At 40.6% G+C, this 144,179-nt stretch overlaps 2 protein-coding genes across 2 annotated transcripts; both read left to right on the top strand.

The window, feature by feature from the left end:
• Nucleotides 1-37,629: 37,629 nt before the first annotated feature.
• On the top strand, nucleotides 37,630-38,094 carry LOC149244249 (uncharacterized). The gene has a single exon (XM_089371481.1). It carries the CDS (start codon nucleotides 37,630-37,632, stop codon nucleotides 38,092-38,094), a length of 465 nt encoding a protein of 154 aa, XP_089227607.1.
• Nucleotides 38,095-39,119: 1,025 nt separating this feature from the next.
• LOC149244248 (uncharacterized) lies at nucleotides 39,120-127,507 on the top strand. Its single transcript, XM_089371480.1, has 2 exons — nucleotides 39,120-42,357; nucleotides 127,329-127,507. Exons 1-2 carry the CDS (start codon nucleotides 39,120-39,122, stop codon nucleotides 127,505-127,507), a joined length of 3,417 nt encoding a protein of 1,138 aa, XP_089227606.1.
• Nucleotides 127,508-144,179: the final 16,672 nt, after the last annotated feature.

The raw sequence follows: 144,179 nt of genomic DNA, 5'->3' as shown, positions 1-144,179 counted from the left end.
AAGAGCACCAATTGTTGATCATCATCCTAAAAGATGCAGATCCACTTCCAAAAAATAACATAATGCCTAATACTCATCCCAAGTAACCATTTTGAGCAAAGTTAGGGAAACAAAGCTTGTAATAACATTTCATACAAGAGGCTAGTTTTATAACCATGTCCTTAAAGCAAATTCAGGCGGGGCTGAAGTTTTATAGGTAACAAGTTTCTTCCAATTTCTTCTAACATGTCTAACCCATTGCATACTTTTGGGTCCAGTTTCTTGCAGTTGGGCTTGTCATTCTTGTACATGTGAGCAATCTCGAGCACAAGCAGATCATCAGGGTTTGGATCAGTCAACAAGGAGTAGATTGAAAATAAAACCTGCAATCAACAAAATATTTGTGTTACAGACACAATATTGAAAGGCAGGAACCAAAGGAAACATATTCATGAAAAATGAACCAACTCTTCTTTCTTTTCATGATTAAATGGACCAACTTCATAGGAACCACAATAGAAGGCATCCAACACAAGTGTTGAGGTAAGGGACACCCTTATCTCCAAATTGTATATATGTGTTGAGGTAAGGGGTACATATAGTTATATATGTATGTAATTATATTGTTTTTATGGAAGAAATACCAAATTAATGTTTGAATGAAACACAAATTCAAAAAGATGAATGGCTAGTGAAAGAAACTTACACCCAAAAGCAGGTAGCAAAAAAAAGTTGAGTTATCTTGAACATTCACCATTTGAACTATTCACTTTCTTCTAATGTGTATGTATCATTATTATCATTGGATGATAAATTTGCAATTGCTATAGCATATTCAAGTTGTAAAAATCATGATCTGTTAAATCATACTTATACATGAGCTGCCCCTTTATTCTACTATACCAACATAATTGAAGCTCAATTCCTTTTGAACTATCCAAAAGGTCAATGTCATTATGGTAATTAAACACCCTATTACCATCCTTTTTCCTTATTCTTTGAACCCTTCCATTGTACCATGTTCGACAAGAAACACCTTGTTTTTTACTTCGAGGAACACATTTTCTTGCAGTACGTTCAATGGGGAGAATTGAGTTACTTTCAAACAACACCCTACTATCTGATCCTATTCCAAATCCAATTGAAACACCCTTTTGTGGAGCCTTCCCATCTCGCCTAAAGTAGACCCCATTTCTCACTTTCATCAACCTATCTTTGGATAATGTCAGATTTCCATTCAACTAACTAACCAAACATGCTTTGAACATATCCTTACCATCAAGATCCACCATTGGTTTTATAGTTTTGCTTACATTTTCATCAATGGAATCTAAAATTTCATCCAACTCATGTCTCCACTCACTTTCCATTATTTTCAATTCACTTTCATTGTGTACCAATGAAGAGGAAGATTGGAATATAGAGTTGGAACAACTCAGTGGAGAATCATCAACTACTTCATCCACAATTTGGAATGTTGGATAATTTTGATCCTCTGTCCATGGTTTAACCCATCAAGAACATTGAGTGTAATTTTTTGGTTGCATTTCAAGAGTTGATAAAATGTCTTGTGCATCCTTTAATCCAATCTTAAGGGCTTCTACAATTTTAGCATATATAGATATTGAACCATACTGTGACAATATGTCAATGTTTTGTATTGTTTCTTGGTGCAATCTATTCCAAATTCTTTTTTGCTTCTTATGAGATTTATTGAAATGAAGCCCTTGGGGATTTTATTCTTCTTCAACAACTCTATTAAGGGTTCCAATAACATGATGCAAGTCAGTGAAATCGTAGGCCCTCTCCACTCCAACCATCCCACCAACTTTGCTATAGAAGTTCTCACATACATCTAACCCAGTCAGGTGCAAAACACATGGCAAGTTAGAGTTTTGATCTCGAAACAATATCATAAAAAAAACACAAAATGGCAAGAAATTTTCACATCTTGATATGCCTCTCTTCTATTGAAATTTATGATGACATTAGTATGAGATTGTTTCTATGCCCAACATAACCATAATGTGAAGAAATGATGAAATTGTGAAGCATTTCACACTCTTTCCCAAAGGATCAAACTATGATACATAAACGTGTCAATGTAGTCAACAACAATCATTAGATACGTCTATGTAGCTAGTGTCCTCTCTAACTTTCCACTTGGTGTACTTCTCAACTCTTTCAAACACCTATGAACATGCCTTGAAGCAATGTGTTGTTGGGAACCCCAATTTTGTTGATCCATCCTCTCTATATCTTCACCCTTAATCTTATGATCATCCACTTTAAAAGTGCGATAAACCATTCTCACATGACCAAAAATTATGTACTCATTTCCGAAAACCAATTCTCGTCGACCGCTAAATAAAAGATTCACTATATTTTTTCCATTGTGGATGTAATCTTGGTCATGCAATCCTGTTACATTGCAACCATTGTACAATCTAGTTAGCCTCCAATCTTCCCAAGGAAGTTGATATCTAAAGACAAAAAATCATATGTGTTATGACCACTTCTATGTATAGTCATTAAATAGTTTCCATAGGAGATCTTAATTTCCATAGGGAAACATGTATTTCAATAAATGAAATTCCCAACTAGTGATAGTGTTGGAAGCCACCAAAAGCAAGGGGGTCTCCCTGGTATGAAGTCCCAATTATACCTCACATCATTTAGGATATAAGCCCCATCCAGAATATGGGTCCAACCACCATTACAATGATCTTAAGGATTCGCCTTGGCTGCAATAAACAACATAAGAGATCATACACATAGCTTTGAGGTCAACAAGTGAGTAAGCTTTATGAGATGCCAATTTTAAAATATAAAAGGCACTTCCACTGAAGGGAAAGAAAGAGTGAGCCTCTAGAAGAAAAGTAATAGTATTATCCTAAAAGAGACACACAAGAGAAAGGAAAGACTTATTATTTAACCTGCAAAATAGTTCACAAGATAAAAATGACTGTGAAAGCAAATAACAATGCACATTCAACAAAATATATACCAAATCCAACGAAATAGTTCATTTTCTTTAGAATGTATGAAACATAAACCACAAACATTAAAATAATTGTCTTACAACATTCACAATACATGCATGAAAGTGTGTCGACTTTGAGAACTTTTGATGATAAAGTGAAAGTTCCAAGTACACAATAACAATGGTGAAAAACTAGCTCCAATAGTGGAGCACGAAGCTACCACTTGCCTCTCCAAAGACTGATATCCTCTCCTATGCTAAACTACACAAGCCAATGCTCACCCTCCAAAAATCCAAACCCTTTTCTTGAGTTATGCAGGTTTATTTACAGCAAGTGGAGGTGAACTTTCACCTTCCCTTATGAATCTTGATCTCCCCCATGACTCTTGAGCTGCCAATATATGCATTTTGAACTCCTATTATACATTTGAGCTACCTAATGACTCTTCAAATTCCCTTTGTGACTCTTGGACTTCCACACACATTTTACATTTTATCATTATTTTCAAAATACAAAATTACATATGACAAAAATGTGGCTATAGCCATGACACAAATAATACATCATGCTTAAACTTGTGGAAATTGCAACTTGGAGATAGTGACATGTATCTTTGTTGTAAGATATTGGTTCCAAGCTTCATACTATGCTACTATGTGCTCAACCTTCAATGGTAGGCCTAGATTATATCTAATCTTACCCTCCAGTGCATTAAAATATATGGTCTTGGAATTTATCTAAATGTTGCTCAACAGCATGATTAACTTCATATGTATCTTTGTTGGCTCGGTCACATATTACATAATAGATTCTTTGGTCACCTCTTACTCATCTTAAGTGGTTTCCTATTTGATACTATTCAAGAAATCTTCTATATCATTCCCGATCGCATTCCTACCCTTTACTTCTGTAAATGTAACAACAAAAAGGTATCATGTGCATCCTCACCAAGGCATCCAATCCATGATATAGTCACGAATATGATAATATGGTGTTGGTTATAAAATTATGGAGCTGCTCATAAATCTTTATAAACATCCTTATTTCCACCCAATCCATTTCAACATGATGCGTTCCTTTCCTAACTAACACTGTAGGTATATTCAGATATTTGGTGCCCCAACCCTGGATCACATTTATGGTTGTGTATGTTGTATTCAGGACCTTCACCATCTTCTATGATCCTTTTTGTACTTCATGCAAGAGCACCTCTCTAGCCAGGTGCATAATATGAGCACAAAATTTGAGGAAGACTGGACAAGAGCTTACCAATGTGATGGGATGGTCACAAGGTAAAGAAGGGGAAAAATTTGTTAATAAATTTTAAATGTTTAATTTAGGAGTGAGTTTTTTTTTTTTTCTTTATAAATAATTTGAAGTTATTTTCTATTTTAAATACAGTTTCAGGTTCCCTTATTTTGTGGAGAAGGGGAAACAATTCACGTTTTTGTGACTCTTGGTTGTCATAGTCAGTTTCTTTTGTGAAACAATAAGAAAAGAGTGTTTTGGAAGTTCCTGAGATGAGGAGGAGAAGAGTAGGAGCAGAAAGGAGATAGAGGAGAAGAGAGGAACTTGTTGTTTCTCTGTGTAACTACAGTTCTGAAGTTTTGCGGATGCCTGTACTTTCCAATCTATGTGAATCGGAAACTATTTTTGTGTGAATGGTATAATGAGTAACAATTAGGTTGTAAGTTGTGTGATCATTAAATGAATCAAAGCTTTGTGGTTACACTAACTCAATTTCTTCTTGTGAACTGTTATTATTTGTAGTTTTATTCATCTGTGTGTTGATCAATTTGAGAGTCTGTAACTTGTTGAACTGATTTACATTAAAAAAAAAATTGAACATTGTGCCTTCAATTGCTATGTGATAGCTCAATTATCTTTTGTATTTTTTTGTAATGGTTTCAAAACCTTGTGAAGGATTTTTCATTGTGTTCTAGTAGAGGAATGTGTGGAATTTACAGTGAATTAGGAATTTTTACCCTAAAACAAAGTACCTTATTTTGAATGTCATCAAATCCTTCTAGATTGGTTTTTTGACTATTAAATTCTAGCTAGGATGCAAACTCAGGTTAAGAAAGGCAAGGTAAATCATATATTGTGTTGAGGAGAAATCCAGGGGCCGTGGGAAGTTGGTTGGGAAGAGAGTCGAATCATTTCATCTTCCCCGAAACTGCAATACAAAATTTTCACAGGCACTACAAAATCATTGTGTAGTGATAGAACAATAAATTGGAGAACAAACACTACCAAATCATTTCGTAGCGATTGCAAAAAAAAAATTAGGACTGCATGTTTGGTTTTTAAATCCCATTTTAGCCTACTTGTTACACCAATTATTAAGTTTAAATTTATGTAATTGGATTTATGAAATGAGGTGAGATAGAGAGTGGAAAGTAAGAGAAAAACTCTCATGGAATTTATCATAATAAATTCATATTCTTATATTGACTTCCTATGTTAAATGTTTCATGAAATATTGTTGAATTGGATTTCAATATAGAGATATGTGAGGAATATTGGGGATATTGGTGCCTAGGTGACTTGGCTACCATTAAGTGGTATCGGAACCACATAAATCTCTTTAGCTTGACAACTCTCAAAGGAGGAATATAAAGCTTTTAAAGAAGATGAATTTGCACCAAAACATGAATGCCATGATTCTAATCTTGAAGTAGAGGATGTGAACATGAATCTGATTTTCCTAAGAAGTTGGTTTTGTGAAACGATTACAATGGAGTTTTCTAAAAGAGGTCAGATCAAAGTAGAGTTGAATTTCATAATTGTAGAAATATAGATCGGGAAGTTTGTGAGGTAAATTGATTTAATTTACAAGTCCAATTATAGTTGAATTAATTATTTCAGAATGGAAATATGAAAGAAAGGAAGCCAGTAAAGTTCAGAGTTCGCAATAGAAGCGTGAAGTAGAATCAGAATTAGAAATTTGATTGAGGTAAATTTGGTTTTGTTTTCAATTTGTGGTGAATTTTGAAATTGACAATTGCATGGTTGAAGTTTTGAAGTTTGAAGGAAACAATGAAAGTTTATGAAAGGAAATCTACTTTGGGAGGAAGTAGATCAGATTTGTTTTGAAGATAGATCTAAAAATAGAATGTTCTGAGTTGAAGGAAATTAGAAGATTGTAACATTGAAGTTAGAGAAAAAATAGAAGCTACAACAATAACATATGTTCAAACAAAGATTTGGACGATGAGTTGATGACTGTAGCCAAGAAAAACGAGAGTTCTTGATGATGATGGAAAATAACCTTGTAGCAGAGATGGAGGACCAAAACAAATCTCAAAGGAGAATGCTAAGCAATTGAATGTAGAAGCCACAAGAGAAGAGAGTACCTAGATGAAGATTCCCGAGGAAGGAGTCACCAGAAATACCTGGAGAAAACTAGGCATGGAAGAGCTTAGTATGGTATTTACAAACAGGTTGATGGAGTCGGCTTATTGCAGTGGCTTGTTTGTAGCTCACAATGAGCAAGGAGAAGTTCATAGAAGAAGGATATTTGTGACTACTGAGAGTCATAGTAAAGGTTTAGATAAAAGCCATAGTAGATCAAGTTAGGACAAACCTGATAGAGGAGTAGATGATATCAAATTATAACTATTGCTACAAAAAGATGAGGAAGACCAAGGTTATAGATGGACTCTCCAGAAGAAAGTAAAATGGAATTTATTGTAGGTGAAGTTGAGATAGATATCAAATGCTCAGTTGATGGGGAAGCACGAGGAGTTTGAATAGAGGTTAAATGTTGATTTGGGGAGAGAAATGGAGAAACAACAAAAGACAATTGTTACACAGCAATTTGTCACCGTTTGTCACCGTCCCTGTTACCCCTCACCCGCACACTGGAGGACTCATTCCGGGACCTATGAGAAGTGACATGACCTGAAATCACTTGCATCATATTCCTCTAAGTATGAGCTTCATATGCCCTGAAGACATCTCCTGCAGAATACCCATGAAAACAGCTCTTTTTGCATTAGCGCGGGTCCGCAGTGTACTGCCCGCGCCAATGAGGGCAATCCTCTACATAGGGCGCGCCATTGGCGCTCTGTATCAGAGTCGCACTCGCGCCAACCGAATTGAGTAAAGTTTTTAACCAACAAGCTTCCAAAGGTTCTCCTTAACCCATTCACCAACTGAATCTATGTTGAGCTAGGATGGTTTGGCTTCGAATCTCCATAAAAGGGAAGTGGTTTGCCACCTTTCATGGAAGTTTCTAAGTGATAAAGCCAATCCCATGAATAATGTGGTTGATCCTATCTCTTTACTCTCTATCTATAAAAGCTTGTCTCAATGCCTTGAGCAAGCTAGTTCCAACATAGTGATAGAGAATAGCAGGAGTTCAAGAGTTTGAAGCTGCAAGAGCCTTCTTTGCACCCATAAGGCCAAATCTAAGTGAGGAGATTCTTGTCACCCAAGAGAGAGAGGCTTGTTTCCCATCCCAACAAGCTTTGCAAGACTTGTGTAGCTAACTACCCAGTCAAAGGAGGATTTGACATCAGAACAATGGTTGTGTTCTTCTTTGTTATTTATCAATAATAGATGACTATCATTATGGTTCCACTCTCATTGTCTTATGATTGATGTTGAGTTATATCTTTTCTGACTGATATATAGTTGCATCTATTGGATTTTATGCTTGTATTTGTGTTGTTCTTTGCATGTGCAGGTGTCCAAGCACGGAGGTCGTGGGGATCGTGACCGGCCGAGGCAAAGGAACGAGGGCGACGTCTCTTCTATGAATATTAGTGTTGGAATCCAAGTAGGTTCTCATCATCCACTTTTTATTTGCAATTAGGAACTTGTGTGATAGCATTGTTTGATTGTTGCTAGACCCGGTCTGGGTTAGTAGGGATCGTCTCTGTCCGCAGAGGGGATTTACCTCCACAAAAATTTGGCGACTCCACTGGGGCGTTAGTCTTGTCTCTTTGGTTCTCTTGTTTGATTGCTTAGATAGCTTTCTGGGTTGGATTTCTTGCTGTCTCTTGCTTCCTGGTCTACCTGGATACTGTTAACCAAGCCCTGGACTGCTTGTTTTTATTTTTGGCCTAGCAAGCTTGATTAGCGCGCTTTTTAGTCTGACAGTCGCGCCAGTTGGCGCACGTTGCTCAAAGACAACCCGCGCCAATCCCTTAAAAGCGCGAGTTGCAGCCTGACAGTCGCGCCAGGCCTGTCAACTTTTCCAGTTTGCTTGTTTTCGAGCCCTCTGAGCTTGGATTTGTATCTTGCTACGTCTTTTTCAATTACTGGAGTGTGTTTGATCCTTGTTTGACTGGTTTTAGACCTCCATCCTTCGGGTGTTTGCCTCTTTCCATCGATTTCACATTTCAGCCCTTGGGCATCTAGTGGCTTTGTGCATCGAGCCTTCCGTAGGAGTATTAGGTTCTTTGATCGTCCAGTCAACTTTGTGATCACTCGTTTGCATTTGCTCAATGGTTGTCAAAGCTTTTTCTTGTTATTCAAGTGATTTGCTTCTTTTTTGCTTGGGTTTCGCTTGGCTTCGTTTGGGCTTAGATCACGTAGCTCATAGAGGTCTTTATGCTTTCTTCTTGGTTTGAAAGAATGTATTGGTGTTTTGGGGATTTGATTGTGTTCTCATTGAGTGAAATTTGTCTCTTTTACTCGGTGTTATTATCTCTCAAAATTTTTTTAGTGCACTTTGCCATTGAAAAGAAAACGAGCAAGTCTCTTTTGCGTTGAATTAGTTAATGGAAATTAGAGCTTTTCATTGATTAGTGATCTTGGAAAAAGAAAAAGTTTCGTTTATTGCCATTAGCTGCATTAGAGTGGTTCTTGATTGTTTGTGGTCATTTTGTTTGATTGAAAAATTCTTAACTCTCTCGTAGTTAGTGTTCATCGAATGAAATGATATTCTTTGGCATATAGCTTGCATCTAAGGAATTGTGAGAGATTACATGCGGTAGGACCTGGAAATCGAAACCTAATCAAAGATCAACCATAAAATGAGCTGAATGAACTTAAAAACGCATTGGAACATAATGCTCACTGTTTAGAGGTCTAGGCTAGAGACGTGCTCCGACGTCGTTAAACCTAGTCACTGTTGTTTCACATTACGGTTGGGTGATTCCTCCTCTTGTGACTCGATAGTGGTCTAGCACGGACTTGAGCTCCCACGTACCGTTGCGTATATAGGGGAGACCCCACTAGGTTATCATCCTTTATCCACAGGAAGCCGTGTCTGCCGCCTTACAAGCCGTAACGCACCGAACATAGCATTCGGGAAGATTGACTATCGTACGGGAAGTCCTCGGTTTTCATATGACTGCCAAGGTGTATATGTAGTTTTACGGATTTGTTTGGTAAACCCTTTGCCTAGTCTCTCCAGAGTAGTCACTTTTGATCCTTTTCGGACTCCTTAAAAGAAAAGGCTCACTTGAGCAGTTTGTCACTTCGGGCTCACAAAACATTCGAAGGCAACTAGAGTCACCTTTTTGTCCTTTTCTCGACTCTTAAAACATGAAAAGGTCAAGTTGTGTCCTTGCGTCTTAAAATTTATTTTTCCGTGATTAACATTACCTGGTTAGATCTTGTGTGCGTTAGTTTGAGTAGGGTCCTTTATCGTTAGATTCCCTTAGGTTTTGTTTGAAGTTTTTCATCCTGGCTGAACCGTCGACTCCCGTTCCAAGTGATCAAGGGTCTCCGTCTTCCGTTGCTCCTGAGGTACTGGTTGTGAGTGATACTCTTCCTGTTATCTCGAGTATCCAACTGATCAACTCTCGTGCCCTGGACGACGAGGATTACGAAATTCATTGGAACCCCATCTGGGAGCCTGAAGAGGACGATATTCCTTTTACCCCCCCGGTGTTTCGTCTCCAATGTCTACCTCTCACATGGATGAGACATCTCCTAGAGTGAGTGAGACACCCGTTTTGTCGAATATCAACACCCCTATCCCGGCTACTTCTCCGGTACCCTCATGCTATAAATCGTTGAGGGATAATATAAATGCCAGGATCCCCGCTTCGAGTACCATGTGGGACCTCCATATCACTCCCACTACGGGATCTTTTGTTTCACAAGTCCACAACACACCTGTCACTTCAGTTCCAACGAATCCAACTGTTTGTGTAGCACATTCAACTCCGGTTGTTAGTGCCGTTACCGCGTCTTCAGCTCTGAATACTGGTGCTGGTCCCCCTCACGGTCAAGTGAACAGCGGCCAGCCGACACACACACCCAAATTTGTTCACCCTGCACAAAGTGCACCACCCTCTTCTGCTCCCGTTCCAAGAGGGGGGCCGTATGATCAGTATGGGCAAGCTGTTCAGGATCCGAATGCACAAGGTCCATTCTATTATTACGATTCTACTGGTTAGTTCCTTTATTGTTCTGGACCCTTGCCTACTCAACCTATTGTTGAGGTCTCGGTACCATTATCCGTTGCTTGGAACGCCACCACTTTCCATGGGGGCCAAGCAATGCCTGCACAGCTTCAGGGACCACCTAACCAAGGCCAGCCGTCTTATATGCAAACCCCCCAAGGGCAGCAATATTACGGCCAGTCTTACCCAGGACAACCTGGGGGCCCACAAGGACAACCCTATCAAGGACAACCTTTGGCCGCTGGTGGTCCATCTTTTACTTGTCTGAATCAACCTTCTGGTTATCCGGGGCAACCTGGTACCCAGCAAGGTTATCCGTCTGGACAACCAGGACAACCTTACATCCAACAAGGTCAACCTGGTGTCTAGCAAGGTTATCCCTCTGGACAAGCAGGACAAACTTATATTCAACAAGGTCAACCGGCAGTCCAACAGGGGTACCCTTCTGGGCAAGGGGGGCAGCCTTACGTACAGCAGGGCCAACCCACTGCCCAGCCTAGTCATCCTTCTAGGCAAGGGGGTCAGCCTTCTGTACAGCAGGGCCAACCCACTGCCCAGCCTAGTCATCCTTCTGGTCAAGCTGGTCAACCTCAAGGTCAACTGACCATCCAGCCCGCTCAACCATCTGTTCCGCAAGGACAACCCTCGGTTGCACAAGGACAACCTGGTGCCCAGCAAGCTCATCCTTCTGGGCAAACGGGTCCGTCCCAAACCCAACCAGGACAACCTTCCGGCCAGATGGTCCAAGCTCAACCTGTTCAAGGACATCCTTCTGGGCCCCAAACTCAAATTGGTTATCAGATGCAAGGTGGGTTACAATCCCAACCTTCTTACCAAGCGCAGCCTTCTTACCAGGCTCAGTATGGAGCTCAACAACCGTATGGTTACCAGCAACCCCAGGGGCAAACTCAATTTACCCCTTATCAAAATTATCAACAAATGCAGGTCACCCCTTATCAGAATTATCAGCAACAATATGTTGCACCTGCAAGTCAAGTTGCTAATCCATGGGGTGCTGGGGGGCAGATCCAGGGTCAGTTGTCTACTTATGGACAGAATCCTTATGGAAAGAACCCCTATGGGAAAAATCCCTATGGGCAGAACCCTTATGGGCCAGGCCCATCCGGACAAAGTCCATGGGGGAAACCACCACCTGGTTGGAACCCTGGTACTACCTCTCTTCCACGGCCACAAATGTCCTTTAATCCTCAGTTACCTTTCTTAACGACATTGGAACTGCCAGATGTGTCCAAATTGACAAATGATCCCATTCTTCATAATCCATATTGGCCACGAGTTCCAACTAAGATACCCGGTGATTGCCCGAAATTCGATGGCAAAGCTGGCGAGGACCCTCAAGCCCACGTCATGACCTATCACCTTTGGTGTTCATCCAACTCGTGGCTTGATGATTCCATCCAGCTCTGCCTCTCCCAAAGGACTCTCACTGGCTCAGCCGCTAAGTGGTATATTGAGTTGAATCGCGAAACATTTCAAGATTTCAACTCGTTGGCTATGGCTTTCCTAACTCATTTTCAGTTACCCATTCGGTATGAGACAGGGACACATCTCCTTACGTCTCTTAAACAGGACACGGCCACACATATATCCGATCATATACATGAATGGAGACGGTGTCGCCGCTTGATCAAATTCTGGATTCCTGATCAGCTCCTAACCGATTGGTTCACAACCTCCTTTGTCCCTGCGATCGCGCGAGACATTGCCATGGGAGCTTGTGTAACTGAAGAGAAAGCTATCGCGCGTGCTGAGTACCTCGACTTAGTTTATTCTCAGTCAGGTACTTTATATGATTATTTGCCAGACGCCCCGAGACCCGGAACATCCAAAGCTCCGCCAAAACCATCTGTTGACGGTGTTATTGGCTCTGTAAACGCATCTTCAAAGAAATCATCCGCGAACCCTGGGAAGCAAAAGCCGAACGCTTCTAGCGAAAACACTTCTCAGGGTCAATCTAATTCTGGAAATACTTCCGAGGTTAATGCCGTCCAGTCCACCACGGCGGATAAATCCTCGAAAGGGAAAAAGAAAGGGAAAGCCAAGAATAAATCCGAACAGCCCAGATAGGACTCCCCTAAACCTCCACCCGAGGAAGGAGCCAAACGTAAACCTAAGTATCCTTGTCTTATCTGTGACGAGGATCACTACACTAAAGACTGCCCCAGGCAGTCTGAAGTTAGTCGATTGTTGAAAGGTGCTCCTGGGACTCCTGTTGTGCTTAAAGAACCTTTCCCTTCACAGCAAACTCAAATGGTGGCAGATCCATCACAACCCTCTTCTTCATTTGGCTCTCAAGTATTTATGGCTAGGACGATTCCCGTCCATGTCACTACTCGAGCAAAAGAATATCCATCTCATGCCGGGAAAGAGCCTAAGGTTTCCCCCAGCGCTCCTCCGTCCAGTTCTGGTCCACTCCACATTGAGAGACCTAGCACTGAGACGACTATCCGACCCCCTCCAAAAGGTGTACTCCGGAAGTCTTCTTACAACCCTAATGCTCGTGCCGCCCAGCACTACAGCATCATTGAGGACTTAGCTCAGGCCCCGTCTGCTATGTCCGCTCTAGAAGTGCTCCAGAGCTGCCCCTCCTAGAGGAAGTCCTTGCTATCGGCCATCGGTGGCATAGACCCGGCTGACTCAGATCTGATTTCTTTTGACCTCGAGGGACATACGCCGAGACTGCCTCACCAAGTCGCTTTCCTCATACAGGTCATTATCAATACTAAAACGATTCATCATACAGTCATTGATGAAGGTGCCTCAACTTGCATCATGTCTGTTGCCTGTTGGAAAGCTATTGGTTCTCCGACATTGAGCCAGTCTCCTACGACATTGGAAGCCTTCGACAGAAGAGAGTCCCGTCCTTATGGTATCCTCCAACGGTTTCCCATTTCTTTGGAAGGGAAGATGGTAGAAGTGGAGGTCGAAGTTGTCGATGCTAATCTTACCTACAACCTCCTCCTCAGACGTAGCTGGACATACGCCATGCAAGCCGTGGCCTCCTCTCTTTTCCGTGTCATTCGTTTCCCCCATCAAGGGAAGATTTTCACTGTGGACCAGCTCTCCTTCTTCGCCTCCTCTTCCGAAGGCAACGTGCCTTTCGTGGAGCATACCTCTAAATCGTGTGAGAGCGTGGGAGCCGGACTCTTTAAAGATCCCACCCTGATGGGTGTCTTTCCCCTCCCACCTCCTAATCTCGCTCCTATTAACATGATTTCCGTGCGCTCTGATCTGTGGGTCCTTCCTCCCGCCGATCAGATAGAATCTTGGGGCGATATGATGTCGTTGAGTCCCGCTGAGCTCAACTACGTCGAAATCGTTGCTGCATCGGCTCCCCCTCCCGAACCTGCTCCTTCGAGTGGTGTTCCCGACTCGTATGTTCATTCCCCTTGGCTTGGAGATGATGCTACTTCGGATCCATTAAAGGAAATATTTCCTTTCGATGAAGCCATTATAGAGACCATGTCTCTTGAGGAACCCCCTTGGTCTGATTATCACCACCATTCCTCGTTCCTCCCTGCCCATCAGGAAATGATCGCCTGTCTCGAACGGTTTGCTTCTTGTATACCATTTCAACCCCTTCAAACACCTATTCAAATTTATCAAGTGTCTTCTGAAGGCAATATGGGAAACATTATGCGGACCCAACCCATCGACATCTCTGTGAAACCAGGGATTGTCGAGCACATTCAGATTGGAGTCACTTTCACTCCAAAGGAAGTTCAACTCTACACCGATCTTTTTCGCGAATTTCGTGATGTCTTCGCTTGGTCCTACGAAGAGATGCCCGGCATTGACCCTGGCATAGTGGTGCATGAGATACCTACGTATCCGGGTGCTAAGCCCGTTCGTCAACGCCTATGCCCCGTGCACCCCCGAAAGGCTGCAGCCATTAAATCAGAAGTCGAAAAGCTTCTCAATGCGGGTTTCATTTACCTCATTCCACTTATGGATTGGGTTTCTAATATAGTCCCTGTGAACAAAAAGCAGGACACCATTCGAGTCTGTGTTGATTACCGTGACATTAACCGCGCTTGTCCTAAGGATAACTTCCACACACCCTTCATCGATCAGCTCATTGATGAGTGTGCCAGAAGCAAAATCTACTCGTTTATGGACGGTTTTTCTGGGTATAACCAGATCAATATCGTGCCCGCTGATCAGCATAAGACGACCTTTATCTGTCCTTGGGGCACTTTTGCCTACAAGAAGCTCCCTTTCGGTTTGAAGAATGCCGGTGCTACCTTCCAGCGTGCAATGTCCTATGCTTTTCATGACATCCGTCACATTGTACAGCCGTATCTGGATGATCTTCCAGCTCATTCAGTCAAACGTCAGGAGCATCCTTCCCATCCTCATGAAATCTTTCTCCGCTGTCGACACTACCGTATCAGGCTCAACCCTCATAAATGTGTCTTCTGCGTTGAATCAGGTTTATCGTTTATCGTCTCCCAAGAGGGCATCCGTCTAGATCCCCTCAAATTCGAGGCTATTCTGAATCTTCCTCCCCTTGCTTCTTTGCAGCAGTTGCAGAGCTTGCAGGGCAAAGCAAATTTCCTAAGATGATTCGTTTCGAATTATGTCGAGGTGGCTAAAGGTTTTACATGGTTATTGAAGCGAGACACACCCTTTCATCGGGATGTTATCGCTCAGGAGTCTTTCAAGCGTCTCAAGGGTCTCCTTGTTTCTGCTCCATTATTGCGACCTCCGAATTACCATCGTGATTATACTTTGTATCTGGCCGCCGCCGATACCACTATCGGCATGGTTCTCGTGCAAGACGATGATGATGGCAATGAGCACGTTATATATTACCTTAGCCGCAACCTCTTGGATACGGAAACTCGATACGCTTACGTCGAGAAGTTGGCATTGGCCGCCGTTTGTGCCGTCCAACGTTTCCGGCATTATATCTTGTTGCGCACCACGACCGTGATTTCTGACTGCAACCCGATGACGTACATTTTGTCACGTCAGTTGCTGGGGGGAAAATACTCAAAGTGGATCGTCATCCTCCAAGAGTTTGACTTGGAATTTACTGCTGCCAAGTCTAAGAAGTCCCTGGTCTTTGCTGAGTTACTTTGCTCGTTGCCATCTCCTTCTGTACCCTCTCTTTCAGAGGATCATATCCCGGACGAAACTCTTTTTCTGATCAGCACCCTCGATCCCTGGTACGGGGATATTATTGTCTATTTGCAGACATCCTCTTTCCGCCCCGCTGTGTCCAAAGATGCTCGGCGGCGGATCCGTCATCAGTCTCAACCCTATCGTATCATTGGGGACACCCTATACCGTCTCGGCGTTGACTCTATCCTCCACCGATGTCTAACCCTCGAGGAAGCTGAGAGAGTCCTGAATGACTGCCACTCTGGCGCCTGTGGTGGTCACATGTCCGGATATGCCACAACTCAAAAAATCCTTCGCGCTGGTTATTTATGGCCCTCCATTTTTAAGGATTGCATTATTGTCGTCCGTTCGTGTCATGCGTGCCAGATATACCAGCGGAAGATGCGTGCGCCACCAGCTCCGTTGCACCCTGTAGTGACCATTGGCCCTTTTGCAAAATGGGGAATTGATTATACAACCTGTAAGCCTCGCTCGACCGGGGGGCACAGGTTTATTATCGTTGCCGTCGATTACTTTACAAAATGGGCCGAGGCGATGCCCACATTAACTGAAGACGGTCACACAGCGGCACGGTTTTTGTTCAATCATGTTATTATGCGGTTCGGAGTTCCACAGGCCATTGTCACGGATCACGGAAAACATTTCCGTAATCACATGATGACTGAACTGACAACCCAACTAGGCTTACAGCATGATAGTTCGACCCCGTACTATCCTCAGTCCAACGGACAAGTTGAAGCCGTTAACAAGATTTTGGTCACGATGCTTCAACGTACTGTTGACATGCATAAGTCTAATTGGCATCTGATGTTGTTTCCCGCCTTGTGGGCCTACCGAACCTCTGTGAAGGATGCCACCGGTTTCACTCCATTTCAACTAGTTTACGGACTGGAGGCTACCCTTCCTATAGAATGTGAAATTCCTTCGTTAAAAATAGTCGTCGAGTTGCTTCCCAACACTACTCCGGTAGAGGAACGACTTCTTTATCTAGAACGGTTGGACGAGACCCGTCGCCTAGCCTCTCTAGCCATCGAAGCTCAAAAGAAGAGAGTCAAAACTCACTTCGACCATACCATCCATCCTCGTTCCTTTGTTGAGGGAGATCTAGTCCTGCTATACGACCAAGCAAATGACAAGCTGGGGGCAGGCAAACTCGAGCCCATGTGGCTAGGCCTTTATATTGTAAAGAGAGTGTTGCAGAAAGGGGCATGTGAGCTAGTTGACTACGAAGGTAATCCTCTTGATAAGCCCCGCAATGGCCTGTATTTGAAAAAGTACTATGCATGATTCATGCACTTCGATTTATACATGCGTGTGTGTGTGTTTTCATGTTTGTGGCTTGGTGTGAAGGCGTGATTGCCCCTTATTGTGTTTTTGCTTCTTGTGTAGATGTCAAGTGCACCTTATGTTGGTTTCGCTGATGGTGCCTGCCGCAGCACTCGCAATTTGTCCTCTGCAGCGTGGGTGATCTATGATCCTCACGGTGAGTTGATAGATCTTCAAGGTGTGTGTTTAGGCTGTACTACAAACAATGTTGCTGAATATAGTGTTGTTATTGAATTATTAGCCGAGGCGATTAATCTCAGTATTCGTACATTGGTTGTTAACCTAGACTCTCAACTTGTCGCCCATCAGCTCAATGGGCGATATTCCATCAGAGACCGTCACATTTTAAGGTTGTACTTACGTGTTAAATTGTTAGAGAGGAATTTTGACTTTATCACATATCAACACATTCCACGACGATTAAACACATTATCTGATGCATTGGCTAATCATGTATTAGATAGACATTTGCGTAATTTATAATCAAAACATCATACAAGCAAGCACATAAAAGCACAATAATAAACCATAGGCATATGTATATATATATGTGTGTCATAATGTTTGCACCGCGTGCGTTACATAATCCAAAAAATAATACATGTTCATCCTGATACATCCTGGGATGACATGTCCCTCAAAAAAATATGCATGAAAAAAGCCTAGAAGTCTAGTCACGGTGGTGCTCATGATAGCACGTCACCGCGCGCATCAATCGTCTCAACAGATGATGGATGCGAGTCGGCACCCCCACTGTGTGCCTATGGTATGCAAAAGGCACGTCCGCCAATCTAGCGTAACCCGGAATCCCTTGGGTGAGTCCCTCGAGATTCTCCACCAGCTCTTCCCCCACGGCACCCCTTGCCTGAGGGTCAGCTGCGGGTTGGCCCCTCTGCACTATTGGAGACAAGCCAGCTGGTCGCTCTGGGCCTACATCTGCATATACATATGACTATCATTAGAACATGCATGTATTAACAAAAAATGAAAATACATAAAACGTCGAAAATGAAGAGATCATACCTAACTCCTCGTCCCACTCCTCTCCCTCTGGCAGTGGGAGGTCTGGATCCCCGATGAAGTTAGTCCCCGCGTATGGCCAATCCTCCACTACGATCAGCTGACGACGGAGCCATATGAAGAATTCGGGCCACCAAGACATCTGCTGGCCCCCTCCTCCTCTGGGCATCAATGCTGCCCAACGAGTCATCCTAGGCTCTTGTGGCAATGGATCAGCCACTACAGCCCCATGAATCTGAAAGAGGGGTAATCGTTCCAAGAAGAATGACACCACAATTGAGCCATACCCGAACTGTTTCACTCCTCCGCGCTTACACTTTGTAAGATGTTTTTTGATGTTGGTAGTCACCGTTGTAGCCCAGTCAAAGATGGTGGGGCTGAGGCATTCTGTCGCTAGTAACAGATGATTCTTGCTCGCCTCATGGGGTGCCTGTACCCCAGCTACACGCGTGATGGTGAATAGTATCACCTTAAGAACCAAGTCCTGGATGGTGGCGATATCCACCTTGGCACTGTTTCTCCCAAATTGGGCCTCTGGACACACTCGGGCCTTCACTTCACCTATCTTCTCTCCGGAAGGTCTGCTTCCGGTCAAAATAGGGTTCGCCCCTCTCCGTGACAGCCCAGTAATGAAATACACATCAGACACGTCCAGCTCTAAGGTTTGGTCCCGTAAGCGAAATACTTGGTCATCAACATCCCAAGCATCCACTATGAATTGCAATAACTCAGGCTGAGCTCGCAGGTAAGATGTGAGGAAGAACTTCTTGAGACCACAGTCTCTTAAAGCGTTCATGCATCCCTCATCCTCTATGGCCAAGGCATCTACGGCATCATGTTCCCGTTCTTTCCATTCCACCACCATTTTTGCTTGTTTCCTGCACCCACAAGGATGAATAAATCATTATTAGAACACTGGTAAGCTTACAAACCGGACAAATTTCAAAAATAATGACAAAATTCCACGTAAAAATTAGGTCGCGCGGTTGGCGCGACTGTTTCTAAAACAGTCGCGCCAATGGCGTGGCACCTTTGGGCAAATAACCCCATTGGCGCGGATCCGTGCCGGATACCCGCGCCAATGGGGCGCGGCCCTAAATTTTAAATTCCTCCTTGCAGAGGCTCAATCAGGGAACAAAATGCATAAAAAAGAGTACGGAAATGGAGCTAAGGAAAGCGCCTCTTACCTGGAACCGACGAAATCTTGAATGGTTGCACGGATTGGCTGAAATCACCATCTGAAGTTTGCTCCCCAAATGGACCACTACTACTATTCAAGAGGTAAAAAGTAAAAGTAATTCTATTTTTTACATTTTCACCATATTTATAGACTTTTTGACTTATTTTTAGGTTTAAAAAGTTATTTTTTCGAATATTTTAATATATTTTTGGTCGAGAATGGGTTTTACACTTACTTCTTGTGCAGCGACAGGTCTTTTACGCAACTTCGATGGTGAAACGAGTTGTATTTTATACTTTTTTGGACTCGGTAAATACACGAAAAAGTCACTGTGGAGTCATCTTTCAGCTCTTTTCTGACTCGCTAAACATGAAAAGATCGCCGAGTTACCCCTCTTGACTCGTTAAACATAAATAAGAGGCGGTCGTCTTTAAACTCTTTTCCGACCGTGTAAAAAATGAAAAGATCGTCGGACCCTTGTCGTTTCAGGTTCGTTAATGGTTACGAAACGACGTGATATCGATCGCTTTTTTACTTTTTCAGGTCGGTGTCACTACATATGAAAAGTACTCCTCGATCGTAATGATCGGGCGGTTCTTTTGAGCATTGTTTTATACTTTTTCGGGCTCGGGAGACACAACTTTACGAAAAAGGACCCCCCTGGAGTTTTCTTTTCTGTTGTCTTTTCAGACTCTCTAAACAGGAAAAGACGCCGAGTTCTTCCTTTGTCAGACTCGTTAAAACTCAATGACATCGGATTCTGTCATAATGACGCCTTCCAAGCATATGCTATCCCCGTCAAGCTTGTCATCAAAAAATAATCGGGGTACTCGCCAAAAATGGTGGGGAAAATGGACCCATAATTGTTGTCGTGTCGGCAGTATGTCGCTCTTGAACATGGCACTAGTTTGCATTCGTGTCTGGGTGGGAACATCTCATCTTATTTCACATTAGCCTCCGTGGGTTTGGGTTATCCTGTTTGACCTCTCATCTGTTCATTGCCTTGTCACCATGACCTCTGCTCATTTGATGTCAAATACTGCCAAGTCTACTGTCGTGCCAACGATATGTTCAAGAGAAGTTGACCTCTGCAGCATTACAACCTCCCTCTGATACCTCACATAATTCTGATTCACCACAACATCTTTCCTCCGTCTCGTGTCAATGATGTGGGAAACATTATGGCCCCCCTTTGATCAAGGTCACTTCCTGTCGACTTCAGCTCATTATCCAGGAAGCTGATCTAGAGACTCCCTTCCGGTGCCTTAGAGCCTGCATGCCTCAATGGCAGGTTCTTCGTGTTCGACGCGAGGTTTTCATTATTGGCCTCCGATCGAATGATTCTACGGGTGTTCGACGCCAGCTCATTGATTCACACGCTGTAGATTGTACCTATAGTACCTTGAGGACCATTGTCATTATTGGTGGTACCTCTCGCGTCTGTTAACAGTTTTCATCATTGGCTGGTAATCAGACGATGTTCATGCATGTTCGACTCCAACTCCTCTATTCGCATGCTTGAACTTGTACTATGTTTAGGTCGAGATGGAGCGCAAGACCCTGGATTTTGTTTCTTGGAATCCAGGCTGCGATTTGTGGCTTATTATGATCATTACATGACTCATTCACTGGATGGCTGCGACCATGCCTGAGTCTATTTTATCGATCCTCTCTGGATGGCTGCGTCCATACCTTGGACCTAGATTTTTATGTACTCTGTTACGGATGGCTGCGCCCATACCACATATATCATGTACTTGAGATATCAGTTGAACTTCTTTACGCAGGTTCTCCGGTGGCTGTGTTTCATTTACGCATGTTCTTGTAAAGCATTTCACCCCTCTCTCTCCCTCGGGCCTCATGCTTTAGGGGGCATCTGTTACACAACAATTTGTCAGCGTTTGTCACCGTCCCTGTTACCCCTCACCCACACACTGGAGGACTCATTCCGGGACCTGTGAGAAGTGACATGACCTGAAATCACTTGCATCATATTCCTCTAAGTATGAGCTTCATATGCCCTGAAGACATCTCCTGCAGAATACCCATGAAAACAGCTCTTTTTGCATTAGCGCGGGTCTGAAGTGTACTGCCCGTGCCAATGAGGGAAATCCTCTACATAGGGTGCGCCATTGGTGCTCTGTATCAGAGTCGCACTCGCGCCAACCGAATTGAGTAAAGTTTTTAACCGACAAGCTTCCGAAGGTTCTCCTTAACCCATTCACCAACTGAATCTATGTTGAGCTAGGATGGTTTGGCTTCGAATCTCCATAGAAGGGAAGTGGTTTTCCACCTTTCATGGAAGTTTCTAAGTGATAAAGCCAATCCCATGAATAATGTGGTTGATCCTATCTCTTTACTCTCTATCTATAAAAGCTTGTCTCAATGCCTTGAGCAAGCTAGTTCCAGCATAGTGATAGAGAATACCAGGAGTTCAAGAGTTTGAAGCTGCAAGAGCCTTCTTTGCACCCATAAGGTCAAATCTAAGTGAGGAGATTCTTGTCACCCAAGAGAGAGAGGCTTGTTTCCCATCCCAACAAGCTTTGCAAGACTTGTGTAGCTGACTACCCAGCCAAAGGAGGATTTGACGTCAGAACAATGGTTGCGTTCTTCTTTGTTATTTATCAATAATAGATGACTATCATTATGGTTCCACTCTCATTGTCTTATGATTGATGTTGAGTTATATCTTTTCTGATTGATATATAGTTGCATCTATTGGATTTTATGCTTGTATTTGTGTTGTTCTTTGCATGTGCAGGTGTCCAATCACGGAGATCGTGGGGATCGTGACCGGCCGAGGCAAAGAAACGAGGGCGACGTCTCTTCTACGAATATTAGCGTTGGAATCCAAGTAGGTTCTCATCATCCACTTTTTATTTTCAATTAGGAACTTGCGTGATAGCATTGTTTGATTGTTGCTAGACCCAGTCTGGGCTAGTAGGGATCGTCTCTGTCCGTAGAGGGGATTTACCTCCACAACAACAATTGTTGAAGAGATTATTTGTGCACCGGAACAAGGATCCATCCTTGGAGAGGATGACAGTGATGAAGAATATGTTCATGAGGGACTCACCGGGAGTTTCACAAATTATTTGGAGAATGGATATCAAAATGAAGAAATGGTGCAAGAAGCATCAAATGAGGCTACAAGGTCTTGCGATTTTGAAACTGACAAATTATGTGTGTTTGTAGGTTGCACAAGTAAGAAATAAGGAAACCCATTGAAGATTGTCATAAGGATGAAGGATTATTTACAAAATTTGATTTTTGTTCCAAAGGCTATGTATCCTCATGAGAATGTACAGAAGGAAATTCCTCGGAGATATTCGTAGCAATCTGTTTTAGCATAAAATAAAGTGGAATTGATCTGTGTAGACAAAAAAAGGAGAAACGAAGAGAAGAATTCAGATGTAATGCTTAATAAATTTGATGAATAAATATTATTGTTGGAAAATTTGCTACAAACATTTGAGTCTAAGCTATTGATAGAACCGCATGTTGAACATTCAAACTTAATGTTCAAAGATCTTGAGGAAGAAATGGGATATTTGGAAAGATGGCTACACAAGGGCACAAGTGTTGAAAACAATTGGGAATTTTTAAGTTCTACTAAATAAAAGGAGTCGACTAAAGTGCCATACAGTAGTAGCATAAAAGAGGAAATGCAGCAAACAGTAAGCAACAACAATAAAAGATTTCAGCAATATGAAGACAATCCCATGCAACATAAAATTGCAGGGACGAAATATGAAATCAAAGTGGAGAAATTTGAAAAAGCTAGCAACAACGATCAATAAGGATAGGTTGCATGTGGAAATAGAGAAAATAAGGAAGTTGATTTTGAATAAGCCTCAACATAAGAGGTATGCAGGGCAGAGGAGAATAAAGGACAACATATTGCAGACAATAGAGCAACAACATGAAAAGGAGAAGGACTAGCTACAATATAAAGTTTTGGATTGAGGAAGATTCACTTCATCAACACATGGTTAGGAGACCATGAATCTTTTTCACCTTGGGATTTTGATGTAGGTGCATAGGCTGAGCACAAAATTTGACTAAGATTGGACAAGATCTTTCCATTGTGATGGGATGGTCACATGGTAAAGTTGGGGAAAAACTATTTAAGAAATTCAAAATGTTCAATTTAGAAGTGAGTTTTATTTTTTTAGAAATAAGTTGGAGAATTTATTTTCTTTTGTAATTATAGTTTCAGTTTCCCTTATTTTGTGGAGATGGGGAAACGATTCATGTTTTTATGACTCTTGGTTGTCATAGTCAGTTTCTTTTGGGAAACAATAAGAAAAGAGTGTTTGGGAAGTTCCTGAGGTGAGGATGACAAGAAGAGGAGCAAAGAGGAGAGATATGATAAGAGAGAGACTCGTTGTTTCTCTGTGTAACTACAGTTCTTAATTTTTGCAAACTCCTGTACTTTCCAATCTATGTGAACCAGAAGGTATTTCTGTGTGAATGGTGTAATGAAAAAAAGGTTGTAAGTTGTGTGATCATTAAATGAATTGAAGCTTTGTGGTTACACTGAATCAATTCACTCTTGTGAACCATTATTATTTGCAATTTTATTCTTTTTTGTGTTGATCAGTTTGAGAGTCTATAACTTTTTGAACCAAAATGCATTAAAAAAAATCTTAATATTGTGGCTTCAATTGTTATGTGATTGTTTATTTATCTTTTGTATTTTGATGTAATGGTTTCAAAACCTTACGAAGGAGTGTTCATTTTGCTCTGGTAGAGGAATGCGTAGTATTTACATTGAAGTAGGTGTTGTTACCCTTCAACATAGTAGCTTGTTTTGAATGTTGTCAAATCCTTTTATATTGGTTTTTTGACTATTAAATTCGAGCTAGAGTGCAAACACAGGTGAATAAAGGTAAAGTAAATTGTATATTGTGTTGAGGAGCAAGCCAAATCCATGGAGAGTTGGTTGGGAAAAGATTCAAGTCGTTTCATCTTCCCCGAAACCGCAATACATAATTTTAGCAAGTGCTACAAAATCATTTCATAGCGACCAAATAATAAATTGGAGAATATTCACCACCAAATCATTTCATACACAAAAATTTCAGGACTGCATGTTCAATTTTTAAATCCCCTTTTGGCCTACCCATTACACCATTTGTTAAGTAGAAATGTATGTAATTGGATTTATGAAATGAGTTGAGATAAAGTGTGGAAGGTGAGAGAAAATATCTCATAGAACTTATCATAATAAGTTCACATTCTTATATTGACTACATATGTTAAATGTTTTATGAAATCTTATTGAATTGGAGATAAATACAAAGCTATGTGAGGAAGATTGGGGATATTAGCATCAGGGTGACTTGGTTTCCATCACCACTACTTCATGGAGAGTGATCATCTCATCATATGATTGCTTCATGGTGTCTTCCAGTGACTTGATTTCTTCAAGTATTGTTGCCTTCAATTCCTTTCTACTAGCACTTGTGGAAGATAAATTCTGATTCTTGACCATGAGATGATCAATATATTCCCTTGTAGTAGCCAATTCCTTTGCTAATTGTTCGTTTTCTTTCATCAAGAAGTCAATATTAACCTTAGTGCCTTTCGCAAAGGTTGCATTCGCTGCAATGAATGCTCTTGGATTATTCCTAGTATTTGACACAATCACACTTTCTTTGTTGATGGAAAAAGGGTGATTAGGATCATTCAGAAAATACCTTCTCCTTTCCTATACTATTCTATTCTTTAGCTCATTGAAGGTGAAGTTTGAAATATCCATGACCTTGTCATCTAGTGGAGGAACTATTCCCATTTCATTGAATGGGAGATTGCCACCAGTGAGAGGATTTGGGGGTTGATAGCTTGATTGTTTTGCAATCGACATAATATTTTCTTCTTGTTCATCCTCCTCTTGTTCATCATCTACCCATTGGGTCTGCAAATCCTCCTCATGTTTCCTCTTGCTTTCTTCTTATTCTAACAACTTTTTTCATTCTTCTTCTTCCCTCTATTTCTAAAAATATTCTTGTAGTTGTTTCTTCCTAAATTCTTCTTCTTTTATCTTTCTCATCTCTTCCTTTCTTTTCTACATATCTTCTCTTTTCTTCCTTTCCTATTCTTCATTATGCTTGCATTCCTCTTCTTGTTTTCACTATCCTGCCCACTGCTTCCTCCACACTTTCTCTAATTCCTTTCTTTTTCTCACTGCTTCAATTGTTCCTTTGGTGTTTGGATCTGCTTTGAATTTTCTTCTTCTCTCCTCTTTAGGATCGTGCATGATCTTCCTCTTTGGCTTGAAAACACTAATTGGAGTAAGCACTTCCTATTGTTTCACTTCTTAAACAATATCTAGTATATGAGTTGTGTTAAAAGGGCATGCCTCATCGCCTATCGTAGTTTCTATGAAAGAATTGTACCAGTTCTTAATATTTTCCTAATCTTCCTAAGATATGGAAACATGTGTCCAGGAAAAATGCAACTTAGCACAAGGTTGCTTGCATACTTCCTTGGGGTCATATCAATAAAAACTCATTTAACCAGACCTGAGGAGGCTAATTTCTACAACCTCTACTTGTACTGTCTTCAAACTCTTTAGCTCATAAAAACGCACTTGCAGGGGAAAGATAGGTCATGGTGACTTCTTGCTTTTTTACAAAAGTTGCAACAATCTTGAGAAAACATGATATCAAATATCCTGCATGACCACCTTATTATTAAAATACTTTGGCATGAGATGTGGAGGAATTTGGGAATCGAAAACTCTAATGTATGTGCCCTGATAAGAAGTGAACCAATCTGTTACTTCAAAAACTGCTTCTTTGCCTTGGTCGGTTATGCAGGGAGCCTTAATTTCAAAGATCATCTAGTAAAGCACATCAAAGAAGCGTTGGGATAATTTTTCATAAACTCACCTATAACTAACTTCTGAAAGTAGATTGCAGTAGATATTGACAGAGAATTGTTTTCAAGTCCACTTCCACTCTAGACCCAGAAACTCATTTCTAGCATAGATTCCATAAATTAGCTATGCGAACATAAAGAACTGAAGTTTCCTTCTTTGTGCATCCTTCTTCACCTTTGATACATTAATTTTCAATCATTGGAAAAGTAAATCTTTTCAGTTGAATATATTTCCTTTTGTAACCATCGGGTAAAGCATGTAAATCCACCCTTCACACAACTCATTGCTTTCCCACCCATATAGTCTGCAGCACATAGCCATGAGGTAATGGTAAACTTTCTTCAATGGTTTTGTCTTATAAATTCCCTTTGGATTTTGGAAAAATTTAATTGGTTCCTACCACCATGATCTGATCACATTCTTTGTATTCAAATGAGACCAAGTTGCATAATACTTAGAATTCAAATATTATTCAAGTTTTGGTAGTTTGTAGTATGATTGGATATCTTGTGGTTGATATGTCACAAAATATTGCTTTCTCACACTGCTGAGAATCATATTCTTGGATTCTAGACCCTGAAGTATCCATCCTATTCCTTCTGCACAAGGTAGGACCAGATATTTGCGTGCAACCCCGTGGAACCTGGATCTGTTGACATTGATATAAATATATTTGTCTTCTAAATCCTCTACTAAATCTTTCTTATTAAAAACATATTTCATGATCTACCATATTATAGTATAAGAACTATAAAAAAAACACCTTGTATCTGCTAAAATTTAGGTACTCTTAGTTTAGAACTCTTCACAACACCAACATTTCTTTTTGTGGCTTCCCTAGTTGGTGCTTGTCTTGTGACTAGAAGAATCATGTTAGTGGAGGATGAGAAAATAATAAGCTCTTGATATGTAGCACTTCGAAGTGGAGATACACTAATGGAAACAAAAATTCAGACCCACATAAAATCACTTATTCGATCAAGCTAAGAAGTGCAACAGGAAGTCACTGAGAGGGAAAATTGCACAAACTCTGAGCACAAGAGGGTAAAATTGAGGCAAGGTAACCTGAATGGTCACTAGAATTGTGCATTGCACAATGGGAAGGATGAGAGACTACACATGATGGATCAAAAAGAGGTAAGGTTGAAGATCCGAGCCTTAGGACTGCACAATGAGAAATTGCTAAGAGAGAGAGGGTCTCCTATTGCGTAGCTTGCATCATCAGTGGAAAAGGGAATACAAAATGATAGCTGGAAGTGTACAATGTGCAATTAATGCCAATATCTATGCAATGCACAATCATAGTGGGAAAGGATGGCACTGTTGCTGACTAGAATTGCACAATGTGCAATTGAAGAGAGACAAGTCGTAGGGGGTCCACATGTAGCATCAGTAGAGAGACAAACTTGATATCTGCTGCTTGGAAAGAGAAATGCGTAGTTGAGAAGATGGAGATGCATATCAGAGTAAAATATGACTTATAAGTACAGAACAACAATGAGCAAGGAGAACAATGTGAATGACAAGACTATCATGCATTCATGTATTCGCCTGCATTGATTATTGGAATGTGAAAGGACTTGGAATATGAAATGACACTAGAATCGAAAAATACAAGAGAGAAATGACATATGAAAAAGCAAAAAATAGAAAAAATCGACACTTGTAATGTAAAAATCAAGCAAACATGACACTTATGAAAGAAAAAGTGACAAAAGCAATAGTAAAAGCGAATAAAAGAAACAATTGCAAAACTTACCCAGAATAACAATGCACTTGCAACCAAAAGCTCCTAGTGCTCAAGAAATGCACATAAATTCAAAGATGAGTGTGAGAATTAGCTTCAGGATAGCTTGTTATATAGGTGAGCACTCATAGAGCTATGGTTAGGGTTTACACATGCATGTCAAAAATATAGAAGCTAGGATTAGTTAACTACCACTTGTGACAATGCTAACTTTGGAAAGTCTTCCCATAGTGTCAAAAAGTGATGTGCATTAGCTATCTGTAGGAAGTGCACAATATATTTCTCTAAGAAGTGCACAATTAAATATCTGTAGGATGCATAGTTGACTATCACAAGAGACTATGCAATCAATTGCCACAAGAGATTGTTAAATTGTTTATCATAATGAGTTGCACAATTGAATGCCACAGAGGATTGCACAATCCCTTTTTTCAAGGCATGTGCAATCACTTCTATCAGGAAGTGCATAGTTTCAGGTGACAAGGAGTGACTGTCATCATGAAGTGCACAATAATTGATTAAGAAAAGTGTGTAATTAAGGGAAACACAAGCTAGGCATGTGAGAACAAGAAGTTGCGACAATTGAGATTACTAGAAGAAGACTTAACACGTAGAAAATTAAGAAAAAGGATGAATTTAACAAATCAAAATGACAGTTCACAAGACAAAAAGGAGGATACAAAATTTGAATATAGGAAAAAATTTGGAAGGAGTTGTAGCAACTACAACACTTGGAGATTCACTGGAAGAACCACAACTTCTCTATCTAGGTCCAACTTTATGCATAGGTTCTAGATTTGAGGAAGTATTGTCTCATCCTGTATATCACCATGGATTCCTTTCTTAGCCTAGTCACAAATGTAGTCTCTTATATTCCTCTTGTCGGCTTAACACATTCATAGAACAAGTCAAACTTTAGTTGTTTCGACTAGGGAGAATCCAACGTATGTAAATTATGTGAGTTTAAGATGTCAGAGTTTTAATTCTATCTCTATTGTTGCTCTGCTTCTAGCAAGCCTATTCAGTACCTCTGCTAAGTCACCTCAAGGAATCACAAGAATTTCTTCGCAGCCAGCAAGCTTGCTCAATGCCTCGGTGAAGTTGATTGCTTCACCTCTCTATGCAGGAAGCCTTTCTCTTCTTTCGTCTGTTTTTTTTTTTAATACATTATTCTCATTGGAATTTTATCGGCTTTTATATCGCCACAAGTGGAAGATGGATCCCAACCTATTTTATGAGAAAGAGGGGTTGTTCCTTGTTTTGCGTAGACTCTTATATATATATATATGCCTTTGAAATTAGTTCTCTTGCTTAAGTTTCCCCGTTTCCCTTTTCTACTCAACCAAGTTGACACACTAAACCGATTAACATAAAAGTCAACTAGAGGAATGAAGATCCTATTATAAATACGAGCATCATAGATCTACTAAGGCTTTCATTAGGAATCAAACATATTTTTCGTCTAAGCATCATGGACTCTTAAAAATATTTAGGCCCAAACAAAGAGGGGGACTGAAAGTTAACCAAGTGTTGTTAGTTGTCACAACATCCTCTTAAACTTTTCCACATTTTTCCAAAGCCAAATGAGACAACTTTCACACAAAATATTATTTATGTATAAACTCTAAAGAGAGCACGAAAGATCAAATTCAAACGCAAGTCGAATAAAAGGAGAAACTAAAACAATGCAGGAAAGAAAACTAAATTAAACATACACCTACACTAACAAAAGGAAGATCAGGATTACATAACATCAAATTTCAAGTGTATCCACAATAATGGCTCCTGAAATGTAAGGGAGAGGGTAAGGATAATTAATAACAAGGTGAAACAAAGTGCAAAAATGAAAAGGTTAGCTTGAAATATCTACACATCAACTTGAAGTTTTGACACATTGGCAAAGAAATATGACAAGAATGCTTATGCTAACCAATCTACCATTTTATCATGATGACCATACAAACCTTGACAAATTCTCTTGAAAGTACATTCATTCATGTCTTCAATCTTGTCAAACATCATGAAAGATCGAAACTTATTATTAGTGACAGAGTTTACCAAGTAAGATTCTTCTAACTGTTTGGAAATCATCATGATATTGAAAAAAATCCATCGAAGAATTTGTAATTGTGAGACAAGATAAATTTTTAATTTGTATAACAATATTATGAAGAGAATCCCATGACAAAACTTTGATTTGTTCAGAAACCTTGTCAATATCTTGAGAACCTGACATAACCATCAATGAAATCTGAAGTGCCTCAACTTCTTAACACGTTTCCAAACTCTCAAATGGTGAATCATCAAATGTATTTGGATGACAAAGATCCATAGATGGACATGCATAAATATCACTAGATGCATCAATAAGCACACTGTCAATACCACTAGATAGATCAAATTTCACATTCAGCACATGGGACTCTTCATGCATAATGGATCTAGATGAATTGAATTGAGGACTTGCTTGAACATCTCCAGTTGTAAACTCTTCTTCTTCACGTATGGAAGATGAGGAATGAAACAAATCATGAACATTATATTCCATCTTTTCCTCTTCTAATCGAGAATCAACACCACTCCATACCTGATTTTGATTAATACCAACATAATAAGGATAAAAACCATTTAGAGAAAAGTATGGTATAAGAGATTCATTAAACATATCAATAAATAATGAATAATGTGTTGAGGGTGAAGAGGGAGTGGAAAAATCAGATGGAGGATCATTAATTGTAATAAATTCTTGTTCAAAACCCTAATCCCAAACACAATCATTACTTAATAAAGGATCATCATGAAAATCATATGTATCCTCTTTCTCATATATTCGACTAATACATCCCTCTTGTGCTTGACCACCATTTGAACTGATATATTGAGAATCAAGTGAGCCCGAAACAATTGTTAGTGGAACTAATTGATCAGGTGGATCAAGACAAAGATGATCATAAGGTTTAGATGATAGAAAACAAGAGGTACCTCTTGAAGAAACAATATCATCAATCAAATTATATTCAAGATTAAACTTATCTGCATAAAGATTTTGATTATGAGGGGAAGATGGAGGTGGGACAGGTGGATCAACAACTTGATTTTGAAGTCATTCAACTTCAACCTTATTACAAGGGACTACTTATCTTGGTTAAATAAAAGTTGGAGGCGAACAAAAGGGAAAGAAGATTCCTCCTTTGAAATTTTAAGTGTCCCATAACTGAGAAAAGTTGGGACACTCAAAAGTGATTTAGATTCAGATGGTTCTAAAGAAATATGATCTAAATACTAAAAAAATTCATTCATAAAATCCCAGTCCACGTCTTCCTCGGAAAATTCATAAAAAAGTGAAGAAAGTGATAAAAAAAAAATTCTAACGATTCATCAAATTTCATTCTAAGTCGAATAATATTCTTATACACATTATGATAATTATACTTTCGAAAAGCTTTATTAAGCTCAAATGAGTGAATGGAGGCAAATGGTAATGTATGACACCATTGTTTAACATGCTTTCAAGAGTGAGGATGAATAACCTACAAGAAACATCTTCACAATTAACTTCATAAGAATCATAAAATTTAAGAAATTGAAGAGTATGCTCAAGAATGGTTATTTCACCCTTGCTATTAAAATTCAAAATCAACAAGTTGTGAATTATTCTGGTAGGAACTTTAAGATTTTCACTCTTAGAAAAACATCCCAAGATTATGATTTGGGAGGAAGCCATTTAAGATGAAAATTGAAACCAGACTTCATGGACTCGGCTTGTCATCTAACCCTCCTTCTAGCGCCAAACTTGTTGACGGTGCTGGAAGACACCAACAGTAAATGTGTCTCCCTAGTATGAAGTCCCAATTAGACCTCACACCATTTGGGATAAGAGCCCCATCTGAATATGGGACCGAAGACCATTAAGAAGATCTTAAGGATCTACCTTGGTTGCAATAAACAACATAATATATAATACATATAGCTTTGAGGTTAGCAAGTGAGTAATCTTTGTGAGACACCAATTGAAAATAATACAAGGAACTTCCATTGAAGGGAAAGAAAGAGTGAGCCTCTAGAAAACAAATAATAGTATTATCCTAAAAGAGACACACAAAATTAAGGAAAGACTTGTTAGTTAACTTTCAAAATAGTACACAATATAACAACGACTGAGAAGCAAATAACAAGACACATTCAACAAGATATATACCAAATCCAACAAAATAGTTCATTTTATTTAGTATGTATGAACATAAACATATACTGCAAACATTAAAAGAATAGTGTTACAACATTCACAATACATGCATGAAAGTGCATCAGTTCTAAGAGCTTCTGTTGATTAATTGAAAGCTCCAAGTACACAATTACAATGGTGAAACACTAGCTCAAATAGTGGAACATGAAGCTACCACTTACTTCTCCAAAGAATGATCTTCTCTCCTATGCTAAACTAGAGAAGCCAAGGCTCACTCTCCAAAATTCCAATTCCTTTGCTGAAGTTATGAGGGTTTATTTATAACAAGTGGAGGTGACCTTTCACATTCCCTTGTGACTCTTGAGCTTCCATATTCCTTTTGAACTCCTCTTAGACATTTGAGCTACCTAATGACGCTTCACATTCCTTATGTGGCTCTTGGACTTCCACTTACACACTTTACATTTTCTTATTATTTTCAAAATACAAAATTACATATGACAAAAATGTGGCTATAGCCATGAGACAAAATAATACATCATACTTAAACTTATGGAAATTGCAATTTGGTGACAGTGACATGTAGCTATGTTGTAAGATATTGGTGCAAAGCTTCATACTATGCTGCTATGTGCTCAAACTTCAGTGGTAGGTCTAGATTATATCAGATTTTACCCTCAAGCACATTCAGATATATGGTCTTGGAACCTGTCTGAATGTTTCTCAACAAAATTATTCACTTCATGTGTATCTCTGTTGGCTCAGTCACATATTGAATAATAGATTCTTTGGTCACCTCTAGTTCATCCTAACTAGTCACATGTTTAATATTATTCAAGAAATCTTTTGTCTCCTGCCTGATAGAATTCCTACCCTTTACTTCCGTAAATGTACCAACATAATTTATACTGTGCATCCTCACCAAGGCATCCAATCCATGATACAATCATGAATATGTTGATATGATGTTGGTTACAAAAGTATGGAGATGATCATAAATATGTATAAACATCCTGGTTTTTTCCCTATCCATTTCAAAATCCTTCCTTCCTATCCTGACCAACACCGTGGGTGTATTCAAAAATTTGATGCCCCAGTCCTGGATCAAATCTATGGTTGTGTAATTTGTCTTCAGAACCTTCACCATCTTTTGTGATCCTTTCTGTACTTAATTTAAGAGCACCAATACTTCATGGAGAGTGATCATCTTGTAATATAATTAATTCATGGTGTCTTCTAGTGGCCTGATTTCTTCAAGTATTGTAGCCTTCAATTCCTTTATACTAGCACTAGTGGAAGACAATCTCTGATTCTCAGCCATGAGATGATCCATTTGTTTCCTTGTAGTAGATAATTCCTTTTCTAATTGTACATTTTCTTTCATCCAGAAGTCAATATTATCCTTAGTGTCTTCCGCAAAGTGATGCATTCATTGTGACAACTCCTCTTGGATTTTTCTTGGTATTTGGCACAATCACCTTTTCCGTGTTGATGGAAACATAGTGATTAGGATAATTCAGAAAATAACTTTTCCTTTCCTATACTATTTTACTCTTCAACTCATCGAAGGTTAAGTTTAAAATATATGTGACCCTGTCGTCTGGTGGAGGAATTATTCCCATTTCACTGAATGGGAGATGGCCACTAGTAATAGGAGGTGGGGGCCAATAGGTTTATTGTTCTGCTATCGACATAATATTTCCTTGTTCATCCTCCTCTTATTCATCATCTACCTGTTGGGCCTTTAAATCCTCCTCTTATTCATCATCTACCTGTTGGGCCTTTAAATCCTCCTCTTGTTTCCTCCTACTTTCTTCTTGTTCTAATAGATTTTGTCGTTCTTCTTCTTCCCTATGATTTTGCAAATCTTCTTCTTATTGTTTCTTCCTAGTTTCCTTTTCTTTTCTCTTTCTCAACTATTCCTTTCTTTTCTGCATATATGCTTTGTTCTTCCTTTCCTTCTCTTCCTTCTCCTTGATTCCTCTTCTTTTTTGTGCTCTTCTTCCTATTATTTCCTCCATGCTTATTATAATTTCTTTATTTTTCTCTCTGCTTCATTTGTTCCTTTGGTGTTTGGGTCTACTTTGAATTTTATGCTTCTCTCCTCCTCAAGATCATGCATGATATTCCTCTTTGGCTTGAAAATATTAACTAGAGTAAGCACTTCATGTTGTTCCCCTTAACAATATTTGGTATATGATTTGTGTTAGAAGGGCCTACCTCATCACCTGGCCTAGTTTCTTTGGAAGCATTGCACCAGTTCTTAATATTTTCCTCATCTTCCTGAGAGATGGAAACATATGGGAAGGAAAAATGCAGCTTAGCATAATGCTTATTTCATACTCTCCTAGGGTCATATTGATGAAAACTTGTTTCACTAAACCTGGGGCGACTAATTTTTACAACTTCTGCTTCTACTTCCTTCAGGCTCTTTACCTCATAAGACCCCACTTTTAGGGGAAGGAGAGGCCATGGTGACTTCTTATTCTTATGTAAAAGTTGTGATGGTATTTAGAAAAGATTATATCCAATATCCTACATGACCACCTTGTCAATCACATACTTTGACATGATATGTGGAGTATTTCAGAAATGAAAACTCTAATGTATGTGCCCTGAGAAGAAGTGAACCAAATTGCTACTTCAACAACTACTTCTTTGGATTTTTTGGTCATGCATGGAGCCTTGATTTCGAAGATCATATGGTAAAGCACAACAAATAAATTCTCAGCTAATTTGTCGTAAACTCCCCTGTAACTGACTTCTAAAAATAGATTGCAATAGATATTGACAAAGAACTGTTATTGAGTCCAATTCCACTCTAGACCCAGAAACTCATTTCTAGTGTATATTCCATCAAGAAGGTATGCATACATAAAGAATTGAGGTTGACCACTTTTTGCATCCTTATTCGCCTTTAACACATTAATTTTCATTTGTTGGGAAAGTATATCTAACGAGTTAAAGATCATTCCTTCTGTAACCGCCAGGAAAAGCATGTAAATCCACCCTTCTTCACAAAACTCACTTCTTTCTCGCCCATAAAGTTTGCAGCGCATGACCATGAGGCATTGGTAGACTTTCTTCAATGATTTTGTCATGTAAATTCCCTTTGGATTTTGACAAAATTTAGCTGGTTCCTACCACCATGATATAACAATATCCTTTGTATTCAAATGAGACAAAATTTCCTAATACTTAAAAATTAGATATTCTTCAGGCTTCAACAATTTTTAGTATGAATGGAGATCATGTGGTTGATATGTCGCTAGCTCTTTCCTGCTCACACTGTCGAGAATCCTATTATTGGAGTATATACCCTACAATATCTATCCTATTGCTTATGCACATGGTAGCATCGAACACGAGTACAAAATGTCTAATTAATTACTAAAAAAACAACTAAAATTTGCATATAAATGACCATTTTTCAATCGGTGACCAATAGTGGCTAATTTAAAGTATCTTATAACATGACCAACTTTTAGTCGTATTTAGCTTAATCATTAATTAGTTGTCTCAATTTTATCATCTATTAGTATATTTATTCATTGATTTAGCCATTAATTTCCACAATTAATGACCAAATACACAACAAAATATACTACTACATGATCACCTGAGAAAACCAATTAATGCCCAAATTTATATGACCAAAATGTTGGTTGCATTATAAGATACTATAAATTAGCTACTAATAGTCATATATACACAAATTTGCGTCACCGTTTGAAACCAATTAATGACCAAATAAATATGATTAAATTTCAATCGTGTTATAAGATACTATAAATTAGCTACTAATAGTCATATATATGCAAAATTCAGTCATCATTTGTAATCACAAGTTTATCATTTACAGTGGTCATTTATCTTTTTTGGTAGTTTCATATTCATTATATAGACGATTGATTTAGTATTTTATATTCATTTCATTTACTTTCATTAATAATCATTAGAAATGACTAATTTAGTCATTTTATATTCATTTTATTTGTGTTCATCATTAATCAATATAAACTATTGATTTAGTAGTTTTAGATTGATTTTATGTGTTCATTATTAGTCAACATAAATTAATTAGTATGATTTTGCGACTAAATTAGAAAAATGTCATAAAATGTGCATGTTCATATAATATGAAAAGACAAAGTTACATATGTTAATTACAATACTAAATAATATCAAGTACAACTATAAATAATTTCATTCACAAAAATTATATCATATGAAATGTCAAGTATTACAATATGAGTTTCCAACTTAATATTGGTTGGATGACAATTTACACATGAACTATTGTTTCATCACTTCAAAACATTATCATTATGTTTCCAAGGCATTGCAAGTGAATTCACGAACTCTAAAGACTTGACCATCAATTTGTATGTGTATGTCTCATGCAGGATATTGGCTTTAAGGGTATCACTTGACCGGTTCTCCTCTCTCTCTATTTCTGCATTTGTCGCCCCTTTAACTATGCATATTCCAATCAATGGAAGTAATACGAGCTTCACACAGATAACCAATACAATAATCACATGTCTTAGCTTTGAAGAGCTTAAACCTGCAAAGATAGCCATGTGTTGGATTATACATCATTTCAAAATGAAAAGTAAAAGAAAATATATTACTGATCATCATAACAGAGGAATTCCCCTTTTAAACAAGTGATACTGAGAAACCCGGCGAGCTTCGGCGACAATGGCGGAACCCTAACCCTAGTTTCGTTACAGACTCGATTCTTACCATGGCATCGATCGGCCTGAGCGTTGGGTTCATGGACCATTGACTGGCAGCATCACGACAACAGTTCACGGGTTTTTTTTGGCACCTAGGTTTACTCTGCGGTCCCCCACCGGTCCCATTAGCGCATAGGCTCTCCTATCATTCTGTCAGGCGGTCCCCTAGTCGGTTCTCTCTGGGGCATCTCTGTATTGACAGGCAGCATGGGTGATGAAGACCTCGTAGATTACGAGGCGGACCCCACGCCTCACCAAGACATCTGGGCGCATACGAAGCGGCCTTCTATGAAACCCCGGAGTGTTGAGCTTGCTTCCGAGACAGCTGCCTCATCCCTACAACCGCATCTGCCACTCTCAGGGAAGAAGAAATCCTCGGATTTTCACCTGGCCGACCTTCCGGCCCTTGAATGCCCGCCCCTTTCTCCTGCTACGCTCCATTTACTGGGTTCCTACTTACAGACCTCGCCTTCATTTGATTCTCCGCTACAGAACCCTACTCGCCCTGCATTACCAAAGCCCCCACCGCCTCCGCCTCCATCGACCTCACATTCACCCTCTGTCTCATTTATGCCGCAGAACCCACAGGATTCATTGCACCCCCCCCCCCATTCTCTCCTCATGGGCACTAGCAGTATTGGACCTCGCTCCCCTATCCGCTCGGGCTGTTTTAATACTCCACTGCTTCCGGTTCGATCTGCGGGATCCACACAACACAGTTCCTCAGATCCGTGTCGTAAGCTCCTAAAGGACCTCCCCTTTGGTAAGAGCTCAGAGAAATTGAAAAAAGGCAGGTGCCTTCGAGCTATAGATTCTGATTTCAACATCACCTTTGGCGAAGAAGCTCAGATGCCGGATGTTTTGGAAACTGCCCGTAAAGTCCTGGTCGGCAGGGTAAGGGGTCGTACCTACTCAGTGGAAAGACTCAAGCTATGGGCGGAGGAGATATGGGGCACTCTTCTCAAAGAACTTCCTGAAATCAGAGTCCTCGCGAGGGGCTGGTTCGCATTGCACTTCCACAGGCCTGAATACACCCAATGGATTCTCTCCCAATACTGGCTATTGAGATGGCACCAGTCCTGCTTAAGCGCTGGGATCCTCTCTTCGACCCAGAACGTGAACAATTGGGGGCTGGACCCATCTGGGTTCCTCTTCCTGGTCTGCCCATGCAATTTTGGACCCCGTATGTCTTCAAGAGAATAGGCGACACTCTAGGCACTTACCTGGAGCATGACAAATCCTATGAGAAATCTGGAATCATGACAATGGCACGCATTCTCGTTCACCTTGACACCAGGCTGGGACTGGAGGAGAAAATCACCCTGCATCACAGACATTTCTCGTGCAAGAAACTGCTGGACTACGAAGGTGTTCCTTTTCGATGTCGAAGATGTCATAAAATTGGTCATCTCTATAAGGACTGCCCACTGAATTCGGGGGTGACTTCCGAGGATACCAAAGGCCCTAGACAGCAGCCTACAGTGGATCAAAACATAGGAGTTAATATTCCTATGGAAGGGGAGCAGACTTAACATGAGACTCCATCAAAGCTGGCTACCGAAGGCGCCAAGAAGAATACCAGAAGAAAGGCTTCATCTACACCTGGGTCGCCTCGTACCCGTTCCAAGACCGCGGAGTCTGCTCCAGCTCATCCAGGTAATGTTACTATTCCCATTAGTTCTCATAATATTTCTGATGCTATGCATTCTGTTAAGCACTCTTCTTTGTGGTCCCCTCAATTTGATCAAGTACCCTTTCCCTCCATCCCCTGCACCTTTGCTCCCCCTCCACCCACCTTTTCCAGCACACCCTCCCCTCACAAATTGGAGCTGGGCCTTCCCAAACCCTCTTCCTCTCCGGTCGGCTCTGGATCACACCCCTACCACCTCAGACCCTGGGCTCGTTCCAGATTTCTTGGTCTGGGATCATCCCCTGGACGATACCGCAAGCCAAAGAGGGGTAGACCATCTAAAATAAACTCGGCCATACAAAATGTTGTTGCTGATGTCGCCCAGGGGCGACAGTATACCATTAAACGGGCACTTAGAGCTATTGAGCCCCTGACCTATGGTTCCCCATGATCTGGCTCTCCTACAATTGCAGGGGACTAGCCAACCCCAAAAAACGTTTGGCTCTGAAAAGGCTTATGCATGAATCAAGATGTGATATAATATTCCTTCAGGAAACCCTATGCACTTCTGAGGTGGCGGTGCGAAGCCTACAGGCTCTTCTCCCAGGCTGGATACTCCATGGATTGGATGCTAGCGGCCGATCTGGTGGTCTAGTCATTGGCATTAATCCAAGAAAAAGCAGGCCTCTCTCCATATGGGGGGGCAGAGGCTTACTCGGCATGGACATATTCATGGGCGATTTGGGTTTACCTATCAGGATTATTAACATTTATGGCCCCAATCAGAATAGGCTATCATTCTGGCAAAAATTTTTGAATGGAAATCACATTACATAGAATACAGTGCTGGGGGGTGACTTCAATTTCTCCCTGGGGGTTGGAGAATCCTAGGGACATCATGCTCAGATTGATCCTATCACGGATCAAATGAATATGTTAATTGATGCACATAGACTTGTGGATATACCTATGAATAAGAAGCTCCCAACTTGGCACAATCAGCATACTGGTGAGGCAGCTCTGGGGCGGCATTTAGACAGATTTATGATGCATGAGGATCTGATTCAATTGTTTCCCCTATATAGACAATGGGTTAGCACTGGTGGTCTTTCTGATCATCATCCGATTCTACTTCAGGTCAGCGATAAAAAATTAAAGCCCCGCTCCCCTTTCAAATTCTTTGCTGGATTCCTCAAAGAGCCGGATTACATCAATATGGTCTTGGATTTCTGGGCATCACAACCCCCCCTGAGAGAGAAGAGGAAAGCGGTGGACTTCTGTGATAGACTAAAGAAGCTCAAAGAACTGACTGAGACCTGGGCGAGGAGAAAGCGTCTCAGTGATGAACAGATGCTTATTGATACTGAAGCACATATAGCTCTATTAACAGATGAAAAAGGGACTGGCTATCTCACTGAGGACTCGAAATCATTACTGAACCAGTTGCTTGGGCAAAAAACAAAGATTCTACAAGAAAAGGAGGAGCTGTGGAGGCTTAAAAGCATAGCCATTTGGCTCAAAGCTGGAGACAGTAATACTAAATACTTCCATAATCTCGCAAATGGCAGAAAGGCATCAAACATTATTTTGAAATTGCCAAGTGAACCAGATGGTTGGGCTTCCACGCATCAGCAACTTGCCAAATTGGGGGTCTTACACTTCAAGCACCAATTCACTGCTCCGAATGTCATCAATCTACCTGACATCATCAATCTTGCAGGTCATTTTCCTCGTTTTGTGGGACAGGAGGACATTGAAGATCTCATTCAACCGGTTACCAATCAGGAGCTGGAAAGCACTCTCAAATGGTTCAAAAAAGATAAAAGTCCGGGGCCGGACGGTTGGCCAGTGGAGTTCTATCTTGCTTTCTATGATCTGCTGGGCGAGGACTTATTGGAATTCATTGAGGAGAGCCGGATCAATGGGCACATCCATCCCCCTATGAACCAGACTTTCATTGCCCTGATACACAAAAAAGATGACCCCACATCCTTCAATGATTTTCGTCCTATTTCATTATGTAATTGCCTCTACAAAATTATTGCTAAAATCATTGCAAACCGCATAAAACCTATTCTGTCCTCACATATCTCTGCTGAACAGTTTGCCTTCCTCCAAAATCGCCACATCCAAGAGGCTATTGGCACTGCCCAGGAAGCCTTACATTCCATAAAGCTGAAGAACCTCAAAGGCATATCTCTAAAGATCGACCTTGCAAAGGCTTTTGACAAGGTAAACTGGCTCTATTTGAAGATGATTCTCACACATTTGGGCTTCCCCCACATGCTCATAAACTGGATAATGGGTTGCATATCTACTGTCTCCTTTGCTATCCTCATCAATGGCTCGGCCTCTGCTCCCTTCAACATCAACAGAGGAATCAGGCAAGGCTGCCCTCTTTCCCCACTACTCTTCCTTATTGTTATGGAAGGGCTTAGTAGGCTCATAGCAACAGCAAAAAGGAATGGAGACTTCAGTGGACTCAAAATCACTGAACAGTACTATCTTACTCATCTACTGTTTGTTGACGACATCTTAATCTTCTTGAATGGAAGTGTCCGGGACTCCATTGCACTAAATGATATTCTTCAACTCTTCTGTAAAGCTACGGGCATGGTGATCAATAGGGAGAAATCTACCAGGTCCACGGTGGGGTGCACTTATCAGGAATCTCAGCTGGCGACCCAACATTTCCCCTTCTTGGAAAATAATTTGCTGGATGGAATCAAATATCTTGGCTTCAGACTAAGACCGGATGGGTACAAAATTGAGCACTGGTCTTGGCTTATCAACAAAATTGAAAAAAGAATAAATTGCTGGCATCATTGTTTTCTGTCTAAAGCAGGTAGACTTCTGCTAATCAAATCTGTTCTCGAGGCTACCCCAGTTTACTGGATGTCCCTCACATGGATCCCAAAGGGAATTCTTAAAAAAATACAACAAATTTGCAACAGATTCTTGTGGAATGGAAACAAAAAGGGGAAGATTTTTGCCTGGACGAGATGGTCATTGGTCACTACACCAAAGAGATGGGGAGGGTGGGGACTAAAATCTCTCTCGGAATTTGTACAAGCGTTGACAGCCAAGCAGAGCTGGTCACTACTCAAACAGAACAGTATTTGGGTGGAAGTTATACACCAAAAGTATATTTGGCCATCAAACATCATTGACTGGATCCGCAGACCCCATTGGAACCGACAAGGCATATCTGCGATCTGGAAAGCCACTCTAAATGCTATGCCTCTCATTAGAGACAATCTTTTATGGCGAATTGGTAATGGTTCTCAAGTCCGCATTGGCTTAGATCCTTGGCCTGGCTCTGGGAATGCGCACATACAGCCGGAAGGTTTGGTTCGTTATCTCAACAACAGGGGCATAAAATACCTTGCACAGATTGGAGATCAGCAACATTCTTCCATCTTCTCACAGGCATGGATAACAGACCGACAGTGGCAATTGACAGATGAATGGAACTCTAATTGGAAAGGATACATACAGGCACTAACAGAATCGCACATCAGACTACATGAGGAAGGGGATGAGTTAATTTGGGCGCCTGCCAAATCTGGTAATTATGCACCGAAGATCGGCTACTACAAATTGATCGAGGCAAAGAATCCCGACCTGCATAAACACTGGTGGTCAGCTCTCTGGCACCTACAAGCTCAACCAAGAACTCGACTTCTCATGTGGAACATTCTTGCAGATAAATTACCTACTGGCTCCATCCTCAGGAAACGAGCATTTGCTGGACCAACATGGTGTGTCCTTTGCAGAAAAGAGGAAGAAACATCTCTACACCTATTTCTTACCTGCGAGGTCACAAAGGATCTATGGAACCAGGTCACACAGGCCCTCAATATAAACACAGCTTGGCAGGGGGAAGATATACCTACGGCCTGGGAACAGTGGTGGACCGCTGTGGCTTCAGAAAAGTCCAGGAACTTACCGCTTTTGGTGTCCTGGTACATCTGGAATAGGCGTAATGCAATCATTTTTGAGGACTGCATGGTAAATTGGCACCTTCTCCCACCATCCATATGCGTGGCATATACGGAGATCCCATTTGAAAATAAACAGAACACCCCCAAGAACATTATACCAGAAATCATTAACAAGGATATGTCGTGGGCATATTTTGATGGGGCTGCTCCGAGGCAAGGCTGTGGGGGGGGCATTCTATTTCATCTATCAGAATCACACTATTTTCACCTGAGAATGGGACTTGGTCCGGGCACAAACAACCATGCTGAACTAATTACACTGAGACATCTCCTTTATTTTGCTTTGTCCAAAAACTATCGGCAACTACAAATTTTTTGGGACTCAAAGATTGTGATTGATTGGGCTAATAACAAATCTATTTGTCATGCATATTCATTGAAACATATCTTGGAAGAAATTGTTTTTCTCAAAACACATTTTGACCAGATCACTGTTTCTCACATCTACAGGGAAAGAAATTCAACTGCTGACCGGCTCTCGAAAGAAGCGGCGGATCGTCCTCTAGGAGATTGGTTGATCGAGGAATACAAGCCAGATGGGATGCACAGATTTTTCCATCGACCATATATTGATGGCCTCCCTTAGGGAGGCAATGCCCCCATCTAAATTTTTTGCTCTGCTATGATATTTATTGTATATAACAGACACAGTACAGATAGTCCTTTTTGCTCTTGTATAGCGGATATACTCTTATAGAACTGTTTTTATTTTTGTTTTTTGAGACATTGCACTTTCTCTGAGGGATACAGAACCACCGTATCTCTATGGGTACTTTGTTGTAATTTTGTTTTTCTGAACAGTGGTGAAAACCACACTACAACATATGCCAATGGCATCAACAACATGTAATTTCTTTTAATAGAAATTATGAATTCTCTTTCTTCGAAAAAAACACATTATTAAGATCAACAAAATCAAAAGCTTTAACATCTAGACTAAACAAAAATGCTACATTATGACTAAAAACATCTTCAAGACAAATATACAATAGCTTTGACTATATTTCCTCCCAATACAAGGGTGGTTCCTAGGATGGTTCCATATCTACATCAAAGATACAAAGGAAATCATAAATTTAGTTGTGTAAATGCCTGATTCTAGCACTTCGTATTGGTTCCCAATAACCAAATATCAACAAGTTTGAAATAGTGAGAAATTAAAAGACTTGAAGAACAAGATGAGAAAAAGGAAATTAAGTTGATTCAAGAAATTAGTGCTCATATTTGTTATAGCACCATTTACCACTCTTGGTAGATTTGATGCTCTGGTTATGGCCTAGGGCAACCCTTCCTTTCCAGACTTGGTCCAAATTCTAAAAAACACAGGTTTTTTAGAATTTGGACCAAGTCTAGAAAGGAAGGGTTGCCCAAGGCCATATCTAGAGAATCAAATCTACCAAGAGTGGTAAATGGTGCTATAACAATATTTTTCAACGATATACATTCAACCATGACCAATCGGAGTTAGCAACTATAATTTTCACTTATTATTATAAAAATTAAATTCACATTACATAAGATGGACCACTAACAATTGATCATAGAGATGCATACCCCAGTAAAGAAATGGAGTCTTGGATCAATCGAAGAGGAGAAGATATGCCAACAAGTAAAACCTTTGCTTGTAGGATTGCTCCAACAATAAATCCTACAACCTGCAATAACCAATAGAATATCAGACTAGAACACAAATACATGAATCAACTTTAATTTGAAGCATATATATCTAGATTCCCAAGTACATCAAGTTCTTTGGGTAACAAAGGCTATAGGAGACAAATGTTGCACCATAAATTAATCCCATCTTTTAGCAGTACCTTCATAGTGCCAGAGGTCTTTCTAGGAAGTGAGTTGAAGGGAATTTTTTTTGTAAACTATATTTTCCTGCATCTTTGATCCCATTTGTTTTCTCTTCATTGAGTGAAAAACACCAAGTACAATTCCTTTCATATGGCTGAGGACCTAGCTACTTGTGACAACAATCATATAGAAAATATTTGAAACTTGGGCATATGTCTACTATGAAGTGCACACAAATGTATTGAATCTATGTGTACTAACCTATTATACTTAACCTCCTTTGTGCCAACCTTACCTTGTCCACATAGAAATTGTTAAGTTTAGGTATGTTCTATGCTAGAGAAATTTATTTAAATTTTCACAGTTAGCAATCACATCAACATTACAATAAACTGCAGATAGAACTTAAATATAAAGTCGCAGAAGACAAGCCAAGACAAGAGGACACAAGATATGGTGCGAGCCAGGGACAAACCCCACAATGTGTGGGGAAACCCTTTGATCAAATCTTCTTTTATCTTCAAAGTTCAGCACAGAGAGAGAGAGAGAGAGAGAGAGAGAGAGGGAAAGTACATTTACAACAGAAGTCAACACTTTGACTTATCTAGATCTAGCATAGGTCATTTCCTATAATGATGAGATCAGTTGAAGACATTCTGCTTCAACTTATTCTCAAGGTGACTCCTTCACCTATCATCGAGCTGCATCTCGTCCATTTTCTGCGCCTTACTGTGTAGCACCGTCATGCTGCTCATGATCACACTTATCATGAAGCTGCCTGTTGCATCATTCATCACAGTTGCACCATTCTCATGATTACATTTACTATGATGTTGTCCATGCTCCCCGCATCATTGTGCTGCTCATGCACATGATCTTATTCATCATGATGCTCATGATATATGAATTATGCTGCTCATACTACCCATATGCATCATACTGCTCATACTGCCCATGCTGCTCATGCTGCTCATACTGCCATATGCTGCTCATACTACCCATATGCATCATACTGCTCATGTTTCCCATGCTGCTCATGCTGCTCATATTGCCATATGCTTCTCATACTACCCATATGCATCATACTGCCCGTGTCACTGTTCTTCGAAACATGTTGAGACTGCCTCATGCTAAATCTGATTATAGAGATGATACGTATGCCAAGGATCTTCTCATTGAATTCTTATCTCATCATCAAGTCATAGCAAGACTGTAATATATTCCAATGACAAGTCTGCTACAGGACTGCCACCGAAATCAAGACTGCTCCTTGTCATATCAAGATTGCCATGCAGAGAATGGATAGGCTTTAGTTCCTTAACCCATCCGAGGAGACTAAACTCACTACGGCTCCATGACCTTGACTATGACTCCGTTTGACTGTGTCTTTGCTTGATTGCGGCTCTCTGCGGCTTCATGCCTTTACAGTGATTCCTCTTCATAACTACAACTACATATAAAGAGTCTCCATTGCTGCGTATAATGACAGTGTATAGATTGCGCATATATATCATGACAGCGTATAGAGTGTTGTGCATACATAACTGCGTATGCCTATAAGGTGACAGCGTATAGTTTCCATAACTGTTGTGCGTATAATTTTCATAACTGTGAATGCGTATAATGACAGCGTATAGGTGCTATGCATACATAACTACGTATGCATATAAGGCTGTGTATAAGGTGTTGTGCATACATAACTACGTATGCCTATAAGGTTGCATATAAGGTGTTGTGCGTACATAACTGCGTATGCATATAAAGCTGCATATAAGGTGACAGCGTATAAACTGTCCACGCTGTGTGTATAGTTTCCATAACTGCGTATGCATATATGTATCTCCATTAAGGACAGCGTATAACGTCTTCTCCTCTACAGTGTTTAGGGCTGGCTATAGTTTAGGGCTGCGTAAACCTTCACACCTTGGCAGCTACAGGTCTCTTATTAACAGCGGCTAGATCTCCTTGACATTATTATGACTGCGACATCTTCCATGAGTTATGACTGCGGCTTCGTCCATGCGTTAAGACTGCAGCTCTTCATGAATGTCACTGCGTGTAAGGAGTCTATCTTCCCTTCATATAAGTGACTTCCGGAACAGTGTATGAGAATAGCGTATTAATATTTCTGTGATCAGCGTGCTAGTTTCTCCATGACCAGCATATCATTCATGATGTCTCTCTCCTTCACCAAAACCCAGACGTGGAGAGGAGGAGACTACTCAAGAATGTGTTGTCCTAATGACTCCAAATCCTCTCTTATTTACACTAAAGCGAGGATGATGAATAGACACGTCGGTTGGGCTTCTAGAGCCTACATAAGTGCTGGTCGGCTTGATAATAATTACATAAACAAAATAAATTCATATCTCCATAAATACTTATCGGAATCGGATGATATTTGGGTCAATCCTACACCTCTCGATGAGAGCGATCCAACAAAAATATCAGCTGCCAGAAATAAGCTAACCCACATGGATTTTGGCCCTAGTTTCCAATTTGACAGAAATTCAACAAACTATGAATTGTAGGATTACATTTTTTTCTTTTTTTCATCAAAACTTAATTTGTCACTACTCCAAGAAACCTCTCATAGTTCAATTACCATGTATAATAATGCAACCATGGCTAGTTTCTCTATTTCATGTTTACAGTTTACTTCATTGCATCATTAATTTAAATTCTTGTCTCAAATCCTATAAAAAAATATCTTTGGACAATGACATATTTACTAAGTGGGAGTTGATAAAATTATAATTGTCTATACATGAACTATAGCTTCTACATTTGATGATACTTATGCATATGTATACCTTCTCATGGGTATTCATAGGGAGTCTATACCTACTAGCTCTAATTATTATATCATTTCCTCTAATTATATAGTAAGCCTATTCTATGATTATGGATATGTAACATTTGTTACTCAAGGTACATTAGATAATATACTCTGAAGTTATTATTTTCCTCATAACCTTTCATCAAGGCTATTTAAGAATTTAAGGAATAATCCAAGAAAACCATGTGTCATGCTTAAATATTTATAGGTTTTAAAGGTTAACAATTATTCTTTAATTGGTTCAAGTTGTAAAGCCTAGTGATAGGTAGATTGTACTCCTCATGTTAGTTGGAAGCCTTGTTTTTCACATAGGCATGTTGCATCATGATGGCTTATCTAATCACACATTGTGATTCCCTCTCATGCACAGAGATGATGTTATTTCAATTTGTGTAATAAACTACCATGGTATGTATGGATGTGGTAAGGTTTACCCATATGCTAATAAGAGTAGATGAATTTTCGATTAAAATGGGGAGAGTATCATAGGTTTTGGGACCAAGTTATGAGTAAGGGGAAGCCTAACATGTTAATGAACTATGTAGGTGAAATGAATTCCCAGACAACTGGCAGGTATAGCGGTTGGCAAGCCATGTATCCCAGTAGATGAATTTATTTTAATATGAACATCAACAATCAGTTTTTTCATGTGCTAAAAGAAGGAGCATAAATTTCAAGGATGAAGGCCACAATGAAGAAGCCAAATTGAGTTGTAGTTTTGAGACCAAGCAAAGAGAAGACGCCCATGATAGAGGGTGAAAGGAATACCATAAGAGAAGCCTTTATGGAAGATCAAGAAGAGATCATACCGGCTATTGTGCATATTTCTCAATTAAGTTAGCAATGCTAAAAATAATTGAGAAATAGATTTGTTTGCTGCATACCTATAGCTCTGATGTAGACAACTCTATTTCTCAATTATTTCTCACATCTTGATATTCTCCTAGTTTTTCTTTTTCCCAATTTGATCTAATTATATTTTTACAATATTACTATCTTTTATTAAAATTTAATATAAAACTCTATGGTATAGTCTTGGAGATTTCCTTTTCACTAGTTTCATCTAATGAGAAATCTTTATTATATCACTATCTCTTAGTAAAATTTTGTATCAAAATATTGTATATGATACAATTCCATGCTCATTCAAAAACCAATTTGATTAATATCACAAACAACTTTAAAAAAATAATAAATAAATAAATCTCCCCTTGAAATCACTACACTAGAAATTAAAAATATTACATGCCAGGAAATGAACTCACTGAATGTCACCAACTGTTCCAGGTTTGCAAACATAAGAGTTGGCCTAAATATCATGAATATGACCTGTTGAGAAACAGAAACACAAAAATTCAATTATTATGCAAGTAAAAACTCTCACATGCCACAAAACTTATGTGGTCTTGAATGAATTAAATTATTTTGTAATCAATCCTTCCTTCAGATTGTTATCTCTCAATGCCATATCTTATTAGCACAAGTACCTCCCTCTCTTTTTTTCCTTCATTTAGTTTTGTTTTCTTTCACAAGTATATTATGCCAAACGAGCTCAGTAAATAACTTTGTACAATGTAAAACCCCAACAACACTATACTAGTTGAAGGTGGCATTGTGATTCAAACAACACTCAAATATGCAAACCCAGTTCACATTTAACAACTCCGGAGGAATTGGAAAAAAAAAAACTTGTATTCCTAACTTATAGGTAGACATCAATATATTTATGCAGCAATTTACATTTAAAAAAAATTTATAGAACCTTTTATGAAGAGCAACTATATAGAATTGGTCATAGCTCCTATTTATGGCATATAATCCCAATTCAATATGATTGCACGAATGTAATATGAATCTTGGATATCTCATAGCCTATGATCCCTTACCTTATTTAAACTTCTTTTAATTTATTCAATTAGCACTCTAGAATATTGAGTTGAAAAAACATCCCCAACACGGCTTATCAAAAGAACATTGACAATGGGCATGCATGCCACAGTTAGAAGGTCCTAGAATGCCATCCTCTCTTCTTAGTTATTTTTCCTCAGGTTGTTAATGAATAATTTGGTTAGTACTTAGAATAAATGCCTCTCTATGCCTCAATCCACTCGTTATAACCCCATATAAAATTCAAGACTTATGTATATTTGGTGAATCTTTTGGCTAAGACACTGTATGAAAATCGGGATAAGGCAGGATGATCCCTGAAAAAAATGGAAAAACTAAGAAACTGACTTTTTCATTCAATTGAGGGATAAAGAAATGAAAAATTCAGTTCTTATAATCCCGAAATAAAAACAAAAACAAAATGACATAAATTAGATGGCCCTTTAGTTTCACAGAGCCAAACAATTATGCAATTTAGATCAAGGTCTAACATTTGCAAACATTACTCTAAACATTGTTTCTTGTAGGTTGCATGCTTAAGTTAAAGTTAAAAACCACACATATCATAATAGAGCTAAAGCAAGGTTGATGCCCTTATTCCATTCTCTTGGGCTTCTCCTCTAGGGACCCTTATATCCTTTAATTTCTACTGCCATTATGGCCCCCCTATACTATGTGGAGAGAACCCAGTAGTTGAGTGTCACAGTCTTAATTAGTTTTGGAACCTAGTGAACCTAGTTATAATAATATAGAAATATTTTTCTCTGAATTTCAGTAAACCTATTTATGAGAGCCTTGAAAAGATACAAAGAGAATTAGAGAAGGTTGAAGGGGTAGTGGTATTCAATTGCACCTACCAACCTAAGGGAAAGACTCAAGAGTAAATAAGATGACACATCTCTAATGTGGTGTTATAGCAGCTACAACCACCCTAAAAAATTTTGGCTCACATGCAAATTTTAGAGCCTACCTTGGATCCTGTGATTGATCATCCTTTGTCACCTGTTGGTGAGCTGATGTTTTCAAGCTCCCCTCGATCTTAAGAGTTGTTCATATTCACATATTTATGCAACATGTGTCATCTTGGGGATAGTGGTCGTCATTTATCATGCAAATGGAATGTTGTTTTTCTTCAAGGGTATTGTATGTGTATGAGTGGTTGGCATCACATAGACATGTTTCAAACTAACTTCATGCACTCTTGTCATGAAGGCTGTTTCATCAAGCAAAGTATGTCTTATGCATTTGGGATGGTCTACGTTATGTCACTAAGTGTCTGTGTGCGATCACAGTCGAGTCCTATCACTATTAACATCTGTGTCACTGATCTCACACTTATCCATTTCCCAAGCAACCTAGCCTCATTCAGCTTCCCGGAACTTCGCACTTTGCTTCTGCAACCATCAAGCTTCCTTCCTTGCCTGCTAAAACCCTACAGCCTAAAGAGACCCCAGTCAACATCCAGAAATCCACAGAGTTGTGAGGCAGTCAAAATTGTTCTCTAGAAATGCATAAAGTAGTCCTGCTACCTGTTGACGGCCCGGAAATCGGGTCAACAACAAGGGGGATACCCACCCGGTCCGGAACTTGGTTGGCAGCTCCTTGTCCGTTTGGTATAGCGGGTCCGACTGGGGATAATGGGACCAGTTTCCCAATGTAAGGGGTGTGTGTGTGTGTAGAGTTTGATGATGCTGATCTAGAAGTAATTTAAGCTAATTTAATTCTAACTTCTAAACTGACTCTATGCTACTATAATCTAACAAAAACAACACATCTAATCTACGCTAACCCGGGGTAGATTTCCTCTATTATGCGATCTAAAAAGATTTCGAACAATAACTGGTAATAAATATCATTCAGCTATCATAAGAATAGAAATCAATTAAGATAGACCATTCTGCATAAAAAGTTAGGCAAAACAGTTGTGAACAGCATATCGCATAATAAGTTATTCATATGTCAAGCACAAATAAATGACTCCACTGTACAGAAGTGCCAAATGGTAACCCACACATTCATACATTAACATATAAACAACTCAGCTGCATATCACTCTAAGAATATAAGCAGAAATTGGTCAAGAGATAAAAGTACCATTTATGACTGATTTCACTCACAAACTTCAAGCAATAACGATTTATCTCTACTTGTTCTAATATCTACTAAGAGTACAGAAGTGCAACATCAATAGCAGATATTAAAATGCAAACATAAATAAATCTCGATCCATCCATTCATCAAAAACCCCCTCCGAGGGTGCAAAAGTGCATGTTCTAAGGACAAGTTTTTTGACAAATTTCCGGACCCTTCTCCAAATGCCATGAAAAGGGTTAAATACTACTAACTAATTAATCTTAATTACACAAATTTAGGAAACGGCTTCAAATGACCGCCCTTTTACTAAAACAAATTTATTTCTAAAAATTGAATCTAATTTCTAACCGTTTCTGTATCTACTCCTTAGTGTTGTAAGCGATGCAACGTTCGCCTGGAAAGAGTCGGCTGGTTGTCTTTTCCTTTCGTTCGAGCGATAAAAGTAGAAATAACAAAAGCTGGCACCTCTTGACAAACTAGAAGATATTTTCAAAAATCTTCCTCTGGCTGGGTGTATTGGCTATGTGTATACTTAGTATAACCCAGATTTCTTTCAAACTGATTGTGCTGTTGCTATTTCAGTTTCTGGCCGTGCGAATGACTCAATGAGTGAGGGATTTCGTTGCCTGAACAATCTTCTGTATTGAAAATTGCTTCCGTTCTTTGTTCCAGGATTTTCTGGAGCGTCCTCCCTCTTTAGCGTTTTTCTTTTTGCTTTACCCAGTCTGAGCTTCAGGATCTTTTGTAAACATGCTGCTTTTGTGCGCCTTTGACTCTGAGTCTTAGATAGTCAATTTTCATCAGTGTTTGTTGAGTGATATTCTGGAATCCGCGGTCCTGCTGCATGCGGCATCCATTTGCGAAGGCATCTCCTCTCTGTTCTCCTAGTATTGGCGCTTTCCCCTTTTCCTTAGATGTTTCCTGCATATTGATTTATATTAGTTGTTGCCTTACAGTTTACGCAAGGGAAAAGAGGAATGACGAAAAGATTGACACGAAAGCTTTAAGTTCTAATGAATGCATAATCATGACACTCATAATGACTTGACTCTTCGAAAAACGCAACACAATCATTCTTGGATATTTTGGCGTACAATCATTAATTTCCCTTAAGATGCGCGCTCAATTTTGGGTTTACAGACTATGTCGAGGAAATCTTGCGATAAGTGGTTCCTGCGATTCGCATCGCAGTATCGAGGATTGCGATGTCAAGAAGTGTCATCGCAGGAATTGATAGTCTCATTCATCGCAGATCGCAGATCGCGTTTTTCATTTACTGTATGTTGTTTATGCGATGCTGCGATATGCGACGTCGCATATCGGCCGTCGGCGATTCCTTAAGTTTCTCATTTAAGGGTGCTTTCAATATATGCGATGCGATGAATTTCGCGTCGCTTCTTCTCAGCTTATTTATGCGCATGGGAAACGCTTCACTCTCTCTTCGCAATGCGATCTAGCTTTAGGGAGTTGAAATACAAAAATTTTGATAAAAATATTTTTGGATTTTTTGTTAAGGGTCCCCCTTTGCTTGGTGTTATTTCTAATATCAAACAAAGAGGGGGGTTGTTGGTGACCACAACAATGGCGATTCACTGTGAAGAACCAGTTATCTCTGCTTTTCTATTGAATTTTCACTTCCGAAACAGAAAAATTTTCATATGCCTAAATTTTTTTATGGACAGATAGAGTACATTACTCCTTATCCTGTCAATGATACTTTGTCACAACCTTTTCATATTCCAATTGTCTGCTTCCTCAGGCTTAGTTCTTGCATTCATACCAGACATTACTCGGTCTTTTTAAAGATAAAATAAGGTCTTCTCTGCGTATTGGCTTTTAAAATATACTCATTTGTCGTAGGTAGAGCCTCTGCTACCCGCAAGCATCCATAGCCTCGACAGGGTTACCTGTTATCTAGCAATGATCCTTTATCCTGCTTGAGGTTATTTACAACATTTCAGAGAAAAATCCTTTTTGACACTTTTTCCTTTTTTATTCTCTAAAGAACAATGTCTTGGTTTGGTGGCCAAATTATGACACAATCATTCACTTGATTTACACTTTTGCTAAACAAGCTAGCTCATGATGAGACCCCTTGTCTTTTGATTGCAACAATCTTGAGTCATTGCCCTGTTTTGATAGACAGTATTGGCAAAGTTAGCAAGTTATAATATATGTGATCATGATAAGTCGGCTCGTGATGAGACCTCTTATTCTTTGAGATATAGTGTTTTCACAGATTGTTTCTCTGAATGCTGCGGTTTCCTTTAGCAGGGAGGAAGTCATTGTTTTTCCTTAAGAAAGCTCTGGACGACAATAATAGAGTTTGAAAACAGCAGCTTTATAGAGAATATTTATTTTATTATTGATGACCTTTCATTATGCTGACATAAAACAATTTTTTACCAAAGGTTTCTTTCATCAAAGTTTTTTGAGGTTGAAACTAACATCATATTTAGGCTAAAGTTAACTCTATTTGTCAATAATAAAAATCAGATTTTTCGAAAAGTTTTGCTACTTGTACAAGCGAAATCAAAATCTGATAGAGAATTGGTGTGCTCTTTCATGAATCCTTTTTGATGATCATTTACAACCGGTTTTATTTATAAGAAAGAGAAAAACAAAATTAAAAAACTAAAACTATCCTACAAAAATAGAAGAATGATCTTCTATGGAAAATACATTTTAAGAATCTGTCCATTCACAGGCAAAGAATCTCTTCTTCCTGCCAAATCCTGCAACACAAACGTCGATGGGCCTATGACTTCTACAATCTGAAAAGGACCAAGCCACAGCTTCTGAAATTTCGTATGTTTTCCCTTTTCTTCATGAGCCTTATCCCATTTTAAAACTAAATCTCCCATCTGAAAGCTTTTTCTGGTCATTATGCTTGAGTCAAAAGAGGATTTTATTAGCGCTTGGTGGTGAGCATGGGTTTTCTTAGCTTGTTCTCGTCGTTATTCTAGTTTGATTATTTCCATTTGTCTCAATTGTAAGGAGGAAGTAGATACTTCATTGATGTATTGTACTAAAGACAAAGAGGGAATGACTAAGTGAGTTGGAAGAACCACTTCTTTCCCATAAACTAAATTAAAGGGAGAAGTGCCGATTGAAGCTTTCTTCGTAATTCTATCTGCCCATAAAGCATTTACCAGCGCTTTGTGCCAATTCTTTTGGTTTTGGTCGACTGTTCTTTTAATAATCCTGATTAGGTTTTTGTTTGTTGATTCAGCCAACCCATTACCTTGCGGATAGTAGTTGGCAGAATACTTCAGTTTGAACCCTCTTTTAAGTGCAAACTCAGTCATTGTATTTCCAGAAAAATATGATGCATTATCAAACATTAAGGCCGTTGGCAATCCAAACCTAGTGATGATAAATTGATCTATGAATTCAATAATGTTTTCAGAATTAGTTATCTTGAGAGGAACTGCTTCTACCCATTTAGTAAAATAATCTGTTGCCGTGAGGATATACCTATGCTGCTTAGAAGAGTGAGGAACGATCTCACCTATTATGTCCAAGCCCCATTGGCTGAATGGTTGCTCGATCTTAACCGGCTGTAGTGGCATGGACGATTTCTTTTGTTTCCCTGCAGCAGTCTGGCAGATTTGGCATTTCCTTACGTAATTGTATGAGTCTTTGAACAGCGTGGGCCAATAATATCCTGCACGTAAGATTTTATGTGCAGTAGCTTCTCCAGCATAGTGTCCACCTACTGGTCCATCGTGGAGTTCCTGCAAAACCTTTTCGGCTTCAGTTTTCTCAAGACACCTAAGAAGTACAGAATCGTAATTCCTTTTAAACAGAACATCATTTATGAGCTGGTATTGTTTAGCTTTCAATCTCAGAGCTCTTTTCTTGGTGTGGTCCAGGTGTGATGGAGCATACCCGTTCTTAAGATAATAAATGGTGTCCGCATATAATGATTCTATGTCGTTTAGGCTTACCTCGTATATATGTACCTCTTCAGATGAGTTCTCAGGAATTTGCGATGCTCCAGCTAACATCTTGCAGAAGCCTTGACCTCTTACGATGTTTGCTGGCTTGATCTCAAGATCGTATTCTTGTAAGGCGGTAATCCAATTTGCTCTCTTTTCGCCCACATCCTTCTGTATCAGAAGGTTTCTTACTGCTGGAAATGGTACTACGACTTTGGTATGGGCTTTAAGTAAGAAAGGTCTGAAATATTTGATTGCTTTGAAAACGGCATATGCCTGTTTCTCCACGTCTGAATAATTGAGTTCAGCACCTTGTAAGTTCGAGCTAAAAAATGCGATTGGAGCTTCCGCCTTCTCTTGATTTGCTTGAGTTAAAATCGCGGCATAAGATTTCTCTGAGGCAAATGTGTATAAGATAAAAGATTCTGAAAATTTTGGGGTCGCTAAAGATGGAGCGTTGATGATAGCTTGTTTGATCAAGTTGAATGCTTCATGCTCATCTTGACCCCATTTAAAATTTGAATTCTTTTTTATCATATTTTGTAAAGGAGAAATAATACGTGAAAAATCCGGGACAAACCTCTTTACAAAATTGATTTGACCAAGGAAAGATTGCATGGCCTTTTTGTTATGGGGCATGGATATTTCGGAAATTTCTTTGATTCTGTCAGGTTCAATGTGAATACCAGACTTTGACACTATGAATCCTAGCAATTTCCCTTCACTTAATGCGAAAAAAGATTTCTTTGGGTTAAGTGAAATCCCATACCTTAAACATCTTTGAAAGATTTGTTTCAAGTCTTTGAGATAGTCGCTTCGCTTCTTGGAGTACACTGTTATATCATCCAGGTAAATCACTACAGATTTATTGACTAAACCTTTAAACGCGATGTCCATGGCTCTCTGAAAGGTAGCGCCGCCATTGATCAGACCAAATGGCATCTTCCGATATGCGTATGTGCCCCATTTAGTTCGGAATGTGGTTTTTAACTGATCATTGGGATGTACCAGCACTTGATTGTATCCTGAAAATCCATCCAGAAAAGACATTAATTCTGAGCCTGCTACTGCCTGTAATATTTGCTCCATAGGTGGGAGGGGAAAATTGTCTTTTTGACAGGCTTTGTTGAGATTCCGGAAGTCGATACAGATCCTGATATCTCCGTTTTTCTTTCTAATGGGCACCATATTGGATACCCATTTGGAATGTCTGATGGGGAAAATTATTCTGGTTCTCAACAACTTATTTAGCTCAGTCTTAATCTGATTTTCTAAGTTGGGGTGGATTTTTCTGAGCTTCTGCTAGACAGGTTTTTTATTGTCAATCATAGGGATAGTGTGTTGAATGATAGAAGTGTTGTATGTCTTCAGCTCATCATAATTCTAGGCAAAAACGTTTTTGTATTGTCTCAAAAGACGGATATATGCTGATTTTTCTTCAGGGGCTAGGCCGTGGCCTAGATTAACGTTTTGTGGCTTCTCATCGGTTCCTAGGTTCACTAATTCATAGTTCAGAGTTGAACTGTAGAGTTTAGAATTGGCAGACTTTTTAAACCGACTTTTTAAATCATATAAATCTTCTAACTTAACCACCGATTTAGGTATAGCATTATCAGTGCTATTTTGCTGTATTTGGTGATCATGATGGTCTTCGTCAATTATTTGATTTGAGTAGGATCCTTCAAAAGTTAGGAAATTTACAATGTCAGGATCGCCGTTGAATACTCTCCAGTTGGTGACGTTGTCAGGGATGGATGGTCTAAAGATTAATTCTATTGAGAATCTATCTAGACTAAAATCTTCGGAGGGAATAAGTCTAGAGGCTACGTTAGCTAACAGGTCTGCGCTCGCATTTTGGAGTCTTGGGATTGAAGAAATATTGAATGCTATGAAATGTGCAGTCAGACCTTGTACTAAAGATTGATAGTTCTTCAAATGGCTTGACAGGAAATGTATGGTGTTACGTACCTATTTGACGACAATCTCAGAATCTCCAAAAACTTGAAGATACTTAACGTTCAGTCCGATTGCTTTGTATAGGCCTTGCACCAAGGCCTCGTATTCCGTTGTGTTGTTTGTGCAATCAAACTCAAGTCTGCACGTAAGCATGGTCTTATTTCCGTCTGGGCTAATCAGAACGCATCCTGCTCCTGCTCCCTCGTTAGATTTAGAGCCATCAAAATATAATTTCCAAAACAAAGATGTATTTACAGGGTTATCTAAAAAATTAACACATTTTGAATTATCAGTTTGGGAAAAATTTTCAACTTGGGACAAAACTGAATTTTCTAAGTAAGGTGAAATATGAGCATTGAAATTGCCGAGGAAAGAATCTACCGAGTAATTGCCTATGATACTATTGTTGTATGCTATTGCTTCATTCTCTCCTTCCAATTCCGTCACTATGTACTTTTGGTGCAACTCTCGTTCAACCTTTATTTGATTCGGTTTACCGTTGTAGGGTAACCACATGTGCGACCAGTCGGTTGAGAAATATCCGTGGAGTTTTTCGGACCAATCCCTGCTAAGAATTAAACCATAGAATTCAGGGATATCAGCTACTAGAATGTCGATAACCTAGCATACTTTCGGGTTAGACGACAATCTTATGGTCACCTGATTAAGTTCACCAATCACTTCGACTTGAGATCGATCAAGTTGAACTATGCGCACTGCGGATTTTTGTGGTTGAACATTCAATTTGGAACATATTGATCTGGGTAAAATATTCGTTGAAGCACCAGAATCAACCAAGCAATTGTGCACATTTTTATTGAAAATTTCATAAGTGAGAAGAAAAGGAGGAGTATGAGATCTTGATCTTCCTCCAATCAAGGCAATGTCATTTGGATCAATCTTATTGATCATGTTGGTTGGAGGTCTTCCCATGTTGTGGGAAGCTACAGCTGTAGGTAAAGATGTAGTAGGCACGGCATGTAATTCTTTCATCATTATTTTCTGTTGATGTTTCAATTTGCTCAACTCGTAAAGAGTGATATTAGCCCTAGTCTTTTTCATGTCATCGATAATGTTATACTCCATTTCATCCGACACTATCAGTGTTCTTGATGGAGGTGCTTGATCTGATTGGACTGGGCTAAATTGGGTCACTCTAGCGGTTGTTTTCTTTGTTGCGACCTTATCTTTTGTTGCAGGGCTTGCGCCCTTCTGTTTAGGGGTAGTTTGGGGAGGATCAAGTTGATTTTTGCTTCGTGTGCTAACCGGAAATGCTTCTTGATCTTCTTCTTGTGGGAGGATGAAATCCCACATTCCTTGTAGTTCCACAACTTCTTCATCATCGGTCTGCCCTTCAGTGGCATTCTCTTCTTCTTCTTCTTCTTCAGATTCGACGTTTGAGACAGCATTGGGTGGTTTCACATCCATGGGAGGATTTATTTTAAAAGCTCTGTAGGGCTTTTTTGAAGAAGTTTCTGCTACTTGTTTTCTTATGTCAATCATCTCATTGGACATGGCCTTTAACACTTTTTGTAATCCTTCCATATCGAAAGGATCTTTCGTTTGTTTCTTCTTGGTTTCTTCTTTGAAAGAGATTTTCTTAGATTTGCGTTCCTCTATTGCAGATCTCTTTTCTAGGGCTACTACGCGCTTTTCTACTGCTAACGCCTCTGTCAAGTTTTCAACTAAGGTCGTCTTGTTTGCCCTATCTACGAAGATAGCCAAGTTTGATGGTAAGGCCATGATATACCATTCACATCTTACTTCCTCGCTGGGTTGAGAAGCAGCGAGAATTTTGTTGAGGATCTTATTGAACCGTAAATTGAAATCTTTAATGGGTTCTCTAGCCTCAGCTTTAAGATTGTATAGGTCATTGATCAATGTCGCTATTGATCTGTCATCACCGAACTTGGTAAGGAATTGACTTTGAAAAATGTCCCAACTTGTGATAGACCCGGAAGGTAACGAAAAGTACCATGACCCAGCTGTTCCTTGCATTGTATAGGGAAAAAGCCGGACAACAGCATCCTCGTTGGTAACTCCATTGAGATTAACAGAAAGCATGAAATTATTGATATGCTCTTCAGCTAGCATGCCTGTTTCTGGATTGAATTTAGGTAGCCATTTCTCAGGATGGGCCGGTATTGGGCTCAGGGGTGGAGGCATTAAAACCGCCCCAGGATTGTTCCATGGAGACTGGGCCATCGTTGAGCTGCTAGTTAATGAAAGTGCAGAGGATGGTCCCTGATGTTGAGAAGATGAAGATATTATGATCTTTGATGATTGAAGAGGAAGGGTTGTGGAAGATGGATGAGTGATTTGGGATGAAGATGTGGGTGGTTGACTTCGCGGTGAGGGGGTCAAAATGGACGAAGTAGATGAAAGAGTCTCACTGTCAGACTCTGGTGGTGTTTTCCTTGCTCTTTTCCTAGTGGGGAGAGGGAGTTCACTTGGTTGGATGCCAAATTTTTCACTCTTCAATCTGGTCAGGGGATGAGCAGGATTGTACTGCGAAGTCACGCTGCTGTGAGATTTATCAGACCTCTGAGTAAAAATAGAGAATCCCTGGAGTTTACAAATAAAAGTTTGAATTTCAGGGGGTTCAATGATAAGTTGGTCTGATATATTAGGGTATGTAGCAGCGGTGGATACTCGAGCGACTTCTAACTCTGGGTTTAACCGTACTGGAGAAGTCGGGGGAGTTGATGAGGGTGATTTACTCTCAGAATGGTATTTAGATTTTGATTTAGGTGCCATTCATAGTTCGAGCCCTCCTTCTAGCGCCAAATATGTTGAGGGCCCGGAAATCGGGTCAACAACAAGGGAGATACCCACCCGGTTCGGAACTTGGTTGGCAGCTCCTTGTCCATTTGGTATGGCGGGTCCGACTGGGGATAATGGGACCAGTTTCCCAATGTAAGGGGTGTGTGTGTGTGTAGAGTTTGATGATGCTGATCTAGAAGTAATTTAAGCTAATTTAATTCTAACTTCTAAACTGACTCTATGCTACTGTAATCTAACAAAAACAACACATCTAATCTACGCTAACCCGGGGTAGATTTCCTCTATTATGTGATCTAAAAATATTTCGAACAATAACTGGTAATAAAGATCATTCAGCTATCATAAGAATAGAAATCAATTAAGATAGACCATTCTGCATAAAAAGTTAGGCAAAACAGTTGTGAACAACATATCGCATAATAAGTTATTCATATGTCAAGCACAAATAAATGACTCCACCGTACAGAAGTGCCAAATGGTAACCCACACATTCATACATTAACATATAAACAACTCAGCTGCATATCACTCTAAGAATATAAGCAGAAATTGGTCAAGAGATAAAAGTACCATTTATGACTGATTTCACTCACAAACTTCAAGAAATAACGATTTATCTCTACTTGTTCTAATATCTACTAAGAGTACAGAAGTGCAACATCAGTAGCAGATATTAAAATGCAAACATAAATAAATCTTGATCCATCCATTCATCAAAAGCCCCCTCCAAGGGTGCAAAAGTGCATGTTCGGAGGACAAGTTTTTTGACAAATTTCCGGACCCTTCTCCAAATGCCATGAGAAGGGTTAAATACTACTAACTAATTAATCTTAATTACAAAAATTTAGGAAACGGCTTCAAATGACCGCCCTTTTACTAAAACAAATTTATTTCTAAAAATTGAATCTAATTTCTAACCGTTTCTGTATCTGCTCCTTAGTGTTGTAAGCGATGCAACGTTCGCCTGGAAAGAGTCGGCTGGTTGTCTTTTCCTTTCGTTCGAGCGATAAAAGTAGAAATAACAAAAGCTGGCACCTCTTTCTGACAAACTAGAAGATATTTTCGAAAATCTTCCTCTGTCTGGGTGTATTGGCTGTGTGTATACTTAGTATAACCCAGATTTCTTTCAAACTGATTGTGCTGTTACTATTTCGGTTTTCGGCCGTGCGAATGACTCAATGAGTTAGGGATTTCGTTGCCTGAAAAATCTTCTGTATTGAAAATTGCTTCTGTTCTTTGTTCCAGGCTTTTCTGGAGCGTCCTCCCTCTTTAGCGTTTTTCTTTTTGCTTTACCCAGTCTGAGCTTCAGGATCTTTTGTAAACATGTTGCTTTTGTGCGCCTTTGACTTTGAGTCTTAGATAGTCTATTTTCATCAGTGTCTGTTGAGTGATATTCGGGAATCCGTGGTCCTACTGCATGTGGCATCCATTTGCGAAGGCATCCATTTGCGAAGGCATCTCCTCTCTGTTCTCCTAGTATTGGCGCTTTCCCCTCTTCCTTAGATGTTTCCTGCATATTGAATTATATTAGTTGCTGCCTTACAGTTTATGCAAGGGAAAAGAGGAATGACGAAAAGATTGACACGAAAGCTTTAAGTTCTAATGAATGCATAATCATGACACTCATAATGACTTGACTCTTCGAAAAACGCAACACAATCATTCTTGGATATTTTGGCATACAATCATTAATTTCCCTTAAGGTGCGCGCTCAATTTTGGGTTTACAGACTATGTCGAGGAAATCTTGCAATGAGTGGTTCCTGCGATTCGCATCGCAGTATCGAGGATTGCGATGTCAAGAAGTGTCATCGCAGGAATTGATAGTCTCATTCATCGCAGATCGCAGATCGCAGATCGCAGATCGCAGACTGTAAGATCGCAGATCGCGTTTTTCATTTACTGTATGTTGTTTATGCGATGCTACGATATGCGACGTCGCATATCGGCCGTCGGCGATTCCTTAAGTTTCTCATTTAAGGGTGCTTTCAATATATGCGATGCGATGAATTTCGCGTCACTTCTTCTCAGCTTATTTATGCGCATGGGAAACGCTTCACTCTCTCTTCGCAATGCGATCTAGCTTTAGGGAGTTGAAATACAAAAATTTTGATAAAAATATTTTTGGATTTTTTGTTAAGGGTCCCCCTTTGCTTGGTGTTATTGCTAATATCAAACAAAGAGGGGGGTTGTTGGTGACCACAACACTACCCTCCATTCAAAAAATGCACTGAGGTGTCCTCTCAGGACCCCCATCCCGCAACAGTGCCCTGTGCCTCAAAACTGCGCAGTGTTGTCCAAGTTGTCCTGGCGGTCTTGTGTGCAGAAACTATGAAGATGGGCCTCCCATGGCCTCATCCTGAAAATAGTCACTTCCCGCTGAAACCGTGTTGATCCATCGCTCAGTGACTACAGTAAAAGGTGACATGTTGAGATCACTCCCACAAAGTTGAGGAGAAGGACCAAGAGACCAAGTGATGGAAAAGATTAGGACCATATGCAATCTCCATCGGATGCATGATCATCTTGAGGGTAAGTATGGTAAGTAAAGAACACTTTTTTAAGCACACCTCTTCATTGAGTTTGTAGGACTACTTTTCATTATCATATCATCGTGTCCTCGGTAACATGCGCGCATGCAAACACGAAAAGTCATCTCATGTGTTTCCTCTACATGTCTTGCTTCCTTTTCACTTGTTTGATCAACCGTCGTCTTCAACATGTTGATTGCTATGTCATGCTTGCGACCTCGTTCTGGTGATGTTGAAGGTTTTGTTTGAGTTTTATTCATTATGTAAGCATATGTCATACTCACACATGAAGTTGTATGCATGTCATGCAAGTGTCATCGCGATCACTCAACAATATATCTCAAGTGTCGCACTTGTCACCCGCACTTATTGGTCAGTCACACTGAGCATGGCGTCTTGTCGTTGAGTCATGTTGTGTGTGTGTTTGCAAGGTCGTGTATTCACAAGTTCACTCACTCACACGCGGCCATTTTTTTGAAAGTCTGTTGACCCGGCCATCCTCCATAAACTGGACTTTCGTTGAGCTGCACTACGCAATCTCAACCCTTAGTGATCATGTACTACTGCCCAAAATTGCGCAGAGATTGAGGCTACCTCCCAGGTAGCTTGCATTGCGTAATCTGGGAATCAACCTAAATGACTGTCACCCATAACATCACATAAATTGCTCAACAAGCCATCTCAATTTGTGCTGCCCACAAGCAAATCTATCAAGCCTCCCGTTGGTCAACAAGAGAGTTTCACCGGGCAATGTCCCCAGGCTTCACTCCTCCAAAAATTAGGCAGAATCTTCCAGCATTCCTGCCCCCGTTGACTGGAGAAATTTCACAGACATGAAGGATAGGCACCCACTGCCTGTCACTGCATTGTCCTCGAAATTTGCACAGTTTTGTCAGCCAGTCACCTTGTTAGCCGACCTACTGCTCCTCCTAAAAACTAAGTTGTTTTGTTGGGATGTCCTCCAGTTTCTCGACACCCCACTTGGCCCAGAAATTGCGCAGATATGTCCTACAGACCAGCCTCCTAGTTCTGTGTAGTTTTGGCCAGCAAGCTCCTGCAGCCCATTGCCAGCCTCCCCAAAGAATCTAAGCAGTTTTCACTGCCAATGTTCTCCCTGTTTCCTACACTGCCTCCCTACAAAATTTGCGCAGTTCTTCCCTTCAGTCGAGCCAGACCCCGTAGATGGTCACCACTGATCCATGTTGTCCATCTCAGCCTCCTAGTGACCTCTGCGCAATTTTCCTTGACAGTGCTCGAAGCCCACATCTCAGCCTGAAATGTGCTTTGTGTAGTTTCATAGACTTGTCCTCTATCTCAGTCGCCTGGACCCAAAAATGAAAGATGATGCATCATGTTAGACTAGGAGATTTCTGGATGTGATGTTGTCCCGTCATGAGTGATTGTAAAGACAGGTACATGACGTGGCGTGACGACGAATGGGATGAACAAGGAGTGCATGTTAGGAGACTTGTTGGCGAACGGGTGAACACATGAAGCATGCCAAGTACAAGCGAAGGAGAGACACACACGTGAAACATCAAGCGAAGACCAAGACCATCGAAGACTCCACACACCTTTCCATGCGGAGGTGAAGCCATGATACACCAAGAGCACATTCATCAATCAGCAACACTACAGCTCGACATGGACACCACCAGAATCATGAACATACCAGTGTTGTCATGTCGAGTCATGTCATGTGTCATATCGATCACATCACTACTATGGGCCATACTGTTGTAATCAATGTAATGTAACGAGGAAGTCCAAGAGACCCACATGTAAATTTGAAGAGTCATGTAAAGTTGAAGGGTCATGTAAGTCAAACAGTCATGAGGGAAGTCGAACAGTCACAAAGGCCAGTTTCACCCTTGGCTACATATACCCCTTATTTGTACATGCAAAAGACTTTTCACCTTGGCTCCTCCCACATAGCCTTGGGAGTCTATAATCTTTTCTTTGAGGAGCGAGCAGTTGCTCCAATGCCCTGCTATTGGGGTTAGTGATGTACTGGTGTACCAATTTGACTTGGAACTTTCACTTAACTCAGAAGCTTGTTAATAAGCCAACACGTTTTCACACATGTATTTTATTTGTTTGTAAGAATATTCTTTGGACGCTTGTAATGCATGTTGCTTTAACCTATATTAAGATAGTTGAACTATTTTGGTTGTTTTAGTACATATTTTATTGGAAATGTGTTATATTAGTTGTTAACATTGTCTCACCCGTGTGGACTATTCTGTCAGACACTCAACAAACTCATTTTCTTAAACTTGTTATAACGATCATCGCACTCATGTGGACTATTCCGCTGGATGTTGTATGTGATATCTTCTCACCTTGTGTTTGTGACTGTCGCATCTGTGTGGACTACTCCACTGAAAGTAGTGCATGTCCTACTATATTATGTGTCTATAACAGAGTTGGAACTATTCCCTTTCGACTTGAGACTCACTCTCACCCTCTCCCTCTGCAGTAAAAGAACCTTAACACAAGTGACACTAAGCACTAACCAGGCACGCAAACCTCGTTGTTTGAAGACAAAGCAAACCACTCTCATGTGCTAACAAGCAAGAGCTAAGAAAAATCTTTAAGATAATGACAACCAGGCCATCATACCAGATGGGACTCCTACGCCAAATGGTGTGAGGTCTAATTGGGACTTCAAACCAGGGAGATCCCCTGAATGTTGGTGGCTCCAACACCGTCAACATTTCTGGCACTAGAAGGAGGGCCAGATGACAAGCTGAGTCCTCACAATCTGTTTTGAATCTCGACATACTTATAATGACTAACTACATAAGTTATCCTCTAGAGTTTATTTCTTATGGAAATGACTTTGAAATCTCAGAGGGGCTTTGGAATCTCTTGTCACAATTCACATATGAAGGTGAAGGTGGAATAGCATGGCCTGAACACAAAATGACCTTAGTAGTTATATATCAAAAGAATAAAATCCATGAAGATTACATGAGGTGCGCGTTGTTCACACACACGCTTTGAAGGAACCCGCTACATTGGTGTTCCACACTACCCGAGAACTCTAACCACTCTATCACTTAGTTTATCATAGAGATATACTGTGATTTCCATCATTTTTATCATCAAGCTCTTAATAAAGAAATCCTGAAATTATGGAAAGCACCTGATGAATCCATTGAGCACTTTCACACATGCTTTTGTCATCTTTCATACTGATTTCCTGAAGATGAAATTGATTGGGAATTTCTCGATGGAAGATTTAAGTATCTTCTTTACATACCCAAAAATACACAATTCTTAGAATCATTCAAACCCCTCCCAACATTCCTTGGTGTTAGAGTTGTCAAATCTAAGACGGACGAGGTCGTTATCACAAGTGACTGTCCATCCTCTTCTCATCAAACAACTCTAGCTCTGTAGTGCGAGGTGGGAGAATGTGCACACACTTCTGTTGAACTGTCACATCCTCCTACCCCACCTGCTCTTGATATTTGTGCAGATTTGGCTTGCAAGCCTGCTGGTTGTCATGTGGACTTGTTACCTCAACCTTCGTCCCCGCGTTCTGCTGATCCTCCAGATTATACTGTGTTGTAGTCTTCCGTTCTAGACTCCACACTTGTTGTGAATGAGGATCAAGTCATCGATGAAGTTGGTGTTGTGCATTTGTTCTAAAGGCTACAACCACCCTCCAAAATTTTGGCCTCCACCAATTTCGAAGCCTCCCTTGAAGAGTTTCACTTGATGACTGCACACAAGCGGGTTCACTCCGTGAGCTCGTGTGAGTCTTTACATTCACCTTGCTTGTTTATTACACTCAAGTCTCTGCATGTTGATGTCTAAGTCATGCTTGCGACCGTGTTCTGGTTATGCTCAAAGTATTTTCTTCATATGTGTTTGATGTGTTCGCCATGAAAGCATCTATCGAACTCACACACGGAGTCACATTCATTGTCGCACAAGCATCATCTCGATCATGAATGATCAATCATGAGTGTCACGCTTGTCGCTGGCACCATCAGTCAGTCATGTTGAAAATGTGTGTCTGAATGGTTTGGTCATTTCGTTGTCAAGTCATGCGAGTGTGTTTCCCTATGATCACCTATGCATCTTTTGATTGTTCACACACTTAGTCATCTCATTTTTGTTGAAGTTATGAAAATCAGACTCCTCACTGATAGCTTGACCATCACCCTGCTTTCGACTCGATTGAATGTCAACCAGAACAGCGCAGAAGCACCAAGCTAGTTCTTTCAACTTGTGTCGCCCGCAAGTAATTCAATCAGCACTCATGCTGGCCACCCAGACAGTCGACCGGTTGTTCATCTCAGAAATTACGTAGTGCTCATGAGCATGCCTCCCACTACCCATCAGTCAGCTCAGATCAGAAATTGTGTAGATATGATCAACAGGCCGGCCTCCCAACTTTAATGCAATTTTCCTAGCGAGCAACTCCCAGCAACAAACTGCCTGTTCCCTCCAGGAATTGCACAATTTCTGCTACCAGTGACTGAGCAGCCAACTAGAAGTTCCCTCTGGGAATTGCGCAGATCTGGCTACCAATAACCCCAGCAGCAAACTGTAAGTTCCCTCTAGGAATTATTCAGATCTGGCTACTAGTCTCTCAGGCAGTTCCCTAGAAAAACTGCGCAATCCCTGCCTGCTAACTCTTCCTGCAGCCTAGCCCGTTCCTCTGGAAAATTGCGCAAATCTGGCTGTCAAGCCCCTACTGACTATTCATTCTGGAAAATGCGCAGAGCATGCTTTCCTTGCCTTCCAGTAGCCCGGATTGTTCCTCCCAAAATTTGCGCAATTTTGCCTCTTAGCCAAACCAGACCTTGCAGACAGTCACTGTCGACTCAAATCGCCTGTCTCCATCTCTCAGTGACTCTTGCACAATTTTCATCAGCAGTTTCCCGGAGCCATCATCCCACATCATAGCCCTACTACCTCTCCCAGTCACTTGCATTCGAAATCATGTTTCATGGTAGATTAGGAGGTTATGGATTTGATGTTGTCTCATCATGAGTGACTATAAGTACAAGTATACCAAAAAACATGTCAAGACAACAAACGAGATGAACGAAGGGAGCACATGCAGATGGACAGGTTCACCAACAGATGAATGAGTGAATCATGCAAAGCGGACATGTGATGAACATGCACCTTCGCAAACAAGTGAACCTGTCAAGCCTTCCAGCATGAAAGCAAGGAACAACATGCTAAAGCTTCATCAAGCAAACCGAGGACCATCGAAGACTTCGCGCACTTCGCCATGCGGAAGTGAAGCTTGTTGGCATTATGATACATATGTTGTACTTGATGGCAACCCACTCATCTCAGATAATAAATTATAGTGTAGAGAAAAGTTCACGCACTTATATGCAGAGAAAAGTTTATTTCATGTAGAGAAAAGTTCACGCACTTTTATGCAGAGAAAAGTTTATTTCATGTAGAGAAAAGTTCACGCACTTTTATGCAGAGAAAAGTTTATTTCATGTAGAGAAAAAGTTCACGCACTTTCATGCAAGGAAAAGCGCGTATATGTTGGAGAACTTACCTTTGATCCATGGTAGTTAGTCCTTGGTATTTGAACCTATGAGGAAAAGCGCGTATATGTTGGAGAACTTACCTTTGGTCCATGGTAGTTAGTCCTTGGTATTTGAACCTATGAGGAAAAGCGCGTATATGTTGGAGAACTTACCTTTGGTCCATGGTAGTTAGTCCTTGGTATTTGAACCTATGAGGAAAAGTGCATATATGTTGGAGAACTTACCTTTGGTCCATGGTAGTTAGTCCTTGGTATTTGAACCTATGGTTTTGGACCATGGTACTTCGTCAAAAGTGTTGATCTCACGTACTTTCATGGTTGGTTCATGGTATTAGTCCAACAGTTTTTTGATCCTATGGTTTTGGCCCGTGGTATTGTGAAAGGCCTAAGCCTATATAAAGCAAAGGAGATCACTTGGCTAAATCATCCTTGCAATTGAATATCTTAAGATCTGAAATATTGGGTTATTGTTTTGAAAGTTTGATCTATGAAAGTGAAGTTGAAAGCGAATCTGTGAAGGGTGATCTCTCGAGCGCTGCAGCTGCAGAAGTGCGGAGGCGCCACAGAAGGCGCAGTGCGGAGACGCCATAGAGGCGCCACAGAAGGCGCAGTGCGGAGGTGCCACAGAAGGCGCAGTGTGGAGGTGCCACAGAAGGAACAATGCGGAGACGCCACAGAGGCGCCACAGAAGGCGCAGTGCGGAGGTGCCACAGAAGGCGCAGTGCGAAGGCGCCACAGAAGGGGCAGTGCGGAGATGCCACAGAGGCGCCACAGAAGGCGCAGTGCGGAGGCGCCACAGAAGGCGCAGTGCGGAGATGCCACAGAGGTGCCACAGAAGGCACAGTGCGGAGGCGCCACAGAAGGCGCAGTGCGGAGGCGCCACAGAAGGCGCAGTGCAGAGGCGCCACAGAAGGCGCAGTGCGGAGGTGCCACAGAAGGCGTAGTGCAGAGGCGCCATAGAAGGCGCAGTGCGGAGACGCCACAGAGGTGCCACAGAAGGCGCAGTGCGGAGGTGCCACAGAAGGCGCAGTGCGGAGGCGCCACAGAAGGCGCAGTGCGGAGACGCCACAGAGGCGCCATAGAAGGCGCAGTGTGGAGGCGCCACAGAAGGCGCAGGTGCGGTGGTCGCGGCGCCACAGAAGGCGCAGGTGCGGAGGTAGTACAGATATCCGCAGATCTATACCAGTGAAGTTGCGATCCCTGCTTAAAATTTGTTTTAACTGCCTTTGACTATTTTGCAGGGTTTTGGGTGCATAACTGATGTTTGGTTACTGGTATTGAGTTCAGATAACAGCATGATTAATGACTTATCTTTATGTACTAGATCTGGTTGATAACTCTCATAATATCATTGTATATGTATGGATCTGGTGATTGGGTGATTCAGAAGGTTGTTTGATTATGAGCTTCAATGTTGTTGTTGGGTCCAGTATGAAAATTGGATGAAAAGTGGCCTTTCAGATTATGTGTTGTGCTTTAGTGTATCCAGTCTGAAAATTGATGAAACGTGGTACCTGGAGGAGAGAAGATTGTAGGCCAGCGCCTATGTACTAGTATCTAAGCTAGTACAAAAGCTAAGGGCGATCTTTGGAGCATTGTAGCAGGTAGCAGCCTGCGTACTAGTAAATGGATCGGCTAGTACAAGAGCAAAGGGGGTTGTAGCTCCCGTACTGGTATAAGACTGCACCAATACAAATATTGTAAAAGGATTTTCTTATTAAGAAGAAGATTGAGATGACTTGCAGCAGGTGGTTTTTCTCCCGCATTGGGTTTCCACCTTATATCATGGTGTTCATGTGTGTGCCTTATGTGTGATGATCTATTCTCTATTACGGAATCTGTTATCTGATAATATGGTTGATAATGTTCTAATGCACTCATTGAAGATCAATTAACTTAATCATAAGAAGTTGTGGAAGTAGCATATATGAATCTGATTATGGAAATGAAAAAGTTTTATTAATGTGATAATACTGATTCACCCCCCCCCCTCTCAGTATTATTTCCAACAATTGGTATCAGAGCAGGTCCTTTGATAGAAGCTTGATCGCTTGAAGGAGATCCGTGGAACAATGGGAAAGAAGCTTAACAAGAAAGCACCTAAGAAAAAAAAGTCATCTCAGAAGAACTATGACAGTGGGAGAATCGATTGGGGATTAGGTATAAGAAGCTCTTCAGATTCAGAATCATTATCAGGTATGAATATATTATCCTCTGATGTTCCAGCTATCTTTCCTTTTGGAAGAGATGAAAGTGATAGCGAAACTACTGAATTTGCTCTTATGGGTGAACAAGAAAGATATCAAATAGAGGCAGAATTTAAAAGGCTGACAGACAAAATTAGAGATCAACAAGATCTATTGAACAAAAGGGAATGTGATTTCAAAGAAGAAGCTACCAAACTAAAGGCCCAACTAGAAGAAGGAAACAAGGTAAGAAAGCTACTCAAGGACAAGGAAGACCAATGTCAAAAATTGCAGCATGAAGTGACATCATTAAGAAAAGAAGTCAACGAAAGAAGCATAACCATCAAGAAACTCAAAGATAGATCCAGCTACTATGAAAATCTTGAAGCTACAATCCTCTCACTAAAAGGAGATCTTGAAGAATCAAAGAAGCAGAATACAGATCTACTTCAAGCTATTGCAAAACAAGAAAACGAAGTCACGAGCTTAAAATCTCAACTAGAATGTGCCTTCCGAGTTCGTCAAATGCAGCAGGATCTGAATGAAGAACAAGAAAAGGAGATTCTCAAATTAAGGGAACAAATGGAAGAAGGAAGGAAAGCTGAAGAAGATTTGAAAAAGCAATCTCTTGAAAAGGAAGAACAGCTTCAGGTTGAGGTAAATATCTTGAAAGGTAAACTAGAAGAAAAGGATAAGCTTTTACGATTTCAAGATAGTTCTAAAGTCTTGGATGATATTCTTAGTAGTCAAAGGTCTCCTGCTATAAAGACTGGTCTTGGTTTCCATGAATCTGTTGAAGGTGAATCTAGTTGACAAGGTGAGGCAAGGAACTCTAAAGAGAAATCTAAAGTGATCAACGAAGAAATGAAAGATCAATCTCATCATCAACCAAGAAAAGAGATTCCTCAAAGAAAATCCTTTACTCCTCCTATGAATAATGTTGAATGTTATGTATGTCATAATCTTGGACATGTTGCAGCTAGATGTAGAAGAAGAAGGGTTCAAGACGATTATGCAGAAAGATCATCACATTCAAGGTACTTTTATGGATATTGCTTTGCTTGCAATATGTTTGGTCACAAAGCTGCTGATTGTTACAGGAGGAATATGAAACATGTAAGATGTTATGCATGTAACAAGCTTGGACATATAGCTAAGGAATGCAGGAACAAAGTGTTGGCACCATATCAAAAGGAGAAAATGTCATCATCACGCTTGAAGATATGGAGGAAAAAAGAAGTACAGTCAGAAAAAGGCGGCACTGCACAACGTACAGACATACCAGAATCAGAGGGAGCTACAAGTACAAAACTTCAGTGTCCTGAATCTCATATGCAAACTTCATAAAGGAAAGTTGCATATATACGCGAGTTAGTTACTGCACAGTCGCGTATATGATTGTTTGAAGAAAGGCAGTAGGGACAGATTCAAGAGAAGGATCAGTTTTGCTCTAGTTAATAATAATGATGTGTGGATATGATGGTTAGAAGTGTTTGGTTCTAACTTGATATTGATGATGTCTTGATACTTCTTATTGATATGCATGATCAGACAGATGGCACAGGTTTAGAGGGAGCATATGGACTTAATGCATTATTGGCATTATGGTTAATAGTCCTTAGTGATGATACTTATATGGATAAATGATTCATCTTGCTATGGTTATGAGTTGTTCACATGGTTCTTGGATCAGATTTATGGTTGAATCTCTAATAATGCTTGCATGGGAAGGACTTAGCTTGAATTCACATCTTCTTGATGTTGAGTCACTCATATGCTGCTATAGTCATATGCATAAAGATCATATATTACAGTTATGATTCCTTTCATTCTTGGCACAAATGGATGAGGATTGTTGGCTGGATACAGGGATGATTATTCAAAGTTGCATTGTTGGAGACATGATGATAATGAGCTCTTATCTATATGATGATAGGATTGTTTCATACATATGTTGATTAATGCAGATATTCCCAATTGATGATACTTGATTCATGTAGATCTGGATGGCTATGATGTTTCTCACATAGAATGTGAAATTCTGTTGATGCGGACATACCTTGATGATTCATGCACTAATACAAGTTGCTGGTCTAGTTGTTGTTGACAGATACTATGGAGCAGATCATAAAGTGTTGTTGCTGATGTTCATCTTATTTAGGTGATGTCATATCAAGACTCATGATGTAATAGTGTCATCTCTTCAGGTCATGTAACGACCTATGTTGGTTTCCCCACTATGCCTGGGATGAAGATGTAATGTATTTGGTTTTCATTTTTCTGATATATTCCCACTTGGTTGGGTGATGGATGTATGTATTGAATCTTTTAGGAAGGTCATTTGTGATGTAAAACATCCTTTTGCAGACCTTGCTTACAGTCAGGGGGAGCCTGAGCATGAACAGCACTATATAGCAGAGCAGACATTTCAGCTTGTTCTCAGAAAGAGCATGATCAGATTGGTGCACCATGACATATACAAAGGGGGAGCTCATTCAGAGATTTCAATAGGTACTCAGGGGGAGCTTATAATGCATTGTTGGCATTATGGAGGACGTACAGAAGGAGATCTTGGATGCTGGTCTGATTATTGCTGCAATCTATCTCTTTCATGGTCATTTATGGTGTTTGGTGGATTATGTTTCTTCTTTACAGGTCTGGTTCATATTCAGGGGGAGCATAACCCTTTGCCCTTGATGTCAAAGGGGGAGAGTGATTGGTTGTTGTTGCCATCAAGTCCAAAGGGGGAGATTGTTGGCATTATGATACATATGTTGTACTTGATGGCAACCCACTCATCTCAGATAATAAATTATAGTGTAGAGAAAATTTCACGCACTTTTATGCAGAGAAAAGTTTATTTCATGTAGAGAAAAGTTCACGCACTTTTATGCAGAGAAAAGTTTATTTCATGTAGAGAAAAGTTCACGCACTTTTATGCAGAGAAAAGTTTATTTCATGTAGAGAAAAAGTTCACGCACTTTCATGCAAGGAAAAGCGCGTATATGTTGGAGAACTTACCTTTGGTCCATGGTAGTTAGTCCTTGGTATTTGAACCTATGAGGAAAAGCGCGTATATGTTGGAGAACTTACCTTTGGTCCATGGTAGTTAGTCCTTGGTATTTGAACCTATGAGGAAAAGCGCGTATATGTTGGAGAACTTACCTTTGGTCCATGGTAGTTAGTCCTTGGTATTTGAACCTATGGTTTTGGACCATGGTACTTCGTCAAAAGTGTTGATCTCACGTACTTTCATGGTTGGTTCATGGTATTAGTCCAACAGTTTTTTGATCCTATGGTTTTGGCCCGTGGTATTGTGAAAGGCCTAAGCCTATATAAAGCAAAGGAGATCACTTGGCTAAATCATCCTTGCAATTGAATATCTTAAGATCTGAAATATTGGGTTATTGTTTTGAAAGTTTGATCTATGAAAGTGAAGTTGAAAGCAAATCTGTGAAGGGTGATCTCTCGAGCGCTACAGCTGCGGAAGTGCGGAGGCGCCACAGAAGGCGCAGTGCGGAGGCGCCACAGAAGGCGCAGTGCGGAGACGCCATAGAAGGCGCAGTGCGGAGGCGCCACAGAAGGCGCAGTGCGGAGACGCCACAGAGGCACCACAGAAGGCGCAGTGCGGAGGCGCCATAGAAGGCACAGTGCGAAGGCGCCACAGAAGGCGCAGTGCGGAGACGCCACAGAGGCACCACAGAAGGCGCAATGCGGAGGCGCCACAGAAGGCGCAATGCGGAGATGCCATAGAGGTGCCACAGAAGGCACAGTGCGGAGGCGCCACAGAAGGCGCAGTGCGGAGGAGCCACAGAAGGCGCAGTGCGGAGGCGCCACAGAAGGCGCAGTGCAGAGGCGCCACAGAAGGCGCAGTGCAGAGACGCCACAGAGGCGCCACAGAAGGCGCAGTGTGGAGGCGCCACATAAGGCGCAGTGCGGAGACGCCACAGAGGCGCCATAGAAGGCGCAGTGCGGAGGCACCACAGAAGGCGCAGGTGCGGTGGTCGCGGCGCCACAGAAGGCGCAGGTGCGGAGGTAGTACATATATCCGCAGATCTATACCAGTGAAGTTGCGATCCCTGCTTAAAATTTGTTTTAACTGCCTTTGACTATTCTGCAGGGTTTTGGGTGCATAACTGATGTTTGGTTACTGGTATTGAGTTCAGATAACAGCATGATTAATGACTTATCTTTATGTACTAGATCTGGTTGATAACTCTCATAATATCATTGTATATGTATGGATCTGGTGATTGGGTGATTCAGAAGGTTGTTTGATTATGAGCTTCAATGTTGTTGTTGGGTCCAGTATGAAAATTGGATGAAAAGTGGCCTTTCAGATTATGTGTTGTGCTTCAGTGTATCTAGTCTGAAAATTGATGAAACGTGGTACCTAGAGGAGAGAAGATTGTAGGCCAGCGCCTATGTACTAGTATCTAAGCTAGTACAAAAGCTAAGGGAGATCTTTGGAGCATTGTAGCAGGTAGCAGCCTGCGTACTAGTAAATGGATCGGCTAGTACAAGAGCAAAGGGGGTTGTAGCTCCTGTACTGGTATAAGACTGCACCAGTACAAATATTGTAAAATGATTTTCTTATTAAGAAGAAGATTGAGATGACTTGCAGCAGGTGGTTTTTCTCCCGCATTGGGTTTCCACCTTATATCATGGTGTTCATGTGTGTGCCTTATGTGTGATGATCTATTCTCTATTACGGCATCTGTTATCTGATAATATGGTTGATAATGTTCTAATGCACTCATTGAAGATCAATTAACTTAATCATAAGAAGTTGTGGAAGTAGCATATATGAATCTGATTATGGAAATGAAAAAGTTTTATTAATGTGATAATACTGATTCACCCCCCCCCCCTCTCAGTATTATTTCCAACAAAGCTATGGTACACCATGAAGACATCCATCACTCAGCAGCACTCTAGCTCAACATGCACTCCAGCAGCAGCACAAATGTACCTGCATTGTCATGTCAAGTCATGTCAAATCAAGTCATGAGTCATGTTGCCCACATCTCCACCATGGGCTTGATGTCAAACAATGTGATGTAATGTGGAAGTCCAAGAGACCCACTTGTTGAACATAGAGTCATGTAAGTTGGAAAGTCATGGAGGTCGAACAGTCATGAGGGTAGTCGAACAACAACAAGGGTCAGTTTCACCCTTAGCTATAAATACCCCCCTCACTTGTACATCAAGGGAATTTTTCACATCAACTCCTCCCACATAACCAAGAGAGTCTGCAATATTTTCTTTGAGGAGTAATTAGTGGCTCCAATGCCCCGCTGACGGGGTTAGTGATGTATGGTGTAGCGATGTGTCTTGGAACTTACACTTAATTTAGAAGCCTATCAACAGGCCAGCACATTTTCACACATGTATTTGTTGTAAGACTGATCTTTAACACTTGTAATGCATGTTGCTTTAACCATGTGTTCTACATCTGAAGTGATTCATTTGTTGTAATGCATAATCTATTAATGGAAATGTGTTGTATATGTTGTTAATGTTGTCCCGTCCGTGTCAACTGCTCTGTCGGACATTAGACAGGCCATTCACATGAACCTTGTTGTAACAACCATTGCACTCATCTCAGACTGATCCATAAGTGTTGTACGTGTTATCTTACCTTATATGTTGTGACTTCCACATCCGAGTGGATTGCTTTGCTGGAAGCTATATATGTCCTTTGTGTTGTGTGTTCCTAATCGAGTTGGGACTGATCCCTTTCAACCTAGAACTCACCTTCACCTTTCTCCCCTCATAGTGAAAGAACCATTGACACAAGTACACTTACTCTCACCAGGCACACAGACCTCACTTCTTGAAGACAAAGTGAACCACTCTCTTGTGCTGACAAGCAAGAGTTAAGGCAAATCGTTAAGAAAATGGCAACCGAGCCATCATACTGGATGGGGCTCCCACACCAAATGGTGTGAGGTCTAGTTGGGACTTCATACCGGGGTGATCCCTTGAATGTTGGCGGGTCCAGCACCATTAACATTTCTGGTGCTAGAAGGAGGGCAGCCAGTTATACATGGCTGAAATTCCCCTCACACTCACTCATCAACCATCTGGTCAAGGTAGTAACTCACACTCCCTCTCTCATGACTAAGCAATTGGTTTCTCTTGACCCCCCCAGAATTGAACACAAGATTTCATATCAACACCTTCGCTACGTTTGTCCCATCACTCGCCAGTTTGCGAAAGCAGTCAAACTGATCCCAGGTGTACAATATCTTCCACGTGCATCGAAGAAGCCAAAAGTGACTCCCACAGGGGTTGTTGTATCATCGATGGAAGAAGCAGTCCTTGCTACTCTTGAAGGTTTGGAAGAATCTATTGAAGACAAAGAGGAACCTCCAATATTCTTTGAAGATGAATAAGGCACTCTTGTGGTCTTGGGATCAAACTCTGGTATATGAAGCAGAGGGGAAGGCAGCAGAGGAAGTGGAGGTGGAGACGAATCGAGAGACTCGGATCTAGAACCATCAGATTCTTAAGGAGAGGAAGAAGACGAAGAGGATGAAGTGATGGTTGACCCAAATCTTGAATGGATGACTCAGGGACCATTGGCTCTCCCGGATGTTCTGCACAAGATGTCGAAGCAAGTGGAGAGAATGAACATCAAGTTTAACTCTGACAGCACGGTGAAGGAAGAAGACAACTTAGACAACTTCTACCTACAGTTGCAGACCCTTGAGGTACGTTATGAAGACGTAGCATGTAGATTGTTTCCATGTACCTTGGACGGACGGGTAGCTGGTTGGTATCATAGCCTTCCTCCCAACTCTATACAGAACTGGGGTTCTTTCAAATGTATGTTCCTTGAAAAGTTTGTTGATGCCAAGACCCCAGCCATGCTACTCAAATAATTTGGAACCCTCAAGATGGAGGGAAAAGAGAAAGTGAAATATTTCAATCAGAGGTTTACGCGTATCTTGAACAAGTTTGCAGCACACACCAAAGCTCATGACTCCATCACTGTCGACTATTACACATCTTCACTGCCAACCACCATTGTGTAATTAGTCAAGCAAGTTGTGAAGCCAACACTGTTAGAAAGCTCTAAAGAGGCTATTGCTATTGAGAAATACTTATGCGCCATTAGAGTCATCAAGGATGACAAATCAACAAAAGACTCCAAGGATGTAAGCAGTAAGCCCCAAGAAACGACGAGTAAGGGCAGAGACAAGGAAGCAACTAGCATTGAGACCCTCACTCACCCTGTCAAGAACTTGACCACTGAAATGTTTGAACTCAAGCAACGGAAGATGGACACGTTCGTGAACAGTCATCCGCCCAAACAAAGACAGGCAAGAAGTTCATCAATTAGCGCATCAAGCAAAAACCGGTTTGGTTCTAAATTTGCACAGAAGCCTATGTTCCAACTCAATCAATGCGTTGATCCTAAGTATTGTTCCTTCCATGAAGAATTTCATCCCGAGAACTCTTGTTCAAATTGGAAGCGAGTTGTTACCTTTGTTCGTGCTCAAAAACTCGATGCGGATGGTGACCTACAAGAGTAACTGGAAGACACCGATGATAATGAAGAGGTTTCACCTGATGAAGCACCAAGTTCTAGGCATATAGTGAACGCATATCAATGCTCGCAAGTAGTCTCAAAGACAAACACTAAGAAGCAGCCCTAAAAGCAAAATGATCATTACAATCTTAGCAGTAAAGGGGCTCCCCCGACACTTGAGGAGATGCAAGAAAAAGTGAGACGGCTAATAAAGAAGGCCGATCCACCAGCTGTCTCAAAGCAACAAACAAAAAGCAAGTCCGGGAAGACAACAGTGGATAAGAACACATCCGTAAGTATCAAGTTGCAGAACAATCCACCAAACAACACGAGCATTCGTTCCACCCCGGACACCTCGGTGAGTCTACCACCTTTGGATTACAACATAGTCGATGACATGAAGAAAACTCGAGCAAACATCAGTTTGTTTGAGTTAGCCAAAGTCCAAAGCCAATGATATATCCTATTGCACGCATTGGGACAAACAGAAATAGACAACACGACTTCTACCAGCGACGAAGCATGCACACCTCCTGGATCACTATCCACTGTGCTCAATACACTCTGAATAGAAGAAGAAAACTTAGGTTTCCCCCATTCCTACTTTCATTCGAAGTTTTCAACTACACTGTCCACAACTATTTGGTTGATTCTGGCATGACAACCAATGTCATGCCGCTCTCCATTGCTAAGAAGATCAATGCACGATGGAGCGAAACATTTGTGAGAATCATCCAACTTGATAGAACATCAGTACTAGCCATTGGTGAACTATGAGGCAATCATCTGACTATCTCATGACAGTCGAGTCCACCAGTGCATCAACATAGTTGCGGTGGACATACCGGAAGCGTATGGTCTGCTGCTCAGCTTAGACTAGTCTAGCAAGCTTGATGGATACTTTGCTACAAACTGGTCTCACCTATGGCTTCCGTACAAGGGCAGATGCAACCAAATCTAGGTGTTATCTGAGAGGTATATGAAACACAATGTCACTACCCTTGACGGTGAAAATGAACCATTGACCTTTGCAAAACTCATGTTTGGCAACTGCATCCAGGAAAGGACATTGGAGTGTTATCCTGCACGACCTACTTCAACATTGTCAGACAAGCAGTTGGGACTTCTTCCTCACCCAACTGATGATAATGAAACTTGTACAATTTTTTTTCTATTAGTAGCAGTAGTAGTAACAGTAGTAGTAGCAGCAGTACCAGCATGCCAAACAATCCATGTATAGACAAGTTGTGGACCATGAGCCTTGGTAAATCAGGAACACATGATGACTCAAGGACCGAGTGCATCTCAGTCATCCAAAACAATGAATAATGCATGATTTCAAGCTGTTTGAAGTTCAGATTTGCAAACAATGATGTGAAAGCACTCATGCTGAACACAGGAAAGACCAACACTATGGAAGAACAGAGAAACTTGGGAATCCACCATGATCTGAAGATAGCTAATCTCAGTACAAGTTACACATTGTAGCAGCGACCAATCGTTGACCTCTTGATCGAATAGTACCAAGATGGGCCTACACGAGTAGATGATGACCTGAGTACCCACTACACACGAACAATCCAGCTTGATATTCCAGGTAAAGGAGAAGACAAGCTATTACAGCAAAGAATAGGTAGCACATACATGTTGTTTGTACTCCTTTCACCAAATAGATTGACTAACATTTTAAGTGTTTGGATTACTTGCAAAGTTCGCCATCACACTTGGTTTTCTGATTTAAATCCTCCACATAAGAAATCTAGGAAGATTCACTTACGCATTGACTTTAGAAACTTGAACCCTTCCTGAAGTAAAAACAATTACCTCGTGCCATCATCCGAGCCCATGTTGCACACAGTTCCTGAGACAGTAGTGTTGTCTTCACTTGAAGGTTTTCTGGAACGCCACCAGGTTCCGGTAGCGGAGCCCGGTGGACTGGCATTGGTCCACGAGAAACTTGGCCCACACATGTATCATTTGCAATCACTTGACAGGAGGATTGATAATCTTTCTGTCAAACGTCCAAGTCCTCAAACATTAGTTCAATAGGTCAGGCCTTGCCTGTGCCTTGTACATAGTCTGCTTGTTGTTTGTTGTCTCGTTTGGTTTGTTTTGCTCATTATCTTTTCTTTTTATTTATCTATTATGCTTACTATTTTTGTTCACGTGCATTTTGTTTGTTTGATATATTGCTATTTTTGTTTCTGGAAACAAGTGCTGCCAACTACTACGTTCTGGCTTTTGAATAGAGTATGTGGCTGAAATTTGAAGAGACTTGTGACACTGCAATACTTGGCCAATATTGTGTCCATTTTCGACCAATGAAGTCCTGACGGAAAATATGAACCATCTGTAAGGGAAGCTTTGGTCCAACCGTGAACCTGTGTCCACACTAGGAAACCCCATGCATGTACTCAGCCTTCTGCTCTGTGTGTTGAAGCTAATCCAATTAGTAGAAACGGAGAAGGGGAAAAATCTAAACGAGCAAACCTATGTCAGAGGTCTTACATGCTTCTTTGAAGGAACAACCTCTTCTGCTCTTAATAAGTCAGGATCCCTCTTCTGCCCCAAAAATAAATAAGTGTCTATGCACAGTTCTCTTTAAAAATACAAAGGCAAAAGAAGAGAAAGGCTTCCTGCACATAGAGGTGAAGGATGCAACTCCACCGGGGTACTGACCAGGCTCACTAGAAGTGGAGCAATGTGTGTGTTCCTGCATGACTCCATCAGGGTATTGTCCAGGCCTGCTGGCAGCAGAGCAACATTAGAGATGAAAACTTATACTTTGAAAATCTTCAACTCACGAGCTAAACTACCCTTCTGAGATTCGAAACACTGATATATAAGATGAACTTTTGACTGTGTTTGACTGAGTCGATAAAGGGCGAACCATGTATGTCCATGGGGTCAGTGGGGAAACTGAAGTAACCTACACATCGATTCAATACTCCCCGAAATACCAAGGCCCTGTGCTAGCATGAACTGAAATAGAGAAGCTAGAGTTCTACCAGTGTGTCACCAAGTGTTGTAATGGCTACAACCACCCTCCAAAATTTTGGCCTGCACCAATTTCAGAGCCTCCCTTGAAGAGTTTCACTTGATGACTGCACACACCCAGGTTCACTCTGTGAGCTCGTGTGAGTCTTTACATTCACTTTTCTTGTTTATTGCACTCAAGTCTCTACATGTTTATGTCTAAGTCATGCTTGCAACCGTGTTCTGGTTATGCTCAAAGTCTTTGCTTCGTATGTGTTTGATATGTTCGCCATGAAAGCATCTGTCGCACTCACACACATAGTCACATTCACTGTCGTGTAAATGTCGTCTCGATCATGAATGATCAATCACGAGTGTCGCGCTTGTCACTAGCATCGTCAGTCAGTCATGTTGAACATGTGTGTCTGGATAGTTTGTTCATTTCATCGTCAAGTGATGCGAGTGTGTGTCTGTATGATCACCTATTCATCTTTTGACTATTCACAAACTTAGTCATTTTTGTTGAAGTTCTGACGACCAGACTCCTCATTGATAGCTGGACCATCACCTTGCTTTCGACTCGATCGAATATCAACTAGAACAGCATAGAAACACCAAGCTAGTTCTTTCAAGCTGTGCTGCCCACAAGCTATTCAATCAGCACTCATGTTGGGCACCCGGATAGTCGACCGACTGTTCATCTAAGAAATTGTGCAATGCTCATGCGCAAGCCTCCTGCTTCCCATCAGTTAGCTTAGCTCATAAATTTTGAAGAGATGATCAGCAGGTCAGCCTCCCAACCTTAATGCAATTTTCCCAACCAGTAGCTCTGAGCAACAGACTGCATGTTCCCTCTAGGAATTGTGCAGTTTCTGCTGCCAGTGACTTAGTAGCCAACTGGCAGTTCCCTTTGGGAATTGCGCAGATCTGGCTGCCAATGACCCCAGCAGCCAACTGGAAGCTCCCTCTAGGAATTATGCAGATCTGGCTACCAGTGACCCCAGCAGCCAACTCGTAGTTCCCTCTGGGAATTGTGCAGATCTGGCTGCCAGTGACCCCAACAGCCAACTAGAAGTTCCCCAAAAAAACTGCACAATCCTTACCTGCTGACCCTTCCTGTAGCTCGGCCTATTCCTCTGGAAAATTATGCAAATCTGGCTATCTATCCCCTGCTAACTATTCATTCGAGAAAATGCGCAGAGCATGCCTACCTTGCCTTCCAGCAACTTAGACTCTTCCTCCCAAAAGTTGTGCAATTTTTCCTCCCAGCCGAGCCAGACCTTGCAGATAGTCACTGTCAACTCAGAATGCCTATCTCCATCTCTCAGTGACTTTTGCGCAGTTTTCATCAGCATTTGCCCAGAGCCATCATCCTGCATCACAACCCTACTGCCTCTCCTGGTCACTTGCATTCGAATGATCGTGTGTCATGGTAGACTAGGAGGTTTTGGATTTGATGTTGTCTTGTCATGAGTGACTGCAGGTACAGGTACACCAAAAAACATATCAAGACAATGAACAGGATTAATGAAGGGCATACATGTAGATGGACAGGTTCACCGACGAATGAATGAGCGAATCATGTGAAGCGAACGAACGCGATGAGCATGCACCTTTGTGAACACATGAGCCTGTCAAACCTTCCAGCATGAAAGGAAGGAACAACATGCTAAAGCTTCATCAAGCGAACCAAGGACCATCGAAGACTCCGTGCACTTCGCCATACGGAAGTGAAGCTATGGTACACCATGAAGACATCCATCACTCAGCAACACTCTAGCTCGACCTGCACTCTAGCAATAGCACGAATGTACCAGCATTATCATGTCAAGTCATGTCGAGTCAATTCATGAGTCATGTTGCCCACACCTCCACTATGGGCTTGATGTCAAACAATGTGATGTAATGTGGAAGTCCAAGAGACCCACTTGTTGAACATAGAGTCATGTAAGTTGGAAAGTCATGGAAGTCGAACGATCATGAGGGTAGTCGAACAGCCACAAGGGTTAGTTTCACCCTTGGCTATAAATACCCCCCTCACTTGTACATCAAGGGACTTTTTCACCTCATCTCCTCCCACATAGCCAAGAGATTTTGTAATATTTTCTTTGAGGAGTAAATAGTGGCTCCAACGCCCCACTGATGGGGTTAGTGATGTATGGTGTAACAATGTGTCTTAATTCAGAAGCCTATCAACAGGCCAGCATGTTTTCACACGTGTATTGTATTTGCTATAAGAATGATCTTTAACACTTGTAATGCATGTTGCTTTAACCAGGTGTTCTACATCTGAACTGATTCATTTGTTGTAATGGATAATCTATTAATGGAAATGTGTTGTATATGCTGTTAATGATGTATCGTCCGTGTTGACTGCTCTTTCGGACATCAAACGGACCTTTCACATGAACCTTGTTGTAACAACCGTTGCACTCATCTTGGACTGATCCATTGTACATGTTATCTTACCTTATATGTTGTGACTGGCGCATCCAAGTGGACTGCTCCATCGAAAGTTGTGTATTTCATTTGTGTTGTGTGTTCCTCGTAGAGTTGGGACTGATCCCTTTCAACCTGGAACTCACCTTCACCTTTCTCTCCTCACAGTGAAAGAACCATTGACACCAGTACACTTACACTCATTAGGCATGCGAACTTCACTTCTCGAAGACAAAGCAAACCACTCTCCTGTGCTGACAAGCAAGAGTTGAGGCAAATCCTTAAGACAATGGCAACCGGGCCATCATACTGGATGGGACTCCCACACCAAACGGTGTGAGTTCTAGTTGGGACTTCATACCACTGTGACCCATAAATGTTGGCGGGTCTAGCACCATCAAAAATATCCAACCTGTGTTATCATTCATGATGAGTGTGTGTGGGAATATGAAGAAGAACCTCCGGTGAAGGATGACTCCCTTCCATCTGCACCTCATCCACTCTATCCTAACATCCCTTTTGATTCTGCCACTTTTGTTTCTCCTTGTGAAAACCCATTTCCGGATGTTTCTACTTCTGATCGTTGACAGGACACACCAGATGTCAGCCTATCATTACATTGCGGAGAGGACAGGTCTTCCTCTGAAAATCCATCCCATCTGTCATATGTCATCTGTCATTTCTAAAAACATAGAGGGTGAACATTGTTTCTTCTCATCTACCACTTAGCACGATTCATCTATTCATGAGGATGCATACGAACATCCTGAATTCTCTGATAGTGGTTGTTGTGATCTATATACTTCTTCATTTGATCACTATGTTGATTTACTCATTTTTCATTTGCATAAGCCACTGGTCTCCGATGATCTTTTTGTTGACGAAGTGGAAACCCCATAGGCTATGGAGGCACTTCAAACTGGGTTGATGGTTGTGGCAGGTCCTTGTTGTCCTAAGGTTAGTTCCACTTTTGATCAGGAAATATGTGAAACACCCATGGCTACTCATCACTCATATGAATGCACTGAAGATAAACCCAACACACAGTTTTTGCTTCCTCCACTCGAATCACATGATCCCATTGCTCATGCACTGGAGGAATCATACACAACAAGCACACTTTCAAGGCATAAGTTGTCTCTCTTTCTTATGTTTTCTTGTCTGTCACAGTCGAGAGAGTGTGCATGTTTATCATCTGCATGCAGTGTGTCACAGCATCATGTTAAGTGCGCATAATGTTTGTCTTGTGCATTCACTTTTTCCTTTTTTGTGGATGTTTTAGAACTCAGAGCATGTTGGTCTTCATTTTTAAATCTTTCTTATTCATTGGTTTGGATGCATATTTTTCATGCCTTCACCAACATGGGCCAGCCAATGCGCTGATGGCTGCATTGGAAATATCACTTCACGTGAGTAGGCCCATGCATTGTTTAGCGTAGGAGTAGGAGTAGTCTTTGCTTCTTGCTTTGCTTTGCTTTCTAGTTTGCATGTTTGTTTGCTTGCTTACTTGGTTTGGTTTGCTTGCTTTCTTGCTTTTCTTACTTGTTTTTCTTTCGCTTTACTTCTGCTTTTTTCTTTTTTTCTTTCTTTTCTTGCTTGTACCCATAGGTTAGCCTCTCGTGAAACCGTGTTTGGCTCTCGAGACAAGCTGGGAAAATCTAAGAGGACTTTTACAAATATCAACACTTGGTTATACATTGTCCTCTCTCTTTATGAAGATCTTGGTGTCTTTAGTCAATGATGCCTTGATGGAAAATACGTTCTATTCATAGTGAATCTTGGTGAAAACACAACGCTCACACTATTAACTAGTACCGCCTACTCTAATCGATTCTTTGGGTTATCCCTTTACATCTTGGTCAAGTAGAGTAAGGTGAGGGGGGGAAACTTAACAAGTATGTCAAAGGTATACATAACATACTTCTCTAAAGGAACAACCTCTTCTGCTCTCAATAAGTCGGGATCCCTCTTCCACCTCTGAAATAAACAAGTTCCTATGCACAATTTTTTGAAAAAAAAAAATGAAAAATAAATAAGGTGAAAGAAGAGAAAGGCTTCCTACGTAGAAAGGTGATACAAGTAACTCCACCAGGGCACTAACCAGGCTCGCTGGAAGCAGAGAGATTCTTGTGTTCCTGTGTGACTCCACCTGGTACTATCTAGGCCTGTTGAGCGGAGCAACACCAAAGATGAAACTTAAACTCTGACGGGTTATATTACTTGTGCATCAATAGACCCCTCATCCCAAATCAAAATAACTAATTTGACTTGGCTTGGAATGTGTGCTGGCTGATTAAGAGAATGGTAGGGACTACATCTTTCACAAAAGCTAGTGCGGAAGCCATCATGATCAAAGAATAGAACAAGACTTCTGGAAAGGTTAGACCCACTTTTCATGAAATAGGCTCTATACAGAGAGCTGGAGTTCTACCAGTGTGTTGCCAATGTTGTAGTGGATACAAAAACTAATCTGGAATTTATCCAGCATAAAGAGTGAAAGGTATTACAAACTCATGTGCATGGATTTGCCTATGTTACTTATGCAACGGATCGATAAGATTGCTAGAATACACAGACACTGAGGCAATTAGAGAAAACATAACAGTCAAACATGTAAACAAAACAAGTTTAAAAAGGATTTCACCCAATGCTCCTAGGCTACGTCTCCTGGTCCATCCTTTCAGTGGTGGCCTCTCTATTATGTTTTCAAGCAGATTTTTTACAACAGTGAGCTCAATTCGAGTCTCACTAATAGAATGAAGTCAGTAGGAATGGAGTGCACAGACTCTCCTTACTGAAACTCAACCTCTGAGGGTCATAGTAGTATGACAGGCCTACTCCAAGGAGTTTACTTGAACATCTCAAGCTTTCAATGTAGTACACAGTCTCTCTGACTCTCTCTGGCTCTGTTTGGCTCGATGCCACCTTCAGGTCAGCTTGGCTACTACTCTTTGTTCTCTGTTATTAGCTTTCTGCATCTCTTCATTGTCTGCCTCCTTCTGCTTCTGTCAATTCATGGCTTTTAAGCCAACCTGTTCTTTTGATTGCTCGTTTCTGCTTCCCAACCTTCTGGTTTCCTTTCCTCTGTCCGTTCAAATTCCTCTGCTCTGCATCATCATCATTGGGTAACGCCTCACAAGGAGGTGGCCACCTGTTTGCTAACGAACTGGTTGTCAGATTCCCTGAATCATACTCGAATGGCCCTTAAATCTGTTTGCTTCAAGATCGCCCGTGAACACAAATCATTTTTCGACTCATCATCCACGTCAGACGTCAAATACCTGTCATCTTGCTTTTTGACCTATCAAATCCGGTCAGTCATCGGGACGTATCCCCACTATCAATCTGGGCCCCCCAGATCCTACGGTCGTCCTTCATATCGGGCAGACAAGTCACACGACATTTACCCGTCCAATGCGAGAAATTTTCTCTCTCTTCTACCGAACACATGTCACTCGATGTGTGGCATCGGGTGGGACTCAGTCAAAACTGTTTACCACCTCGAAGCCTTCCGATATCCTCCTGATTTTGGGGAATCCCGCACTACGGAACTGAAATAGTTACTTTTCTGAATTTTATAGTGTTTTCGGGTCCGGGCGCTTCGGGGCTTTCCTTCACTGAGGGGGATGCCCTGCGCGTATCAAAATCCACCTTAGTTTTCCGAATTAACCTCCGGTTTTGCTATTTTTGTGCCATTGTGCTTTACCATGGGCCAACGGTCTACGAGCTCGACCGAGGGTCCTCGTTGCTCCGCTCTGGCCACAACTGCAATTGTTTTGAGGATTCCTTCTGATAGCTTCGATATTTTCTAGGACTTGAATCTTTTAACATAATTTGAAATAGTCATGAAAACTTAGAGAGTTTTTAGGATCCTATTCAGATCACGGCCTTCCCACTAAAAAAGATTTTGGACCACCAAAAGTTGGTTTTCTTTCAAGCATCAATCAAGTGAGGGTTTTGTTTCCTCGCTTGCTCAATTTCTATCCATTTCACACTGCTTGGATTTGAACCTTTGAGTCCGATCCTGAGGTACTCAACATCACCTTTGTGTGTAGTTCTTACCTTCCTGTCTAGAACTATATCTTCCTGCAACTCATAAAGATATTCAGTTACTAGATCATCAATAGAAGGCAATTGACTCTGCTCTTCGAGATCTTCAATTAATGAAGGTTCAAATAGTCTTAAGTTGTCTACATTAACAACTGAGTAGATGTGCTTGTAAGCTGGTAGAACAAGGTGAAAATCATTCTCACCAATTTTCTCAAGTATCTTGAAAGGTCCATGCCTTATCGGCTTCATCTTCTTTCCTTCACCTTGCAATTTGTCTTTGCTGAAATACAACCAGACTTGATCATTAACTTGGAAACTATGCTCCATCTGATGCTTGTCATGCCTTGCCTTGTACTTGGCTTGTCTCTTTTCCAGTTCTTCCTATACTGCCTGGTGAATCTCTTGGATTTGTTCAATGAACTTGGTTGCCTTGTCCACATCATTGTGTCCATCAACTGCTATGTCTTTACCAGAGACAAAATCCAAGGGAGACCTTGGTGTGAAACCAAAACAGGTCTCAAAAGGATATCTTTGTGTAGAATAATGTTTAGCTCAGTTGTAATCATGCTACACATAGCATAAATGTTCATCCCAAAGTTTGGGATGCTTGCTGCAATAGCCTCTGAGCAACTGGATCACTGTCCTGTTGAACACTTCTGTTTGGCCATCTGTTTGCAGATGGAAAGTTATGCTTTTCTTCAGCCTGGTTTCCATCAATTCCCACGAACTTGACCAAAATTTCCCAACAAATCGGGTATCTTGATCAGATATTATGGAAGTGGGTAATCCAAAATGAACCCATACATGCTGAAAGAACAACTTTGCAGTTTGTTCAGCTGTAATCTATTTTTTACAAAGTATTAAAATACACATTTTTCTAAACCTATCCACAACAACATATAAATAGTCATGACCTTTCCTAGATTTAGGCAGTCCTCCAACAAAGTCCATGGAAACACTTTCCCAAGGATGAGAAAGCACTGGTAGTGGAGTGTACATGCCTAGTTTTCTATTGTTGGGCTTGCTTTTAGCACACATGGTACACCCTCTTACATATCTAGAAACTGTCTCATTCATTTTTAGCCAATAACAAAATCTTTGCAGCTGTGCAACCATTTTACTTACACCAAAGTGACCTGATATTAGAGAAGTGTGTGCTTCTCAAATTATCTTTACTCTTTCAATTTGTGTAATGCATAGTTTCCCACAATGATACAAGAGTTGGTCCTTAATATGATAGTCCAATTCTTCTACTCATTTTCCTTGACTTAAAGTTGCATATACATCTTTAAAATCTTGAGCATATTGTTCAATGTAGCTCTCATGCAATACTGAATTATGCTTAAGTATAGTAGATGCATTTATAATTGGTCTAGATAACATATCTGCAACTTTATTGTGTATGGCCTTTTTATATCTGATGACTAAATGAAACTGTTGTAGAAAACCCATCCATCTATAGTGTCTTGATTGCTGCAACTTAGTTTGGGAGTGTATATATTGAACTGGTTGATGATCAGTATGTATAACTGTCTCTTTGCCCACTAAGCAATGTTTCCACTTTTTCACACTATGTACTAATGCATACAATTCTTTATCATATGTAGGATAGTTAACTACTGTAGAATTAAATGTCTCAGAATGATAACATATGGGTTTACCGTGTTGCATCAACACTATTCCCATGGCATAGTCACTGGCATCTGTTTCAATCTCAAATGGTCTTTGAAGATCGGGCAGTGCTAGTACTAGTGTTGTACTAATCTTTTCCTTCAAGGTGTCGAAGGCTTTCTGCTGTTTGCCTCCCCACTGAAACACCTTGTTCAATCCTGTTAAAGCATGTAAGGGAGATGCAATTAAGGAAAAGTTAGAAATAAAATTTCTCCAATATTGTGTTCCTCCTAAGAAGCTTCTAACTTCTGTAGCAAATTTGGGGTTAGGCCAGTTTACAATGATTGCAACCTTAGAGGGATCTATCTTCAATTCACCACCCCTTACTATATGTCCCAAATAATTCAAATATGTTTTTCCAAATTCACATTTTGAGAGTTTAACATAAAGTTTTTCTATTTTCAAAACATCTAGTGTCTGCTTAACATGCTTTAAATGTTCTTCCCACGTTTTGCTAAATATAAGAATGTCATCCAGATATACAATAAAAAAATCATCAAGAAAAGGTCTGAGTACATCATTCATTACTCTCATGAAAGTAGTAGGAGCATTACTTAAGCCAAAAGGCATAACCAGCCACTCATACAATCCCTACTTTGTTTTGAAAGTAGTCTTCCATGCATCTTGCTCTGAAACTCTGACCTGATGATAGAAACTATGCAAGTCTAACTTGGAAAAATAAAAAACTTCTTTTAACGATTCTAATAGATCATCTATGTGAGGAAGGGGATAACGATTTTTGATCGTTATCGTATTCAGTGCTCGGTAATCAATGCACATTCTCCTCGAGCCATCTTTGTTTTTCACCAAAACAATTGGAGACCCACATGGTGATGTGCTAGGTCTGATGAACCCCTTCTTGACCAGCTCCTGTACCTGCTTCTTGATTTCTGCATTCTATAAAGCGGACAACCTGTACATCCTGATGTTAGGCAATGGAGCATCTTGCTCAAATTAATATCATGCACTATTTCCTTTTTGGGTGGCAGACCTTTAGGTTCTTGAAACAATACATCGTATTCTGAAACAACTTTTTTTAAATCAGCTTGGTGTTTAGCATCACAACCCTCAAATACATTGGTTTTATCAGGTTTCTTTTCCTTTACAGCCATCAATAAAAATTGTTTGCATGAATTTACAATTCATTTCATCTGCCCTGAGTTTGTGAGAGTATAATTATTCTTGAGCTTATGAGCTCTTACAATATATTCGATTCCATCTTTAATGAGTAGATACTTGTTCTCAGATCTATAGAAAATAGCTTTTCTATCATACAAGTAAGGACTTCCTCAAACAATTCCACATATATCCAAAGGAACTATATCTAACTCAACCTCATCTACAAACGTTGACCCAAAAGAAAACTTAAGTTTACATTGTCTAGTCACTTGTAGCTTTGCTTTATCACATAGCAAACCTAATGGATATGGTTTCTTGTGAGGTGTGGTTAGTAATCCCAACTTCTTTACAATTGCTTCATAAATTAAATTTAGTTGTGAGCCACTATCAACAAAGTATCAATCTTTTGATGATTGGAAATAGCTCGAATATGAAAAATCTCATGTCTTTTTCTCTCATTTTCTTCATTATCAGTAGATTGTGCAGAATTACTAGTAGATGCTTTAGAATTTTTACCTTTTATACCTGTCGTTGCGATTGTTGCTTCATCTCCTTAGTCTGGCCCCAAATCCTTTTGAATAGTTGCAACTGTCTTCTTCTTCTTTCCCTCGAACTTCTTAGGTTTCAGCTTTGGATGCAAAATCCGACAGTGTTCATCATCATGCCCATCCTTCTTACAGTGAGTGCATGAGGACTTGCTCTTTTGTACACTGTTTGTCTTCCTCTCTTTCATTTCTGTTTTCTTTTCTCCTTATTTTTGCTTGTAGTGTATTGGGATGATCCCCCAACTTCTGGGTTCCCATTCTTACCTCTAGCTTCTAGATGTGTAGACTAAACGAATACCTCATCTATGCTAGTGGGATTAAACATGAGGATAGTGTGCCTCATGTAGCTATGTCGACCACCTATATACTTCAATAGAGTCTCAAGTGAGTCTAAAGAAATTCCTAGAATCAAAGATCTTTTCCTAAATTCTTAAGTGTAACCTTGTACACTTTTCCCTTTTAGTTGTCGAAGAGTTTGCAAGCTCATCATGGCTTCCTGCATGTAGGCTAGTGGGTGGAATTGCTTTTTAATTACAGAAACAAATTCACTCCAGACAGAGAGAATCTTACCATGTTTCTTCATGTCAGCTTGTGTCCTACCTTCCCACTATACCAAGGCAGTGCCTCCAAGGCGTAGGTTGGCTAGCTGACTCTTACTCGTGTCTGAGTCAATGCTCTACACTCTACAATAAACATCAATTTGTCTGATCCAATTATCCAGCTTCTCTGCATTCAACTCTCCATCATATATTGGTAAATGAAATTTAACATCTAATTTAATCAAAGATGTCTTCTTTTTATTTTCAGGGCTATTAGGAGGTGTGAGAAATTTTTCTTCTTTCCCTTTGCCTTTAGAGTGGTCATGGAGGAGAGATTCTTCTACTCCTTTGTCTTGTTTGGAGCTTGATGAATCATAATCTCTATGTTTCCTAAAGTCCCTATACATTTCCTCCACCATGGATTTCAGGGTCATAAAACTATCCATGAACTGGGGGTCTAATTCTAAGGGATTTTCTTCTAGCATTTTCCTCTTAGAATAGACTCTTCCAATTTCCGGGTTAGTTTCAGCCAATTCTCCTTCTCCTAATTTAAGCTTTGATCTAGTTAGCATTCAACAACAAAATCCAGCACAAGCTTGTCTAACCTTAGTAACCCTATGCTCTGATACCACTTGATCTAGAATTTATCCAGGATAAAGAGTGAAATGTATTACAGACTCATGTGCATGGATGTTCCTATGTTACTTATGCAACGGATCGATAAGATTGCTAGAATACATAGACACTGAGGCAATTAGAGAAAACATAATAGTCAAACATGTAAACAAAACAAGTTTAATAAGGAGTTCACCCAACGCTCCTGGGCTACATCTCCTGGTCTAGCCTTTCAATGATGGCCTCTCTATTATGTTTTCAAGCTGAGTTTTTACAACACTGAGCTCGATTCGAGTCTCACTAACAGAATGAAGTCAGTAGGAATGGAGTGCATAGATCTCCTTACTTAAACTCGACCTCTGAGGGTCACAGTAGTATGATAGGCCTATGTCGAGGAGTTTGCTTGAACCTCTCAAGCTTTCAATGGAGTACACAAACTCTCTAACTCTCTCTAGCTCTGTCTAGCTCGATGCTACCTTCAGGTCAGCTCGGCTTCTACTCTCTGTTCTCTGTTATTATCTTTTTGCATCTCTTCATTGTCTGCCTCCTTCTGCTTCTGTTAGTTCATGGCTTTTAAGCCAGCCGGTTCTTCTGACTGCTCGTTTCTACTTCCCGGCCTTCTGGTTTCCTTTCCTCTATCCGTTCAAATTCCTCTGCTCTACATCATCATCACTAGGTAACGCCTCACAGGGAGGTGGCCATATGTTTGCTAACGAAATGGGTGTCAGATTCCTTAAATCATACTCAAATGGTCGTTAAATCTGTTTGCTTCAAGATCGCCCACGAACACGAATCGTTTGCCGACTCATCATACACATCGGACATCAAATCCATGTCATCTTGCTTTTTAACCTGTCAACTCCAGTCAGTCATCGAGACGTATCCCCGCTGTCGATCTGGGCCCCCCAAATCCTACGGTCATCCTTCATATCAGGCGTACAAGTCGCACGACGTTTACCTGTCTGATGCGGGCAGTTTCTCTCTCTTCCACTGGACACGTGTCGCTCGATGTGTGCCATCAGGTGGGACTCAGTCAAAATTTCTTATCACCTCAAAGCCTTCCGATATCCTGTCGGTTTTTGGGAATCCCACACTACGGAACCGAAACAGTTACTTTCCAAGTTTTATAGTGTTTTCGAGTCTGGGCACTTCGAGGCTTTCCTTCACTGAGGGGGATGCCCTGTGATATGTGATTAGCCTACAGTTTTGCTAGTTTTGTTCCATTGCACTTTACCATGGGTCAACGATCTGCGCGCTCGACCGAGGGTCCTCGTTGCTCCGCTCTGGCCACAACTGCAATTGTTATGAGGATTCCTTTTGATAGCTTCGATCTTTTCTAGGACTTGAATCTTTTAGCATAATTTGAAGCAGTCATGAAAACTTAGAGAGTTTTTAGGATCCTATTCGGATCAACCACCCTCCAAAATTTTGGCTCACATGCAAATTTCGAAGCCCGCCTTGGATCTTGTGATCGATCATCCTTGGTCACTTGTTGGTAAGTTGATGTTTTCAAGCTCTTCTCCTTGATCTTAAGAGTTGTTCATGTTCACATCTTTATGTAGCATGTGTCATCTTGGGAAATGGGGTCGTCATTTGTTATGCAAATGGAATGTTATTTTTTTTCAAGGGAATTGTATGCATATGAGTGGTTGTCATCACATAGACATGTTTCACACTCACTTCATGCACTCTTGTCACGAAGGTTGTTGCATCAATTAAAGTATGTCTTATGCATTCCGGATGGTCTACGCTATGTCACTAAGTGTCCGTGTGCGATCACAGTCGAGTCCTATCATTGCTTACATTTGTGTCACTGATCTCACACTTAGCCATTTCCCAAGCAACCTAGCCTTATTCAGCTTCCTGGAACTTCACACTGTGCTTCTGCAACCATCAAGCTTCTTCCCTTTCCTTCTAAAATCTCCCATCCCGTAGAGACCCCAGCCAACACCGCTCTCTAGAAATGCATAGAGAATTCAGGCAGTCAACACTGCTCTCCAAAAATGTGCAAAGCAGTCCAGCTTCCATCCATTCAAAAACTGCGCAGAGGTGTCCCCCCAGGACCCCCATCCTGCAGCAGTGCCTCGTGCCTCAAAACTGCGCAGTTTTTTCCAAGTTTTCCTATCAGACTTGCGTTCAGAAACTATGCAAATGGGCCTCCCATGGCCTCATCCTGATAGCAGTCACTTCCCACTGAAACTGCGATGATCCATCACTCAGTGAGTACATGAAAAGGTGACATGCTGAGATCACTCCCAAAGAGTTGAGGAGAAGGACCAAGAGACCAAGTGATGGAAAAGATCAGGACCTCATGCAAACTTCTTTGTATGCATGATCATCTTGAGACTAAGTATAGTAAGTAAATAACACCTTTTGAAGTACACCTCTTAGTTGATTTTGCAAGACTTCTTGTCATTGTCATATCATCCTGTGTAGAAAAACCTGTAGATTCACAAGCTCATGTAATCTACTAAAACAAGAGACAAGAATCTACTTCTACTCTTTAGATAGGAAGCCCATAAACATTGAGCAAATAATAATCAATAGAGGAACAGCATCAAAGGCACATAACACACTAAATATCTGGGGAAAGCCACAACTCAAAACCCCACTATCTATTTTTTATTAATCCGGAAAATCAAGATGAAATTACAATGCTTGTTCTCTCTAGAACAATCCCAACACTCAGCAAATTCAATCTCCAACACATAAGAAAGCTCAAAGCCAAAGCTTATCCTCTTCACAAGATCTCCAAATCTCTATACCAATGTGTAATTCCTATGAAGAATAGCTTGTATTTAAAGGGAAATAAATTCTCTAAAAATAGCGTAATACCTCAAGGATCAGTTCCTGATTGCATGCACTATCAGTGCAACTTAGAAAAATCTAAAATGAATAGTACATTGTCCCTGCACTCTAGTCTCAACTAGGTCTTTCTTAGAATCGACATGCATGAGTTTCTGATGGTGGAATCTTCAGTTAACTAGAGTAGCACTAATTAGGTCACTAGTGTCCCAACTGACTGTTTACTCACTATTAGTTCCTAAAACTGATTGGAACTGATTTAACTAGTATTAACTCAATAAACTGAGTTAACTAATAACAATTCATTCATAACTCATCCTTAAATCCTATAAGTTAGGGAGAACATATACATGTCTTCTAAAAGACTTCCAATTCGAATTTCCTAAATTAATTAAGTTAATTAAACTTAATGAATTATTTTCAAATTGCTATGAGAAAAGAATTCTATTTTAATTCATAGTTTAATTCAAGGACAAATTAAACTGGAATTTCTTGTTTCCATTTCTCAATATCCTGTCCTCAGTAACATGTGCATGCACAAACATGAAAAATCATCTCATGTGTTTCCTCTACATGTCTTGCTTCCTTTTCACTTGTTTGACCAACTGTCGTCTTCGGCATGTTGATTGTTATGTAATGCTTGTGACCTCGTTCTAGTGATATTGAAGGTTGTGTTTGAGTTGTATTCACTATGTAAGCATCTGTCACACTCACACATGAAGTTGTATGCATGTCATGCAAGTTTTGTCACAGTCGCTCAACGATCTATCTCAAGTGTCGCACTTGTTGCCCGCACCCATTAGTCAGTCACACTAAGCATGTTGTCTTGTTGGTTTTAGGTGTCTTGTCATCAAGTCATGTTGAATGTCTGTTTGCAACGCCATGTATTCATGAGTTCACTACTTACCCATTTTTCTGAAAGTTTGTCGACCGAAACACCCTCCATCAACCAGGCCTCCGTTGAGCTGCATTGTGCAGCCTCAGCCCTTAGTGATCATGTACTGTTGGCCAGAATTGTGCAGACCTTGAGGTTGCCTCCCAGGAAGTCTGCACTGTGAAATCCTGGAATCAACCTAACTGAATGTCACGAACAACACAGAATTTTCTCAGCAAGCCATCTCAATCTTCGCTACCCGCAAGAAAATCTATCAATCCTCCCACAAGTCAACCAAAGAGTTTAACCAAACAGTGACCCAGGGCCTCCTCCAAAAAATTGTGCAGACGTTTCTAAGATGCCCGCCTTCGTTGACTAGAGAAATTTTGTCACTGCACTATCCTCGAAATTTGTGTAGTTCTGTCAGCTAACCTACTGCTCCATTTTCTTGGGTTCTCCTTCAGCTGCTTGACACCCTGCTTAGCCCAGAAATTGCATAGAGATGTCCTACAGGATAACCTCTCAATTCTATGCAGTTTTGGCCACCAAGCTCCCACAGCTCGCTGCCAGCCTCCCCAGAGAATCTGCGTAGTTTTCATTGCCAGTGTCCTCCCTGCTGCCACATTGCCTCCCTAGAAAATTTGTGCAATTCTGCCCTTCAGCTGAGCCAGATCTCATAGATGGTCACTGTTGATACAGACTATGCATCTCAGCCTCCCACTGACCTCTACACAATTCTCCTTGACAGTGCCTGGAGCCCACATCCTGGCCTGGAATGTGCTTTGCGTAGTTTCAGAGCCTTTTCCTCTCTCTCAGTCACTTGCACCTGAAAACAAAAGATGATGCATCATGTTAGACTAAAATATTTCTAGATTTGATGTCATCTCATCATGAGTGATTGCAGATACATGTACATGGATTAGACATGGCATGACGGCGAACAAGATGAACAAGGAGCGCATGCTAATAGACTTGTTCGTGAACGAGTGAAAACAAGAAGCATGCCAAATACAAGTGAAGGATCGACACACACATGCAACATCAAGTTAACACCAAGACCATCGAAGACTCTGCACACCTCACCATGCGGAGGTGAAGCCATGATACACCAAGAGCACATTCATCACTCAGAAACACTACAGCTCAACATGGACACCACCACCAACATGAACATACCAACGATGTCATGTCGAGTCATATCATGTGTCATCTCGACCACATCACTACAGTGGGCCATACTATTGTAATCAATGTAATGTAACGTGGAATTCGAAGAGACCCACATGTAAAGTTGAAGAGTCATGTAAAGTTGAAGGGTCATGTAAGTCAAACAGTCATGAGGGAAGTCGAATAGTCACAAGGGCTAGTTTCACCCTTAGCTATATATATCCCTCATTTGTACATGCAAAATACTTTTCACCTTGGCTCCTCCCAAATAACCTTAAGAGTGTGTAATCTTTTCTTTGAGGAGCGAGAAGTTGCTCCAATGCCCCACTATCGGGGTTAGTGATGTAATGGTGTACCGATGTATCTTGGAACTTTCGCTTAATTCAGAAGCCTGTTAACCGGCTAGCATGTTTTCACACATGTATTGTATTCATTTGTAAGACTATTCTTTGGACTCTTGTAATGCATGTTTCTTTAACTTGTATTAAGTCAGTTGAACTATTTCAGTTTTTTTAGTACATATTTGATTGGAAATGTGTTGTATCAATTGTTAACATTTTCTCGCCCATGTGGACTATTTCGTCGAACACTTAATAGACTTGTTGGCTTGAGGGGGCCTGACCCAGGTTTGGATTTAATTAGCCAAACAAATCCCTGTACTACAGGCCCTCTCAGCACCATCCCGCGGAGCACAGACTGAGGTCTCACCCGAAGTAGTATGGGGGGATGCTAGAACCAATTTTCTGCATCCTTGGGATTTCTGAGGGGTCGGTTTAGTCCAACTGTGAATACCTTTGAGCAGGTCACTTCACGCACTATCCTGACCCATGAGGCCTTCGCGATCTATTATAATCGCCTTCGCACAGCCCTAACCAAGGCCTGATGTCATTTTGCGCTGCCCTAGCAGTGATCTGTGCTACTTCCCCAAGTTATACCACGGATCTTACTTATCTTCTTACAACAGTTAGTTATCTTCGCATAAACAGATACTTAATCTTATATTCACTTTATCAACACAGTCATATAAGTTCATGCATCATATAAACAATAGAAATGCAATTTATATCTGATACACTCAATGCATAAAACAAGAAAAAGATACACATAAATGATGTAAAACTTCTCTTTATTACTTCTCCAAGGGTTACACACTTGACTCACCCTGCGTGCTCAGCTACAGGGGTCCGCGCACTCAACTACAGACTACTAGGCCTCTGCGCACTCAACTGCAGAGCCTTGTCCTACTCTACGACACAAAGACTCGACTCTACACTTAGATAAGACTCAATTCTTCATCCTTCATTCATGACTATCATTCCCTTATTTACAACTTAGAGCCTCGCTTTATTTATACAATCCCATGGTCCACGGACCATGGGTAGATTTCTAAAGCCAACATTGCATTACAAAAATGAGGGCGGACAACCCTATGACTCATTTACAATCATCGTGCTCCGCGCCCACAAAACGTGGAGTCTTTACATCAGATTTGGTCAAAATATGGACTTTAAATCCCAAAACTTGCCTTGCGGGGTCCCGCGCCCAACAGGCCCCCAACACAAACTTCATGACTCGCTCTCGAGTCACTCTATCGATGCAGAGATCTTCACAGAGACCTCCCAACTCTGTCTGAACTGTTGCAAGATCAGTAGCACACTAAGTAGTTTCCTACTGTATCTCCTACACGCGTTGTTAGGAGACTGTTGTATCTGAACTACTTCCTTGTATCTGCTCCTGCATTCCCTGCATCTATTTATAGTCCCACGCCTCCTTTCAGCTACATGGAGCGCTAAGATTGTGCTTCGATGGGCTAGTCAGATTGTCGGGCCACCCCTGTATGGCTTCAATTGACTGCCATTCACTCTTCCTGGGAAAGGTTCTCTATTTAAATTTACCAACTGCACTATGCCTACGTCTGTGATCCCTTTAGTAATATATGGCCTGATCCAAGGCATCATACTAATCAACTCTCGGTGGTAGCTCCTAAATTTGTCAACAGAACTGCGCGCATCTTGTCTTATCACCACAGCCTTTTTATCAAGAAAGTCCTTCATTATTTCTTCCTCAAGCTTCTTGACTTCTTCTTCCGTCATGGCACTCTTTGCCTTTAACCGAACTTTTTCCTTCATGAGTTTTTGGAACCTAAGATCACCCTGTTGGATCTCTTCATCAGGTCCCAAGTGTTGTTCTTCGTCTAGCTGCACGATCCCTTCTTCTAAGGCTCTGCGATCTGTCATATCCGTGGGCACTGCTATGCACAAACTAGCCATGATAGACTCCATCAGCATTACAGCATTCACTCCATATGCCATCCTAGAGGGCATCTGTTCCGTCATTTTCTTGCACATCACCCTATAAGCCCGTAAAACTATTAGTACATGCAGGTCCCAATCACTTCGCTGTGCATTATATACCTTGTTCAGCGCTCCGCACACCTCGTTAAATGCTTCTACGTGGATAACCTTTTGTGTGCTCATTCTATTCACAGTCTGTCATTCTAACTTGAGGAATCTTTTGCACATTTCCCCCCCAACACATGCTCATTGACCGTATTTCCCAACGCACAGTTCATGTGTATCCGCACAGGTTGTTTACCATATGTCGGCATCCACCTAGCTAGATGTGCACACAGTTTATCCTGCCCATTACATTTATCTGTCAATCGCACTCTAGGCTTCGCAAACCGTGTATGCATCATTCTTTTGCATTCATGCCAATCCTCAAAGATCCCTCTATGCGTACCCCACCACCTTGCAGGCATAGTGTGAAATACCCAATTCAATGCCTGGAAACATTTCTTTTCCGGCACCTCCCTTTCGAATCTGTCCAAGCAAGCATCTACCTCACCTAAACCATCATTCGTAGCTATATCCCTCACTTTTGATGATATGCAGTGTAGCGATCTTGTCATCATATTACAATTCAGCGTGGTTATCTCGTGTAACTGGTTCTACCATCACTCTATCTCCTCATCCACATCTGACGTACAGGAGATTTCACACTCCCATGAGATCCGTCCATTCGCAGTGGGATTTACCAAGTATTGCTCTCGTGCGATTATTTTGTAGATGCAGTCCAAATCATTGTCGCTTTCATAGTCGCACACCAGCTCTTTGTAGCATGATCCCTTAATAGGGTCTAAGGGTCTAACTACGCGCAGAGACTTCTTCTCAAAAGTCATCTTGCGCTTCTTTAGATTAATCACCCCATTCATGTCAATGGCCCAATCAATTCCTAAGAGTGCAGGGTAGCGATTGTTGTCATCGACAATCTCTATCACTTCAAAGTCTGCTAGCGTGCTCGCTCCCTCAATATCCATGGTGATTCCCGACAATCTCCCCATAGGTATTATCTTCTGTTGGTTCACCATTCGCAACTATATAGGAGACCATTGCAGCATAGGCATCCCCATGCGCTCCCATGTCTACTTCGACAGAACATTCACGTCCGATCCTAAATCCAAAATTACTTGGTCCATCTCATATTCTCCAATCTACAAGGTTAGCCTCATTTCCCTCCATGTCCTTGTCTTGTGTTTTCCAATATTTCAGACTACGCGTAGTTCTCCTGGCGCGGTCCCAACACATCTGTTAATGAGCTCTTGTAGTCCCTTTACAGCCTTACTGTCGCGCAGTAGCTTCATGCATGTTTCCAGGAACGTCATAAGCATACATGTGTCCATTTTCAGCTTCTGTCTATCTTTGCTTTCTGAAGTGGAGGCATCAACGAAGCTATTCTTAGCTTCCATGAAGGTTTCCTTAGCACACTCCAAATCAAACTATGCTTCTTTTGTTGGAGCCTTGCGAACGCAAGTATTATCTTTGGGTTGTTTGCCTTTATCATCTCCCGACGTGATTCCACTTCAGAGCACAATGTTCACATTTGGATCTTCCTCGAGCAGCTTAGACCTCATCATATGTAGGTTCTTAGTCAGGGGAGGTGGTATCGCTCCCTTGTCGCCTATCCTAGCTATCAGCGTAGGACAATCCTCCGTCTCATGATCAAACAAGGTACAATACATACATGATGGGTGTGTTGGATTTGTACAATCATGAGTATAATGTCCTGGCCCTCCGCAATTGTAGCATGTCAGCTATCTGTGACCTCTTCCAGGTCCTCCTCCACCTCGGCCTCGTCTACGCCCTTGAAATCTGGTTCGCACCACTCCTGCATTCCAGCCTAGGGGGAACATTTCAGCCTGAATTCTATAGGTGGGTGTTCTATCCATCATCAGCTGACAGCTTCTGCAAGTGTGCTCATCATGTCCTACTGACCTATAAAAGTTACAGACCAATTGTTGCAAATTCTACGTGTACTTCTATAACAAATGGCAATTGTTTGTAGCATGCTTTCCTCCTATTTGAAAAATCACGCACCACAATTAAGGTTTCGCGCTAGGTCTTGCTTGCACTTTGGCCTTAACGGAATCGGTCCTCCTCCAGTGAGGTAATTCGCGAACACCGAGTAGTGGTCCTTATCATGACCTTGACCCTTACATTTTACCCACCACACCTCTTCGCGCACTTCTGGTCAGGTTGTCCTGTCCTGTTTTAGACACTACATCTCAAGGCATAATTTTCTCAATTGTGCATGGATCTGCTGAACTCCCGAGTTAGGATCCTGCATTGGGGTCTCATGCAGCCTCATCATATCTCGAAGGCCTCTGCCTGAGTTGTTAACCTCTGTTGTGATAACGCGTTCCTCAAATACGGCATTAGTGATGTTACAAACCATTCACGCTGCTTTCCATTCGTCAAAGTCATATTAGCTTCGTGAATTGTACACTTCAGTCTATGATCCAGCTCCCAAGGAGTCTCACCTAGTAGCATTTTGATCTCTTTAAACCCAATGATCGACTGTGCTTCTAACTTTGACATGCTAAATTCTCTGTTTAGCGCAATTTGGATATCCGTGATTCCCACATTCGGATTGTCATTAGAATGCTTAATATACCAGGTCAACGCGCGATCCTGCAGAGCGTTGAGCAGCATTGCTTTCTTTATATTATCATCTGTAACTCCTTGCGCTTCCCATACGGCTCTTATCATGAACCAAAATTGGTCTAGATCTTCATTTCCTACTCCCTTGAACATAGGCAACTTTATCGTGCTTGCCATATTGACTCGCAGTGGTGGCGGAGGTGGTACAGGTGAAGATGGAGGTGAAGGTAGTGAAACAAGTGGTAGTGTGGGTGGGGGTGGTATGCGCGGAATCCTTTTCCTTATCAAATGGATCGCACTTTGTAGCGAGACCTTCACGAGCTCTTTCTCGTCCCCTCGTGGAGGTGAAATCAAAGGGCTATTCTCTGGTCCCTACTTCCTTCGTTTCTGTAGGTTTTTCCACTTTGCATAGCTCCGGACATCAAGGTAATTGCATAACCCTCTTTTCACACAATAGCATTTTAATCTAAGTATTCCAAGACTTTACGTACTTACCTCACGATCCTTTGAGAAATCGTCACTCTGCCTTGCTATAGCTGACTGACGTATCTACCGTGAACTCAATAACGAATCCTCCTATAATTCGATCGAGCTAGTGATCTACAGCACACGCGATTTTATCCTCTGATGCTTCCAATCTGCGCACCAACTCTGGGGTCCACACAATAGGATTTTCAAGTTTCCACATTCCTTGGCTATCTGCTAGCTTCGCGATCCACTCGTACAGCTCAGTAGGGAAAGATGCGAAAAATATTTCATGGATCTCTGTGTACAGGTAGTAGTCTAACCACTCTTCTTTTGTCAGTCGCGGATTCATGTTCTCCTACGTCGCGAACTCATGAATTCTTCTGTCCAACCAACCTTCAATTTCCTTCTTAGTTGGATTCCAATGATACGACATCAGACATCTCTATGCAGGTTCCAGTCCCAGAAATAGAATCATTTGTTGGCTTGAGGGGGCCTGACTCAGGTTCGGAGTTAATTAGCCAAACAAATACCTGTACTACTTGCCCTTTCAACAATAGCCCACGAAGCGTGGACTGAGGTCTCACTCAAAGCAGTACGGGGGGATGTTGGAACCAAGTTTCCACACCCTTGAGATGTCTGAGGGGTCGGTTTAGTCCTACTTTCATGACTGCTCCAATGCTTTAGCTAATGGTAATTTACCTGGAGTGCATTCTAAAATCAAATTAGACAGATAAAGAGTATCATTAATTAATTCAATCAAATTACCAGTCACTGATATACATCTTGAAGTTGCCCTTTCTACTTTCATCAATTGGGATTGCCATTCTTGGAAAAGAATTTCCTTGTGTGATTCTAGAATTCGAGGCAGATTTGCAGCTTGCCCTTCACTGGTTTCTTTCCAAGCAAGAAAGTTTGTTAATGTCTCATCGGCCTGCTCCAAATTCTACCTTGCATCAACTGATTTATCAATTATTGATGAAGAAATTTCACAGAGGGGCTCAGCAAGAGAAATATTATGACATGACAAATTTAATTGTTTAATCAATGCCTTATTAATCTGGAGAGCTTCATATCTGAACTCTGTTGGTTAAGGAAAACTTTTGAACTTTTCTATTTTTTGTGATAGTTGAGTGATTTGCTCATCTTTTGTTTTGCTCAATTGTTCATTCATTGACTTTAGCTTGGTCAATGCTAGGGATAATTCTTTTTGTTTTTGTACTGCACTTTGGTCTATTCTCTGCTTCTGCTTGAGCAATTGCTCATTTAGCTGGTTATTTGATTGTTGTTGCGCTACTAACTGCTATTCTAATTGCTCTATTCTCTGTTGCCTTTCGGATACCTGTGCTTCCAGTGAAACAATTGTCTGATCTTTTTCTTTGAGTAAATTGTTAACTTCTAATGCTTTATCCATAGTAGCTGCCGAGTATGCCTCAGCATATTGAGAGAGTTTTGTAAGGTCTTCGGAAGGATTAATTTCTTCTCTCCATACCACATTAGCCATCTCCGTTTTTGCAGGTAAAAGAGAAGATTGATCAAACTTTCTCTTTTTCCTTTGTCTTTTTACTACAGCCTTATGCTTAGGGTTGTAGAAGATATCTAAAGATGGTATTTCTTCTACATGTAGGATGATTTCATCAGATGGATTTTTTGGAATTATCTCCATATCTTTCTGAGTGATATGTGGGCCATTGGTTCCTTCAGTTGGACCTGTATTAGTTATTGTTTTGTGACCAATTGTCACTTCAGGCGTGCTGAATCCCTGTAAGGTCTTAGTGTTTCTTATAATGGAATCAAACTATTGCCATTCTTTAATAATCTTGGGATCAATCTAAGTATCTGTATCCATGAGTTGACTATGTTTTCTTTGTCCTTGTTCCCGTTGTTGTTCCTGTTCTTGTTGCTGTTTGGAGATCTTTTCCACATCAGAGGTCTTATTAGTAACTATTTGTTCAGCCTGACCAGATGACTGGACTATAGGAGCTATGACTAAGAGGTCTAAAGGCATAGTTTGCAACCTATGTTCTCTAAGCCTATTAAACACTTCTAATCCTTCATCTTGATATTTGATCCTAGTTATTGATTTAACTTGAAATAAATATTCGGCTGAGGAAAATAGATCATCGAAGTCGTCCTTTTCATGATCAAACTTTGCAAGTTTGGCTTGTTCAAGAACATTATAGGCAACTTTTCTTGGATCATATTGTCTATTGGGAATTGTTGCAAGATTAAGCATTTGTATTTTTTCTGCCTCCTTTTTAGCATGTTTGTAATCATGGAGAGTGAAAACACCGCATCGTAAAGGAAATATAGGCCATACCCGTTTCTTAGAATTTCTAAGGGTTTTGGATGTCCCTTCTATTGTTATTTGATAAGCCAATTCCCGAGCTAACAGTTTATCGGGCACATACAGGGGAAGGACATGGGTTTTTGTAAGGCTACCAAAAAGCCTTATATAAGTGAATTTTTTTCCCCAAACCAACTGCCTACTGCTGTCAAATATATTTCTACTTCCGGGGATATCCTGGGAGCAGGTTTATCAAAAATGGAGTAATAAATAGGCACAATAAAACCGTTGCAGATTTATACAAATGCTTTTTGTAATTGGCTTTCCATAACTGATAATGATAGATATGGATTGGTTTAGGGTCTGCGGGGGTCCATCTCCACCCGAGCAATGGAAATTTAGAATTGAAACAAACAGTATCCATAATGAATGCACTGTAATAGAATGGGGGAATGGTCCTAGTAGTTTGATATGCATTTGCTCTGTATTCTAGGATTGTTGTGGCTAGTTTGTCAGATAAAATATTGGCCCAATCCATCACATAGCCATTGATTGCCGCCTCCATCAGAGGGACCATTTCTATAGTAAACTTAGCAGAGTCATGTATTCCCCACATTCTACACATCATAGCTCCGGCATAACAGTAAGGAGAAGCCAATGAGTCTACAGAGTACTTACCCGATGATTCGTGTTTGTGCTTCTCGGGAAAATGTCTCCACTACTTAATCGAGGCTGATTCTGACTCATTTTCTTTGCAAACGCTTCAAGAAAGGCTTTGTTGTACCACCTTTCAGGCTTAGGTAAGTGATACAATTTCCTTAGATCATCCAACTGAAATGAGCCAAATACCCTCCCATCATTTGTGAAAAAGGTTCTGTTTGTAACTAGAATCTTTTCCACCACCCATCTCACGACATCAGTATATGGGAGGACTTTAGCTCGCGCGGCTATTCTGTGAAGAAAGGAGCATGCCAACTCTTTAAGACTTCCTTCAGACTTATCAGTTGAATCAACTGTGGCCTCTTCTGATAGTTCTTCGGGCTCTTCAACTTCAATTAGATTATAGATGCTTTCCCAGCTAGTGTTTCCTAGTCCGAGACATGTCGTGTTTGATATTAATCCATTTTTGCTTGGTCTGGGATCTTTGGCTGGCTAAGCTACTGATACAAGAGCTGCTACTACAGATTTCTTTGATTTCTTTCCCATTTTGCTTCAGATTTCTATTTTCAGCGGAATTCTGCACAAGCAATTGAAAAACCGTGATACAGAGGAATGCTGCAACAGACCAATATGATAATGAAAAAGAGTTACGTCGATCAGCAGGTGGTAATAGAGTATAGTTAAAGGTTGTCGAAGATGAAATCTAAAGAAAAAATCTACCCTTAACTGCTTCATTGAATAACTGTTTAACCTGTCAATCGTGGTAAAGAAGGTTTTAAATGCCCATCATGTCGTTTATATGCCGAATGATTAATTGAAGCGTGCCTTAGATTTGTTTGATGGATGATCAGTGATCAATCGCAAATCGACGATCGGGAGCATCAAGGGAAAGGTTTTAACACTTGCTTTGAATATCTCCGATCTCCGAAAGGTGATACAATGCATGCAAACCAATTTAAATATATCTTCGATATGCGCGCCTAATAAATATATCGCAATCAAGAATGGACTCAGGCTTTATTGTTTTGTCAATGTGATTTCGCCGATCGCCGATTACGATATGCTTTATTGCATCGGACGATTTGAGCCTGCCTTCGTTTATGTATTGGCTTGTTGTTGTCATTGCCGATTTGCCGATTGTGATGTGCTTTATCGCATCAGAGGAATTAAGGGGCTCAATTATATTGTGCTTGGCATTTGGCTTCTCCGATCTCCGATTGCGATTGCCTTTTCGGATCAGAGAGAATGGATGTGGCTTTGCGTATGTTTCCTTTTTTATTGCGATATGTGATCTTCCTATCGCTTTATTACAATAACGAAGAATTTTATAATATTTTTTAAATTCACGCTTTTATTTCCGTTCAAAATTCTTTTAAAATGATTTGTTTACCTTAAGCCTTTTAATAAGGGTTTTTCCTTATGATGGGTTAATACCAATTTATTTACACATCTAGCTAAGTTTATTTTTAAAAGGGACCCATTTCATATTATGATTTTGTATAAAAAATTTATGAAATGGGGAGGGTTGTTGTACAGCACAACAATTGGCGATTCACTGGGAGAAACAGTTATCTCTAAGAAAATAAAATAATACTTGACTTCTTAATCTGAAAACTTTAATAGATAGAGAAAATCTAATATAACTAGGTACTTATAAATTCTGAATGTAATGAAAACTATTTTTGTTATTTCTTTCTCATCTCATAATTAAATACATCCCTAAGTTTTAAGTAAACCTTAATTGGTTGATAAAGATAAAAGAAAAGACTTTTCTCACCTTGCTTGTATAATCACTCCTTTATCACAGGTAGAGCCACTGCTGCCAACAAACATCCATATTCTCAACAGGGTTACCTTTTAACCATTTAATCATTCATTGTCCCATCCATTTTAGAGTATAATTTAAAAGAATGAATCCAAAAGATATGTTTCCACATTTTTTGTATTTCATTTTCTTTTTCCTTTATTTTGTAAGATAAAAAGCCATTGTCATGGTTTGGTGGCCAGCTGTGGACAATGCCATTCACCGGTTATAATTTAACTAAACAAGTTGGCTCGTGATGAGACCCCTTGTCTTATAATAATAAGTCATTACCCTGTTTTGGTATGCAGTATTGGTAATGTCAGTTGAACTAGTCCTCTATGAACATGGTAAGTAGGCTTATGATAAGACCTCTTATCTTTTATATCAAATATATTTTAGAATTACACTCTAAAAATTTATAAAATTTGATGGATGGGGTGAATAATTTTCTCCTTAATAGAACATGGATGATAATTCTAAGAGTTGAAGATGCCAGGCTTGATTCAGTCTTCGCTTTGTATTGATAACCGTTTTTAGGCTTCTTAAACTTTAGAATGGTTTACAGTATTTCTAAGTTTTGAGAAGGTTTCCCAAAAATAAAATGGGGTTTTCAAAATCTAATTATACCTAATTTCCTACAATTTTCATTTTCCTTCAAGGCCTCCATTTCTTAAAAGTAAATATTGAAACTATTTTTTTTTTGAGTAACTTATTCAATATAGTAAAGACCAATGGAAGGCTATTCACAACATTATTTCCTAAGAGAAAAATAACTAGTTATCCACACAAATATTGCTGAAAATTGAATATTTACAAAGGGAGAAAGGGTTACGTCCTCAATTGAAGAATTTTTTTCAGAATAAGGCCGTTGACAGGAAGAGAATCTCTCTTTCCTAATACATCTTGCAATATGAATGTAGAAGGGCCTATCTTCTAGCTGATTTGGCATGGTCAAAGCCACATTTTCTGGAACTTAGTGTGTTTTCCTTTATCCTCATGGGCTTTGTCCCACTTCAAAACTAGATCACCAACTTGTAAATGTTTTGAGCCGGTTGAAGTTGCATCAAAAGATGATTTAATAATCTGCTGATGTTTTGCATGTATAATTCAGGCTTTCTCCCTTTCTTCTTCTGGTTTCAAGATGTGATCATATCTCGATTGGATAGAAGATGATGGAGTTTCTTCAATAAACTGCACTAATACTAGTGATGGAAGTACTAAGTTTGCTGGCATGACAGCTTCCTTTCCATATACTAGATTGAATGGAGAAGTGCCTATGGAGGCCTTCTGTTTTATTCGATCAGTCCATAGTGAAAATATCAAAGACTTATGCCAGTTTTTATGATTCTGCTCGATAGTTCTCTTAATGATTTTGATAAGATTTTTATTGGTAGATTCTACTAAACCATTACCCTGAGGGTAGTAGTTTGCAGAATATTTCAACTTAAATCCCCTTTTGATAGCAAACTCAAATATAGAATTTCCAGAGAAGTAAGATGCATTATCAAAAATAAGAGCATTTGGGACACCAAACCTGGTAATGATGAACTGATCTATGAATTCAATGATGGCCTCAGAGTTTGTTGTCTTCAAAGGAATTGCTTCGACCCACTTAGTAAAGTAATTAGTGGCTGTGAGGATATACCTATGTTGTTTGGACCAACGTGGCATGATTTCTCCAATGATATCCAATCCCCATTGTTCAAAAGGTTGCTCAATGTTGACTGGTTGCAAAGGGAAAGCGGGTTTCCTTTGTCTTCCACTAGTAGTTTGACAACTTTGGCATTTCCTTACATATTCATGAGTATCTCTGAACAAGGTGGGCCAATAATACCCAGCATGAATTGTTGGAGAGGTAAATCCCCTCTGCGGATAGAGGCGATCCCACTAGCCCAAAATGGGTCTAGCAACAATCAATTCACGCTACCATGCAAGTTCCTAGTTGCAAACTGAAAGTGGATTATGAGAACCAACCTGGAGTCCAACGCTAGTGTCGAAGAAGAGTTGATACTCCCATTCCCTTGCTCCGGCAGGTCACGATCCTCACGATCTCCGCGAATGGATACCTGCACATGCAAAGAACGAAGCGAATACAAGCATAAAATCCACTAAATACAACTATATATCAGTCAGAAAGGATATAGATCAAACATTATCATAGCGAACAATAAGATAGGAACCATAATGATAGTCGTTCATTAATGAATAATCAACAGAGAAAGATACAACCAAAGTTCTGACGTTGAATCTCTCCTCTGGCTGGGCGAGCAGCTATACATGTCTTGCAATAGACCTTCTCTCTCTCAGACTTCCAGCAGCATAACCTCCCTATGCTCCCAGACTCTTACTATCACTCAAGACAAGCGTTATCACAACTAGCATCACTCCAAAACTAGCTTGTCAAATGCATGAGGACAGACTTTTATAGATGGAGAAGGGGAGGAAGATACAATGCATCAGGACACCCATTATGGATTGGCATTATCTCCAAAAAGCCACTGTGGATAGATGTCAAGGATAGATGATGACTCTCGACATCTAGAAGATGAGCTTTATCCTCAAAAGACTTCATGACTTGAAGGGAAAAAACATCTGGGCGCGCGTTTGTTAAAAATATTTTCCAAACTTGGTTGGCGCGGGTGTTATTCTAAGACAGAGCGCCAATGGTCGCACCCTCTTTTGAGGACCTCATTGATTGGCGCGGGTAATACATTGTGGACCCGTGCTAATGGAAAAAGGGCACTTTTCAGGGATATTTTGCAGGAGGTGTCTTCAGGGCACATGAAGTCCATACTCAGGGGAACATAATGCAAGTGTTTTTAAGTTATTTCACTGCTCACAGGTCCCGGAATGAGTCCTCCAAAGTATGGGAAAGGGGTAACAGGGACGGTGACCAATGGTGACAAATTACTGTGTAACAGATGCCCCCTAAAGCATGAGGCCCGAGAGAGAGAGAGGGGTGAAATGCTTTACAAAAACACATGTAGCTGCCGCCGAGAATCTGCATTGAGAGATACAACTGATAGCTCAAGTACATGAAATATGTGGTATGGTCGCAGCCATCCATAATAATCTAGATCCATAGTATGGACGCAGCCATCTGGTTAGGATCAATGAATCGACTCAGGTATGGTCGCAGCCATCCAGTGAATGAGTCATGTAACAAAAATCACGCCTGGATTACAATAAACAAAATCCAGGGTCTTGCGCTCCATCTCGACCCGAACAAAAGTACAAGTTCAAGCATGCGAATATATGAGCTGAAGTCGAACATGCATGAACATCGTCTGATTACCAGTCAATATTGAAAATTGTTAACAGACGCGAGAGGTACCACCAATAATGACAATGGCCCTCAAGGTACTATAGGTACAATCTACGGTGTGCGAATTAGTGATCTGGCGTCGAACACCCGTAGAATCATTCGATCGGAGGCCAATGATGAAAACCTCACGTCGAACACGAAGAACCTGCCATTGAGGCATGCAGGCTCCAAGGCACCGAAAGGGAGTCTCTAGATCAGCTTCCTGGATAATGAGCTGAAGTCGACAGGAAGTGACCTTGATCGAAGGTGGGCCATAATGTTTCCCACATCATCGACACGAGACAGAGAGATAATGTTGTGAATCAGGATTATATGAGCTATCAGAGGGAGGTTGTTTCTTTGCAGAGGTCAACTTCTCTTGAACATATCGGCGGCACGACAATGGAATTGGCAGTATTTGACATCAATGGATCAGAGGTCATGATGATGAGACAATGAGCAGATGAGAGGTCAAACAGGATTACCCAAATCCACGGAGGCAAGTGAAAAATGAGATGAGATATCCCCACCTATACACAAAAGCAGACAAGTGCCATGTTCAAGAGCGACATACTGCCGACATGACAATAATTATGGTTCCTTTTTCCCCCCGCCATTTCTGGCGAGTACCCCAATTATTTTTAACAAGATTGATGGGGATAACATATGCTTGTGGTGTGTCATTTCGACAAAATCCGATGTCATCAGGTTTTAACGAGTCTGACAAAGGAAGAACTCGGCGTCTTTTCATGTTTAGAGAGTTTGAAAAGACAGCAGAAAAGGAAACTCCAGGGGTGTCCTTTTTCGTAAAGTTGTGTCTCTCGAGTCCGAAAAAGTATAAAACAATGCTTGAAAGAACCGCCCGACCATTACGATCGAGGAGTACTTTTCATAAATAGTGATTTCGACCTGAAAAAGTAAAAAAACGATCAAAACCACGTCGTTTCATAACCATTAACGAGTCTGAAACGACAAAAACCCGGTAATCTTTTTATGTTTTAACGGTCGACAAAAAGGACTTAAAACGACCGCCCCTTATTAACATTTAACGAGTCAAGAGGAGTAACTCGGCAATCTTTTCGTCTTTAAACGGTCAGAAAAGAGCTGAAATCGGACCTCAAAGTAACCTTTTCACATGTTTTACCGAGCTTGAAAAAGTAGAAAAAGGAGCTCGTTTCGTCGCTGGAGTTGCACCAACACCTGTTGTCATACCAAAGAAAAGCGTAAAACCCATTTTGATATAAATATATTCAAAAATATACTTAAAAGACATTATTTTAACCCAAAAAATAATATTTTTAATGCAATTTAGGTCAAAAAATGCTATAAAATAGTGAAATGGTAAAAAACAAATTTACTTTTTACTTCTCACCTTGTGAGTTTACCATTGGAGGGTTTTGGGTGCAAACTTCAACCGCTGACTGTGATCAATCGAGGAAAGCAATCGAGCCACCGTCCAGAGCAGGTAAGAGGTCTTGTCCTTAGCTTCATTTTCATTCCATTTTTTCAGTTTTTCATCCATAGATGGATCCCCTGCAAGAGGATTTGCAAAATTTAGGGTTGCGCCATTGGCGCGGGTTTCCCACTCGGGACCGCGCCAATGGGATTATTTTCCCAAAGGGGGCGCGACATTGGCGCGACTGTTTTGAAAACAGTCGCGCCAACCGCGCGACCTAATTTTCCCATGGATTTAACCGTTGATTTTGCAATTTTCCTTTAATTTTGTTTTCACCAGTGATCTAATGATGATATTTTCGACTTTATGGTTGCAGGGATTCGTCAAAATGGTTGTAGAATGGAGAGAAAGAGAGCATGATGCCATAGATGCTATGGCACTAGAGGATGAAGCCTGCATGGATGCTTTGAGGGACTGCAGCTTAAAGAAGTTTTTCCTCACCTCCTATTTGCGTGCACAACCTGAGTTACTACGATTTATCATGGATGCTTGGGACATAGAGGATCAGGTATTCCGCTTGAAAGATCAGACATTGGAGTTGGATGTTTCCGATGTCTACTTTAGCACTGGATTGTCGCGGAGAGGTGCACGACCCATCTTGACCGGAAGTAAGCCTTCCAGGGAAAAGATGGGGGAGGTGATGGAACGGGTTTGTCCTGGGGCACAGTTTGGATCAAACAGTGCCAAAGTAGATATTGTCACAGTTCCAGACTTAGTACTACGAGTGATACTATTCACTATCACACGGACGGCTAGGGTACAGGCGCCCCACGAGGCCAGCAAGAATCATCTACTGCTGGCAACCGAGTGTCTCCACCCTACGTTGTTTGATTGGGCCACAGCAGTGACTACAAACATCAAGAGGCAGCTTACAAAGTGTAAGCGAGGCAACAAACAGTTCGGGTATGGATCCATCGTGGTATCCTTCTTCTTGGAGCGACTGTCGATTTTCCGGATTCAGGGAGGTATAGTGGCAGATCCAGTGCCACGGGAACCGAGGTTGGCTCGATGGGCAGCACTCATGCCCAGAGGAGGAGGGGGCCAGCAGATGGCCTGGAGGCCCGAGTTCTTCATATGGCTTCGTCACCAGATGATCGTTATAGAGGACTGGCCCTGCGCAGGCACCGATTTTATTGGAGACCCAGATCTCCCATTGCCTGCGGGAGAAGACTGGGATGAGGAGCTTGGTAAGAACTCTTTGTGTTTTTGATGTTTTTTATGTATAAATTTTTTATTTTTATTTTTATTTTTTTGTAATACATGCATGTCTCTGACAACAGCTATATATATGTATGCAGATGTTGGTGCAGAGCGACCAGCTGATCTATCTCACATAGCACAGAGGGTACAACCCGCAGCCGACCCTCAGGCAGAGGGTGGTGTGGGTGATGAGCTAGTACAGAACCTTGAGGCACTCACTCGAGGGATTCCAGACTATGCCAGATTGGCGGATGTGCCCTTCGCGTACCAGAGGCACACAGTGGGAGTACCAACTCGCATCCATCGTTTTCTAAGACGTTTGGTGCAAGCGGTGACATGCTATCATGAGCATCACCGTGATTAGACGCCTAGGTTTCATTTTTGCATATTTTTGAGAGACATGTTGTCTGCGGCCATATGAGATTCGGACATGTATTATTTTTTGGATTATGTAATGCGCGCGGCGCAAACATTATGATACACACGTATATATATACATATGCCTATGGTTTATTATTGTGCTTTCATGTGCTTGCTTGTATAATGTTTTGATTACAAATTACGCAAATGTCTATCTAATACATGATTAGCCAATGCATCAGATAATGTGTTTAATTGTTGTGGAATATGTTGATATGTGATAAAATCAAAGTTCCTTTCTAACAATCTCACACGTAAATACAACCTTAGAATGTGATGGTCTCTGACGGAATATTGCCCGTTGAGCTAGTGGACGACAAGTTGAGAGTCTAGGTTCACTACCAATGCACGAATGCCGAGATTAATTGCTTCAGCAAGTAGCTCGATTACAGCACAATATTTGGCGACATTGTTTGTGGTACGACCCAAACACACACCTTGAAAATCTATCAGCTCGCCATGAGGATCATAGATCACCCAGGCCGCAGAGGACAAGTTGCGAGTACTGCGGCAGGCACCATCAGCGAAACCAACATAAGGTGCATCAGACATCTGCACAAGAAGTGAAAGACACAATAAGTGGTTGTTACGCCTTTAAAAATGACACACATACACACAGCGCACTTGCTAGAGTACATGTATGTACAAAATAAAATGTACAAGCATCATGCATAGTACTTTTTCAAATACAGCCCGTTTCGGGGCTTCCCAAGAGGGTTCCCTTCATAATCAATTAGCTCGTAGGCCCCTTTTTGCAAAACTTTCTTGACAATGAAAGGGCCTAGCCATATAGACTCGAGCTTTCCTGCTCCTAATTTATCCTTTGCCTGATCGTAGAGCAGGAGTAAATCTCCCTCAACAAAAGAACGTGGATGTATAGTCTGATCGAAGTGAGTCTTGACTCGCTTCTTTTGCGTTTCGATGGCCAAAGAGGCCAGGCGACAGGTCTCATCTAGCCGTTCCAGGGAAAGAAGGCGTTCTTCTAACGGAGTAGTGTTGGGAAGTAGCTCGACAGCCAATTTTAATGAAGGGATTTCACATTCGATTGGAAGGGTAGCCTCTAGTCCATAAACTAGTTGAAATGGAGTGAAACAAGTGGCGTCCTTCACGGAGGTTCGGTAGGCCCACAAGGTAGGGAACAACATCAAATGCCAGTTAGACTTATGCATGCCAACGGTACGCTGAAGCATGGTAACCAAAATCTTATTGACAGCTTCAACTTGGCCATTGGACTGAGGGTAGTATGGAGTTGAACTATCGTGCTGCAAGCCTAGCTGGGTTGTTAATTCCGACATCATATGATTACGGAAATGCTTCCCATGATCAGTGATGATGGCTTGACGGACGCCGAATCGCGAAATAACATGATTGAATAAAAATTGCGCCGCTGTGTGACCATCTTCAGTTAATGTAGGCATCGCCTCGGCCCATTTAGTAAAGTAATCGACGGCAACGATGATAAACCCATGCCCCCCAGCCGAGCGAGGGTTACAGGTCATATAATCAATGCCCCATTTGGAAAAAGGGCCGACAGTGACAACAGGGTGCAATGGAGCAGGAGGCGCTCGCATCTTCCGCTGGTATATCTGGCACTCATGACAAGCGCGGACGACAAGAATGCAATCCTTAAAGATAGAGGGCCAAAAGTAGCCAGCACGGAGGATTTTTTGGGCAGTGGCATATCCGGACATGTGACCACCACAGGCACCAAAGTGGCAGTCATTCAAGACCCGCTCAGCTTCCTCGAGAGTTAAACATCGATGGAGAACAGAGTCGGCGCCGAGGCGATAGAGTGTGTCACCAATGATACGGTATGGTTGAGATTGATGACGAATCCTTCGCCTAGCGTCTTTGGACACGCCAGGGCGAAAGGAGGATGTTTGCAGATATATAATGATATCACCGTACTAGGGATCGAGGGTGCTAATGAGAAATAAAGTCTCATCCGGAATTTGATCCTCTACGTGAGAGGGTGGGGAAGAAGATGGCAAAGAGCAAAGTAACTCAGCAAAGACAAGGGATTTCTTGGACTTGGCAGTGGTAAATTCCAAGTCGAACTCTTGGAGGATGACAATCCACTTTGAGTACTTTCCCCCCAGCAACTGGCGTGACAAAATATACGTCATGGGGTTGCAATCAGAAATCACGGTAGTGGTGCGCAGCAGAATATAATGACGGAAACGTTGGACAGCACAAACGACGGCCAGAGCCAACTTCTCGACATAGGCATATCGAGTTTCCGTATCTAAAAGATTGCGGCTGAGATAATATATAACATGTTTAGTGCCATCATTGTCAGCTTGAACGAGAACCATGCCGATAGTGGTGTCGGCGGTGGCCAAATACAGAGTGTAGTCACGATGATAGTTCGGAGGACGAAGCAATGGAGCAGAAACAAGGAAACCCTTGAGACGCTCAAAAGATTCCTGAGTGATGGTATCCCAATGAAAAGGGACATCTCGCTTTAGTAATCGTGTGAAACCTTTGGCCACCTCGGCATAGTTTGGAACGAAACGTCGTAGAAAATTTGCTTTACACTGCAAGCTTTGCAATTGATGTAAAGAAGCAGGGGGAGGAAGATTCACTATAGCTTCGACTTTAAGGGGATCCAAACGGATGCCCTCTCGTGAGACGACAAACCCGAGAAGTCGGCCGGATTCAACGCAGAAGACACATTTGTGAGGATTAAGTCTGATTCGGTAATATCGACAGCGAAGAAAGATCTCGCGAAGGTGAGTAGGGTGGTCCTGACGTTTGGCTGAATGAGCTGGAAGATCATCCAGGTATGGTTGTACAATGTGTTGAATGTCATGAAAAGCATAGGACATTGCACGTTGGAAGGTAGCACCGGCATTTTTGAGACCGAAAGGGAGCTTCTTATAGGCAAAAGTGCCCCATGGACAGATAAAGGCAGTTTTGTGTTGATCAGCGGGAGCAATATTGATCTGGTTATAGCCAGAAAAACCGTCCATAAAAGAATACATTTCACTTCCGGCACACTCGTCAATAATTTGATCAATGAATGGTGTGGGAAAATTATCTTTAGGACAGGCTCGATTTATATCACGATAATCAACACAAACACGGATTGTACCTTGTTTTTTAGTCACAGGTACGATATTGGAAACCCAATCTGTGAGCGGGATAGGATAAATAAAACCAGCTTTAAGAAGCTTCTCTACTTCGGCCTTAATAGCTGCAGCCTTTCGGGGGTGTACGGGGCGTAAACGTTGACGAACATGCTTAGCACCTGGGTACGTGATTATCTCATGCACCACTATGTTGGGATCAATGTCGGGCATTTCTTCATAGGACCATGCAAAGACGTCACGAAATTCGCGAAAAAGGTTGGAATAAAGTTGAATCTCCTCCGGAGTACAAGTGACTCCAATGTGAAGATGCTCGACAATCCCTGGCTTGACAGAGATGTCGATGGGTTGGGTTTGCTTAATGTTCGCCATATTTCCTTCAGAGGACACTTGATAAACTTGGATAGGTGTTTGAAGGATTTGAGATGGGAGACAAGGAGCAAACCGCTTGAAACAAGTAAGCATATCCTGTTGGGCCGGTAGAAACAAGGAACGATGGTGAAAATCATGCCAAGGAGGTTCCTCGAGAGACATAGTCTCAATAATGGCTTCGTCGGAAGGGAATGTTTCTTTTAAAGGGTCTGAAGAAGTCTCGTCTAGAAGCCCTGAGGATGGAGCAAGTTCAGAAGAGGGAGCCGATGCAGCAATGATTTCGACATAGTTGAGCTCGGTAGGACTCAACGGCATCTGGTCGCCCCACGAATCTACTTGGTCTGTGGGAGGGATGATCCACGGATCAGAACAAGTAGTAATCATATTGACAGAAGCGACGTTAGGAGGGGGGAGCGGAAAAACACCCATAAGGGCGGGATCTTTGAAAAGTCGGGCTCCCAGACTCTCAGATAAATTTGAGGTATGCTCCACAAAAGGAATGTTGCCTTCCGAAGAGGAAGCGAAGAATGATAGCTGGTCTACGGTAATAATCTTCCCTTGATGAGGGAAACGAATGATACGAAACAAAGAGGGAGCTATAGCTTTCATCGCGTATATCCAGCTACGTCCGAGAAGGAGGTTGTAAGTAAGAGTAGCATCAACAACTTCAACTTCCATTTCGACCGTCTTCCCTTCCAAAGAGATGGGCAAACGTTGGAGTATACCATAAGGACGGGATGCTCTTCCATCAAAGGCTTCCAAGGTCGTGGGAGACTGGCTTAGCGTCGGAGATCCAATAGCTTTCCAACAGGCAACAGACATGATGCAAGTAGAAGCACCTTCATCAATGACTGTTCGATGAATCGTTTTGGAATCAATAATAACCTGTATAAGGAATGTGATTTGGGGAGGCAGTCTCTATGTATGGCGGTCTAAGTCAAAAGTAATTAAATCTGAGTCGGCCGGGTCTATGCCACCGATAGCGGATAGCATGGACTTCCTCTGAGAAGGGAAGCTCTGGAGAACTTCTAAAGCGGACATAGCCAACGGAGTCTGAGCTAAGTCCTCAACGATATTGTAGTGCTGTGCAGCACGAGCATTTGGGTTGTAAGAAGATTTCCGGAGTACTCCTTTCGGAGGGGGTCGAAGAGGCATCTCAATACTAGGTCTCTCGATGTGGAGCGCACCTGAACTGAATGGAGGAGCACTAGAGGGGATCTCAGGCTCTTTCCCGGCAGATGGCGGATAATCTTTCGTTCGAGTACTGATATTGACAGGTATCGTTCCAGCCATAAACACTTGAGAACCGAAGGAAGAGGGAGGCTGAGAGGGGTCAGCCACCATTTGAGTTTTTTGAGTTTGTTGTGAGTGAAAGGGTTCTTTGAGCACCGCAGGAGTCCCGGGAGCGCCTTTCAACAAACGACTAACTTCGGACCGCCTAGGGAAGTCTTTGGTATAGTGATCCTCATCACAGATAAGACAAGGATACTTGGGTTTGCGTTTGGCACCTTCCTCGGGTGGAGGTTTAGGGGAGTCCTGTTTAGGTTGATCTGGTTTATTCTTCGCTTTCCCTTTCTTCTTTGCTTTCGAGGCTTTGTCTGCCATGGTGGACTGGACGGCATTGACCTCGGAAGTAATATTCGAAGTGGGTGTTACCTGAGAAGTGGGCTCATTCGAAGCACTTGATTTTTGCTTCCCAGGGTTCGCGGGATTTTTCTTTGAGGACGAATTAACAGAACCAATAATACCGTCAACAGTTGGCGTTGGCGGGGCTTTGGATGTTCCTAGTCTCGGGGCGTCAGGCAGATAATCATACAATGTACCTGACTGAGAATACACCAAGTCAAGGTACTGAGCGCGCGCGATAGCTTGCTCTTCAGTGACACACGCCCCCATGGCAATGTCCCGAGCAATTGGAGGAACGAACGAAGTCGTAAACCAATCGGTAAGAAGTTGGTCGGGAATCCAAAATTTGATCATACGTCTACGCCGTCTCCATTCATGGATATGATCAGAGATATGGGTAGCCGTTTTCTATCTTAAGGATGTGAGGAGGTGTGTACCCGTTTCATATCGAATGGGCAACTGAAAATGAGTAAGAAATGCCATAGCCAACGAGTTGAAATCCTGAAAGGATCCGCGATTGAGCTCAATATACCACTTAGCTGCAGAGCCAGTGAGAGTCCTTTGAAAAAGGCGAAGCCGAATTGAATCATCAAGCCATGAATTGGATGAACACTAGAGGTGATAAGTCATGACATGAGCTTGTGGATCTTCATTAGCTTTACCATCGAATTTTGGACAGTCACCGAGAATTTTCGTTGGAATCGGAGGCCAATATGGATTATGGAGAATAGGATCATTGGTCAATTTGGACACATCCGGTAATTCTAAAGTCGCTAAGAAAGGTAATTGAGGATTGAAGGACATCTGGGGCTGCTGGTGGGATGGAACACCAGGGTTCCAACCAACTGGCGGTTGCCCCCAAGGGCTTGGTCCGGACGGATTTGGCCCCATAGGGTTTTGTCCGTAGGGATTTGGGTTCTGCCCCCCAGCGTTCCATGGATTACCAAACGGTCCTACAGGAGCACCATATGGTTGCGGATAATTCTGATAAGGATTCGCCTACGGTTGTTGGTAATTTTGATATGGGGCAAACAAAGGTTGCCCTTGAGGTTGCTGGTAACCATACGGTGGCTGGACTCCAAACTGAGTTTGAGAAATAGGTGGAGTTTGATAGACTGGTTGGGATTGAACTCCAACTTGCATTTGAAGACCAGATGGGGTCTGGGGTCCAGCCTGGGGCAAAAAACCGGATTGAGCAGTGCCAGAAGGATGTCTTGAAGGTTGGGCTATCTGGCCAGAAGGATGACCTTGTTGATATTGAGGTTGGCCTCCTTGCCCAGAAGGTTGTACCTGCTGGGAGTGGAGTTGTTGTTGCACAGGTGAAGGTTGTCCTAAAGGACCATATGGCTGAGTGGGCTGGGCAGTTGGTTGGCCTGATTGGATTTGAGGTTGACCGACTTGCCCAGAAGGTTGACTATACTGGATGGTAGGCTGACCATGTGGTTGAGCAGCTTTTCCAGATATTGGACCATACTGGACATTGGATTGGCTTGGGTTAACATATGATTGACCAATTTGTCCAGTAGGATAACCTTGCTGGATACCAGGTTGGGCTTGTTGAACAGAAGATTGACCTGGGTTACCAGAAGGTTGAACAAAAGAGGGGAAAAACGGACCACCAGCGGCAAAAGGGTTTCCCTGGAAGGATTGCCCTTGTTGTTCTTGATGAGGTGGTCTTGGGGATTGCGCAGACGACACTTGGCCACCATGAAAAGAGGTGGAACCCCAATCAATTGACAATGGAATTGAAATCTCAACAACCGGTTGGACGGCAAATATCGATCGTATGGCCCCTCTGGATCGAAGACTCCGAATAAAGAAGCCGAAGGACGACTAAAAATAGGAGTCGAAGAAGTCCCACATACCGTTGGAGCGGTTGTGGTTGAGGTGACAGACGTACTGCGACTTTTTGGAGTGAAAGGCTCCGTGGTGGGAAAAGTGAGTTGTGACCAAATAGAACCCGTGAAAGGAGTTCCAGAGGGCATAACATCTCTTAATGCTTTATAGCCTGGAGGTAGGTTCCCAGTAGTAGGAATGCTACTAACAAGTGTAGGTTCCGTTGCGGTGGGAATTTCACCGCTCGTCGCAACGGATTCGTCAGTCGAGGTAGGGGATACGTCTTCCATGTCGGAAGAAACTGGTGGGGCTGGAACACGAGGAGAAGTGTATTCCCAAAAAGGGATACCATCCTCAGAAGGTTCCCAAACAGGGTTCCAATGAAACTCATAAGTCTCATCGCCTGGAGCACGAGAACTAATTGGTTGTATACTCAGAACAACAGAAAGAGTTGCACTCACAACCGGTATCTCGGAAGACGAAATTGGTAATTCTGCCAGGATGAAACTTCACAAAATCCTAGGGAATCTAACGAGACTAAACCCTACTCAAACTAACGCAAACAAAATCTAACCGGGTAAATGTGTATCGTGGCCGAATAAATTTTAAGACGCAAGGACACAACTTGACCTTTTCATGTTTTAAGAGTCGAGAAAAGGACAAAAAGGTGACTCTAGTCTCCTTCGAATATTTAATGAGCACGAAGTGACAAGACGCTCACTGGCACCTTTTCTTTTAAGGAGTCTGAAAAGGATCAAAAGTGACTACTCTGGATACTCTAGGCAAAGGGTTTACCAAACAATCCGTAAAACTGCTTATACACCTTGGCAATCAGATGAAAACCAAGGACTTCCCGTATGGCAGTCAATCTTCCCGAATGTTGTGTTCAGTGCATTACGGCTTGTAAGGCGGCAGACACGACTTCCTGTGGATAAAGGATGATAACCTAGTGGGGTCTCCCTTATATACGCGACGGTACGTGGGAGCTCAGTCCGTGCTAGACCACTATCGAGTCACAAGAGGAGGAATCACCCAACCGTAATGTGAAACAACAGTGACTAGGTTTAACGATGCCGGAACACGTCTCTAGCCTAGACCTCTAGAATGTATGCGTTAGGTTCCAATGCGTTGTTAGATTCATTCGGTTTATTTTACAGTTGATCTTCAATTAGGTTTCAGTTTTTAGGTCCTACCGTATGTGATCTCTCAAAATTTCCTAAATGCAAACTATATGCCAAAATATATCATTTCGTTCAATGAATGCTAACTACAGAAGAGTTGAGATTTTCAAACAAACAAAATGATCAAAACAATCAACAAAGATCCTAATGCAGCTAATAGCAATAAATGAAACTTTTTTTCTTTTCTCTTTTAAAAGTGACAAATTGCCAATAACAATAAATTTTAACTAATATAATGAAAAAAGATCATTTGTTTTTTCTTTTTTTTAAAATGGCATAATGCATTTAAACAAATCTCGAGAGATATTAACAAGTATAAACAGGCAAATTTCACTCAATGCAAATAGAACCAAGTCTGAAACACCAAGATAAACTGTCAAAACAAGGAGAACCACAAAAGACCTCAATGAACCATGTGATCTAAGCTCAAACGAAGTCAAGCAAAATGCAAACAAGCTAGAGGTGAATTGCTCGAAGCACAGAATAATAAGCTTTAACAACCACTAGACAAGTGCGGAAAACAACCAAAAAGTTGACTAGACAATCAAAGAACCAAAAACTCCCACGGAAGGCTCGATATACAAAGCCACTAGATGCTCTAGGGCTGGGATATAAAATCGATGGAAATAGGCAAACACCCGAAGGATAAAGGTAAAAAACCAGTCAAACAGAGTTCTGACACACTCCAGTAGCTGAAAAGGATGTAAAAAGACAGAAATCCGAGTTTAAAAAGCTTGCAACAAACACACTGGCAAAGTTCACAGGACTGGCGCGACTGTCAGCCTGTAACTAGCGCTATTAAGGAATTAGCGCGAGTTTCTTTTGTGCAACATGCGCTAACTGGCGCGACTGTCAGGCAGAAAAACGCGCTAATGAAGTTTGCTGGCCTAAAAAATAAAACAAGCTGTCCAAGGTCTGGTCGACAGTATTTAGACAGATCAAACAGCAAGAAACAACTTTAAAACCAACCCAGAAAGCTTATTTACGCAAGCAAGCAAGATAAAACCAAAATACAAGACAAACTCCAAGTTGTTCGGTTCATAAACCAAATCGGAGATTGACTGAAGTGGCATTGATCTACTTCGCTAATGCAAAGCAATAGCGTTTCGAAGGCTGCCTGGCCGTGCTTCAGACTCCGTCCAAGGTTTATGAATCAAACAACAAATAGCTCCTCCATAGTGGAGTCGGCAAATTGTTGGAGAGGTAAATCCCCTCTGCAGACAGAGGCGATCCCACTAGCCCAAAATGGGTCTAGCAATAATCAATTCACGCTACCATGCAAGTTCCTAGTTGCAAACTGAAAGTGGATTATGAGAACCAACCTGGAGTCCAACGCTAGTGTCGAAGAAGAGTTGATACTCCCGTTCCCTTGCTCCGGCAGGTCATGATCCTCACGATCTCCGCGAATGGATACCTGCACATGCAAAGAACGAAGCGAATACAAGCATAAAATCCACTAAATACAACTATATATCAGTCAGAAAGGATATAGATCAAACATTATCATAGCGAACAATAAGATCGGAACCATAATGATAGTCGTTCATTAATGAATAATCAACAGAGAAAGATACAACCAAAGTTCTGACGTTGAATCTCTCCTCTGGCTGGGCGAGCAGCTATACATGTCTTGCAATAGACCTTCTCTCTCTCAGACTTCTGGCAGCATAACCTCCCTATGCTCCCAGACTCTTACTATCACTCAAGACAAGCGTTATCGCAACTAGCATCACTCCAAAACTAGCTTGTCAAATGCATGAGGACAGACTTTTATAGATGGAGAAGGGGAGGAAGATACAATGCATCAGGACACCCATTATGGATTGGCATTATCTCCAAAAAGCCACTGTGGATAGATGTCAAGGATAGATGATGACTCTCGACATCTAGAAGATGAGCTTTATCCTCAAAAGACTTCATGACTTGAAGGGAAAAAACATCTGGGCGCGCGTTTGTTAAAAATATTTTCCAAACTTGGTTGGCGCGGGTGTTATTCTAAGACAGAGCGCCAATGGTCGCACCCTCTTTTGAGGACCTCATTGATTGGCGCGGGTAATACATTGTGGACCCGCGCTAATGGAAAAAGGGCACTTTTTAGGGATATTTTGCAGGAGGTGTCTTCAGGGCACATGAAGTCCATACTCAGGGGAACATAATGCAAGTGTTTTTAAGTTATGTCACTGCTCACAGGTCCCGGAATGAGTCCTCCAAAGTACGGGAAAGGGGTAACAGGGATGGTGACCAATGGTGACAAATTACTGTGTAACATGAATGATTTTGTGAGCTGTTGTATCAACTCCAAAATGTCCTCTTGCTGGTCCATCATGTAGCTCCTACAAGACCTTTTGCGCTTTAGGTTTTTCTAAGCATCTTAACGAAATTGAATCATAATTCCGTCTAAACAATACATCATCTACAATTATGAAGTTTTTTTCTTTCAGTCTTATTGCACGTTTGTTTTTATAGGAAATATTAGAAGGAGCATATCCATTTTTCAAATAGAAAATCATATCTGCGTATTGGGGTTCAGGATTAGTGATACTTATCTAATTGATTTCTTCAGTATCTTTTGTACCTTCATGTTTCTGAATATTGGAAGCTCCTGCCAACAACCTGCAAAAACCTTGGCCTTTGACAATCTTTGCTAGTTTAATTTCCAAGTCGTATTCTTGTAATGTTGTGACCCAATTTGCTCTTTTTTCTCCTAATTCCCTTTGAACTAGTAACTGTCTTACTGCTGAAAAAGGGACTATAACTTTTGTGTGAGCTTTTAAGAGAAAGGGTATGTGCTTAATGGCTTTGTATACAGCAAAGGCTTGTTTTTCAACTTCCAAGTAATTAAGTTCAGCAACTTGAAGGTTTGAACTATAAAATGAGATTGGTGCTTCCACGCTTTGATCGTTAATTTGCGTCAGCACTGCTGCGTAAGATGAATTAGATGCAAGAGTATATAACATGAAATGATTTTAAAAATTAGGAGTGCTTAGAGCAGGGGCATTTATGATTGATTGTTTGATGGAATCAAATGCCTCTTTTTCTACAAGCCCCCATTTAAACACTAAATTTTTCTTAATCATGGTTTGTAATGGTAAAACAATCTGTGAAAAATCTAGTACAAATCTTTTTACAATGTTCATTTGACCTAAAAAGGATTGCATGGATTTTTTATTATGAGGGAATGAAATATCAGAAATCTCTTTGATTCTATCTAGATCAATATAAATACCATCCTTTGAAACAATGAATCCCAAGAGTTTACCTTGGTCAAGAGCGAAAAAGGATTTCTTAGGATTGAGTGAAATGCCATACCTTTTGCAGCATTCAAAAATTTGTTTCAGATCATGCAAATGATTTGATCTTTTCTTAGAGAACACAGTAATATCATCTAAATAGACAACTACTAATTTGTTGATCAGTCCTTTGAATGCTATGTCCATCGCTCTTTAGAACGTAGCTCCAACATTGATTAACCCGAAAGGCATTTTTTGGTAGGCATAAGTTCCCCACTTGATTCTAAAGGTAGTCTTAAGTCTATCATCAGGGTGGACCAAGATTTGATTATACCCTGAAAAAACCATCTAAGAAGGACATTAGTTCAGAACCAGCTACTGAATGGAGAGTTTGCTCCATGGTAGGTAAAGGGAAGTTATCCTTTTGACTTGCTTTATTAAGATTTTTGAAATCAATACAAATTCTAATGTCACCATTTTTCTTCCTTACTGCCCCCATATTGGACACCCAGTTTGAATGTCTAACAGGAAAAATTATCTTAGCTTTCAAGAGTTTGTTTAATTTAGCTTTTATTTGACTTTCTAAGTTAGGATGAATCTTCCTTAATTTCTACTGTATTGGTTTTTGTTCAGAGAGCATTGGAATCGTATGTTGTATGATAGATGTATCATATGTTTTCAAATCATCATATTTCCAAGTGAAGACATTTTTATATTTATGCAATAATCTAATGAATGCAATTCTTTCTTCTGAAGAAAGTCCTAATCCCAAATTGATGTTTTGTGGATTCTCCTCAGTACCAAGGTTTATCAATTCAAATCTCAAAGTAGAACTTTGGAGCTTTGAATTAGTAACCTGTTTAAACCTGTCTTTGATGTCATAAAGATCTTCAAGCTTGACCATTGGTTTAGGTATTGAGTTTTCTTCAAGCTTTTCCTTCATTTGAAGGTCATGGTCACTTTCATCAATAATTTGATCATCATAGGACTTGTCAGAAGTTAAGAAATTTAAAATGTCATCATCGTGATTGAACACTCGCCAGTTAGTGACATTATCAGGAATTGATGGTCTAAAAATTAACTCTACTGAAAATCTATCGAGACTATAATCTTCAGATGGAAGGAGCTTAGAAGCAACATTAGCTAGTAAATCTGCTACTGCATTTTGGGATCTAAGGATGGGAGAAATATTGAATGCTAAAAATTGAGATATAAGTCCTGTACCAAGGACTGATAGTGTTTAAGGTGACTAGAAAGGCAATGAATAGTATTTCTAACTTGTCTTATAACAATTTCCGAATCATCGAACACTTTCAAATATTGAACTTTAAGACCAATTGCTTTGTAAAGTCCTTGAATCAAGCCTTCATATTTAGTTGTATTGTTTGTGCATTCGAATTCCAACCTGCATGATAACATGGTCTTTTCTCCCTCGGGACTAACTAAAATACATCCTGCTCCTGCACCTTCACTAGACTTAGACCCATCAAAATATAATGACCAAAACAAAGATTTATCTACAGTTTTATTTACAGTTTCCTCAGCAATTTTAGCACATCTTGATGTGTCTGTTTGAGAAAAAAATTCGATTTGAGATGTGAAATTATTAACTGAGAAGGGTGATGGTTGAGTAGTAAAATTGCCAAAGAATGATTCAGATGAGTAATTCCCAAAAATATTGTTATTGAATGCTATTGGTTGATTTTCTTGTTCGAACTCAGTAACAGTATGGGTCATATGTTTCTCTCGATCAATCTTTATTTGATTTGGCTTTCCTTTATAAGGTAGCCACATATGAAACCAATCGGTGGAAATATAACCATGAATTTTTTTAGACCAGGTTCTACTCAAAATCAAACCATAGAATTCAGGTATATCAACGATTAAAATATCAATTTTCTGAACCACTCTTGGATCAGTTGATAACCTAATAGTAACTGAGTTGATTTCTCCTAAAACATGGACCTTTGTTCTATCCAACTGGACAATATGAATTGCAGACTTTTGGGGTTCAATGTTCAGTTTGGAACAAACTGAAGCTGGCATTATATTCAAGGAAGCCCTGAGTCAATCAAATAGTTGTGTAGATTTATATTATAGATCTCGTAGGTTAAGAGGAATTAGGAGGATTATGGGAATTCGATCTATATCCAATTAAAATAGCATCAATAGCTTCTACTCTTCTAGGAGGTGGTTTACCTGTTTCATTAGCAGTTTTGGACAATACAACATTCGGAAGAGGAGAAGAGGATACATCATCTAACTCCTTAAGCAGCAATTTTTGTTGATGTTTGAGTTTACTAAGCTCAAACATAGTGATATTTGCTTTTGTTTTATTCATGTCTTCAATAATGTTGTAGTCCATAGAATCTGTAATTACTAATGTTTTAAATGTTGGAGGTGGATTTGAAGCTGATGGCTGATTTTGAGAAGGTACCACTGTGGTTTTCTTTGTGGGAACTTTTTCTTTAGTAGTAGTACCTATATTCCTTTTCTTCTGATTTATTTGAGTAGGTCCAGGAGTACCCTTACTCCTGGTAGTTACAGGGAAAGCTTCCTGTTCATTTTCTGTATCAGAATTAGGTAAAATGAAGTCCCACATTCCATGACATTCTACAATTACTTCTTCTTCTGGTTCTTCAAATGATAACATTGTTTCTTCTTCTTCTTCCTCTTCAAGATCTGAGTCTGCATTGGATATGGCATTTGGTGGCTTTGATTCAGGTTTCTTAAAGTTTCTAAATGGCCTTTTTGTTGAAGTCTCAGCTACTTGCTTCTTGATTTCTACCATTTCGTTTGACATAGTCTTGAGAACTTTTTGGAGACCTTCCATATCGTATGGATCTTTAGCCATTTTCTTCTTTGAATCATCTTTGAAAGAGACTTTTTTAGATTTTCTGTCTTCAAAAGCAGCTTTCTTTTCTAAAGCAATAATGTTTTTCTCTACAGCAAGTGCCTCTTTCATATTTTCTGCTAGAGTTGGTTTTGCAGCTCTATCTACAAAGATAGCTATATTTGAAGGTAAAGCTGTTATATACCATTCGCTTCTGATTTGCTCACTAGGTTTAGAGACAGTTGGAATCTTATTCAAGAGTTTATTAAACCTTGAATTGAACTATTTTATGGGTTCTTTAGACTCTACCCTAAGATTCGAAAGATCATTGATTAACATTGCTAGAGATCTGTCATCACCATATTTAGTCAAGAATTGTTCTCGAAAAATGTTCCAACTAGTAATGGATCCTGATGGCAAGGAAAAATACCAAGACCCAGCTGATCCTTGTAACGTATAAGGGAAAATCCTAACAACGACATCTTCCTCTGTAACTCCTTTTAAGTTAACTGCCAACATAAAGTTGTTAATATGCTCATCAGCTTATATACCTGCATCTGGATTAAATTTCGGCAACCAATTTTCAGGATCTGTTGGCAATGGGTGTAATGGTGTAGGCATCGTGACTGCACCAAGATTCTGTGCCATTGTCGAGCTACTACTAGATGACAGTGCCGATGAAATTCCAGATGATTGGGAAGGAGCAGATATTGAAGTTTGAGGAGGTTGAGAAGTAGATGTCGAAGTTCCAGTTCCTTGTTGAACAACAATCTGTAATGGAGGAGTGGATGGTTGACTTTGAAATGGAGAATATGAAATGGAGGATGATGACGAGATAGTTTCACTATCAGATCCTTTAGCTGTTTTCCTTGCCCTTTTCCTTTTAGGTAAAGGCAACTCAGTAGGTTCAATACCAAGCTTTCCACTCTGAAGTCTGGTGAGGGGGTGAGAAGGAATGAATTGCGAAGTCACACTGCCTTGAGATACCTCAGATTTCTGTGGTGATATTGAGAAGCCTTGAAGTTTATGAATGAGAGACTGTACTTCAGGAGATTCAGAACTTAATTTATCTGAGACATGTTGGGGTTGAGTAGTGGTACTTGTGCTCTCTTCTTCTCGTTTGAAGACTGGAGTTCCAGCATGCAAAGGAGAAGTTGGAGGTGAGGTGGAGAGAGATTTACTCTCAGAATGGGTTGTAGGTTTGGGTTTTCTCGCCATTCACAGTTCATGCCCTCCTTCTAGCGCCAAAAATGTTGATGCCTCGAAAATCGCTGCATCAACATTGAGGAAAACCACCCGGTCCAGACCTTAAAGGCAGCACCTTTTCCGTTTGGAGTGGTGCCTCTGACTGGATATAATGGGACCAGTTTCCCAATGATTTGTAAATAGGATGGATAAGTGATTGATTTTCTTTTTATCTAATAATAATGATGGATGATTTATTCTAAAATGCAAAATTATAAACAACTAATCTATCCCGGGAAATTTCCACTTTAGTACAACTTTTGATGATCTTTATCTACAAATAGGCATATAGATGACTCCATTGATAAATAAAAACATTCATTCATATGATAATTACTTTGTTCAAGTAGTTGAACAAATAGTAATTAAAACATCATTACACTATTCTTCGTATGTCATTGACATAAATACGATTGAAAGAATAACATTCCATAAACATTCAATAGTGATAAGTATAAGGACTATTGTTAAAACACATACATATATCAAATGATAGCAAGATTGAATAAATGTTGATTCATATAAAAGAATGGAGCAAAGACATAGATAATAGTACCATATGTAATTTGAATCCCTTCCGATATCAATCGCATTCAGATCCCGTCTTCCAACTTAGAAATACTCTCATAAAAAGCAATAATGCATATCTTATCAAAGTATTCTTCATTAAGATTCAAAATATAGGTCCAGTATTCATAAAAAAATATATATCGGGAGCACAATAGTGCAACTCTCAATCCAATTTTTGATACAAAAATTGAGGACCCTTTCTAAATACATGAAATGGTCTATAAATACTATCTAAGCTAACTAACTATGAAATAAAAATGCTATGAGGTGGTATAACCAAATCATGAAAATCTCCTTGAAATAGGCATGCTTGCAGTCGGTAGAATGATTCACTGTTTCAGCCGATCATCCTTTGGTTTGAGCTGGCATATAGCTAGCATTGGTTGCAATTTTGGAGGGTGACTCAGACGTGAATGCAGTTGGGCTGAATACGTAGCATCATGAATTTCAGGAATCATATAACCGATTACATCGGTTAAACATTTCAGTGCTGCCTTTTGATTATGTGGTTTAACTAGGAAGAACCAAAAGGTGTCCCAAGTTAAACTTTGGATGCTCGCGATTAATCTTTCTTTCTTTTCTAAATCCTGCTTGCATGACTACTCCAATGCTTTAGCTGATGGTAATTTACCTAGAGTGCATTCTGAAATCAAATTAGACAGATAAAGAGTATCATTAATTAATTCAATCAAATTACCAGTCACTGATCTACATCTTGAAGTTGCCCTTTCTACTTTCATCAATTGGGATTGCCATTCTTGGAAAAGAATTTCTTTGTGTGATTCTAGAATTCAAGGCAGATTTGCAGCTTTCCCTTCACTGGTTTCTTGCAAAGCAAGAAAGTTTGTTAATGTCTCATCGACCTGCTCCAAATTCTACCTTGCGTCAACTGATTTATCAATCATTGATGAAGAAATTTCACAGAAGGGCTCAGCAAGAGAAATATTATGACATAACAAATTTAATTGTTTAATCAATGCCTTATTGATCTAGAGAGCTTCATATCTGAACTCTGCTACTTGAAGAAAACTTTTGAACTTTTCTATTTTTTGTGATAGTTGAGCAATTTTCTCATCTTTTGTTTTGCTCAATTGTTCATTCATTGACTTCAACTTGGCCAATGCTAGGGATAATTCTTTGTGTTTCTGTAATGTACTTTGGTCTATCCTCTGCTTCTCCTTGAGCAATTGCTCATTTAGCTGGTTATTTGATTGTTGTTGCACTGTTAACTGATGTTCTAATTGCTCTATTCTCTATTGCCTTTCGAATACTTGTGCTTCTAGTGAAACAATTGTCTGATCTTTTTCTTTGAGTAAATTGCTAACTTCTGATGCTTTATCCATAGTAACTGCCGAGTATGCCCCAGCATATTGAGAGAGTTTTGTAAGGTCTTTGGAAGGATTAATTTCTTCTCTCCATACCACATTAGCCATCTCCGTTTGTGCAGTTAAAAGAGAAGATTGATCAAACTTTCTTTTTTCCTTTGTCTTTTTACTACAACCTTATGCTTAAGGTTGTAGAAGACATCTAAAGGTGATATTTCTTCTACATGTAGGATGATTTCATTAGATGGATTTTCTGGAATTATCTCCATATCTTTCTGAGTGATGGGTGAGCCGTTGATTCCTTCAGTTGGAACCGTATTAGTTGTTGTTTTCTGACCAGTTGTCACTTCAAGCGTGCTGAATCCCTGTAAGGTCTCAGTATTGCTGATCTTTTTTTTTAGTAAATTGCTAACTTCTGATGCTTTATCCATAGTAACTGTCGAGTATGCCCCAGCATATTGAGAGAGTTTTGTAAGGTCTTTGGAAGGATTAATTTCTTCTCTCCATACCACTAGCCATCTCCGTTTGTGCAGTTAAAAGAGAAGATTGATCAAACTTTCTTTTTTTCCTTTGTCTTTTTACTACAGCCTTATGCTTAAGGTTGTAGAAGACATCTAAAGGTGATATTTCTTCTACATAGGATGATTTCATCAGATGGATTTTCTGGAATTATCTCCATATCTTTCTGAGTGATGGGTGGGTCGTTGGTTCCTTCAGTTGGAACCATATTAGTTGTTGTTTTGTGACCAGTTGTCACTTCAGGCGTGCTGAATCCCTGTAAGGTCTCAGTATTGCTTATAATGGAATCGAACTCTTGCCATTCTTTAAGAAGCTTGGGATCAATCTGAGTATCTGTATCCATGAGTTGACTATCTTTTCTTTGTCCCTATTCCAGTTGTTGTTCCTGTTCTTGTTGTTCAAAGATCTTTTCCACATCAGAGGTCTTGTCAGTAACTATTTGTTCAGCCTGACCAGATGACTGGACTGTAGGAGCTGTGACGAAGAGGTCTAAAGACAGAGTTTGCAACCTCTACTCTCTAAGCCTATTAAACACTTCTAATCCTTCATCTTGATATTTGATCCTAGCCAATGATTTAACTTGAAATAAAGATTCAGCTGAGGAAAATAGATCATCGAAGTCATCCTTTTCATGATTGAACTTTGCAAGTTTAGCTTGTTCAAGAACATTATAGGCAACTTTTCTTGGATCATATTGTCTATTGGGAATTGTTGCTGGAATCTTTTCCACCACCCATCTCACAACGTCAGTATATGGGAGGACTTTAGCTCGCACAGCTATTATGTGAAGAAAGGAGCATCCAACTCTTTAAGAGTTCCTTCATACTTATCAGTGGAATCAGCCGTGGCCTCTTCTGATAGTTCTTCGGGCTCTTCAACTTCAATTAGATTATAGATACTTTCCCAGCTAGTGTTTCCTAGTCCGAGACATGTCGTGTCTGATATTAATCCCTTTTTGCTTGGTCTAGTATCTTTGGCTGGCTGAGCTGCTGATACAAGAGCTGCTGCTACAGATTTCTTTGATTTCTTTCCCATTTTGCTTCATATTTCTGTTTTCAGCGGAATTTTGCACAAGCGATTGAAAAATCGTGATACAGAGAAATGCTGCAATAGACCAATATGATAATGAAAAAGAGTTACGTCGATCAGCAGGTGGTAATAGAGTATAGTTAAAGGTTGCCGCAGATGAAATCTAAAGAAAATATCTACCCTTAACTACTTCATTGAATAGTCGTTTAACCTGTCAATCGTGGTAAAGAAGGTTTTAAATGCCCATCATGTCGTTTATATGCCGAATGATTAATTGAAGCGTGCCTTAGATTTGTTTGATGGATTATCAGTGATCAATCGCAAATCGGCGACTGGGAGCTTCAAGGGAAAGGTTTTAACACTTGCTTTGAATATCTTCGATCTCCGAAAGGTGATACAATTCATGCAAACCAATTTAAATATATCTTCAAAATGCGTTCCTAATAAATATATCGCAATCGGGAATGGACTCGGGCTTTATTGTTTTGTCAATGTGATTTCGCTAATTGCAGATTGCGATATGCTTTATTGCATTGGAGGATTTGAGCCTGCCTTCGTTTATGTATTGGCTTGTTGTTGTCATTGCCGATTTGCCGATTGCGATGTGCTTTATCGCATCGGAGGAATTAAGGGGTTCAATTATATTGTGCTTGGAATTTGGCTTCTCCGATCTCCGATTGCGATTGCCTTTTCGGATCAAAGTGGCTTTGCATATGTTTCCTTTGTTATTGCGATATGCGATCTTCCAATTGCTTTATCGCAATAACGAAGAGTTTTATAATATTTTTTAAAGTCACGCTTTTATTTCTGTTCAAAAGGCTTTTAAAATGATTCGTTTACCTTAAGCCTTTTAATAAGGGTTTTTCCTTATGATGGGTTAATACCAATTTATTTACACATCTCGCTAAGGTTATTTTTAAAAGGGACCCATTTCATATTATGATTTTGAATAAAAATTTTATGAAATGGGGAGGGTTGTTGTACAGCACAACAGAACCTAAAGGTATGCCACCCAAAAAGGAAATAGTACATGATATTATTTTGCAGCAAGATGCTCCATTGCTTAACATTGGAATGTACAGGTTGTCCGCTTTAGAGAATGTTGAAATCAAGAAGCAGGTGTAGGAGTTGCTTGAGAAAGGGTTCATCAGACCTAGCACATCACCATGTGGGTCACCAATCGTTTTGGTGAGAAAGAAAGATGGCTCATGGAGAATGTACATTGATTACCGAGCACTGAATAAGATAACAATCAAAAATCGTTATCCCCTTCCTCGCATAGATGATCTTTTAGATCAATTGAAAGAAGTTGTTAATTTCTCCAAGCTAGACTTGCACAATGGATACCATCAGGTCAGAGTTGCAGAACAAGACACATGGAAGACTGCTTTCAAAACAAAGCAGGGATTGTATGAGTGGCTAGTTATGCCTTTTGGCTTAACTAATACTCCTGCTACTTTCATGAGATTAATGAATGATGTACTCAGACCTTTTCTTGATGATTTTGTTATTCTGTATCTGGATGACATTCTGATTTTTAGCAAAACGTGGGAAGAACACTTAAAGCATGTTAAGCAGACACTAGATGTTTTGAAAAGAGAAAAACTTCATGTTAAACTCTCAAAATGTGAATTTGTCAAAACATCTCTGAATTTTTTGGGTCATAGAGTAGGGGGTGGTGAATTGAAGATAAATCCCTCTAAGGTGGCAGTCATTGTAAACTGGCCTAAACCCAAATCTACTACAGAAGTTAGAAGCTTCTTAGGAACAACACAATATTGGAGGAGGTTCATTTCTAACTTTTCCTTAATTGCAGATCCCTTACATGCTTTAACAGGATTGAACAAGGTGTTTCAGTGGGGAGGCAAATAGCAAAAAGCCTTCGGCACCTTGAAAGAAAAGATTAGTACAAATCTATACTAGCACTACCTGATCTTCAAAGGCCATTTGAGATCCAAACAGATGCCAGTGACTATGCCATGGGAGCAGTGTTGACACAGCATGGTAAACCCATATGTTATCATTCTGAGACTTTTAATCCTGCAGTAGTTAACTATCCTACATATGATAAAGAATTGTATGCATTAGTTCAGAGTGTGAAAAAGTGGAAACATTACTTAATGGGAAAAGAGACAATAATACATACTGATCATCAACCACTTCAATATTTACACTCCCAAACTAAGTTGCAGCAATCAAGGCACTTTAGATGGATGGGTTTCCTACAACAATTTCATTTAGTCATCAGATATAAAAAGGGCATACACAATAAATTTGTAGACATGTTATCTAGACCTATTATAAATGCATCTACTATACTTAAGCATAATTATGTGCTACATTAAAGCTACATTGAACAATATGCTCAAGATATAGACTTTAAAGATGTATATGCAACTTTAAGTCAAGGCAAACAAGTAGAAGAATTGGATTATCATGTGAAGGACCGACTCTTATACCATCGTGTGAAGTTATGCATTCCACAAACTGAGAGAGAAAAGATAATTAGAGAAGCACACACTTCTCCGATATTAGGTTACTTTGGGGTAAGTAAAACAGTTGCACAGCTGCAAAGATTTTGTTATTAGCAAAAAATGAACGAGACAGTTTCTAGATATGTAAGAGGGTGTACTATGTGTGCTAAAAGCAAGCCCAGCAACAAAAAACTAGGCTTGTACACTCCATTACCAGTTCCTTCTCACCCTTTGGAAAGTGTTTCTGTGGATTTTGTTGGAGGACTGTCTAAATCTAGGAAAGGTCATGATTATCTATATGTTGTTGTGGATAGGTTCAGTAAAATGTGTATTTTGATACCTTGTAATAAACAGATTACAGCTGAATAAACTGCAAAACTATTTTTTGAACATGTGTGGGTTCATTTTGGATTACCCACTTCCATTGTATCTGATCAAGACACCCGATTTGTGGGGAAGTTTTGGTAAAGTGTGAGGGAACTGATGGACACCAAACTGAAGAAAAGCATAGCTTTTCATCCACAAACGGATGGCCAGACAGAAGTAGTCAACAAGACAGTGATCCAGTTGCTCAGAGGATATTGCAGCAAACATCCTAAGCTTTGGGATGAACATTTGTGTTATGTGCAACATGCTTACAGCAGAGCAAAACATTCTTCTACACAGAGATCTCCTTTTGAGACCTATTTTGGTTTCACACCAAGGTCTCCTTTGGATTTTGTCTTTGGTAAAGATACCACAGTTGATGGACACAATGATGTGGACAAGGCAACTAGCTTCATTGAACAGATCCAAGAGATCCACCAGGCAGTACAGGAACAGTTGGAAAAGAGCCAAGCCAAATACAAGGCAAGGCATGACAAGCATCGGATGGAGCATAGTTTCCAAGTTGGTGACCAAGTCTGGTTGTATATCAGCAAGGACAAGATGCAAGGTGAAGGTAAAAAGCTAAAGCGTATCAGGTATGGACCCTTCAAGATACTTGAGAAGATTGGTGAAAATGCTTTTCGCCTTGATCTACCAGCTTACATGCATATCTACTCAGTCGTAAATGCAAATTTCTTCAGATTGTTTGAACCCTCTTTAATTGAGGATCCTAAAAAGCAGAGTCAATTGCCATCTATTGATGACCTGCTACCTAAATATCTTAATGAATTACAAGAAGACACAGTTCTGGACAGGAAGGTGAGGACGACGCACAGAGGAGATGTTGAGTACCTCAGAGTAGGGCTCAAGGGTTCAAAGCCGAGTAGCGCAAAGTGGATAGAAATTGGACAAGTGATACAATTGTACCCTCACTTAGTCAATACTTGAAAACCAACTTTTGGTGGTCCAAAAGCTTTTTCAGTGGGAAGGTCGTGATCCGAATTGGATCCATGAAGATTATTAAAGTGTCATGATTGTATTAAGACAGGTCAGACTTCAAATTTATGAACATAGAGCGATCAGGAAGACCTCTGGACAGTGGCAGATTATAGCCAGCAAGGAACAATGAGGACCTCGGTCAAAGCTCGTTGATTGAGGCCCATGGAGTCCGTGCAGGAGGCAAAACTAGCACTTGGGAAGCCTGGATCAGGAAATGGAGGCCATTTCTGATGCGCGATTAGCGCGCATCGCTGGGCAAAACCCCTCGAGAAGGATAGGCCTTGAGCGCTCAGTCACATGGGAAGCCAGGAAAACCGTGGGGAAAGCACTAAGGTGAAAGGCGTGACCCGCACTCCAAAACTGGCGATATATCGGGGGCACCCTTGGGCGGTAAGCGGATTTGGCTGAAACCAAGCAATTCCATTCATCGCACGATGTGTGTCCAGTGGATGAGAGAGAAAACCACCACTCATCGCACGCTAATAGTCGAGAAAGTCAACCGCGCGAAATGAGCGAATAACGTAGGATCTGGGGGCTCCAGATCTGATGGTGGAGATTGCGCCTGATGGAGAAACTAGATTTGACAGGGGAATTAAGTCGTGGCATGTAAAATTCTGAAGTCCGATTTGACCGCTGAGTTGGCGGATGAGTCATTCCACAGTGTAACTGAATTACTGAATTGTCGAGGAAGAGCTGGCACAGTTTGTGAGAGGACAAGTGGCCACTTCCCTGTGGACGATGGCGATGACACAGAGGCAGGGAACTCCAAACGAATAGCAGTAGGTGAATTGAAGGGGCAAAAGAGGAATCGAATAGTCAAGGATAGATTGGCTTTAAGCCATGAACAAATAGAGAACAGAACACGACAAAGACAAAGAAGAGAGAAGAAGAGAACGAAGACAGAGAGAGTGAGAGCAAAGAAAAGACAATGAAGCAAAAAGCAGAAAACAGAGAGCTGAGCTGACCTAAGGTAGCATCGAGCAGAAAAAAAGCTTGAGAGGTTCAAGCAATCCCTGAGAGGATCTTTCGAGAATTGAGCACCACATTGGGCTTCTCCCATTAAAGACCATAGAGGTCAAGATCTGGTAAGGAAAAGAGTCTGTGTACTCTAGTGGCTTGGGGGATCCAAGAACCACCCTACCAAACATTATCTGTTTTAGGAGACTCAAACTAAGCTCCTCATTGTAAATCTCTGCTTTAAAGACATAATAAAAGAAGGCCACCACTGAAAGCTGGATCGGAGACATAGCCCGGGAGGATAGGGTGAACTCCTTATTAACTTGTTATGTTCTTGTATTTACTCACTGTGTTTCTCCTACTGTTTTCCATTCTTCCAGTGTTTGTGTATTTTGCAATCTGATCGATCTGTTTCCTAAGATAACATAGACACACACCAGCACATGAGTCTGTAATACCTTCATTCAATAATTCTTTAACTAAGATCACCCAAGAGTGATTTTTAGATCAGTCGAAGGAACACCTTTCCTTTCAAAAAGATCACATCATAGCCTCTATCCTCAAGCATGGCAACAGATACCAAGCTCTTCATCAGTTTGAGTACATGCATAACATTATTCAAGGTGATTGGAGCCACATGATCCCTATGAAAAGCAATAGTGCCCACATTATACTTATCTTCATCACCATCTCAATATGCATCTTGAGATATTTCTCCTCCAGTTCATTGAATAACTCTTTGTCGCTAGTCATGTGGAAAGAAGCTCCACTGTCCAAGTACCAGACACTTCCGATCATTGAAGACACCATGCATGAAATGAGGGAAAAGTCCAATTCAAATTGGGAGTCCAAAGCCTCACCCACCGCTCCTCTTGAGGACTTCTCCTTGGACTTATTCAATGGACAATTTATAGCAAAGTGACCCATCTTGTGACAATGAAATTATTTAACTTTCATCATGACCTTCTTCTTACCTCCATGATAAGAATCTGATTTGGAATGGGAAATTTTACCTTTCCCCTTCCTCGCCTTGATCGCTAAGGCACAATTCTCTTCATCATCAATCTTTGATGAATAGCTATCCCTGGTGTTCCTCCTAATCTCATCCTGCATCAAATCCAACCATAGTCGTTCCCAATCTGGCAGCTTCTCCTGACCATCCTGATAACTATGCCAACTCTTTGGCAGTCCAAGAAGAGCAAGTCTCACCATATCCTCCTCAGAAACCGTGATTCCAACATTTCCAAGCTCATCCCATAGTTGAATGACCTTGTTCAAGTACTTTGGAATCGTCTTACCTTTCTCCATCTTGATTTTACGAAGTTTATCCTTCAGTGCCAACTTCCTTTGATCACTGCTATTCTGATACAAGTTTGTCAATGTTTTCCACATAGCATGTGGGGTTTCCTTTCCATGGAGACTCAAGACAATATGATCTCAAAATCCCTCAAGGATTATCTGCCTTGCCTTCACCACACACTTCTTCCACTCGGCCAAGTTTTGTGCATCAGTAGCTGTTGGCTTAGGAATTGCTTGTTCAACAAATTCCTTCAAGCCATTGTCCTCTAGCACAACCTCCATCTTGTCCCTCCAGGCTATGAAATTTGAGCTGCCTTCCAAGGCATACTCAAGCATCAACCCATGGAACGCCATCTACCAATCCTGAAGTATGTATGCAAATTCGACTTTCACCTGTAACCCAAAAACTCAAAACTTCGAAATCTCCTCTAGACAGCTGATTTTAAATCAGCGATATCTCCCTCATCTAAACTCCAATTCGCCCGATTTTTTTTTTTTGAATTTGGGTATATTTTGCCAAGGAATCCAAATCTTCAATTTGTTTCTAAAAATTTTGCACATAAATTCTCAAATATGCTTTGAAAACTCTGAGCCCAAAAAACAATCTTGCTCTGATACCATGTAGAAAATCATGTAGATTCACAAGCTAATGTAATTTGCTAAAGCAAGAGACAAGAATCTACTTCTACTCTTTACAAATGAAGCCCATAAACATCGAGTAAATAATAATCAATAGAGGAATAGAATAAAAGGCACATAAGAAAATAAATATCTGGGGAAAGCCACAACTCAAAACCCCATTATCCATTTTGTATTAATTCAGAAAATCAAGATGAAATTACAATGCTTGTTCTCTCTACAACAATCCAAAAACTCAGCAAATTCAATATCCAACTCATAAGAAAGCTCAAGGCCAAATATTAGCCTCTTCACAAGCTCTCCAAGTCTCTATTCCAATGCGTAATTCCTATGAAGGATAGTTGTATTTAAAGGGAAATAAAGCCTCTAAAAATAGCGTAATCCCTCAAGGATCAATTCCTAAATGCATGCACTATGAGTGCAACTCAAAAAAATATAAAACAAATAGTACATTGTCCTTGCACTCTATTCTCAAATGGGTCTTTCTCAGAATCGACATGCATGAGTTTCTGATGAGTAAATATTCAGTTAACTAGAGTAGCACTAGTGGAGTTCATTAGTGTCACCATTGGATGTTAACTCACTATTAGTTCTCTCAATCAGTTTGAGAACTAATTTAACTGAACTGACTCATGAAACTGAGTATTCTATTTTACAACTCACAATTAACTCACACTGGACTCCTACAAAGTAGGAAGAACATATACATGACTTCCAACATGAATTTCCTAAGTTAAGTAAGTTTAGTAAACTTAATTTAACTATTTTAAGTTGCTATGAGAATAGAATTCGAATTTAATTCACAGTTTAATTCAAGGACAAATTAAACAGGAATTTCTTGTTGCCATTTCTCAACAAAGGCTACAAAATTCAAATGTCTACAAATTAGGGCCAAACTCCATAGGACTCAGGGATAGGGATAAATGCACCAAACTCTTTTTTCATGTTCTTCAACGATATCAAGAGTTTGAAGACATCAAAACTATTCAGACTAACAAAGGTAGGCTCATTAAGAATAAATATATTTTTCAAAATCTTGTAGCCTACCAAAAACTGGATATCACATCCAACACTCCAATGAGAAGTCTAAATAAGAGGCCTTTCATTAATGTTTATAACTTTTCCCTTTTAAATTTTCTCACAAGGATAGAGAGGTTTGTGAGTTGAACATCTCACTAGAGGAATTTAACATGACCCTGGATAGCATAGCTAATGGTAAAACTCCAAGAATAGATGGGATTCCTTGTGAATAATACAAAACAATTGGGAGTTCTCTCGGCTTGTCTTGCTAAAAATTTATAGGAAGTTTTGATGTGAAATTTACTTAAAATTATGATCAATTGTTAATCCAAAAAATATTAATCTCATACCCAAATGAAGTGACCCTAAATTGACCTCCAATTGTATTTGAAAATACTAGATAAATCCCTTTTCAAGAAAAATGAATTTATCCTCAAATCCCACCTTTGAATCCTTCTGGTCTTTTAAGATCCATCAGGAAAAGGTTTCCCTCTGACACCCGTATGTTATTTGACGACCACTGATGGTTGAGTTGCCACTTTAAGCACGAACAATATGTGGCTCATCAAGATAATTACATTGATCCAACCTTAAAAACAACTCATGTACTTTATTATTTTCCCAATGCCCTTCCAAAAGACATAAGTGTTGACAATTTTTCCAGAACCTTCTAATTTCTTATCAACACCTAGAGAGGGAAAAATGAGCCTTACCAGACTCAAGTGGGATATTTTTTGTCGTAGCACGTGTTGTCGCTTTTAACAGCACCCGTAGCACAATTGCTCCAAGAGACATAGAAAGCTTCCTAGAGACAACCTCTGGGTTTTATTGTAGACCAATGCCTAGGACATCTTAGATAGAGGAGTGCATGGAAGATTATCTATGAGGGGATTTCTGCAGCACTCCAATTGTCACATAGTTTTTAAAAAGATAATAAAAGGGGGGCTTGGTTCAATCGGCCTTCATGAAGGTAAACTCGAGCCAATACACAGATCCAAATGTTCAGGGGGTAAATCAGGCCAACCTCAATGAGAAATGTTTGGTTCTGGTGGTCGACACACAACAACAGGCATCTTAATATTGACATTGCAGTAAAGTGAAGAGGAGGAAATAAAGGAGGGAATTCGATGCATAGGGCTGTAACAAAATCCGAAGCAACAATATCCCAGCAGAAGTATGGATGAGGGAGGAGATGAAAAAGCAGCAAGAGTGGAGCACTAGTCAGGGTTTTAGGCCATATACTCGTGAGCACATGTGTATCCAAAATCTCAAGCAAATATGTGCACATTAAAGGTACTTAAGTAAATCTGTAGCTAAAACAGGTATTGCTGCTACTTGGTAACAAATATACAACAAGGGACAAACTAGAAGCTTCATCACACTATTTTAGAGAAAGAAAAACATATATGGAATGAGATTACAAAGGGGAAAACATAGTATGCATTTCTCTTATAGAAATCAATAGAGAGTTCCATTAGTCTTCAAAATAAGTCCCATTCGCCAATCCATTTACATTCGGCAATACATCCTACGAGTCCCTTATGAAAAAGTGATTAGAACCAAAATGGAACCATAGAATTTGGACCACTCCTGGTGCAGAATTATGGAACCCTTTATTAAGTGTTTCTCCCCCTTCTTTATACAGAGAAAGGGGGCTTTGAATCAACAATTTACAAAAATATCTTCGCCTGAGCTCCAGCTATCTCACAGACTAGCTATCTCTGCATGCAAGGCTTTGCCTGCCCCAAAACAATTTCATTGGGATTTGATTCCTTTCTTGAAAACAAACTTAAATTATAGAATAATGAAAAGAAAAGGAAAACGGAAAGATGATGGAAGAAGTATCATTCTGTGGTTCCTGCCTCATGCTGCACCATGCCCTCATTCAATGCCTCAGTTGCCAACCCATCCATCTGCAAAGATCAGTATTATGCTTATCAGAGCCATATATGCCCTGTGAAGTAGTTAATACAAGTGTATCAAAGCTCGAAGATCGGGGGCTTTAAAACTGAACAGGCTTTATAAACTGCGAACACTGATTTCCTTTGACCCCCTGCAATTTATCCCCTTTCAGTTTTTCTACATCATAGGACCACAGGTTGTGACTTGGGGGTCCGCAAATATCAGAGGTTGACAAATTGGTGATTTTCTATCAATGTCCTTTGGTGCATCCTCGTGAAACTTGCGATCGTTGATCGCCTTTACGTTAAGCCCTTAGATCTTCAACACCTTATGTGACCGCGGCTAACCCTCCTTATCGGAGCCCCTTTATCGGCAGATTTTCAATCGCGATTTTAACCTTAATGTAATAACATGCTTCAACCTGCAAGCACCGATTTTCGATCTTCGATGTGATGTCATCCTCTGCCACATGTCACCTTGTGAGAGGTGACACGTGTCACCCTATTTTGGCCCCTTATGATGCCTGAAATGCCAGATCACCATGCCACATGTCCCTTCGTATCACCATGTCATGCTGATGTCAGCTACCATGTGTCTTTATCGGGACCAATCTTGTGCTGACACGCATCTTGTTGGAGGAGAGAGAAAAGGCCCTTCTTCCCTTGGTTTTGCACTGAACTTCTTTTTTAAACGAAATCGACCCTCCCCATGATTTACACTATCATATCGCAACTCGCGATATTGCAATATTTTCGTGTTATCACCCCACCAGTGTGTTCATTCACTGATTTGCGATACACTGTTGCGATCGCCGATATCTCTTGACTGCTAGGACCTCCAATGTGTGATAGACTATGGGCCATGGATCTTTGATATGCAATATGCTCCTAGTCCTTCGATCATCGATCATTAGCAGTCACCGATATCGGTGATCACTAATCACAAGTTTGCTCTGTCCTCTCCTACTTGCTACTTTGAAAAACTCCGATTGTGATTTGCGATGAGCCTTAACCTTAGTCTTTTTCTCTTTGTTTTCTGGCTTTCAAAGGGTAGCTTCAATATGCTCTAACTTCTTATCCAAGAGTCCATTTTTGGACTTCCACATACTATTGGAAAGCTTATTCCGAGCACTATGCAATGAAGGGGGGCCAATTTAGCTTTGAGAGCTTCTAAACCTTGGAAGGTGACTTCATACCTCACTGCTCTTTTGCACTTTGGACAACTAAGAACACGTGTTGTAGTGAGTGACAACAGCAGGAATGATGAAGTTGTCTTCGTTAATGTTGCCAAGTAAGGTGCAGCCCTTTCTACTATATGGATTGTCAGGATCACCCATGGAAACAAAAGCTAAAAACTCTTCTACAACCTAAAGTGGCTAAAGGAACTCCCTAGGTGTGTGACATTGATCTGTAAATGCAGAGGATGAACATCTTCCTCTGACACTTTTCACGTTTGAAAATGAGTCTTTAAAACAACATGCTAATTTGGTGCTCCTTCAAGCATGAATTATTTCACATGTGCAAGTTAACCATAAAGAACATAATACAAATAAACATGCAGAATCAAGAAGAATGACACCAAGTTTGATGACGGAGTTCACCCCTCCTGGGCTACGTCTCCAGACCCTGCTCAAAAGGCTAGGTCGCTTATATTTCAGTATTTACAATGAGGTACATCAATTTGTTGTTTACAATTGTGGCTATTTCCCTTCAAGGAAATGTTCTCCTATAGAGAACTCTCATAAAATATCATGACAACCTATAATCACCGTGTCATCTACAAAAATACAAAGAGTCTCATGCAAGGACTTTAAACCTCAACTTAAAATGAGAAATCATGCATCAACAAGTACATAATACAATTACTTGCCTCAACTTAACTTCAAAAGACAATTGTCCACGTATTGAATTCTGAAGTATCGGTTGCTGCAGTTGTCGAACAGACTCTTCCAATGTGTCTGAATTGCACCAAAACCCTGTTACACAGTATTTTGTCATGCCTCATGCACTTCCCTCTGTCATACCTTGAAGTGCCCGAAACTTGGCAATTATGTAATATACCCATCCTTATATGTACCTCCCTAAATACTTAATGAGAACATGCCTTGAGCCTTCCCTGAAGAAGTAAGCTCGAAAACCCTAATTTCAGGACCAGCATGACTGTGACACTAGCAACTAGTGTTGATGGCAAGTTGCATTATACTAGCCTCATGTTTCCAGCATGCTTTTTACTTGGATACCCGCACTGATCCCTAAAAGGAAATTTTTCCCAAAGAGGACAAGAAGCTTCGTGATCTAGAGGCTTCCAGAACGACGAGATGGAAATTGTTTGGTGTGGATGTGGTCGAATTGTCCCAATATTTCCTTTTGATCTTATACCTATGAGCAACCTCCTTGAGATGAGGGCCTTCCCCTATCTTTGGAGAGCTCCTGACTCCCTCTCCCTGCCTTTATATTCATCCTCTCCCATTCCCACATGGTTGCTCTTTGATTATTTTCACCCTTATGCTGAGATAGTGCCTACATGCTACTCATTTGGCTTGGAGAAGAAGTGCTTGGAGAGCTTGAGTTTGGACTTCGACATTCACTCAAGGAGAGTTTATTGACATCAAGGCTTGGTTGTATGCTTCCTCCTTTATTTCATTAATATATACAACTTCTGGTTCACTTTCCATAATTTTTTGTGTTAATGTATCATTTATCTTAATGCTCCTTGATTTATTAAGTGGATTACTTTCGATTATGCTTGTTGCAATTATATGATTTGTTGTGTCATTTACCTCTTGTGCAGGTATTCAAACACTGTGAGTAGTAGAGTTGAGCCTAAGGAGCGAGCGATCGAGATCTTCAACAAAGGAGTGTGTTATAACATCAGAACAAGGTAGGCATCCTTCCTCTTCTTTCATTTCGATTGTAATTTAGGAGAGTGTCTTGTAGATTGTCACATAGGTTGCTAGTCTCACTCATTAGGCTAGAGGGGTCTTCCCTGTCCGCAAAGAGGATTTACTTAGACAACAAAATGGTGACTCCACTGGGGAAGCTATAACCTT

This window comes from Pinus tabuliformis, chromosome 8 (assembly GCF_031772625.1).
Source record: "Pinus tabuliformis cultivar Carrire ecotype Pingquan chromosome 8, CPIR1, whole genome shotgun sequence".
In the NCBI taxonomy this organism is placed as follows: Eukaryota; Viridiplantae; Streptophyta; class Pinopsida; order Pinales; family Pinaceae; genus Pinus; species Pinus tabuliformis.
Note: the sequence above shows the minus strand (reverse complement) of the source record. Positions and strands in the feature narration are given on the sequence as shown.

Bases quoted from the DNA above. Each gene is read 5' to 3' on its own strand.
- LOC149244249 (XM_089371481.1), top strand. From the start codon at position 37,630: ATGGCACCAGTCCTGCTTAAGCGCTGGGATCCTCTCTTCGACCCAGAA.
- LOC149244248 (XM_089371480.1), top strand. From the start codon at position 39,120: ATGAATATGTTAATTGATGCACATAGACTTGTGGATATACCTATGAAT. The intron at 42,358-127,328 runs GTGGGGGGGGCA...TATGCTCATCAG, and splicing joins GGCTGCTCCGAGGCAAGGCT to CTTATATACCTGCATCTGGA.